The sequence below is a fragment of the Echiichthys vipera genome (genome assembly GCF_963691815.1).
Source record: "Echiichthys vipera genome assembly, chromosome: 17".
Lineage (NCBI taxonomy): Eukaryota > Metazoa > Chordata > Actinopteri > Perciformes > Trachinidae > Echiichthys > Echiichthys vipera.
This window is the reverse complement of record NC_139842.1, coordinates 10,092,446-10,236,624: the sequence shown is the minus strand read 5'-3', so window position 1 is coordinate 10,236,624 and position 144,179 is coordinate 10,092,446. Positions and strand designations below refer to the sequence as shown.

Below are 144,179 nucleotides of genomic sequence, written 5' to 3'. Positions count from 1 at the left end.
TAGATCTTTGATGGTCTGCCTGAACCCTTGTGGGTCAGACCCGATCATAGTTCTTACTCAGAGGTATAAATCACTCACAGCACAGTGCCCCACACACCCTATACGTATAAGCTACTGTACATCTTACCTCACCATTAATCTCTCATTGGCCTTACGGCGCTGTGCATGCATTTGTGTCGTCAATAAGTAGCTCTGTATATTGGCTTTGTGCATTATGCCTGTTGGAGAGGCACACAAATCGCACCAAGGGCCATAGTCCAAGCCCATCGGCCGGGGAGGCACGTACCTGCGAGTAACGTCGCCTTATGCCTCCATTTCTAAAATGCTCTTAGGGGTTCTTGACCATACAGGTCCAAAGCGTCTCTTGCCCATGACTGAGTCCTGGGAAGCTGGTGGAGCTGGTTCCAAAACAATGAAGGTGTTATGACTGTTCATACTAAGCTTATTATGAGTGTCTCACTTCAGAACAAAGGAGAGAGACACGTCCAGCCACAGCAGGGCCCTAAGCTGATTCCTCAGCCCCAGTCTAGACACACAACACAACATGCCGATGGACTGACATGCAGGCGTACATGCGGTGATTCACAGGCTCTCCGAAATGTATATATCCTGATCGCCATACATTCCTTTCCCCCTATATTTAGATTGCACGCGTTTAACATTCTCACCACTATTCTGCTCCGATTACGCAATATCTGGGCTCTCCAGACTGCAGTGTCTGAACATCTGCTCACCCCATGAACACTATTGTATTCATTTCATTGAAGAGGTTAAGGTTTTCGCTGAAACATAAGTGTCAGTACAGCCATAACTTAGGTGTTGTTTATGTTCTTTAAATCAGAAAGGGAACATAACAAAATGTCTGGTTAGTTTAGTTCAAAACGGAATGTACAACATTGGCTTGTTGTGCAAATGCAGGTCAAAAGTGAAAAACCACAGCTGGACGGCACAATACTGAACTTTAAAATATGGAACATTCTCAGAAATAATTATTATTAAATGTAATAATGGACCCATTTAGTGGCAATAAATTGACATATTAAAGGTCCCATATTGTAAAAAGCGTTTTTTTTATTTATTTGAATGTGAGTTGAAGTGTTTTATAGTCAAAGTAATGTGAAAGTATCAAAATGCTCAATCCACAGGAAAATCCATACAAACCAGCCATGTACATACAGTATATGGCTTTTGTGTGTGTGTGTGTGTGTGTCTTGTTTAACAGCACAGTATATGCATATATGTTAGAGAATAATACTACATACTATACTATACTACAGTGCAGTTATAGCCATTCTCCGGGTGCAATGTAGATGCAGAGATGCCAAGTACGCAGATGTGGAAGACTTTTGTGACATCAGTGCCAGCCCTGAAGAAAGGTTTTAAATTATTACTGGCCTGCCTGGGAATTATTCTTATTTAATTATTGTTAAAAGCTTAACACTGGAATGCAGAGGCCTAAACTGAGACTTTAACTTGACATTTGTTTACCAAACCAGAATATTGCAGGTGAATCTTCTCGAACACCACTGGCTTCTCCACAGGCATCCTGACAGTGGTGCATTTCAGTTTTCAGTTTAAAGATAAAATGGACCAGTATCCAGACAGCAGGTTTTAAAATCCTTTTTATAAATTCAATTAAATCCAAGCAAAAAAAAAAAAATCCTTTTTATATCATGGCTTTTATATTAAGTGGCACACCTAAGTGGCTCATCTAATGCCAATATTTGCTCTATTGCTCCCTCTAATGGCTCTTGGTTGAATCATACAATTCCATGAATTATTGGGGAGTTTACCTCAAACGCCAGCATACACATGCAGGTACAAATATTAGATTACCTGCAACAAAATGTGTAATTAGCCCATTTTAAAGTGAGCATTAATTTAGATACTTAAAGTTATTACATTAAATTTTCTTTGATTAGTCAGGTGGACATAATATGCTTTTGCGGAGGTCAGTTTGAGAGAAAAAGAGGGGAGATATTCACCATGCTTTATCAAAGAACAGATACAGGTCTCCAGAACAAAAGGAACACAACTTTAGCAGTGTCTAAGATTATTTCTACAAGTACACAGGACGTACTGTATATAAAAATATCAGACTCTGAATGCATAGGTTAAGTCGAACTGTATTCTGCTTTTTCTATAACAATAAGCAACCCCACAAATACAATGTTAATGTTCTCCTTTTCACAAAATAAAAGAAGATCCTATTAAAACCCATTTTTCAAACATGCTGATCTCACTCACCAAGTGTACCAAACAGCCAGGGGGGGGGACACTTTCTCAACCAAGCTCCTGCCTCAAACATGTGGCACAACTTCATTTAATAAAGCCTTTAACATCAGAACAGAAAATAAGCACTCTTGGTAGTCCTTTCTTCTCACAGCAACCTTCTGGAGACACATTGCACTTGCCTTCAACAACAGCACCTCAGCACTTTTTCAATGAACCCTTCCTTGAACGATAGAAGACTTTTTTGACACAAACACAACAGGCCCAACTGGTTAAAAAAAAATTATACAAATTAATAGAAAACATATCATAAAACATACAAATACAGTAAGAGCTTCAGGTATACATTTCAACAGTAAACAATTACAACTGGGTAAGAAACCGTTTGATTGTAGGACATGTGTAGGGCTGCCAACTGCACTTCTTAAATAAATGAGCCCCAGCATTAATAATTAAAAGGTTTATAAAGTGTTGATGAAAGCAGCATAAACGTTACCGTCGGACACAACATGGCTGTGCCTGTTGACCTGTTCATTCTTAATATACAGTACAAGAATTTATTTAGTGTAATCATCTTGTCAGTCTCCATTTAGGTCAGACAGCAATGCCTCTGATTAAGCTACCGAATAGAAAACCTTTACATCAAAATCTTCTTTCATTAAAAACTGTGACATTAGCATTAGACAGGCCTTGAAAACTAAAATGAAGCCATATATATATATTGATAATTTTAAAGAAAACTAGTCACCACATAGATAGCATCCGTTTAAACCGAGGTGACACACGGCAACAAAGAGAATCGTGTAGATTAGTGCTGAAGGAACAAGGAAGCACTCAATCGAAGTAATCTAAGGCTGCATTCTTTTCTGAAGCAGTGATAGTTTGTTCTGCAGTTAGTATCTTTGCTGGCTAGATTAGTTTTTGGTTTTGATTCTAATCAAAAAACAAACCAAAAAAAAGGACAGCAACTGAAATGAACTTATAATAAACGATAAATCAAGCGGGAGCCTCAGACACGACCTTAACTCATGCCTCGCTACTCTAAAGCGCATGATCTCGCTTCATATGAAGAAACAAAATATTAAAATACTTCACAGTTGACAGTTTAAGTCTTATGCTGACTAAACCTAATAGAATACCCTGCAAAGCATTGTACAAAATAAAATAAAATGAAAAATAGTTGCTGCACATTTATCTCTAAGATATACATTTTTGCTTGACATGAAAAGACACAAAGGGGAATAAAACTAATTGTCTTCTTTTTCCACCCACAGTGTATGACTGAATGATTTATATGTGTAGAGAAACCAGTGCTCCTACTTAAATGTGTCCATCCTTGTGTGGATATAGATTAAAGCATACTGTATGTGTGTGTTCATCTCACCTAGTGTGGAATTGCTTCCACCTTAAGAATGAGGCAGGTAATGGATGCCCTCTGCAGGAAAGACACTAAGGTTTATGCCTACAGCATATATGAAAGTGTTAACATCTAGAACATCTGATAGCACTCTATAGGTCAATGTCCTAGAAATTCAAGTTGCTGTGTGCAATAAGTTCAACTTATCCTGGTCTGTGGACTGATGATGAGCTTATCGGTAACAGTTATGTTAATTCTTCCCGTCGTCCTCTGCTCTTTGTCTTATCGGTCTTTCCTCCTGTGACCATAGTCTACAGCCTGTATAGGGATGTTTCCAAAAAAGGCTATAACAAAATCCAATTCAAGTCCAGTCAGTAAGGAAGACAAGCCAATGTCTCCCTCTGCTGTCCCACTGGAGCCTTGGCACAAAAGTGCAGTGGGAGTAGAGAAAGAGATAAAGAGAACAGAAAGGGGGCCAAATACTTTTGCACATAATTGAGGACACCATGCATCAGTAATCGCTTACAACTGGTTGGGTACACTAAAGCTGCAGGAGGGCCAGAGAAGGACAGGAGGAGGACAATAGCTACAGAACTTGAAAAATAACAAAGCCCAGTTAGGAAATTGGCGAAACACCAAAGCCGGACAAAGCTGTTACAAGGGACCTGGGCGGGCAACTGGTTATGGTTGCTTGCGGGTAGCTACGGAACCTCGTCCTAAGCAGGGAGACCTCGGGCTCTGTGGTAGCTCTAGTAGGTGAGGCGAGAGGCCTTCATGTTGTAGCAGGGTCTGTCTGTTAGACCCCCAGTCCCAGAGAAAAGGGACAAGCCCTCCGCTTTCTCCAACACAACCTCGAGCTCCTGAAAGTCCTGCAGCCGAGCTACGTCCTTGTCCTGGACAGGAATGGACAATAACATTTAAATCAATAACAGATTCACATTTTTACAGGGTAACACTCCGGAAATATGATTTGAAATTATTAATTGTACGGCAACTACTACACATGTTTTTTTTCTTTCCGATACCTTTCTCAACATGGTGTTCGGCAGCTTGCGGATCTTCTCCACGTGCTCAACGCTGATATCCAACTCACGGCAACAGACCCTCAGAAGAGAACGATAGGTGAGCTCCTGGCGGTCCAGCTCCACTTCAATGAAGTCATTCTCCCGGGCATTGGGGTTCTGGATACGCACTTTCAGCACCAGCTCTAGAGAAAAAGGACCAGCGTGACACCTCTCCATTAGCAAATATATTGTGCTTTTTATTTTTAATGCTAATTTTTGGAAATAGAGGAGAGAGAAGGGGTGACATGCAGCAAAGGGCCACAGGTTGAAGTTAAACCTAGGCCACTGCAGTACATGGGGTAGCCAATCTGCTAGGGGGCCTCGATATTGTGCTTTTCAAAAGAGGAAATATTATTCTCATTTTCAGGTTGATACTTGTATTTTGGGTCATTACTCAAACATGTTTACATGCTTTAAATGTTCAAGAAAACACATTTTTTTTCTCATTCTGTCGGTCTGAATATACCCTCTCTGAAAAGCTATGTTTTAGCGCCTGTCTCTTTAAGCAATTTCTTGGCGACATTGTTTTTACGTAAACACTGTGCGACAGTAAACAGTAAGTTGTATCCATGGAGACTTTTCAATCAGGGGCCATAAAAGTTGGGTTGCAAAAATACCTGTGTTCGTGTGGACTAGTACTGAATTTTTGCTCTCAGAATGTCTACACTTCAACTGCAGACGGGGAATGACTATACTTGTAGCAGAAGAAGATTGTATAAGATGGTTTGTGTTGAGATTCTGTGGCATTCAGTAATCATACCGAGAGAAAAGAGTACATCCACAAACAACCCTTTTAGGTTTGACGGCTGCCAACACACAGGCAAAGGAGAAAGTGGTCATGTCTGTGCTCCTACAAGAACTGACTCGTGGGTGGCTTTGTTGCCTCTTATAAGCACAAAGCTTGCAGGTGTGTTTAGGCGCTTGCAGAGATTTATTGAACTGCCCGCAGGTTGCCTGGCAACTACATGGCAATGAAAAAATTCCAGAAAGTCACAGCTCCCAGCCAAAATATTCTGGCTATATTCTGTTTGTGAACAGATCGATAAAACAACAAATAATGTGTTAATTTTAAATAAGTGCTGGTTGAATTTTTTTTTAATTTTTGGAAAGAATTGAAGTTGAGCTTATCATCATGCCTTGTTGTTAAAGTGTGGACAGAGGGGTTACACAATAATAATAATAATACAACACATGATTACTCTCACCTTGCACGTTGACAGGGAAAGTGCTGGTGAAGAAGAAAGGCTGGAATGCTGGCATGGGCCCACCAGCCTGGCTGTAGCTCAGCTGCTGTGGGATAGACTGCTGCCTGCTCATAGTTGGGTTTGCGCCGGCTACCGGTGCCTGGACCTGGCTCCCACTGCTGCTGGCCAAGCTGGGGCTGGGTGAGGCCAAGGGAGGCGAGCACATGGTGCCGTTGTGCGCCACCACATGTGGAAAGTCTGCATGGTTGACAAGGTGCGGCTCAACTGACAGATCCATGGGCACTGTGCAGTTAACAACAGCGTGGTTGTGGGATAATGCCGCACTGGGTGTTACACCATTTTGCTCAGTCACAGGAATGAATTCCCCAGTCTGGGCTTGGCCGTGGGTGATGGGGTTCGGGGTAAGAACAGGGCCGTCAGAGAACAGGCTTTGTGATTTCTGGGGCTCATGAGTTGGGGAAAGGGAGGGTGAATCCCTGTGCGTGTCCTCTTCATGATCTCCAGAACCATTCTGTGTAAGGTGCTGTGCCAGGATGATCTCTGACTTGTTGTCCATCTTGCAATACATGAAGGCCGGGCTAGACAGGTAGTTGGGGATGATTGGCAACTCAGGCTCCTTGACTTCAGGCACGTCCTCCACTTCAACTGCAGTAATAATGTGCATTAAAATAGGAGGATTAAACGGCTCATAATGAAAATCAAGGCAGAGATTTATGTCTGTTATACAATCACCACCTGAGGTTACAACCTACATTACATGCCAATGTATCTGATGGACTGTGCATGCAACTGATACATCACGTCAGTAACAACAAAAGACTGGGAATAAAGAGTAAGAAATGTGTAGTTTACCTCCTAAAAGTCGTTTGATCTCTGGTTTAGAAGTAAGTTGTGAAGCCAGCTCATCCTTAGCCGTGAGGATTTCTTTGTCTGCTCCATAACTCAGTAAGTAGGACACTATGTGCTTATGGTTCCTCTTGCATGCCCAGTGCAGGCATGTCCTGGTGGGATTATTGCAGAGAGAGACAGAACAAAGTTGAGTGAACCAAAACATCAAATATATGCTCATAATTAGAGATGCACTGATCTGATACCCAGATCGGATATCTGCTCCGATATTGACTAATTAGCTGGATGGATGAAGGGTATTACGGGAATGAATGGGGCTGAGCCAGCTTTCGGATCCAATAATTTATTTTTTATTAATATCCTACACAGCAACACAGTTAAAGTGTTCTAGTCACTTCAGTCTTATGTTTTCAACACCACTTAGGCTTTACATTTTTCAATATCTGTTTGTAGTGCACTTTACATGGAAGTGTTTTTTTTATTTATTTTTGCTGCTAATGTACACTTTGTTATTTGTTAATAAACAATGTTAAGTACATTTATAGTTGTGCTCATTTGTTACCTTTTTTTTAACAAGGCTAAAAGTTTATGTCAAGCCTGATGCCTTTACTCAAATGGCAAGGTCTACGCTTCATTCATTCAACAATAGTATCGGATTGGTTATCAGGTATTACTTTAAATTTATTAGATGGTCTATATTGGAGATCATTTAAGAATGATATATATGTATAATTCCACCTGTTGAACAACTAGGAAGTTATAATGGTACATCACCTGAAAGTGCTATAAAATTATTTAATATGAGACCTGACCTCCCACCTGACTACACCCCCTCCTACTGCAATACTTGAATTGAATGTTTATAATCCTATTTTGAAAATAACTCACTAAAATGTGCATTTTTCAAATAAAAAAAGTTTACATTTCGCATTGTTTTGTTGGTGTCATATTCTTTATAACAACAGTGATGAATGGTGGTTCGAGTGGGGCCCTGTGAAGTTTTGCCCAGGGCCGCAACAGACTCTAGAATCGCCTGTGAATAAGCAGGATAAAACGGTAACATGTCTGGATGACTTACACGCCTTGATCTGCCTAATAAGATACCACTGACCCGCTTTAATCCCTGAACCACTGAAAACTTCAATAAGCGTCGAAAACTGATTATTAACAAACACCCGTCGGCTTCCGTCCAGCGTTTTATTGAAGACCGCATTTATTGGCGCAAACACTTACCAGCCGTTTATTTCGTTCTGTGAATTAACGTTCACTCCACTCTCCACCAATGTCCGCACTTCATCGATGTCCCCGATGGCAGACGCCTCTCTCAGTCGCTCCTGTAGTTCTTTATCCAACGAAGTGGTGGACATTTTGGTTGAGAAAACTAGCGCTGCGCGATCATAGGATACACAAAATCCTCTCGGATTAAGTTGTCAATAGTAATCGCCTAGTGACTTCCCTACTGGTGCCACACAGGTTCACCGAAAATAGACTTGCCAGTTAGCATTAGCTACCCGGCTAACCTCAGCTACTGGCTTAGTGTCGTGCTAGCAGCCTGTGGCAGCAAAATCGCTTCGGCTAATGCAACTTCGTGTTGAGTCTTTGGCGTTTACACGACAGGTTCCGGCCTCGCCATTTATCTTTGTAGTCAATTCACGTCGTAGTCTCACTGCCGACAACACTCAGCAGTGCTCATTCAAAATATCAGTGCTGTCAGAGCCCCGTCAGCTCGTTGGTAGCTGCCAAAACCACCACCGCCTCATCGGGGGGCATCTTTAAATGTAACAACAGTGAGCACAAATGTTAGTTCCCCTCTCAAATATCTGACTCGTTTGGTTTCCACTTAACATCATCTCAGATTCTGTAAAATACAAAAAAAAACCGGTAAGATTTTGCTCCCTATTTAATGTTTTCCATTAATTTATGCTCAATTCTTTAATGATCCCTCGCATGTTGTATGTCATTTCAAATAAAATAAGAAATAAAACATTATAATGTGAAATATATCGGGTCCACAGTTCTTGTAAACGTAGAAGACAGATTTTAAACATGAAATCAATGTTATTAACACACACGTGTTGCGGGGCTATTAGTAACCAAGCAACCATTTGGTAATCACACTGTACATGAGTCACAAAAAAATGGAGAGATCCATCCAGACCAAATTAAATCATTTTTGCCGAATTATGTCTATATTTAATAAGAGCAATGAACGTAAAGGTCGGAGGAGATAATACAAATATCTATATTAATCCCATGGATGAACGTGGATTCGTGCCGTCGTCACGACTTGGGACCATTTGGATAAGGTGCACCATGCAATGGCAAAAAAAGCCTTCGTTGGGGTTTTTACTGCCATCCAGTGGTCAGGATGAGAAACTGTACCACAACAGATTGTTCAAATCAGCACCTGTACAGACATACTACCATTTTTGAAAAATACTATGAGTCATATCAGGTGATCATATTACAGTTTTTCCTCAATTGTTTACACATCAACATTGTTATCTGACACAACCTGTTACTCACGTTCCCACCCACTGAAGCCCCTGCTAAAATACAAACACATGTCCTGCTTTATAACACTCTACTCACTCTACTACAGTTCTAAACCACACTCCTTTCAAAACATTGCACACAATTCTTTACATTTGGCATGATCTTCTCTGTAAAAACATGGAGCACCCGGCCATTCAAAATGATAAACTCTAATTTCCTACTATCCACTCTCACAGAACACACTGCACAATTGTTCGATCAGCAATCAAAGCATGAGCAATACAAGTGCCACAGATGAGCTCCTCTGTTTGGGAGGAATGGAGTGAAAGTTAGTAAGAGGAGTAGGAGGAGAAAGGGAACGCAAGAACCTTCTCTGATGAGATTCAGGCTCCTTTGGTAGACCCTGTGCTCTACCATGGTCTAACAATTTGTTTGTTGCTTGAGGACAGGTTGCAAAAAACGGCACCGTGCCATCTTGGACTGTGTAGCTTGCACATATTTTTTGCAAGTATTTTGATATCAATAATAAATATATTAACTTTAACCTTGTGGACCTGGCTGTTGTGGTTCTGGGCTCTCTTGCTGTTCATCAGGGGCCCTGTTCTTTGCCTGGGCTACTTTCCATTTCTTCCTCTGTAACCTCTGCTCCCTCTCGTTGAGGTTGTGTATGCTTCTTTCCACCCTGATCCATGTCTCTCCTCCATCTCTTCTTCTCTGATTCCAGGTATTTCACCCTTCCTCTGGGATCTCCATTTCAGTGGACCCGATGGATAGAGCCTTTGCTTTTCAGCTGCGCTCAATGGCATTCTACACACATCTGTAAAAGTGTATTCAAATATAGATATACACGTCAACAAAAATAATGGCATTACTGCATTGATTTGTGTCAACCCAACCTACCTTTGAGAGCAACGGGCTGTGAGTACCAGGTTTGGCCATTTCAAACTATTTGCTCATTACTGGCTGTAAGATCATGCTAGTTCATTTAAAATGTTAACTATCTAATATTATTTGAAAATTAAACAATTGCTTAGGTTTGCATGTTAAATAGGGTAACTGTGTTGACATCGAAAACTGGCCTCAGTGGGCAAATTTTACAAAACAGAGGAATGATGCAACTTCCTGTATTTTCCATAGTCACTTTTTCAGTGAGTGTAACAGGATTGATGTGAGCATATAGGGGCACTCAAATTCAAAATATATTTATAACAAAAGCACAGTTTAACAACAAGATAGCACTTTAAACATGTGAAATCCTGAACATCTTGCCTACATTTCACAAGTTAAGAGTTCTACTCAAGTAAAAAGATCAATGAGAGGGACATGGTTTATAGGCCTACATCAGCCTATTTCTCATAAAAGTGATTTATTCATATAAATAGTATTTGCTTTTATATTAAGGGGAGAAGACAGCAATCATATTTTTCAAATCAGTATTTAATCATTATTAATTGTATTACTGGGGGACACAAAAGCGATTTCACTAAATAACGAAATTTATATTCTACTGTGTGTGGATTTTGCTATGTATTGTGGCTAATTCCTTCAAGAAATGTGCAGGTATACCCACTTTATAAGGACCGAGGAGTATTGGATGCATTCATATTTCTTATTATGCATTTATACTGATGATGCTGATACACCAATGCTCACAGACCAAATTGCCCAAGGAAATAAAACTTAATGCTAATGTCAAACGTGTACTTCCGGTTCAGAGGCTGAAAGCAGTTGGTTGGAGTTGTTAGCAGTGGAACCATAAACCAAGGGTAATGTAAGGAGGCTGGGACACCAAAACAAAAAAAGTCTGAACTTGATGTGGTACAACACATGCGCAGTAACATCATAGAACCATTAGAAATAAAAGTATTGTGTTTAAAGATGTACTCTGAAGATTTTCATCTATTTCATTGTCTTTTAAGTTACTATCAAAGAGTGAGTTAAACCAATGGTGATTGATTATACGACCCACGAATGAAAGCGCTTCTACTTGGCTTTTTGACAAGTATTACAATAGAGTGGGGAAGTCCCGCCCCTTCCGCCCCTTGCTCTAGACCCCTATGGGGCCGCTGAGATCATAAAGAATGAAGGGGTCTCAAATTTTCTGTTTCCTGATTTAAATGATAATTTTTTATGTCAAGAGTTTGACCGTTTATCTTGCAATTGTTCAGTTTAAGGCTGTGGAGAAAACACAATGAGAAAGACTACATGTTGCGTATGTGACATCAGGTCATCACCCTTTCTCACAGCGATTCACAACGCCGATCAGACCAAGCTACCGTTGTGTTTTTTTCCTGAATGTTCGATGCTATGATCCTCCCCTTGGAAAAAAGCGGTGAAGTGGAGCACAGCTATCGCCTCGTCTGAACCAGAGCGGAAAGTCATTGTCAAACCCCCCAAAAAAAATTCAAATATCAATTCAGACTAAATATATATTTTTTACTGAAAAGCAATACTTTGATTCTGTACCCCTCAAAACCCTCCAAGGGTGTATTCTTTAAAAAAAATGTGAATACTAGCTTTTAATAAAGATTATACATATACAACAATCATCAGCATCAATACAACCATGACACTGTATTTAACTTTATTTGTGTTATTAATAAAAATGTAAAAAATGGAAGGGAAAGAAAGAAACGGCCCAAGCGCACCTGAGCGAAAGCCATCACTTTATTTTTAGCGCCATCTGCTGGAACCTGGCTGGAACGGCTGGAACCCCCCCAACAGCGCGCCTCCAGTCCCATTGCGCACGCGTTACATCCCAAAGCGCGGACATTTTTTGTTGGTGTCTCAGCCTCCTTCCATTAGCCTTGGTTGAACCTTAAACGGGCGACGTTGTTACACCGTCTGCCATTTTGATTAGAAGTACCTTGCGCGCGATAGATGGTGTCAGCTTGCTCTTCGGGAGATATCGTAGTACTTTAAATCGAGGCCACAACTCTTTGTAGGCAAAAATGCTCTCAGCAGCCCAGTTACTCGATGAGTTAATGGGCCGAGACAGAAACTTGGCCCCTGACGAGAAGCGATCAAACGTGCGATGGGACGACGAGACCGTGAGTTAGCATCCTAGCTAACGTTAGCCTGGCTAACACACCGTAGCCTAGCTAATATAGCTTATATATGTAAAAGTATGTGGAATGTGGGAGTCAGATAAATTAAGCCTCATGTCATTAGTCCAGGTTTGAACGATAATGCACGACATTGGTGGCGTCGGTTGGCATTTTAGTGATGTGCACCTGGTATAATGCTAATTATATTCCATTGGCTCACAATGAAACGTTGTGGATTAACGTTAGCTACAGTTATGTAACCCGTAGTGTTTCCCCGTTGCTAGCTTTGAGCGAGAGATGTTGTTGAACTATTTACTATATCCTGGTTTGGTGGGTGTATCTAACTGGGGACTGCAAACATAGCCTAAATAAGAACACTCGTTAATTTGTTACCAGGTAGTAGAAGTTTGCTCTGGCCTGGCCTGGTCCGCTGTAGCTCTAGTTAGGATGGAGAGTTCAAGAAGAATTGTCTCAAAATAACGTTATTAAAACTCTCTTCTCTTTTCTAGAAGGTCTGCCGATACTATCTGTGCGGATTCTGCCCTGCAGAGCTATTCACAAACACCCGCTCTGACCTGGGTTAGTCCTGGATTTGTAAATGCATGTAATTATTTTTCAATACAGCAGTAACCGTCATAATCGCAGTTAATTAAACAGTACATTTCTTTTCCAGGCCCCTGTGAGAAAATCCATGATGAAAATCTTAGAATAACGTAAGTTCTTATTGATGTATTTAGCATAGTTTGTGAGTCTGTATTTCTTCTAATCTATTAATTATAATAATAATTATAATAATAAACTGCTTCTATCCCACTGTGTCCAGGTATGAGAAAAGCTCTCGGTTTATGAAGGAGGGCTATGAGCGGGACTTCCTGCGCTATTTGCAATCGCTCCTGGCAGAGGTGGAACGGCGGATTCGTAGAGGACATGCCCGGCTTGCACTTTCCCAGGCCCAGCAGAATGCAGGGGTTTGTATATCTGTCACATAGTTGTGTAACTCAGGCTTATTGCTTTAATGCGTTTAAGAGTTAACGAGGCCTCTTGTGTCCCATAAAGTGATAGCTTTTTCACAACTGTGTTGTTTGTTTGGACTAAATCAAAACCTGCAGCATTTACCCCTTAATGCGGTGTACTCTGGTGCAAACCCCAGGAACTCTGGTACGCTTCAGCACAGTTATTTTTTTGGTCCAGCCCAACAACCAGGTGTACTCCGCAAGTTTGAGATAAACAGCTCCTGTAGTCAGGTCTGCTTTACAGTCTGTGATGCAGAAGATGACTTTATACAACATCTATGGGCAGAGCATGCAAACTGCTTGTAGTAGTAGTAATAATATTACTTAAACTAGCCGGAGAATTGCACAGCAGTATTTCACTCAGAAATAATGTGGTAATGCTCGCCGTCATTTGCATCTCTGTTGCTTGATTTTTTGCTTGAAATTGCGCCCTAGACACATCTGGCTAATAAGCAGAGTGAATGTTCTTACATGGTTTGTAGTGATGCATTTATTGTTTACTTGGATTTTTCTGTGTGAAATAAAGCGGAACCGAGGACAAAGTGCTCCAAGTTTATAAACTCACCTGATTTGGATCAAAGCAAACAAACTAACTGTGAAAACACCCTTAGACACTGTTTATACACAGTGTCCTTTGTACATCTTTCTGTCAACAATGGAAATGATGGAAAATATATCATATGGTTCGTGTACATATTTCTACCTGTGATACATTATATCTATTTCTTCAGGGTCCTGGTCCATCAGGAAAGAATGAGGAGAAGTCCCAGGTTCTAACGGAGAAGATTGAAGACCTAGTTTTACAGGTTTGTAACAAATATGGTAAAATAAATAGAAATGTTTGTTTTAATCCAACAGTGCATATAAGCCTTCGTACTTTGGAAGGAGCTAGGATGCAGTTAAGTTTGAATATCTGTCACATAATCCTTTCTAGATTTAGAATCGCCATCATAGAATACATCATTTCTTATCTTAACAGAACTTTTTATGCAATGCTCTTGAAAGACATCAAACTGTGTTCTCATTGACAACTTGTAAATCTAGTTGTCAGTGTTGCGACACTGCATTGTGCCAAAATGGCTGATTTTGACTTGTCTCTGTTCTTCTTTGGCTCAGATTGAGGAGCTGGGGTCAGAGGGCAGAGTGGAGGAGGCCCAGGGAATGATGAAGCTGGTGGAGCAGCTGAAGGAGGAGAGGGAGCTACTCAGCTCCACCCCCTCGGTGAGTCAGCTAACTCCAGGCCAATTGGCCCACAGGCGCTGCTCAGTACAGCAGGCACTGCACTCATGTAATCTCTTTACAAATGTGTTTTTGTTCTTCTACAATGACAAAGTAAAACTAAGCATGGACTTAAAAAGATTGCACTCCCACTGACATAAATCATGGTTCGCTAAAAGTTATTCCTCACTTGAGTTAAAAAGCATCCCTTTTGCATCGTCGTCGTCGTCCTCAATGCCAAATCTGTGTAAATACGACGAGCAGTTGTGCTGCTCTGTGGCAGAAATGTGTAGCGTATTATATTTATTTATGATGTTATGTGTGTACTCTTTCTCCAGACCATCGAGAGCTTTGCAGCCCAAGAGAAACAAATGGAGGTGTGTGAGGTGTGCGGGGCCTTCCTCATTGTGGGTGATGCACAGTCCCGAGTGGATGACCACTTGATGGGCAAGCAGCACATGGGCTACGCCAAGATCAAATCCACTGTGGAGGAGCTCAAGGTAACAGAATTTCATGTCGAAGAAATGTATACATTAGATGCTGCGTGTGTGACATTGAGTTACACTAGAAAAAGAAACAGAGTCAGTTTAAAAATTTAGAGAATATATTACTACACTATACTCTGCTTTTTAAACAAAGTGAATGGTCTACAGTAGGTTTTTCCATCTTAACTATTTTTGACTTGTGCTCTGAGTTTGAAATTAATATGAGCGCTTTTGCTTATTTAACCTCAGGAGAAACTACGTCGCCGCTCAGAGGAACCCCAAGGTGAAAGCCCAGCGCTTAAGAAGGACAGAGAAGACCGTGAGCGTGAGAGGGAGGAAAGGGAGAAAAAGCGCAAAGAGGAGGAAGAGAAGGAGAAGGAGAGGGAGAAGGAGCGCGAAAAGGAGAAGGAACGAGAGAGGGAGCGGGAGCGTGAGAAGGAGAGAGACAGAGAACGGGACAGGGATAGAGACAGGGACAGGGAGAGGGACCGGAGGGCACGCCGAAGCAACTCTAACAGCCGCCACTCCAGTCGAGCATCAGACAGGAAAAGGAGCAGATCCCGAGATCGCCGGAGGTCCAGGAGCAGAGACAAGGACAGGGAGAGGGAACGCAAACGCAGCAGGTATGGCTGACTCCGTTTTATCATATTAACCACCATCATATTCTTGGTGGTCAAAATTACAGTAATGTGTGACCATAAGAGGATGGAGCACTGTTGAATAGAGGCACCAGTCCAGACTTGGGGGAACCATTTAAATCCATATTCACAACACAGAAGTAAACACTGTTTGACCCTTTGATTACAAACCAAATTATTACAGGCTGGTTGGTCAGTGATCCCTTATTTTTCATTTTTTGACAAAGGACAATTTTGGACACACCTGCTTTTGTTGACAGGGCTGTGTTGATTTTGGATTCCGGTTGTTCGCACCACAAACATATGCATGTTATCTAAGTTTCACTTGACTGCCCTACTAGGAACCTTTTTGCCATTTTAATTAGAAAATGCCAGATACAAGGATTCTTTTTTTTCCAGCTTTGAGAAGGGAGGAGTTCCTGTAAATGAAGTCATATGCCCAATAGCCACATGTACCAGCACACCTCAGATCACAGGAGAACATCCTGTGTATTAGTGAGACCACAAAAACATGTGCACCACTTTTGGTGCCATTGCATGATGAGACATGTTAAAAAAGCAGAATGTCTTTTTTTGTAAATACATCTTTCTCTTGTTACCTTAATGACTTATTCCCCTCCCTCTTTATATAGGAGCCGGGACAGGGACCGGGACAGGGAGAGAAGGCGCAGCCGTGAGCGCCCTGACAGAAAGCGTCGCTCCCGCAGTCGTGACAGGAGGAGGTCGCGTAGCTCAGAGCGCAAATCACACCGCCATCGCAGTCGCAGCAAGGACAGGGACAGAGAGGAGAAGAGAGACAGGGACAGGGACAGAGAACGGTCATCAAAAGACAAAGGTGAGGACTGAGAAACGTTTTTCTGTTTGCTTGCTCTCTTGGCCTCATCGTTACGTGCCATGTTTTTAAAAGTGTGTGCAGATTTCTAATAGACAACACGTGCTATTATAGCTAAAAATCTACGGTGATAAGGTTACTTGTTCACTGATGTGTGTATTAATACATAATGTTTTCACAGACCGTAAGGTGACGGAGGAGAGGAGCAGCTCCAAGAAAGAGAAGCACTCTGACGGTGATGCGGCTGCCATCAAGGCTTCATCAGAAGCGGAACCGATGGAGACAGAGGCGGCTGCCTCCGCCTCCCCTCTGCTTAACGGCCAGCAAGAGCTCCTCCATTCTGAAGGTGACACTCAGTCCAATTAAAACTGATCTGATAGGACCTCAGATCAGGCTCAGGTAAGTGCGTCCTCCTCCTCGCTCCCCCCTGGCTCTCAACCCAACCCCTCCTCCCTCCCACCTCTCCCGTCTCCCGTACCCGCCTCTCCCATCTCCCCTACCCACCCTCTCAACCACCCTGTTTACGTTCAGTACAATGCCTATGATTTTGTGATTTATGTACTATGTGCATATATCTTTATCTTGTTTTTGAATAGTGCATCATAAGTATGCACTGAAGATGAAGGACTAGGCCCGATGAAAGAGAAGAAGGTAGAAAACATTCACACAAAGCCCAGAGGGAAAGGCCAGTGTAGCCCTGAGCAAACATGCCCGGAGGTACCCCTCGTTTTGTTCGGTTTTTGATTTTTGTGGACAAAATGGAAGAAAAAAATATTAAGCAGTCCAGTCAAATTTTCCTGCTTGTATTTACCTGTTTTTGTTTTTTGTTTGTTTTAATAAACAAGTAAGTAGGAAAATGTAGTAATTTTGATTAGCTGAGATATTGCACTCTATATAGGAAGAAAATTCAGCCAGTGTGTGTCTCCATATCTCCATGTTTTTATATCATGGAGATATCTCCTGCTCATGTGTAAACACACAGGCATACTTTCAGCAAAGTCAAAGGTGTATGTGGAAAACAAGCCATTTACATATATATATTTTTACCGTAATCATAACTCAAATGCCATGGATTTGTTGTCCAGCTTACTGTGCCTTTATAATGCCATGCAGTTTGTGTTTGGGGGGTGTTATAGCACCGGGGGCCTTACGTAACTAACCAACTGGAGGGTAGGGTTTATCAAATGAATTGCAGCTGACTTCCATACCTCACACAGCGTTGGTGTTGTGAGCGAGACCACATGAGAAAAGGGCAAATTAAAAATCATGGATACTCTGACTGTCAAACTGTGCAGGTACTCACCCCAGGTACTCCTTTCTCTACCCACATCCATTTCTGAATGCTGTTGCCTGTCAGAAAAAAAACAATTTGTACTTCTCCAGAACATGAACTTGAAAGCTTGAATGTGTATTTTTATTTTTTGTTTATTTGCTAACTTTCAGATGTGTTTGGGGAAAAGGTAATATTATAGAAAAGTCAGAGACACATTTAAAAAAAAAAATGCTGAGATGCACAGACAGCCTGATTTGATATACCTATGCCAACTGCTAAAAGTGTCACTGATGTGTACATTTCCCTGTAGTGTTGTTCTGACTTGTTAGGATTATTTTTAATGCCACATTTGTGCAAGGGGTAGGATGCTGTGATTGTCTCCATCCTTATCATCAAAGCTGCAAAAAAGTTAAGTGCACTTTTGCATTGGCTTAAGGAATATCAAACAGGGTTGTCACATAAAAAAACCAGGGTCTAAGGTGGTGGATTTTTCTCCTTCAAAATGTACAGTGAAAGAAACTGACAAATATTTACAAAATATAATATTCTGGCAAAATTATACAAGTACATGGGTAGTATTTGTGCATTATTAGCAGTGTCTCGTTTATTTTCTACACTTTCCTCTGCGGCTAAATTGAGGGATATATTTGACCCTTAGTCTTTACGTAGATGGTAGCATTGCCACAGTAACAGCAGTTGTTGCTGCAAGTACTTGTTGTGGGACCTTCACTGACATTGCATTTTGTGAACATTTTTGCTCAACAGGGGAAGCTGGGATATCTGGTGGAGGAAGAAGTGGAGAAGAGCGCATCCATCCTTTTGCCTGACACTTCGCTGCTTAAAAACAAGGTGAACCACAACATGTGTAGTGGCTTATTTAAAAACATGAACATACATGTGTAAATGAGGGGAGAGGGAAACAAAACATTGGTTCTCATGTTCCATCACCTGTCTATATTTTGGCTGGATGAGGGTAGTTGTGGTTCATCTGATGTATTTCTTGGTCTAGATGTCAGTCAGGCATCACTTTGAATACCAAACTTAGAGAAGTTCATTGTGTTCTTATTTTGAAAATCTTTAGACATCCTCCTTGTTTCTTGACATTTAGTGAAAAATTAAATAAACAGTGCTTGTGGTTTGTTTTGGTTTGTCAGGTCCCACTTCACTCCCTGAATTTTTTTTAAAAAGTCAGTTGAAAGCGTATGTACAATGTTAGTTCCATGACAGGGCGTGTCTCTTTTCTCCTCCACTTAGAGCTCACATTGATTGCTCTTTTCCCCTTACTGTAAAAAAAAAATAAATACTGATTTAATTATAATCAAAAGATTTCAAAATACTGAAGATTTGTTTAATTTTGCTCTGCTTTTAATGTCCATGTTGTCTCCATGAATAAAAAGTAAAAACTTGTCAATGTTGTTTCATTTCCCACTGTTGGGACTGTTCACAGAAAATAAAAATGTCATTGTACATTTTAATCAAAGCACAAGCAGGTTAGCGCAATGAAGGGGGGCTGGGAAGCAAGTTGTGTAACAAACAGACTTCACTGTTTGCTGTTTAAAGGTTAATCCCGCATTTCTGTCTTCCAATAGAAGGGGAATGCATGCTTGTCACTTTTTTTTTTTTTTTTTTTTTTAAGAGGTAAAAGTTTTTGTATTTCACACGGATTGCCAGACCAACATAAGATGAATGTTGAATGTTAAAACTGACTCGAAGTATAGTATACTTTCAACAGAGATTTGTCAACACTCACTCGCTTTGCCTTTTTATAAATATAATCAGTGTTTGCATCAAAGGTAAGTTTTTCATCCAGGATGGTTCTCGGGTTTATACCTCATTACAATACATACAGTACAACTGTATTAAGATGACATTCACAGTTCATTTGACTAATTTTGCTTACTAGTGTTAAAGATTATCTTACTCAATATATTCTAGGAACATGGTGATATTCAGCGTAATACAGAGCCCTTTAAAGTCCTGAAAGGATGTATTTTTTTTTATCTTGTTAGCATAAGCTAAACAATGTTCTCTCAGGTGCTCCATAGCATACCATTATTTTGGTATAAAATCTTATACTATGCCCTCACTATATTAATAAAGACAGAGTCCTGTAATCTTTCAAACCGTGACATGTTGATAATCTTAAAAAAGCTGCCCCTGTATAATGTCTTAATCTTGCTGAAGTAGTTAGTCTGTGGATATCCATACAGTAAATGGTTATAATCAAGCTATCTTATCCCACTCTTGAAATTGAATGAGAACACTGCAAAAGTATCATGTTACTGCCAGTAAGCAAGACATGGATACAAATGGTAAAATGTATTCTGGCTGAAAGCCACCTGCCATGATTCAATTTTCATTATTCAGCAATTGCAAAACCTCTCTTATCAATGCTTGGCAACAGAGGCCAGAGTTCACACTGTAAAGTCAAAGGATACCATTATTTATCTTAAAAAACATTTTCTACTCAAGTATTTTTTAACTTGGTCATACCTAAATCGAAAATTCAAATTATCTCAGAAACTGTAGCATTATCTTCACTGTCATTTACATAAACTACATTATATGCAGCTATAAATCTCATAAAATAAGCGGATTTCCACAGTGCGTGCACCTAACACTGCCCACATACCAGGACTGATGTTTTTCCTTGGTACTGACCTTTCCAAACCAGGGACCTGTGGAGAAAGCAGCATGACGTTGTTAGAGTTCTTCATTTCAGTGTAATTAATAGCTACTGTACTCCATAAGCAGGTTTTTATAACCCACACCCTGCAGATTCACCACAGACTCTGAAATAAAGGGAGAAAACAGTAAAAAAAAAAAAATGTAACTTTTGAAATTGTCTTTCTTGCTGTTATGAAAGGTCAAGATGGTGTTACAGATAACCAATCAGCCTTCAGGGAAATATTGCTAATATAATATAAAAGCAGGTCCAGGTGCTATATAAATACTGTGAAAGTATCAAAACACTCATCCAAAGAAATTCACACCCGCTGTATTCTCGTCTTTAAACGAGCGGTCGGGGCTTGAGTAAAGCTGTGATGTCACAACTATTCTAGTAGTTTCCAGTGTGTGTCAACAACAACATGCCATGCCAGCAGACATAACTTTAAAATACATTTATACATTTTCATCCTTTGTTAGCTTTTTGCTTTGTTCAAGATTGACCAGGTAATTTTAATTGGCCCCGCAGCTGACGAAGGGTTTGTCTGTTCTGATACTGGGAGCATTTAGCCGTTACCGCATGGGTGCTGCATTACATATAGTGCCACTACAGTACCGTGGCGTTATTCCCGACCGCAATGATGGTGCTTAGATGCTGAGTGCACAGAGGCAGAAGCCTGGAAATGCTGACCAATCAGAGCAGAGAGGGGGTCTTAAAGAGACAGACGATAAAATGTAGCGTTTCAGACAGCGCGTGAATACAGGTATCTTCAGACAGACAGTATGAGAATTATAATTTTAAAATTTAGCGTTTCAGACAGTGCGTGAATACAGGTATATTCAGACAGACAGTATGAGAATTATAATTTTTGAACATTAAAGCATGTTAACGTGTTTTACTAGAAACCCAAAATACGAGTCTGAAAATGAGCATAATAAGGGGCCTTTAATGGAGTAAAACTATGCCTATCATTAAACGACCAGTGTACAGTGGGAGCACTTGTGTGAAAGACCACTTGAGGTTGATAAACTGAATCCCCATCTTCATTACCGACTCAGCTATGTCGCTTACCGGGTTCAGAGTTGAATTATGGAGTTCAACATTATATCTAGGCATGATTTGGATGCATCTTCCATTGCTGTAAAGTCTTGAAATTAAAACTGCTTCCCGTCCTTTGGCAACATTTTTGTTCTGCACCATTATTCCTATTGTCAGTAGGGAAATACCAGTTTTACATAGTCTAGAGTTCAATTAGTGTAAGTGAATAGCTTTGGGTGTTTGTGTACTCTGCAAGTAAATTATACATCAATTGCACATAACCATGCTTGATTGCGCAGGTAGTACTGGCCCAGCTGTGACCTCTCGGTCTCTCTCTTTGTTGTGACTGCTCAGTGTTGTTCTGAGTCGTCACCTGAAGAGGCGGTGCAGGCACCCTCCCCTCCCTTCCAGTCCCAGAACACCAAAGTAGCAGGTGCGCTTCAGATGGTCTGTTAACTTCTGGGACTGAAGCTGAAATATGGAATAATGGACCATGGAGGGGAGGTCCTAGTTTGAGAGCAGTGCTCATTTGGGGAGATTGGCACCAGGCAGCAGCAGATATGCTTGGTTAGAATGTGGATTCATGGGGCAGGTTGGATTTATGGACTAACGTTGGTGTTCTGCTCGATATTATATGAGTATCGTACTTTGTAATGTTGAATCTTGCTTTCGGTATTCACTGCAGAATAGTTCCTGTGCATTATTGAACAGCAGGTGGCAGTATGTATCTGTTTTTCAAGGAAAGTCCAAACCACAAAGTGTGAGGCAGTGGCTGCACAGCAGTGCAGTACAGTATCTTCTCTGGACATATTGTGCATATTATTGCATGCTAATTCGCACACAAAAACAGGGAGAAAGCCTGAGAACAGTAAGTCACTTTGAACAGCTTCACACAGGCAACATTACTATCCCATTCTCTCTGCAACACACAATCTGTACATGTCATTAGGAAAGCAGCATTTCCCCAGAGTAAGAGTTGCAGCTAGTGGAAAAAACAGAGGGAAGAAACAACAGGAAGATAGTGAGCTGAAATGGTAGGGGAAATGAAAAAGTGATAGAGCCGGAAACAAGCGGGGAGATGGAGGGGCTGAGCTTGATGTGATGCTAAATAACCAGGGTGAAAAAAAGGATAATGGAGACAGATCATCTTCTCCTTTCACTACTTTTACTCGTTTTTTTCACTTAGACGCACAGTCAATCTCAGGTGAAGGTCGAGAGGGAGAGCAGCACGTCGATTATGCTGTAGAGGAGGCAATTCATCAGTGCTGTCAGCATGCTCTCTGATTAATGACCTAAACTCCAACACACACTCACAGCTTATGTCAGATGTCAGTCATGTTCTGATGAGGGAATATCATTTACCCTTAAGGCGTCTGTCATTATTTGTGCTGGTCTAATACATTTGCATTACTTCTTGCACAGCTGTCGCACTAATATTCTATAGGTTTTTTTTCTTTCGATCATTACAGGTAATGTAGTGACACTAGTTGCAACGTTTTTGATCTTAATTCAATCTTTCAGGCGCAGCAAGCCTTGTACCAGTCAGGCTATTTTACTAGAGCCACGTAATGTATAGCCTACTTTAAAGGTCACGTATTGTAACAAGTGAGATGTCATGTCTTTTTTCAAAATTATAAAGCAGGTTAAGGTACTATACAAATTCTGTGAAAATATCAAAACGCTCAATCCACAGAGAAATGCACACAGCCCGTATTCAGAAACTGTGCCTTTAAACGAGCCGTCAGGACTTCTGTACAGTTGTGATGTCATAACTATACAATATATAGGTAGAGACGATAGACTGTAAAATAGAGATGGGCGTGACTTCTAGGTCTGAAAAGTGAAGCCAATGCAGAAGTGCCATAAACCTGAATTCTTTCTAATTCTAATTTCCTCTACTGGATAAATTTTGCAAACGATGGTCCCGTTAACAGTAAAATAGACGATAAAGCAGGGAATACTTTAGGGCGTGGCTAACTAACATACAGCGAGTGAATACAGCTATATTCAGACAGACAGTATGAGAAAAATAATGTGTTTTTTGAACATTAAATATGTTCTTGTAGAAACCCAAAATACAAGTATGAACCTGAAAATTAGCACAATAAGGGCCCTTTCATTACCCAGTCCTCCACCCACCATTATTCATGTTCTACCGCTAAATCCAATGGAGGCTAGTTCTTCACTGTCTAATGTAGCGAGACACCAATATGGCACACTGCAACCAGATAATTGTCACAGTGGATAGCTGTAAATCCACCACTTTGGACAATCCATTGAAGAAACATTAATATGTTAATGGCTTTAGAGTGTGTTAACATGTTGTTAATTCCTTCAGTTTTCCGGTTAACAACGCAATACTTTAACACGATCCAATCAATTTAAGTAACAACGCTACCTGCCTTTCCACTGGGCTAAGAATATAGGTCACTTAAATGCCATCAGTGCTCATGTGAGGATGGTGGATGTAAAATAGCATTTCACAGAAAAATGTAATGTCTATAAAGAATCAAATGTATAATCATAGCATTATCTGGACTAACACCATGCACATACACTACACACACATGCAGTTCTTATGCCTTCATGCGCATCCATTTTTGCTGCATGGGGGTTGTATCGCTTATTGTCATATTCAATGATTTCTATTATCCTATATGGAGCTGAGTCACTGGTTTCATTCAAATTCCTTCAAATGGTATTCATTATTCATTTCTGAAGAGGCATACTGACATCTGGCACACCTGCAGCATTTACGTATGATCTGTGTCCCCCCATGTGAGAACAAATTACATCTGTCAGTTTAATACTGTCCAGTTCAACAACACCACTAAGCTTCTAAAAGTGCTCTAGATCTGATCCATCTCCTCTCTAACACAGTCTCAATTAAAGTTGAACATGATCAGATTCACAAAGGCAGGAAGATTGCACCATTGTGTTGCATTGTATTGTATAGGAACAAAATTCTCAATAGAAATAAAGGAACCAGAGCAGATCATGCTTTAGTGTTTGTACTGTAAGTCTCTCTCCCTCCCTCAGCAGATGGCTCCACCACAGGAATGGGCTCCGAATCAACGAATAACAGCCCAGCAGCTTTCTTTCTGTCTTTCTCTCTGACTATCTCTTCCTTTATGTTCTCTCTTTTCTCTCTTTTTTTTCTTCCCTGCAGTGTTTTTGCAGTTCTGGCCCCAGATGAGCCCCCCGGAGCCCGGGACCGGTGAGACTCTTCAGTCCTCCCACCTGAGCATCAAAGCTCTTTTGTGGGCGTTGGAGTGAGGACAAGCCTGTCCCCTGTGCTGTCTCCTCTGAAAACACAAGAAGGAATAGTTGGACAGGGAGAATGACAAGAGGATAAAACAGGAGGGAGAATTTCTTTCTGCAGGATGACTTGCATTATTTTAGGAGGTGAATTGAAAGCGTAGACAGACTGAAGCTTTTTCGAAGAAAACCATGAGAGAAGCAGATTTATTTTGATGCACTGAACCACTTAAAACGTCAGAAAGAGAGACTTGTGAGGCAAACACAGGTTTGTTGCTTTTAGGTAAATAGCTGGATCTGTGTTTCACCTCATGTCCCTAAAACATACTCACTGACACAAAAAGCAATACTAAATCATCCCATGGTGTAACCTTGTCTCCACGGCAACGGCTCAAGCTGACCTTGCCTAATTTGTACCATAACAACCAATGGTCGCACTGCGCCTGGAAAAATGCATCAGGTGAAATGAAAATAATTCCACACACAGAGCTAACAGACCTGCTTTTGTGTCAGCCAGCAGGGGAGAGAAACCTGGAGGAGAGCTGGAGCAGAACAAATGACAATTACCAACAAAGTCTGGCTGACTAATGTAAAACAAGGACAAGAGCATCATTATAGAAAATCACTGTTTTTATTGACTATTCGAATGCCTCTCCCGTTTTTATGTAAAGCCCCAAAATAGCAAAGGTTGCTTAACAAATGTGTGCTTCATTTGAGCTGCATAATCAACAAGGGTGCCTTTTTAGCTGTGTGATGAGCTCCAGCATCATTAGAAGACCCCGTTACGTTCCCTATATTTAGTTCTTTATCTCAGACGGTGGCATCCAAAGGCTCTTATTACAAGCCGAATCCATAATGCTCCTGTTTAATCTTTGTCATTCATGAGTGATCATTGTTCTCCAGGTTCATCGGTGTTGACCCGCTCATTGTCTGTTCATTATTCCATCAGCGTGGAAGCAACATTGATCTCTTCTGTGTTACCGATCCAAATATTGTCATTATTATTGTTATAATTAGTGCTTTTATTTGCAGTCATAAGAGAAAAACATGTTGGTCATCTTTGATTCAGCGATCCCATATTGTAAAATGTGAGCTTTTTAAAAAATTATGAAGCAGGTCTAGGTTCTATATTAATACTGTTTTGGTATCAAAATGCTTAAAGAGATAGGTGCTAAAAGAAAGTGTTTGAGACAGAGGGTGAACACTGGTACATTCAGACGGACAGTATGACAGAAATAATATGTTTTTTGAACAGGAGCTGTATACTGGGAAAAAAAGGTGAGCTGCCTCGACACATCTCTCACAGACCAGTCCTTAATGCGTGAAATACCAATTTTTTTGTTTTTTCTTCACAAATCACATGCACTAACACGCACACACGGCCAGACCGGCTATCAAAACAAACAGAGAAATTCAGATTACAACACACACAGCTCAGAATGCCATTACTCCGCTATATATTAGTATGGAACCTTTAAAGCATGTAAACATTTCAAGTAGAAACCCAAAATACAAGTATGAACCTAAACTTTAGCACAAAATGTCCCATTTAAATTACACTTGAAGTCATTCTCTTAGAGTCTACTAGAGCATAGTGTTAAGGTCAACCACAGATCGACTTTGAAATCAGTTAGTTGCTCATGAGAGATGAGGTGAGGTTGTAAGAATACAGGATGTGTTGTGTTGTAATACAAAAAATGAAATCCAATCTTTTCACCAATTAATGATAAAAAAAATTAAAGATTGTATTTGCTAGAGAATATCCTTGGGACATTATTGTAATATTATAGGTTCTGTATTAATGGTCATTTCTATTTCTCTTGCAGTTTTTTGTATCAACTAAGTTTGGACTTTTTTTCAAGAAAAGGAGGAGTTGATGTTTTGTAAACTGGCTGTCTATGGTGATCTATCAGTCACAGAACCAATCAATGGCTTGAAAATAAGCAAAGCCTCAGACTTTGAAGTTGTGTGTTTTAGTTTCGATGGACCTGCAATGAAGCTCTGACGAGTCTGCACCATGCAGTGTTTGCACTTAAGAATAAGTCTTTTGTCAAATAGGTCAAACTACAGCTCTTGACAAATCTTTTTCATTCCACTATTCAAATTCATGCTTAGCAAATAATGGCATTTCTGTTGGAAAAGGACATACACAGCATGTTTGTCACACACAAACACACACTCCAGCGTTCACCCCCATCTACTCCACTCTAAGAAAATGCTGATGGTGCAGTCTTCTCTCTCACCCACCCCCTCTCTTTCACAGCACACTTTTCCGTCCAATGAATTATGTATCTGATTAATTAGGATAGTCATTACAGTATACGTATGGTCAACTGGAAACTCCCCTTTGTTCTAGTTCAAACATAAAACGGACCCTTCCTCCCCTCTCTCCTGCCTTCATTGTCGGCTGTGTGTTATGGATGAGAGGGAGGGCCCTGGGTATTTATTGTACCCCTTGGGATGTTGCATGGCATTGCGTGGGGGAATACAATGAAATAACAAGATAACAAGATAAAAGCCTCGCGTTGGACTTCAAAGCAGAACGGCTGCTTGAATAGAAGCGGAGCAATACACGGCCTGCACCGTGGTGATTTCAAAGAACTGCTTTCATGGAAGGCAGGGGGCTCCAACAGGATATGCAGACATGTGATGATACAAACACACAGATGTTCACCTGATGGTGTGAATTTACTGTATAAACACATTGCTGCACCTCAGAATCCACGCTCAAATCACCTTCAATCACACAGAATACTAGAACTGCAGCAATCTACCTCTTAGTGCTCCTGTCATTTGTATGTTAATACAGAAGCCTATAGCTTATCCTCACTGGAACGATCAAGTTAAGCCATATTAATCCAAGCCTAGTCTAACTGCACTGCCTATATCACCCTTTTCCTTTACAACGTCACAGGAATGATTAGCACTAAGTAACCTAAAGGTGTAAATCTCCCACAAACCTGTAATTCCTGGCAGGCCACAAGTCTCCCAGCTCAAGGTGACGCCTGTGCAATAAATTTGCTCAGCAGTTATTGATCCATGCTGTGCTCACACAGTAAAATGCACACATGAATGCTTATATGCTCCTATGACAGGATGGAGGGGATATTTAGTCATATTTGTCTGTAGAGGCCACAAGCACAGATCACTTTGTCTCTCTCTGTCACACGCATACACACACACATTTGTTCACTCACTCTCACATTTTACAAGCTTTAATGCATCACTCTCACACCATGAAGCAATAGGAGGGTGTTGGGAGGTGGCCTCTGCATTGTGAATCCATTGGCCTTTAATCGACCCAGGGCTTCAATAGCTCTGTATTGATCGGCCCTCTTTCCTTCTGCAGAGATCAGTCATGTACCTGTCCACTGATGCTCTGCGGCCAGCGTCAATGTCTTTTATGCTTGCCCAGCAGTGAGACTATGCAGATAAGTCAGTGATAGGCTAGGTTACATGCAAGGCTCTTATGCTAATGGCTCAAAGCGATAGCATCACAACCGTACAGAAGTCCTGACGGCTCGATTAAAGGCACAGGTTCTGAACACGGGCTGTGTGCATTTCTCTGTACACACAGTATTTCCTCCTCCTATATGTTACCCTCTTAAATCCATACACACATGTTCCTATTACACTTCTGTACTTACGTACAAGCCTGACTCAGAAGTTGGAAGTTCCCAATTTCCAATTACATTGAATTGCAGCATAACTGACATGGCAAGCTCCACCTGGCAGACCAACCGCTGTCAGCAGCGTCACTTCCATGGCGGCATATTAACATGACCATTGTTTTAACTCACTCTTTGATAGATAGTTATTTAACAGACAATTAACTAGATGAAAATCTTATGGATTATATATTTAAGCATCCTTAAATGCAAGCTTTGAGACAATGCATGTGTATGTGGGCATCCTTGCCAGTGCTCAGCTGCAAGCAGTGTCAGATTTCATTATTTACAGTTGGCTATATCTGAGCGCTTGTGTGTCTCAGTGAAGGTGTTTTTTACGCCTGCATTTGCGTGTGGGTAGCCTCACTCACTTTCCCGCAATCATCCTGTATGCGTTTGGGGGTGAGTAATGAAGCACTGGCTGTCTGGCGGATGCTGTGTAATCATGCAAATCAGCTCCCCACTCATCACCAGCAAGGATATTACAGGCGATGCTGGACACCAAGCAAGGGCGACCTCCTCCTGACTGATTTACTCAACCCTGTTCGCGCAATGACACCATGGCACTGATGACAGGGAAGGAGAGAGACATAAAGAAGGACAGGGAGGCGTGGAGGAGATTCTGAAGAAATTATACACAGAAAAATCTCAATAAGAAACAGTAAAGAAAATTAGCAATGGGAATCTGTTGTTTTCAGATTTACTCGCAAACACTCATCTGCATCAGTTAGCTGGAAAACATGTTTAGTCCACTCATCATGTAATGTATTGGCATGTGGCACGAACACAATGGCAGTCATAAGGGGGAAATAATAAAAAAGTGGCAAGCAAAAGTATTTTCACATAAATAGACAAACAGCAGAGTGAAATTTACAGAGTGCTATCAAGGTATTCATTATATGTGCACTGGAGTGTTTGTGTCCATGGGTGTGTGCATTCATGGGAGTTGCAAGTCTGCAGTGTCCAAGTGTGTGCTTGTGTTTTGGGGAATGAAGTCAATGAGTACTGACATTTGCACTGATGTGAACTGAAATGGAAAATTCAAGGAGTGTGGACTGACAACACGAAAGGCAGGTCCACTCTGCCGCTCTGCACACTAATAAACATACATACGCATATTTTACACATCCAGATAACATTTGCTTTGCATTGGGTTTAAGTCTATCAATGCTTTATAGCTCCCTGACCCCACTCTTGATTCCAACAGTGTTCGCAGTTAAGTTAAGAGGGACTTTTGGCATTTGTAGGTACGTTGGGCACTAAAAATCTTTAATGTCAATATCTGAAATATCACGCATACATCAACATAAACCCATTCTACGATGGGCCAAGAAGACTAATCACAGGACCTGGGTTTTATGAGTCATGTTAATATCTAGATACTCTGCTGATACATTTAATTCAGGTTCAATTGAATTTCACTGGATGCATCTCAGAAGTAAAGTCATAGCAAAAACTGAGCTTGCAAATATGCCCTCTGACTTTACAAGGCTTAAATCCAGTGCCGACAATTCAATACATTCTATTTTTAGTTTTGTTCATTGCTGAATTGTCTGATTTCTTTAAGATTGCATAGCTCAAAAGTATTGCACCTGCTTAACATTTCAACATAACAGAGATTAATGTTTGTTAAATTTACAATATGGCGAAAGATCCAAACGTTCACGAGGGTTTTTATTTTTTTACCAGGAACTGGATTATCCGCAGAGGCCTCCTCCTCTCTAAAACAAATAACCTGGTAATAAATCCCATTAAAAACCCTGAAAAAGTATTTAATAAAGTAATAAATACTAGTTTCACATTCAAAATCTGCCCTTATTTGGTAGACAAAAGACTTCCAGGAAGACTGTGAGCCAAGCTGCCACTAATGTTTGCTCAGCTTCGTTGTCTGATAATTAAGATCCAGATGTCCGATGACTAAAATCCTTCAATCAGTTAAAATATATAGTTAAAAAAACCAAGATCCAACAAAACATATCTTAAAACTGTGCCTTACAACTGAATAAGAAGCCAATTTAATACAGCTTATGGCAGACAGCCACGATGCTGATGCATGTGCAAAGGAGATATGATGGTAACATCCATTACCTTGATTAAGATGACATATTTCTCTGGGTATGAACGTGGTTGGAAGCATTTGGAATAATGCAAGTTCACAACTCAACACAATATATAACATAGTAAGTAATTTCTAGATATTTTAATGCAGAAATGTTACATATCATACCTTTGGACCAAGGGGGTACTGATTCATGTTTAATCTGCTGCTTGTTGCTGTTGAAAATAGTCAAATTCAGAACACAATTCAGGATCAAACAATTGCGATAAAGATAAAGATATTAACACATTAACACATTAACACATTAACACATTTCAAACTTATGCTGGTAGTAGGTCATCTTTAAAATATCTGCTGTAGTGTTAGATGCATGACTGAAAAAGAGGCATGCAACAAAAATAAAAGTGTGCATGTGCAAGCACACACTCCTATTGGATTACTTAATACTGCTACCATATGCTGCTGCAACTACTTATTAATTTGTGTGTTGCGTGACATTTAAATCTTCAACATATCGACGTAAAGTGTTGCTGGGCAATGGCACTTGCCTCAGCTTTATACACAAACCTGTGCACACCAAAAACCCCTGTCATTTCCAACAGCATCTCCTGCGCATACAGAGCGGCAAACAGTGAGTGGACATCTAATTTACTCTTTTTTAGCTGACTGCATACCATATGTGCTGGAAAGAGAACATCTGCCACAAAACAGGGAGAATGCATACACACAGAACAACAGATCTGCAACAAGATACATCCCTCCTGAGAGAGCAGAACAGGGTCACACATTTCCAGTACTTGTAAAACTAATAAACCAAGGAAATTAGCCTAGGTGCCACTTGAGACCATGCGGGTAATAAAATACCTATCTTTCGCCCATTGTGCCATGCCTTAATAAGAATAAGCCCATTTGGAAAGCCAAATTGGGTTTTATTTGGAATGTAATGAACTTAAATAGAAGTAAAGCAGGCTTTATTGCTTGGCAGTCGCAAATTATATGTGACTGTCTTATTTATTTTTTCTACGCGATGTCATATTTGCTTTATTATGTTAAATCCATCAACATCAGCAATAACCAAACAAATTGAGAGAAGTGATTACCTGCAGTCACAACCTTTTTCATATCATCTGAAAACCAAAACTAATCTTTATATTCTTATAACAAATATTTATTTGAATTGCCTCTTGTCATTGCGCCTAACAATGAGCTATTCCAACTGAAACTCACAGTTGCAGGTGTTTTTAATATTAGTTTGTCAAGCTCTTGCTGTTTACTTTGCAAACTCTTTTGACTCTTCTAATGTTGCACCAGGTACTAATATCGCTACACTTTTCTTGTATAGATAAGCTCAATTGTTTTTTACATTTTGTGATTTACCTTTTAGTAAAAAAAAGTCACATTCAGTGACTTAAAAAGACACCATTGACCAAAACGCCAGAGGCCATTAAATGTTTTTTAGAAGTTCAAGGCTATAATGTTGGGGCTGTATCCAGTAGTTTGTTAATTTTTAACAGGGTGATGGACCTGGTTTGTTACATTAACCCTCGACTACGGAGCCAACTCTTTTTGTTTCTGTATATTTTAATACCATCCCTTGGCTATGTAATTTGAAGAATATTATAGATCCAATATGAAACTGACAGAAAGGATGGAATTCAGAGAAAGGGTCACAAATACAAATCTGCCTGCTACTTCAGCACCATGGACAATGTCATGGATTTATCTATACACCTGCGGGCTGCTTTTATTTGGGAGCCGTGGTCAGGGCCATAAATTCTAACTTGCACAAATCTTAGTCAGATAAAGGATCAATGAGTCAGGCAGATGACACTAACATATTAAACTAAACAACCCCTCTGCCTCTGTAATCTCTCTGCTACTAGGAGATAGATAGGGTGATGATGGTTATCAAGGGGCATGGACATAATTTTGCTAACAAGCGGCATCCCACAGCTTACTGGCTGTATCTTAATGGCAGACTTCAGAATCTGCAGTAGTTATTCCTAAGAAACAACACAAAACTGTTGGGAACAGGAAATCAAGTGTTTAGGGTCTGACACGACCAACTTCATTTAAATGGATTTTCCATTATTAACTTTTTTCCATTATATCCTAAAGAGGCATCTTCAATAACATAATATATAAGTTTTAAGTTTGATGAAAAAATCTCAATACAAGGCTCACTAAAAGGAATATTTTTGCACATTTTAAACAAGATCTGTGTCAAGGCAGTTTGGGTAAAGTGTCCGCAAAAATCCAGACCTCAGATGCTCCGAGCTCTGAAGGCTGTGGTTATGGAGGGCAGCCAACATCATTCATCTACACACACTGCCATGATGCTGGTTTATAATGGGCAAAATAGCTTTTTAACAGCTTTTTAGAGGGCTTTCAACCAGATGTGGTTTGTCACATCTGGTGTAGACTCCAGCTGATTGCAGCAGAGCTGGCTGAAAGTGAACCCCAGACCACCTGCTAAATATACCATACTCATTGCCCAAATTATAAACAGATGAACATGTCACAATAACAATCTTGATTACGTACAGTAAGAATACGATAACCATAAATTTCAATTTCATCTCTCTTACACCCATAAATGACTGAGCAGGTAAACAATGTAGGTACAATGAAATAAAATCACTGCACAATTGTAAAAATGAAGTCATTTGAGTTTGGAGATGAACACTCACTCTTTATTTGTCTCTTGTTCTCTGTATTGTATGCCAGCTCCTTATCGTCCTATTCACATATACGTCCTGCAAACCAAATATAGCCTCCTGTCCTTTAACGTTCCTGTGGTCCACTGAGGTCTGTTTGGTGATCCGTGTGGAGCCAAGAACACAGATTTGAGAATGAGGTAAGATCTTTTTTATTTTTTTTATTTATCAACTTGTGTGGCCTTTCGTCATTTGGTTTCCTGTGTCTCTAATACACTGTTTTATTGCCTCTAACAAATTCTCATTAATTAGTCGAACTCATACCTCAAGCTGCCCATGTAAACATACTGTGACATACTAAAAATAATCGAACATGAAAGCTAACAATGTGACCATTAACGGGAAACACAAGAAAAATAGATCCTCTGGGCTCATGATAAAATCTCCATCATTGATCTTTCTACTTCTATACCAATCATTTAATAAACTCATCTCCCTGAAGCATCCCTGCATCAGCTTTTTTCCCTCCTCACCCTCTCTCTCTGCCTATTAGTGTCTGCCCTCACCTCGTCTCCCTTCCCTCCACATGATCATCAAAGCCACGTCAACATCAAAAGCGTTACACAGCCACTCATCTGAATGCAATCACCCTCATCGCTCATGCAAGTGGAAGATAAATAACACACCAGCATGCATGTATGAGCTTTTTTATTAAAGAACAGGTATTCCCAAAACATTTAGTCTTCCCACACTGAGTTCTCCTAAATAGCAAGAAAGGTTCCTAAGAGTGCTCTCTTAAAACCTCCTCACAAAGCTACTGAGACCAACCTTTACTAAAGAATTGGGAGAATTCTAAAGCTAAGAGACAGAATGGGATCGACCCCGTTGCTATGGTCATGTTTTACAAAATTGTGATTGGCTGTCAAGGGTCTAAGGTTATTTTGAGTATCTGTCAGTGGAGTTCTTAATATAAGTACTGCAGGAGGTATGTTGCCATATCCAAGATTATAAAATGAAATGTGGGAGTGTCACTGATTTAAAATTAAACAAAGAGTCATATAGGCTACTGACTGGTCAAGTATATGTGCAGCTAATTGTCATTGTACTTGTGTGGCAGCTCCCTAACAATAGCAGGTATCCATGTAAGAAGCCTTGTAATTACCAGACTAAAATAATCATGGCTGATAGTGAAAGGTGAAAACAAGAACAGCCTTTACTTCTTGCCCAACTTGTGCAGGATAAGGATAACATTACGTTCTAATTCAACTGAACAGCATTCACAATTACATTTCAAGGGTTGGGAAACAGTTGCAGTTATAAACGTGTATTCTGTATATTAACAGTGGGAGATGAAACAAAACTACTTGGTTAGGTTTAGGAAGGTTTAAAATTTTACATTTGTTACATCCCTACCAGTGCTGGCTGCTGGTCTTTCAAGGAGGGGAAGCCCATTTTTCCGGCCTACATCATAAATGTGTTTGTTTATTTATATGTAAATTCTACCCTTCGTTCCTTTTCAAGAAAATGATCTGTGACCTTGACGTACCAACTAGACGTCTTTTCCAGGGACTTGACCAGTGTCTCTCAATGGCCAACAGAGCTAGGCTGCTTAAACTTCCTTGGCCCACCTGGAGCTGCTACGCCAGGCTACTGTAAAGTGTGACCGCCTGTGAGTGATTTCAACGGGGAGGAGAAGCTCCGCAGCTGCCGCTGCTCGTTGGGGAAAGAAACCGCAGAGTGACAGAACAGAGGTGGGGATCGGTAAAGTCTCAGTTCAGAACAACAGAATGAAAAACATGGAAAATGCTCCGGTGGATGTTTATTCTTAAAGATCGCTGATTCGCTCATTTAGCTGTCAATCAAAAAAGGATTCCGTCTCAGACAGCTCCTCCAATCACCATGCAGAAGCCGAGCGTCCGGGCCAGCCCACTGTCCCATAGACCCCCAGAGATGCTGCGTCCGATGGGCGGAACAAAGACCAGCATTTATCCAATGACCGTCTAGTTTCCCTGCAGTGAAACAACCCGCTCTACGCTTCCCCATTGAAGTCAGTAGAAGCTGAACGTCCGACTCTGTAAAGCGTTGTGGTGCTGTGGGGATGAATGAGAAGGAAGTTGCGCCGGTTACCTGTGATAAGTAGCTGATTCCGAACAAAAGATGAAGGCTTTCTAGCGCGTATTTAGTCAATGAAATGTACGCACAGCAGTACATATTTCGCCACTTTTTTTTTTTTGGTGACATTTTAGGAGAAGCTGAGCTTCCCTTGCAGTCTTAGAGCAATCGCCACTGATTTTAGGTTAAAGGAGCAGTACTTGAAATACTGGAAAAAAGGTCTGGGATTGCCTCCAAATGGCTATCACTGATCCTTCCCAAATGTGTGAAATACTGTCGTTTTTTCGTAGCCACATGAGCTGTTCTGCATAAAAATTAATTAGAAACTTCAAAGGATGGTGGATTTCACTTGCATTAGAAGCACATTATAAAGGGATCGCTGCACAGCCAGTCTGGACAGAAGGAATATTTACTTCATTCATTTTTCATTGAGAATAAGACAATACATATTTTGTTAATTGCCATTTCAGGGACACAAAATTGATCCAAAAGTGATCTAAAGAGAGATGCCCAGGATGGAGACTGGATCGTGGTTGGCTGACTCTTTTACAATAAGTCTATTATGGGAGTTACTGTGTGTGCTGTCCATGCAATTAGGCATCCAAGATTTTGTGACCTGTGGACCTGCCCTCTCTTCTACTTATCTTTCATTTCTACTGTCCTCTTCCTAATAATCTCGGTCACCTCTCATCTCCGCATTTTCTTTACTCCCATCTCTCTCAACATTTCACCTCTTTGCTTTCTTGATCCCCTTGCTTTACAGTCTAAACCCTTAACACTCACCCTGTCCTTGTCAATGCAGACGGTGCAGAATGTAATTTCATTATGGACACATCCTCTGCATGAAGCGTTAGCCAACACTTCATGCAGAGGATGTGTCACTTCCTGGGTTCCCGTGGATGTACGGCATATGTTCAAAAGCTAAATATGGATTTTTTTCATTATTTGCCATTGCCATTTGTTGTATAACAATGCGACACACTTTTCAGTGCTTTTCTTCACTGATGCGTTCCTAAATGTTTTGGCACATTTCTCCTGTGCATTCTCCATTTTGTTTCAACCTCATTCATCTCTCCACCTGTTCTTTGCATTCTTCTGTCTGCAGCGTTGTTTCTCTGTCTCTGCTTCTCTTTTTCCCTGCCTTTCTTTTGCCCTCTAAGCTTGGTCTGTCTGACGGCGATATCGTCACTTTATACGAGTACAGACACAGCAAGGACAAAAGACTACATTTTCTACAAAGGAAGCCCCGGTGGCTTCTTGATCCAGGCTGCAACAAAAGGCAGGGGCACTTGACAACCAACGGGTGCTCAAAACTCCATTTGTAGCAAAGATGGCAGAGTTTCTTTCTCCCTTTTCTACACACATGCATTCACACACAGCATGCTCTTAGGTAGACAGGGCAGACAGACTCTCCAGTGGAGAAATGCTTGCCCAGTGTGGGCCTACACGCTCAGCAGAGCACCTAATTGCAGTGATAAATATGAGATGGTGGAGATGGGAGAGGGAGGCTCACATGAACCTTAGGAGGGAGGTGGCTGTTTAATGGACTTAACACACACACACACACACACACACACACACACACACAAACACTCACACAAACACACACACACACACACACACACACACACACACACACACACACACACACACACACACACACACACACACACACACACACACACACACACATACACACACCATTATGTTGCAAGGACCAGAGTTTTAACTCACAGTCGCTTTTTCTTACATGATCTGATGAAAACTAAGTCCAGGCTCTCTGTGTGCAAGTGTTTTAAATAAGTATGTTGTGTTTTTATTTGGCTTATTATTTGTTGTCTGATTTTGATACTGTAACTGTATTACTGCTGTCTTGGCCAGGTCTCCCTTGTAAAAGAGATCTGTGATCTCATTGGGACTAACCTGGTTAAATAAGGGCTAAAAAACGAAACAATACAAAACAAACAAACAAAGAATGCATCTTTGAATAGCCAGAGTTTAAGAGAGTAAGGGACCTTGATTCTGTCTTGAAACTAAGGCTGAATTTTGAATAGCCTAGATCAATATTATGGGTTATTATAATCCTATGCTGTTGCTGTAGACGCTTCCTCTCCCCAAAAATGCAAAGGCTTAATTTGAAACTAATAAGGTCACAGTGACATGAATTCATTAGTCAGCATAACATGCAGGATTAAGTTGTTCTTGTTTTTATGCATATTTTTTATCTCTGTATTCTCTCTGTTCTGTCCTGTCTCTCTACCTTCTTCTTTTTTTGTTTTTCCTTCTCACCCCCCTGTATTCTGTTTCAACATAAGCTGCATGTAAAGAAAGAAACGGTAATTAGCCACGTTTCCATCAACTAGTTTGGAGCAAATAAACTAAGCTACAGCAAGCACCATGGCATGGCTCCACCAGTAACCACAGCAGAAGAAGTAGAGGTTGCTAAACGGAAACAAAACAAGTTGCTTTGGCTGTCTAACCAATCTGCAAGAGAAAAATGATGAGCGGTCTTCAGGGCAAGTTTGAATTATTCTTTCAAGTCAGCTAGTATTGACCATGTTTCACACTTCATGCTGTCAGTAGATGGAAACAAATTAATATAATATTTGGGAAGACACAGAACGCGGAAACAGCTGATCAGTCCTGTGAGTTAAATGTTCGCCACGTCTGAACTTACTCAGCAAAGTTTTTTCCATATGCCTTTTAGTGCATCAACTCTTTGACAAGGGGAAATACCACCTCAAGCCAGTGTAGGAACCAATTCAAATTGTGCCGTTTCCATACACCTTTTCTAATGCGATGCTTCAAAACATGCATAAAAACATGTGAATAGAGAAATGGCTAGATTCTAACTGAAATCCAGACACAAAAGACTTAACAAGGGAAATCTACAAAGCTGTTATGTCCAACTGGTCGAGAGACATACTGGAAGGAAAAGCAGAATAACATAGTGAAGATAAACTCTAAAGAATGGAGCAGATAAAAACCATTAAAGCATAAGAAGATTAGTATATATATTCAGAATTATCTCCCCTTTCAGAGAGACAGGCTGAATGCAGCAGGTCAAGGTGAATAACAGTTATATCAAATTCCAATATTTGTTTCATGCATAAATATCTTCATGGACACCCTGTGAAGTCTTACAAGGACCCCTGGGCAAGAGTAGGTTCATGTTGAATTGAATCGCAGTTCTGATTTGGATTACATTTCAGGCACGTGAAGAAGACTTTATTCCCTTTAAGATATATTCAGGCAGGTTTAAGGTCTTTGAAATTCACAAGTGTCCTTATAGATTGCCCTTCCCTACAACCTTGTGTCATGCATAATGCACTTTTTAGTGTGCTTCAGAGTTCGAGCTGATGTTCTGCCTCTTATTCTCACTCTCATCAGGCTCATAGCACAGCCTGCATGAGAGACTACAGCCAAAAGCTCTAAACACTACCAACCAGCTCTAGGAGACAGAGCTTTTTAAGATGCAACAGGCACCAAACACAATCACTTTACAATTAAATCCACTCAGGACCTCCAACATGTTTCAAATACATCAGCTTGAATGCTGCTCTTCAACTTGTAACGCAGAATGGGGGAGATATTGGGCGAAAAATACTTATTTACAGCAGCATAACATGCTGAGATAAGTAGAAAGTTAAAGCTAAAACCAATAGCACCACATTTCATCACCTGACTTTGCATTAACTTTCATGTATAATTGCTTTGAAGTGCACGGAAATTTTACAAGGTTACCATAATTAAAGATCCAACTAAATATAAAAAATAAATAAATAAATTGCGTGAATAAAAACCTACTGCCTTTGTTGGTCTGGAGGCCCTCCCTGATTTAGAGGACAAAAGATAAACTTTGTTTTGTACTTTCACAGCAGAGTAAAGTTCATTACAAATTCAGCTATTCAGCAAGTTGCATAAGACAGTATGCGGGAGACTTATTTAACTTTTATTTAGAGGGCATGATTTATCTTTTTCTCTGAATACTTACAATTTTAGTTTGTAAACAATTTCAGTATTATTATATTCGGAGGAACTGTGTTCCTGCTTGCATACTGCGGCTGTGTAATTCAACCTGAGCTCTGTTCTAAAATCCCTAAGAAGAATTGAGGTCATGCCGGTATCCTTTCTGACTTTGTCTCACTCAGACATACAAATACACACAGCGGATGTCAGTCAAGTAAGGAATAGTGAATAAACCCCTACAAACCACCTAAAATAATGCCACACTCAACTGCCTTGGGAAGGAACATCTAAACCTGCATAAACTGATTTTTTTCCTTACGTTTTGAATAGGAGACAACTGCTCTGAATGTGACTGTTGTTTCGGTCGCAGTCCTGATCATTAACTCTGGATGACCATTTTTCAAATCTATACAAATGATTTTTAAAATCAATATTTTGTGTCAAATCACTTAAACATCTTTGCCATTCAATATCCCTTACATCCAGCATTAAAGGAGCATCATTATTAGTCAACTGGGGTTGTGTTTCTGGGGAATTTCTCTTTTTCTGTTAGCTCTGTTTTTGGTCTCTACTAGCTCCTGAGGGGTAAAGGCTGTTAAATGCTCCACTGTGTTCACCAGCTAGTCACTAACTGCATCTGTCTCCTGTGGTGCTGAGCAGGGAGTGGGTTTTTAGTGCTGAAAACAGCTGTCTGCTGCTGCTGAAAAAAAAAGAAGAAGAAAAGAAACACTATGAAGAAGTGAGAGTGAACCAAGACAGTAAAGTTGTGGGTCGGACGGATAAACAATGAGCTGAAACTACAGATCTCTGTAAAGGTGAGGGAAGCTGAAGCTTATCTGCAGGATTGTCACTTCTTGCGACCCCTTCACATTATTATTTGATACATTATTTTAAAAAAGTAAAGCCACTTTAAAGTTGTACTTCGTAATATTTTCATCTTTTTAATTGTCTTTTAAGTTACTATCTATCAGTTGTGTAATGCTTTACCCCTCCACATCAGAGAAGCCCAAACTCTGGAGGATTTAAAATCACTTTTAAAGACCCACCTCCTCTCAATGGCCGTCAACTCACCTTGACCTGTTATTTTCATCTTTAAGTATAGCTTTTATATGTTTGTTTCATCTTAGTAATTGTTCTTATTGCCCTGTCTTATTGTTAATGTTGATGATTTATGCTGTTTTTATCTATATTGCTAGCACTTGACTTTAAAAATGTGTTATATAAAATACATATTGAGTTGAGTGAGTTAAAACAATTGTGATTGATCATATGACCCACTAATGAAAGCACTCCCACTTGCCTTTTTGCTGAGTATTCCAATATCCGTGTCTGCGGCGACCCATGGTAGTACAAAGAGGCTAAATCATCAATCAAAGATGGCGGTGCTTTAGTGGTATGAAATAAGCATAGTCAAATCTGGTCTGCAATTGCCACGGTGCTCAATAGGTGGCGCACTATCAAAGAAAGACATCAGCGCTTCTCCAGTTCCGCATGCACATGTATCACACCCCCAAAACACTGCCATCTTTGATTGGTTTCCTTTCCTCTTCCCATAGCCATGGGCTAGATTTAAACGGGCAGCCATGTTAGTGAGGCTGCTGACAGGGGTTGGTCTGTTGGCCCAGATCGCTATGGTTATGGTAACGGTTATGCTGCGTTCACTTGTTACTGGAAATCGTGAACTTCCAACTCCTGAGTCAGGCTTGTAATAAGGGCAGAAGTGTAAAAGGAATGTGTGTGTTTGTGTATGGATTTAAGAGGGTAACATATAGGGGACGTACTGGAAGTAGAGAGGTGAATGTGTGTCAATAAAGTTTACAAAAGAGCAAAAAAAAAGTCAACACAGTGACAGTGAATGTGGCAAGATGGAGGCTTTGAAATAACAGGCTCACCTGCAATTACGTCTTACTTCCAAAGAGGCCGCTAGAAACAAGGTATCTCAAACCTTATGGAGTACAAGTTGACCTTGCAGGTGAAATCAAGGTCAACAACATTTGTTTGTTCCTGATATTCTCAATCATTCTTACAATACAGCCGTAAATATAATAAGAGGATTCCTTTGAAATACTAAAGGAGTTTTGCCAGCCTTCAAAATTGTTTTCGTGTTAAGAAAAATTGCTGAGTTTTAAGGCAGAGATGTGACAGCTTGAACTGGGATTTGAAATATGTGTTGAAAAAACACGGACAAAACTGCCGGAGCTCCCTTCGAATAAATCTTTCAAAGCAAAAACCAGTCACCCAACATTGTTACTCTTTTATTTTTTCACTATTATCTTACAAAACAGCGGGCCAGGTGCTGAGAAAATCAGTCAATCATTGCTCACGATGAAAGCGCAGCGAAGCTGAAACTCGCAGTGTCAGCACTGCTACCAATCTCACGGTTTCAGCTGTCACAGCTTCTCTTACTCCGCTAATGGTTTTATGTTGCAGAGGCAAATCAGAAAAAAACAGGGGGAAGAGAGTTGTGGGAAAAGGCAGTTTGTGAAGGGATAAGCTTCAGCCATTAGCACTGATCCTCAGACAAGCTCAGTCCCTTGCAGACTTGCATTGGGTGCAACACGAGAGTGGATCCCTCTCCCTTGTGTGTAAGTGGAGGAGAAGATGGAGGGAATAAGTGGGCCTGGATGTCTACATATGAGAAGTTATGTCTGTGTATTTATATAAAAACTGATGTGCAAATTATGTGAAAGTCAGCAAAGGCCAGACTTCTTCCCATGTGAATTTGAAAAGTGTGGATACTATACCTGCATAATTCATCCTCTGAAGTGAGTGAGAATGGATGATAATGGGAAAGAGAAGAGGCAGTGAGGGGACAAAAAGAACAAAGAGGCTCATAAGAGAAAAAAAATCCTTAGAATTAGTTTAGATTTCAGCATTTATATATCTTCTGGAGAGAGCCATTTGATCTCATACAGTCAGCTCATTTCAGTGGCACCTCATTCATCCTTTTGTTGTGCCACCTTCACAACCTACCTTTAACAGGCTCTCTTCCTGGAGCCTGTGATACGATCCACGGGCCTGGACAACTCCCCGGGCAGCTTTGACGGCTGACAGGAGCTGGTTGAACGTGTGTGTGTGTGTGTGTGTGTGTGTGTGTGTGTGTCAGGAGAGACTGGGGGTACAGGTTTTGCTGACCTATATGATTAAATAAACTGAACAAAGAGATAGAGTGAGGGAAAATGTTGACACATTCATTCTTTGGATAATAATCCCATGAATCATTTTTCAAGCCTTTAAAGTGAAGCAAAATCTCTTTTCGGCAACATTTCGATTTAATTTCCCATAATGCTCATTGACCCTTCAGTTTGTCCTCTCTAGGTGTGTTACATCCAAACGATACTTGTTAGCCCTGTTTCATGTTCTATGTTCCCTGCTTAAATCAGCACTCAGGTCACCTCAACACATCAAACACGCTCTGCCAGCTTAAGCGACTCATTAGGTGACAGAGCACTAAAAATAAAAAAACAGCTCCCAATTTACTCACTTTTTGTATAAAAAGCTTCAAAATTCCCCCAGGAAGAAGCAAAAAAAACAAGAAAACAAGTTAAATGTTTTCAGAATTTTGCAGGTCCTCCCTCTTGAGCCCAGAGACACATACCTTAATGAGAAACAATTGCTTAGACCTTGTTTATCAGACTTATGTTGCATGTGTAAAACTTGGGGGTTTCTTTTGGCAGCACAGTAGTTATGTGATTTTCCAACTAACTTTTGACCTAGTATCTTTAGCAGATGAAGAGATGCGGATTTGTATTATCCTTTTAAAAGAAGCCTGCCTAAACCCACTTTAATTCAATGCATCCTTGCTTATGAAAAATCCCCTTGATTTACCATTTACCATAAACAGCTGGGAATCTCCCCTTGCAACTGTACAACTACAGCCATTGTCATGCAGTAGAAAATCACTATACATACTCAAACATTTCAGATAACAGGCCACTTTCAAGCAAGCAATATGTCATCTTTCAGTAAAAAAAACTGAAGCAATGACATATTCACTCACACTTATCTTTTCTTTCTTAGCTTGCATCAACACACACACATCGCACACTTATGGTCTCAAAAATGCATGCACATTTACCACTCACCACACACCTCCAGTGTGTGACATTTGAAGGACAGGGGGCCTGCAGGGAAAGTTGCTTTTGAGAGGTAAGATGAGTTGGAAGGCTGGCTGGTTGGGGGTGTGAGGTAAACAACACCTCAGAGTTCAGCGTGCATGCCTAATCCGCTCTCTCACACTGGCAGCTCTGCTGGGCGAGGCTGCCGATGACAAGCTGTCTGGAGAAGTCTCCTGCTCCTACAGCATCTCACTACCTCAGTCTCCCACACTATCTGCTGCCGTTACACTGTCCAGCTGCCCACGTCAACGCTGTATACTTCCTGCTTTTGTTTCCCTGTCCTGTCACTGGCTTTCCTTTCCCTGCCTTAAGCCATATCTGGACGGGATTAGTTTAATGTGGGGACATGGGGTAAAATAGTCTTACCTCAGGACGTCTGTAATATAAATGGCCAAATCGCACGGGATTAAGAAATCCCTGTATTCTACCAGAGGTAGGAGGGGTTACTTGATTTACACACTGACGTCACCTCCCTGTCACCATGTGTCTGCCTACCTTCCTGATATCACAAAATTAAGTAGACATGAAACTAAAGGACAAAATTGATTCTCTAAAAAAAGGGTGCTGGATGAGTGCTGGATGAGTGCTTCTTGAAGCGCCTCCATGCTCAAAAAAAATGTGGAAACTACAAATTGATGTGATATGATGGTATATCAATGTAAGTTTTACAGAGGGTCGTATTTTGACGGGACTAGTTTTACCTGTGATATTTTTTCCATGGCGCATTTGTACAGGACTAAAACATCTGGTAAAAATGACCTTACCCCACGTCCCCACATTAAACTAATCCTGTCCGAATAGGGTTTTAGACTGTCCTCACTCAACCTTTTTTCCACGTCTCTCAAGTCAGATACTTATTAAAGGTCCCATATTGTAAAAAGCGAGATTTCCATTTCGGTCAAGCAGGCCGAGGTGCTTTACAGTAAAAAATACTGTGGTCACAGATCTGATCTGATTGGATCGATCTCCTTGTTCATTTGAAAATCAATGGAAGAAAATATGTCACCGTTTGTTTGTAAACGAACGCAGTGTGTCCTGTGTTGTTGGAAACATTAGCTCTGAGGAAAATGGCGGTCTGTATCCAGTTTTCTGGCACCAATAATAAAACTTGAAAATGCAAATAACACTTTAAACCCCATTCAAATGTATAATAACAGGTATAAATAAGAAGACTGAACACTAGCTGTTATTTCCCCCAAAATGTCTTTTTTTTAAAAATACTGTTCACCATCATGTGTTGGAAGAAATTGTTTGTGTGTGTGTGTGTGTGTGTGTGTGCGTGTGCGTGTGCGTGTGCGTGTGTGTGTGTGTGCGTGCGTGCGCCTAAGACTAACTAATTTGTTTGTGGTTTCATGGCAGTCAAAAAACACTGGGGTCATTCCCTTTAACTTTGTACAATTTTATGAAATGCATACTAATGATATAATCATGGTCATCTGGCAGCAATGCACACATGCAGATCAAAATACAAAGATATGTACAAATGTGAATTGTACACTCTTAAGGTGTGTTCAGACTGAAGGAAAAGCAGATTCAGGAGGCAGCGTGATTGCATACAAATCTAATGCAGAGTAGGACAAAGGTTTGTTCAAGGCAGCGTGAACTGAAGCAAAAATGCATCTGCACAGGTTGAAAATGTTGAAACCTAAGCAAAAAAAAGTGTGCTTATCCCAAGCTGCTGTACTCCACTTAATGAATGTACAGAGACAAAAAGGAACAAAAGAGAGTCTGAAGGAAAATAACAGAAAGCCCTCCAGATCCTGGTCAGTCTGATGAGAGCTGTAGCACACACATACTGTACAAAGGCACACTCTGCTTACACAAATTGTTAGGTAGTTACGGCTAACATCTGGACTGTGGGCGTATTGCCTGTTTTTAGCATATAAACGCTCCAGCAGTCAAAATTGTGTGAATAAAGCGAGGTGAAAATCTGCTTTGTGTTCAGTCTGAGCACACCTTTACAGCTATCTTTAAAATTTTACCAGTGGTTTTTACCCCCCGACCTGAGTTCAATAACCTCATTTGTTCATGTCGTCCAATTGCAGCCCATCTCTCTACTGTTTGGTCTCCGAGAGGGCAGAGTTGGTATCTGATTGGTTGTAAGTTCAGACAAGTAGAAGCGAAAAACAGACAGTAATGAATACTGTTGTATTCAGAGGAGATAAAAATCACATTGACATCATTTACTCAGGGCATACACATAGAACATTTATTGCTGCGTAGTCAGGCTTTAACCTTTGATGCCATATTCATTGACACAATTTGTCTCAGAAATATAGGAGGACATATCTTTGAAGCTAAAACAGCCCTTGGTTGCTTCATGTTTTCCTTCTTCAACCTTTAATCTTAGGTATCCTCATTGACAAACAGGACACTTCAGGAAAAGGCAATCACTTCACCTGAAGTCATAAACACACACGCACAAGCATACACACACACACACACACACACACACGCACACACATACAACTGTCTGTACTATCACTCATCAATACCCAACACCATGTGATAAAACATAGTCATCAAAGTGATTTTGCATGATAAAAAAGGTCAAACCCTTTGATTTTCTCACATCACCTCATTCTTTTTGAGAGATTTAAAAAAAAAGAAGGTAATGATCGAAACACTAGGGATACAACAGTCTACCTCTAGAAATCAGGCTTAAAGATGAGGATCTCCTTTTCTGCATGGAGCAATTAATCAAGTAGCAGAAGCTTGCATTAAAAGATGCAAAGTTTTGTTCATTGTTACAGTGTCAACTCTTGATATCAAACTATGGTGTGTGTGAAAGGGTTGCTACAACATACTGTATGTGTGAAGGGATGGGGAAGAGAAGCTGAGTGCATCAGGGTGTCATTTCAAGAAAAGAAAATACTGTATTGCAATCCCAGAACCATGCTAAAGGAACACTAATGTGTCCATAATCGATATGTTGTGGTGTATCTGTCAAATTAAAGCTTTCATAGAGATGGATAATGCCTTTTTCTTTTCTTTTTTCTTTAATTTTTTAAGCATAGGAGGCTAAAAACAAACAAAGTTCCCTGTGTGCAGCAAGTAATTTCTGTGAGCGAAAATGATCCCCATGTGCTGAGTGAATATGGCTGTTCCCATCTCTAGTTGTCCTCTGGGAATCCAAACGTTTGAAAAAAGAAAAATCCACAAGGAAACCGGTGTTCCCAAAGAGAAATGTGCTGGAGGGAACTATCACTTCAGCGCTCAAAGTTTGTTTGAAATTTTTTGCTTTGTTGTTTTATACACCGTCCGAACCTTAAAAAATGTTATAAAACTGGAAGCCACTGGCAGACAAAAAGTCCTAGACAACAATGTCAAAGAGATCATACGGGTTAACTGCAATAGGGACAAAGTAAATGCAACACTTGCACGTGCCTATTCTCTTTTCTACAAAAATAGTGGAATAGAAATCACATGGTTATCACCCAACATTGACATCTTGATACACTTCTGTATATAGATAAAAAAAATCTTGGTTAAATGCAATTCCATCATGCAGTCAATGTTCCTCGCAACTCACAGGTCTCACAAATCCTTAAGCATGGTGAGAGGAGGTGGTGTCAAAAGGAGTGTGCTTGAAGTCTCACTTTATTAAGTAGCTGTGAACCATTTTTTTCGTGCACACAAGGCTGCCCCATGCACACATTGTTTCTTCTGAAGGGGTTCGTAAAGCTCCATCCGTCTCAGCTCGCTTTCATTTCTTCATTTGTGCGAGTAAGGGATGCTGGAGATAGAAAGAAAAAAAATAACCAATTTCACGAATCACTCCATGCAAGGTTATACCTCTGCAATCCGTCAATTTCTTTCATTTTCCACTGCCACTCAAGACCAATTTGACAGAGGCACAGAGCTTTGATCAGTCAATACCCATCTTCTGTTTTTTTTCTAAAATACAGAGGTATGGTGACGGGATGAGAATGATTTAATTCATGCCTTGGATACCTGAGCCTGTGCTCTCTTACACACACTCCATGGGCACACACTCTTGAACTCTTCTCCACCTTGCATTTTACTCTGAACTCAGCAGAAGGTCCTGTGCCAGAGTGAGTAGGACCTGTTGTTTCCGTCTGCCAGAACAGATGGACATTAGATCCGCTTTCTGGTTTCCCAGCCAAACAAATGACCTGCCTTCTCCTTTCCCAGCCTTCCTTCCGCTTTAATATATTCCACCATTTCCGTGCCTCCTCCCACTTACTTGCTGCACTGCCTCTGAGACGCAAACCCATCGAAACAGTCTCTGTTGGCATGGGTAGCTGCTTCAGTTTGGGTGCTTCTATTTTTGCATCACCCACAGTGAACCCAGGCTGACACGGGGAAAAGGAAACCACAACGACAAGACTCTTTCTTCTGTCATTGAGTTTACGCTCTTTTGTCTCTGCTCTTAATGACTCCCTGATATGAATGGGCATCCTGGTCTTCCAATGTGAACAGAACCTTCCATGTCCTCTTCTACAGGTACAGCCCATAATAGGGTTTAAGGATCTATCTTCAGATCTTGGGTCTTAACTCTGTAGGGCACTTCTTCACCAGCAGGCTATAACCAAGACCACTCCTCTAGGTAGCACAAAATAGGACAACGGCTTGTCACATATGTATAGAAATGGGTTGAGGGGGCAAGATGAGGGTTTGGTTTCAGAATACAGGACATCATTTGTCATCAAACCTCTCTCTCACTGATGGAAGCAGAGAGAGTGAGAGGGATAGCTATGGGTTTCGATCCAAGGAATGGAGAGACAAAGAAAGAGTGAATAGTAGGTTTCATCTGTTTTTCCGACAAGGCCCTACTGTTGTTTGGCTTGAGCTCTTCCCTTTGAACCCTTGCTCGCCATCTCCTATTTCCCCCTTTCCTTCTCTTCTTGTATCAACTAATACCCCTGTCCAGGGGTTGGCCAAGAAGCCTTGGGGATCCATAAGCTCCAAGCCCAGAATCTCTCTGCGGCCCTCCCTGCCCCGGGATGAAAGCAGCATCCCCCCTTGGTCCAGGCTGCCTGTGCTGTTGCACTTCTTCACTGCCCCTCCAGGGTACACTAGGGAGCTGGGCGACAGCAGAGATGTCAGCGACAAGCTGCTCAGTGTCTCTGACAAGTGCTCACTGTTGCCCGCTTGGCTGGAGCCACAGCCACCAATTGACGATCCAATACCTATGCCCAGGTCCTCGTCCGAAGGGTCAATGGAGTCGTCACGGGTGTAGCCTGGGCTGGTGCTACCTCGACCACTGCTCTGGCTCCGCTGGTGGCCCCTGGTGGCCTGGAGGGTGAGGGCCGATGAGGGGGTTGGCCTTGGTCTCAGGGTCTGGACTGGGGAGGAAATGGCAGTGCTGTCTTCAGGCAGCAGGAGCGGGCACACAAGTGGTAAGGGAGCTGTCGGCAACTCCAAGTTTTGTGATGGAGAGATGCTGAAGCTCAGTCCCTCTTCCAGGGTGGTCTGGAGGCTGCCCTCAGAGCTGCCTGTAGCAAGGGATGAGTCGCTCCGGGAAGGGTACTGAAGACAGAAGGAAGGGAGAAAGGTATTAATAATTTAATATATCACCAGCTGATGTATAGTATGTGTATACTTTTTTTGCCTCGCCATTAACATCTATCGATTTGCTCAAGCCTCTACTCCAATAAAACCTTACTATCTCTGTCCACTTATCGTCAAACCTAAACCTTTGCCCCTTTCACACATACACTGTTAACTTGAAATGATCTACGTGTGAAAAGAGCAGCTAATTGTGCAGACAATTCACAGCGAGCGACTGGGCGTGTCGATGACGTTTCTATCTTGCAGCTCATACAAAACCGGGAGAAAATAATCAAAGGTGAAGAAGGTGATTTACAAAACTACGGCAAAGAAAATGTCTTACTTGAGAGACAATGAGATTCTGGACCTTCTGTTGGTAAGGGCCGACACTGAAATTGTCAGACAAATTGAAGGAATGGCAAGAGACTCAGTTGTTTATGACCAAATCATGAACCACGACATGACGTGGTGTACTCACATCATGCCAAAACCAGAGTATTTCCAGTAAGTGTGAACGCATCTGACATGGGAAATCACCTGTTGTGTGCGACATGTGTGAAAGGAAAACTGTCCTTTCTTATATGAAAACGGAGTTCATATAAGAAAATGTTTGTATTTGACTGTGTTTTAGCCCTCTCCTCCCCTCCTCCTACCTGTGTACAGAGCATCTTGCTATGAGCTCCTGGGGAGCGGAGTGAAGCCCAGGAGTCTGGGGATGTCAGCCTAAGGCCCCTCGACAACCGTAGGCTCCTACTGCGGGGAGGTGCCGGGATGACTGCTCCTGCAGGGTGGAAGAACTCTGCAGGCAGATGGAAGAGAGGAGAAATGCCACTGGCTCCTCCTCCTCCTTCTTTGTTACTTTCTTTGTTGCTGCTGCTGGAAACACCACCTTGAAGAGGGAATACACTCTTTCCATTTCTATTCTGATGTCAATCAATTCTGATGCAATGTGTATTGCCTAGTACATGTTTATGTATGTACATAGTATATATATATATAATATTTAGAATCAACAGCACTTAAATAGGCAAACTATTAAGTCAGGTGGGTGCCGTGAGTGAATCTCTATCTCAGTCTAGACATATGCTTCGAAATGCTTCCTTTGTTGTTGCTTTGCAGGGCGGTGGGTAAAAGCACCAAGTGTTACACTGACAGATTTTTAGATACATGTTGTTTTATTTGTAGTGTGGGTCAATTGAATAAAACAAAGTAATACATCGCTCCGATTGCGGATCTGCACAGATGCAGATGCAAATCATTTCCCTTGTGTCCCTTGCATGCTCTCTTCCTCATTGTTGAGATGATTTCTGGACCTAAATAATCTCTCCTTAAATCCTCTCTTTGTGAAGACAATTCACAATATGTGAAAATCACTCTGGTTTAACAAAACCATATCATTTCTTGTCCATATTGTGTTTTTCAGGTGTCAAATTGACCTAATACCTTACTGCATATAATGAAGGCCGCAAAAAAACAGCAAGAAATGAAAGTGGAATTTAACTAGTACATATTTGAGTCTATTAATCATTAATAACTTAGAAATCAGCCTGGTAGTGCAGTGACTATACCTCATCTGGCTTTACTCACCAGGGCTACACATATGTGGTTTGTGTGTCTCCTGTAGTGCAGTCTCCACCTCAATGCCAGTGCTGAGAGCCCAGCAGGGTTGGCCCAACCCCTGCACCTGACTCTGCACCACAGTCTGAGTCTGGTGGCCTCCTACATGACTCCCTCCTCCTCCTCCACCTCCAGCTTCCTCAGAGCTGCGGGAGTCACTGCTGCATCTTCCCTGGGAGAGAACAGATGATCTGACATTGTAGGGAAAGTCGTTGACAATAAATCTCCAGGATAGATTAATCAAGAAGTGTGTGTGCATTTTCCCCAGTTTAATTAAAAACAACAACAACAAGATACATTTCACAAGTAGGGATAGGTTAAAAAACAAAAACGAGAAAGAATTATGTGCTGGAAATTGCTCACATCAACCCTCTGGCTTTTAATTGCTAGTGAAGGGGTGAGGACTGATTATGAGCCAAAAGAGTCTGTAATTGTCATGTTAATGTTATATATTGTAACAATAAATGTTTGTTCAGTGTGTGTGGTGGCTGCAACAGCTGGGAGCGGGAAGCAGGAGGTAAATTAAGGCAGGGGTTCAGCTTTATAAACTTCTACCCCGTACATTTTAATTACCATCATGTAGGGCCTGCAGAATAATCTGTGCATGTTTATGCACGTATATGCTTTTGTGCTTCCACTACTGTATTGCATCTCTGAGTCATTCAGTCCTAGCCCCTGAACAGCCGCCCTTCCAACAACATTGGCACACACACAGACACACGCACACACACACACGCACACGCACACACACACACGCACACACACACGCACACACACTTATTTACCAAACAATGTTTGACAAATGAAATCCCTAACCTTAGATCTTTTCTCACCTTCTGCCTTTCCCTCTTTCTCTATCCCTTTCTTTCCCTCCCTCCTCTAATGAGCAGTGGCTCACAGACATGCTTGGTCACTGCAGGCTTATCTGGATAACCAGAACCAAGGAGCATTACCCTATTACAGTGGAGGATATCCAAGAAGGACGGATGATATGGGATGGAGATAGAGGGGATAGAGGGAGGTGCAGAAAAGGTGTGCAATTACCAGAGGGGTACCACTGAGAAAGGAGAAGCGGGAAAGATAAAGTCGACAGGGGGAAAATGGGTGCAAGAGGGAGGCATGAGAGCCACCCGGGATAGCAAATACGGAGAGTCAGTTTTATTCATGAGAAGAGTGTGGACTCCTCAAAGACAAGATAGTTACCACTGATACACAGAGAGAAAGATATAAATGGCCCTAGGGAACCTACGGTTTATATATGTATTTCACAAGAGAGCCTATAGCATAGCCATGAAAAAGATTTTATTATGGTCATTTGTTTTGTGCTTCCTGGAATGATTATAAAAAACAAATCTATGAGCCTCTTCTATTGTTTGTGCTTCTCCTCTTCAGGGGATTAGGACATGCCGGTATACTGTACATGTCAAGTACAAAGTAGAGAGGCATACTAGAAATTAACCACAGTGAATTTATGGTGCAATTGGTATTATATTGGTCACTGCAGCTTTTTATTTCTCTAAAGCTTTTTTTTTTTAGTACAGAAAAAAGTTATACTGGCATGAAGTTGGATCTTCTTTGGCCTCAAAGTTCTGTATAAAGATGACAAGCAGGTATACGGGCCAACAAATATAACCCAGGGACTGACATTAAAGTAGAAACATTCACTATTCACTATTCACTATATGCTAGTTTTTACTAGGATCGCATTTACTTTATTTGGATCTTTATATGAAGGTGTAAAGACCAAATACTGTTTGAAATACAATGACATCTTTGTACATTTTTTTATCTGGCACCCAGTACTTTTTGGATGTTTGTGCCTCTTCAACTATCTCGGTAAATTTACCCACTGATCAAAGCTTGGATCCAATTTTTCTTACAGGTAAAATCTGTGTAAAAAATATGAATTATAATTTCTACATACTGTATTTCATTTTGGCCTCAGAAATTATTCCCACATTAGTTAGAAATAAGGTTGTCATGTTTTTATTTTTATTTTATTTTTAAAAACACTAAATCTACACTTCCATCAAGAAAAGTTACCAAATCTGAAAAGCGATATTTATTCAAAATCACTTTATTCTACATGTCGTATTTCAAATTCTGTCAAAATGAGAGAAGATCAAAAGTCACGTGACAAGAATTCTGTGGACTCTGAGTGAACTGCCGACTGTTTACACAGAGCAGAGCGAAGAGACAGGTCCTAATTAGAGGTTGTAAAAATGTAAATACTTTGAGACGATTAGCATGTGGAGCCACCATTTTCATTTTCCAATATTGGTAACACTTTGGCACTAGGAAATTGTTGTAATCATCGATTTCTTTTATTTTTATTTTTGTAAAATACATTTTCAAAGAAATTCAACTTGCATTGCTCTCTTTTGATTATGTTTTATAGCATTACAATTATATTATACCGTTCAATATACTAGTACATCAGCCATGATTGTGCTGTTTCCATAGGGGTGCAAAATTAGCCCACAGTGAGTAAAAATGTGTCAGGAGCAAAAAAACACCCAGAAACTGTTGGAGTTTAAAGGATAGGTGCCTTTTTTTCAGAAGTGTAGATGCTAATCTCCCCTTCCCACCATACCCACCTTGCCCTCTCGTGCCAGCAGCTGGTAGGCAGTATGTTCGTCCAGGCTCAGGTCATCTGGCAGGGCCGGGGACGAGGACTTGTCCGATAGTTGCTCTGACTTCAGCGATGCCTGCTCAATCTCTGCCATCCTGATCTGTTTTGCAAAAATGTACCTCTGTTATTCACGTCTTAAAACAGGATGGGTTAGGGAATAGGAACAGCAAATGTTTCAGACTTTAATTAATTAACAGACTGTGGTCTCACCAGTGCTAAACATAATGTGTCATTTACTCTAGGGATCACAACAACCACAATATCAGTATCTTACATCCTTGTGTACATAGATATTACATTTATAAAAGGATCAGCAACAATGTTTAAAAGATGTCTCTCGTGATTCCTTTGTTTCTACAGTATCACTTAAGAGGCCGATATGGGCTACACAGACAAGATAGGTAAAACCTCCGCCAAGTTTCGATACGCTTCACCAGATGCTGACAATTCAAAGTGGCCAAAATGCCGTGGCGCCTGTCTGTAAAGAGAGCAGGGTGAGAGATTTTCAAGAAGTAACAATATTGCTTTGTCATCATTCATTATACAAATATTTCCCAGTGCCCCCGAAAAATTGTGAAGAGAGAAGCTGAATGAGAGGCGAGAGGCGAATATTCGAGCAGTGCGCACACAGCAGGTGGATCTTTTTGTGTGTGCACCTGCAGTCTCTGCATGTAAATGTAAGCCATGTAAGCGATGCAAAAAATGTTTTCCCCCTATTAGGAGGGAAGTTGTAGCTGCACCAGAACCTCAACAGGGTTGCCTATAGCTACTGGGTATGTTTTCAAACACAACTGTACACTTAAATGTTTTTGCTGTATGTACGTTTTTTTGTTCTCTCGCACATTTACAGCAATCCTGAAGACACATTACCAAACACAGAATAATTGAAAAGAATTACCCCTCTCTCTCTCATTTGTTCCAACATTAGCTCCAGCTAAGTAAGTTTCATCAGGTAACTCAGCCTATTTGGCTATTAAATTGGTTTTAAATGATCGCCGCATGAGCCTCCTGTGAGCTCTGCCCTGCCCCTTGCAGCCCTTTTTTGGTGCACAATTTCCAAACATACTGCAAACAGTGAGTTGGAGTTGGAATTCCAGGGTTCAGGGGGGTGCCATGATGCGCTCAAGCAAGGTTGTCTTTAAAGAGACAAAGCAATAAATAGCAAGAGAGAAGCATTAGGAAGGGTACTTAAAAAGGGCCCAGTGAAATCCAATGGCGTGAAGTCTTTTAGTGATATATTAACACGTGCCCTTAGGTGAGAAAGAAAGAGGCTCATAGAGAAGGATTCATGGCTGATATGCAGCAGTAAATTACCATTGCCCAAGGAGAGAACAAGAAAGAAAGAGAGAGAGAGAGAATGAGGGAGAGAGAGAGAGAGAGAGAGAGAGAGAGAGAGGTGGGATGAGGCAAGGAAGCACAGCAGAAGCACAGCAATGTGACTCATTAATTTAAAGGAGCACTTAGCACTCTTTCTGTTTCATCTCATATATCTGCCCTCCCTAACGCCACTTTGTGACAGTACCGTATCTGCTGATTTGCTCTGGCACAGAGTTGGGTTGTAAATTGCTTCAAAAAGGGTCCCCGAGGGTCATCGGTTGGTACATTTATTGGCAGGTCATGGAAACTCCAGCCTTTCTCTTTCTTTATTCTTGGCTGTGCCTCCAGGGACAATGAAAAGGCACATTGGGTACAGGAGGAGTTACACAGTAGCTTCCAAGGTAACAGCAGAGATATTGAAGGCTTCATGAGGGGACTCAGGGCAAAGAACCAATCGAAAGTGTCCACTGCAGCATCAGAGCGAAGGGCGAAGCATTGTTTTATTCAGCTCGGGCGGGAGGCAATGAGAGGAGAAGACTGTGTGACTGAGCGAGAAAATAAGCATGATTTATATCTCATGATTACATCGCATGGCTCATGCGAGGACATGGTAAGCGTATGCAATAATTTATGATAAACATAGCAAACAAATGCAAGCACAGTCTGATGATAATTAGCACACAGGTTCATAAACAGGCACAACTCCTCCTTGCTGTATATTTCATACTACCAGTAATCACCGTAATTTAAAAAAAATCCTACACATAGGTGGTTTGGTAAGTATTGTAATGTTTGTCATAGTTGCATCAATGTAATATTTTTTGTTACTTATCAATAGCACAACACACAACATACATACACATCTACCCAATAGAAAAACAAAAACAAAAAAAGAGTCCAGTCATTATGCAGTATCATCATGGGATATTGTTTGCCGGGAAAATGCCATTTATGATACTGTTTAGCACTCTGCCTGTTTAGTTAGCTTTTATATGTCCCATATTGTAAAAAGTGCGATTTCCATGCCTTTTTAATTAAAAAGCAGGTTGAAGTGCTACATAAATACTGTGAAAGTATCAAAACGCTCAATCCACAAAAAAATGCCCACAGCCCATATTCAGAAGCTATGTCTTTAAACGAGGACTTCTGTACAGTTGTTATGTCACAACTATACTAGTGTATGTATAGGTAGAAAGTGCCACTACAGTCATTCCCTGGATTCAATGATGGTGCAGAGACACTGGAAGCACATATGCGGAAATGCATAAACGCTGACCAATCAGAGCAGACTGGGATTATTTTATGAGGGGGGGCTTAAATATTCAGGCGCTAAAACTGATCGTTTCAGGCAGAAGGGTGAATACAAAATAGATATATTCATACAAACAGTAGGTTAAAATGTGTTTTTTGAACATTAAGGCATGTATATATGTTCTAGTAGCAACCCAAAATATAAGAACAAACCTGAAAATGTGCATAATATGTGACCTTTAAGAATTATACTTTCAGAATAGCTTCTGAAACCCTGATGCCACCTATCGAGATGAAGCCCTTCCAAAAACAGTGTTAGATAAAGGATGGTGTGTGGACCACTCATATACGCTGAAGAAGTGCCTGTTTATGCTAGCATCTGAATAAATGGCAAAAGCCTTCACTTCTCCATTGAACTGTTCAATGCAGACACAACTGCAGTCAGTACCTCTCAAGTCCTTATTAGGCAGTTACTTGATGAATATTACCACTGTCACACACACACACACAGAGCCTCCCAAGCCTGATGGTTAAAGAACCTTGGAAATTAAAGAACAGTACAGGATCAGATACTGTAAAGTGATAGAGGGACAGCCAGAGGAGTGGAGGGATAGATGGGAAGAGGAAGCATGTAAAAGAGGGAGGAAAGATTGATGGTTTGACAGCGTCTGCAGACAGGCAGAAAGCAGGACTGACAGGTGAGGAGGTGTTGAGCCCAGCTATTGCTTCTTCTGAGCTGACCCGCTGCACTTTGTCATTGTGATGGACAACATTGGCACACAACAGTATGTTTGTGAGTGCGTTTTTTGCAGGATCCGTGTACAAAATACCCCAAAATACAGGCATAAGTAAAGGAGAGTATTGGTGCTTGCGTGCGTGAATGCATGCATATCAGGAATGGTTGCATGTGAGTATGCATGCAATGGGCCTCATTAATTTACATTTCTGCACATATGGAAAGCTGACATCATCTAGTGTCGGTATTGCATTTAATCAAGGGCTGAAATTCCCTGTTGCACTGTAAAACAATAGCACATAAAAAAGTTGACATGCTTTATAAAGCATGAAGCATTCAAACAGCGTTGTGTGATGAATGAAGCCCCGTGCGTGCGCACGTCCATGTTAGTGCTCTGTGTGTCCCTGCTGCAAATCTGCATGCAAGTAATGTGCTCCCAAACAGCATTGTGTGTGTGTCATGTATATGTAAGTTTGTGTGTGTTTAGAGTTTCAGAATTACTGAGTTTTATTATTCACTTGTTCACATAGTTGATGCAGGCACCATTGTGTTTTTCCACACACTGGTTAATCCCCTAGTGTCTGTATGTGTGTGTATAATGTTGGCGTATACTGATATATACGTATAATGTTTACTGTATATATTTGCACATGTGTACATATGTAAGGAAGGTAGCTGTCTTTCAGTCACATGTTTCTACCTCCATGGCTATTTGGTGCTTGCATCCAGTGGGAATTTATTTCAAAATGTTCCTCAAGTTTATTTTCATCCAACACCTGGGACCATGTTTACCAAGCATCTCAGAGCAAGGAATCAGGCATAATGAAGCTATATTTCTCAGAATGGAGTCAAAACGTTTTATACATAAAAGGAATGATTCAGCTTTTTGAAGTGGGGTTGTATGAGGTACTTATGAGTGCATTACCTATGGAATATTGTAAATATAGCATACACTTAAATTGATATTGTTTTTCAGAAAGGCCTGTTTTAGATGGATAACATATGTTTTGGCTTAGCTTTCACATCTGCCAACCACCATCTATTGCAGGTAATACAATGACTATGGATAAGTACCACCATGTAAATGTGATGTTTTTTTGTAATTGTTCCATCAACAAAATCTATCAAATTTACATTTATTTGACAACAAGAAACTGCAGGTATAACAACTGATTTGGGGTCCTCAAATCTGTGACTTCATGAGTCCATTTGAGCTGGTCCTCTCCTAACCACTAAACACGATAACAAAACTAGACCGGATGAGCCTGGTTTTGCTAAATTATGAGCGTAGCCCTTGGGAAGATGCGTCGTCGAAACACATCAACTGAACCGCAGCATTTTCAAATACACTACGGTTACTACGACTGCAGTCAGTTTATAGTTCAAATCTGGCTGCTGTGTGGTCGACTGAAATTGCTGCTCTCTCCCACTCACTGAAGCAACTGTCAAGCCAAAGAACAGCAGTAACAGCAGAGAGCAAGGAGGACTGCAGATTCCACCTGCAACTCTCTTCAGGAGGAAGTATAACATTTGCCCAAAAGATCATCACTAGATTTGTTGCTGGGCTCATTATTTATAAAACGGTCATAAAAGTGTCCAAGTCTAGTGGCACAGTTGCTAAATTGGCCACACTGGGGTAGTTTCTTTATAAATCGGTTTCACATTCTGAGGTCGGAGTATTTTTAATACTAGTGAAACTTATAGGAACTGATTCTGACATGTTTGATGAATATGAGCCTCCAGGTTGGAGCAGTGAACCTCAGTGGGTAGACTAAAAATGATCATGTTAAAAATGTATGCATCTATTTATAGTACTGTGGATGGGCCATGTCAGCCAAATGTTTATCCCCCCCAAAAAATGGATGTCTGAGGATGGATTTAATATCTGGGACTACTGCCCTCATCAGGTATATGTGTATGTGTGTATTGCAGATATACTGTAGGTGTATATGTGTGTTCATGGTGGTACCTCTTGTGGGTGGCCCTTGCAATCTTTGCAGATAGGTGGAGGAGAGGAATAGTGGTGGAAGACAGAACCGGAGAGGTTGTCGATCATCAGCATCTCCCCCTCCAATGTGTCCTTGATCAGGAGGGATACGCTGTCCAGCCATTGGCTCTCCTGGAACACACATACACATACACGCACGGACACATACACACGGGACGCAGGCCAGCAGACCAGTATTGCACGCAGGTGCAAACATGTGCACATGCGGACATGCGCGGACAAAGAACACGCAGGGAAATGCATACACCATCGTAAGGGTTTTAAAAGTGTCTGTGTGCACACGCAGGTATGCTTTTATACTATGTATTTACACACAAATGCACACAATCACTCATGAGCATATTCACAAACAGATTTCCCATCACCTCAGCCTTCATTTATAAAATTCAAACATGTTCTCTGTGTCAGAAATCATGTACAAATGAAGCACAACAAATCCCACACTCATACTTTGTTGGTCTTCAGGGCTAAACACTTTTTGGGGAAAAAAGGCTCTTCAATAGTATGACTCCAAACCCTCATTAGCCAAGTAACACATAATTTTACTGAGACTGAAAGCGGCGCAATTACATTTGATATATCGCCTCAATTAGGCGGTTCAATACCTTGTTAAAACAATTTAAGATTTAAGCATTTGCTTTGTGCTCTGGGTATTATTAGGTTTAAAGCAATTTAGATGGAATCAGTCAAGGCTTTTCCTGTGACTTCAATGATCACTCTTTGCTTGAATCTCACCAGAGAAGGAAACGATACAGACAGAAAAAGGAAACTACTTTTAAAAAAGATTTCTGTGTTTCTTGGCAGGGGGCTGTATTTCACAATACATGAAATGCATTGTGCCTGTATCACATTCATAACAGCCAAATAACTGTATTACATCAGCAGATATATCCCAAAAGATGCTGTGAAACGAGGTCACTCCTCTTCAATCCCCACACAAATCTATTTTACCAACATATTTCTACAACACCGCTTACAGGACTATACATAGATATCTTATGCAAACACAAATTTCTGACTCAAACTGTTATATTGCAACCACTGTTTGCTTTTGAAAATAAGGGGGGGCTATAGGAATTCAAGAGATAGGTTACTGTACTAGCAGCATTATAAATACACATACATCACGCTGGCTTATGAAACAGTGTTGCAGAGCCATTTTTTGGCACAATGCCTGTCTTTGTAAGGCTGACTCTGCCGTATCCAGCTCTTTTAATACATGCATTTCTAAAAAACATTTTTTCTCCTTCACACAGGCAGTCCCAATATTCTGTGTGGGTGGAGAGCTTGATATAAAATAATGTTTGACTGACTGGGGTGGCATAGGTGCTGGCCTCCATTAATAACTGTATTAGTGGACAACAATAGGGCCATTCTACAGGGAATGGAAGTTGATAGAGAGAGAGAGGAGCGAGCTGAAATTAATTACTGCATCTATCTGACTGTTACCAGCTCAGCTATTATCTCTCCTCCCCTAACTCTCTCGCCCTCCGTGTTTGTCGACTTCCTACAGTGTCGCCTCTAGTCCCTGTGCAATACATTACCAGTGTTTCAGCGTAGTTGAAATGACTCTTTTAGTGTGTACAATGCCACATTTTAGAATACACTAATTGCAATCATTCCTGAGCTCTTGAAGTCTCTGTCATTAAGACTCATCTGATGTATCAGCACTCTTTGAGTCTGTAAACATCAATTTTATCGATGACTAAAGCAATTCGACTTCATAAAACCAATTAGAGCCAGGCCAGTTCATTATCTATGGGTATATGTTTTCCGATATGAAAACATTTTTGATGATTTAGAAATGGTATTTATTTTATATTTTATTTATTCTTTATTTAAATGGTGAGCTACTATTTAGCTATTTATTCATGAATTTATTTATTCTTTATTTTCTCAGTGGTCATTTATAGAATTGCTTGACAAGGTAATACATTGTATGTATAATGTATAAAAATATGAACGTATTCTTTTTTAAAGTTATTAAAGAAAGCATTCGTATGAGTACATTTTTATAGTCATATGAGTATAAAACAGTGCAAAATACACATAAAGAAAGTCTATTGTCATTCCAGATTATTTAAAAATAAAAAAACACTTTATTGCCATATCAGTAATCAGTGATTTTCCCTCACTAAAACTGGTATTGGTGTCAGTCTTGCTCTTGAAAAATCCCATATCAGTGGGGCTCTAAAACCAATATTTCTCTTTCTAAAGATAGTGTCCCAAAGTCCCATAGTATATTCGCTGGACAAGCTACTGGTAATTGTATGACAATATGTGGAGATTCACAACCTCTTAAGCACCACAGCAAAAAGATGTCACTGTTTGGGTCCTTACATGAGCCCCCCCCCCCCCCCCCCCCCCCCGTGCTGTGCTCTGAATACATTGCATCGGTCTGCCACATCCCTTATTGCATCACTTCAGAGAGAGAGAATGAGGGGGGGATAAAGAGAGGGGGTAGGAAGCTGCCAGTGTGTTCTCCCTCTTTTGTATTAAGTTCCTTTGACGCACTGTGCTAAAAATGACTTAATGTAGCCAACTTTAGCTCTACAAAGGTGAGACTCTTTCTGGCAGCCGATGACTCATCTTTATGTGTTTCTGTGCTGATATCTCAGACTATCATTAGTGATTTCAAAATGGAAGTGTGTGTCTCTGCTGCTGTCAGACTGCGAGTAGAGTCTACACTCACACAGAGATGTAGGCAGTGAAATGATCATTGTAAAAGTGGAACCTGTGTGTGTGCAAGCCTCCGTAGTCTCGTGTGAGCACTGAAAGCTTAATTGAGAAAGTGATTGAAGTTGCTTATCTCTCCTTGATGACAACATGGGTTGCTCTGACTACAGTAAAGGGAGACAAAACTTTCAAAAAGTGCAGCCTTGCCTTGCCTCTAATTTGCCTGATATCACTTAAGTGTTTTGGTTTCATTTTAGAAAATACCTTTAATTTTAGCCCAATGTTTTTATGTGAATAAACAACATAGTATCTCTTTCCTTTTATCTGCCTTTTTTTGTGCTCCAGTATAAATAAATTATACAAAGAGATAAAATGACTAATCACACAATGTAGCAGTCAGTCAATAAGAAACAGAGCAATGGTTCTCTACTCTCTGCCATGTCAGCACCTTTCAAACACTATACAGAAATGATTGCCATATTATTGGCCTCTTTTGTATTCCTCCAGTTTGTGAGTGGAATATGTAATTCTCTCTGCATGAACTAATGCACTGATACTGACAGGCAGCTAGAGAAACACGAAAAAATACTTAAAAGTAGGGTTTTCTCTGTTACCCATCTGCCCCAGATACTGATCCAAATGGGTAATTATCCAGTAACTGCTGATACCGTGTCTGATCTATTTATCTACCTAACACTGCTGCCAAGTGCACACTGGGCATCCATTAAGACTGCAATGGTTCCACTTTTTGAAAGGACCACAGCGAAGCATTACAGCTGAGGTACAGCTGGCTTACATCTGGGATAAAATTATAAAATATGATCAGAAATGGATCTAAATGAATTATGATCTGATATTTGAGCAGCAAAATGGATCCATAATTAAAAAAAAGCCTGATATGCCTGATTCCGGCTCGAGGCATCCTCACTTACAGACACAAATACACAGGCCCACCCCCACCCACACACTCACATGCAAAACAAACCTTTCACACTATTAGGAAACAAATATAAGCAAACTCGCACTCCCTCTCACACACACAGAAATACACACATATACTCACTTGTGCTGGTGAGTACAGTGTCCGGCTCGAGTCATGAGAGTTGTATGCTCCCAAGTGCGAACTGCCGGCCGAATGCCGCATCCTCCGCATTCCTTCTCCCCTCTCTCCTCTGTCCTTTCCCCCTGAAGTGCCTCCAGGTCCAGCAGTGACTAGTCCTTTCTCCACTCTCCCACCCCCGCAGCCGGGAGCGCCCATGCAACAGAGGGTGCCCTGGGCCAGTTCCAGCTCAATTTCTGCATCCATCTCCGCCTCCTCTTGGGCCTCCTTATTGGAGTCGTCCAGGTGCTTCATCAGCACGGCCACCACCACATTGATGAGCACGAACTGGGCGGTGAGCACGAAGGAGACAAAGTACATGGGCGATATAAACTGAAGGCTAGGATTGCAGGCATAGTCCACATCTGTGCCATGGTCCGGTGGACATTCCCGCAAAGTGTCCTGGTGTCATAAAGGCAGAAGATAAAGAAAAAAGTCAGGACAGGGTTGACTAGGAGCAGAGGAAGAATGGCAGTGTAGAAGCGGACGTCCAAGAGACGAAATTGTTAAGTCATCACTTTTTTTGGATATAGCTTTGTGAAGGTACAAGAAAGTGGACCTTTAAGCAATAGCTCACGATGGGCTGTGGTATGTTGGGATTATACCATGGCTAAGAGGCGTGGTTCGGCCTGATGAACGCCCCTTAGCCACGATATAATCCCAACATATCACAGCCTGAAGTGGGCTATTGCTTTTAAAAAATGGTTACAATGGCTAACAACCAATCAGATTGCTTGATTCCCATCTGTTATATAAAATTACATGATCACCTGAACATGCATTCAACATTGAAAAATGTCATGTTCATTTTCACCAATAATAGTGGCAAACATGCAGAGAAGAAAAGCCAAGATCTAAATCTGTGATCTGCAACACATACTCATACCTAAACACACTAGGTTGTTTGTCGGTGACTCCTAAAACAACAAATATGACTGGCATTTATCATGCTATTTAACGTTGTGAAACAGTTGCAGTTTTAAAAATATGTTTAATGTTGTGAAAAATAACTCTCCGGTTAAGTTTGGGCAACAGCGCTTGTTAGCGTTTGGATTAGAGGAGACAAAAATGATCATGGATTGGCTTAAAATGAGACACATACAAACTACATTACAGTGTGTTTTGACTGAAATTGCTTTTGGGATACATTACAGACTTAATGTGTAACTAAAGTTGATTAACCTTAAAAAAAGTCAACGTTGACATTAGGTTTCACACTGGACACGGACAGTTCTTTTGGGTAAAAGTGCTGCGTTTGTTTGACCAATCCAACATCCTGACCTTCTTCCTTAATTTGGGGCTATAATGTGACCTTACTTCCTCATTGGCCACTAGAGATCGCCTAACAACAAACATAAATATGGGTTGAATTAAGCTGCCTGACAATCAACCTATACAGATGTTTTTCTGTGAGGATCAGCCACACCACCATCGTATTGCAATTGGTTTTCATTCACATAAAAAATATGAAATGCAGCTCATGTTAACAAGGCTCTTTGTATTCATGACAACTTGTATAATCATCACACACTTAATTGTTTTGCTTGCAAAGCAACAGGAACCTTTTTTCCCCCTCTGTAGCATTATTCTAGTGGTTTTCCACTCTGGTTAACATGCACTCAGCACTCAACACTCAGCGGAGTTCAGTCAGAGCAGAACCAAAGTGACAAGTGTTTTCTGGAGGAAGTACACATATCTCACCCCGGCTGTGACCACACATAACAATTTTAGGCCTCTGAGCTGAAGCTGGGTTTTTTTTCTATCTAATTTGGCATGACATTTACACACTGTGTTCCTTCACACAACATCTCCCTTTTCTGACTTCACTCCTTTTCTATCTTATTTCTTTACATATTTTTGTTCTTTCTCCCTCCAAATCCCCCACTTACTCACGCACATGCTCCTCTACCCTGCCCTTATATCATTTTTGCTGTAATTCACCCTCCAGGGGAAAGAAAGCAGGATAACTGGTCACTTCTTTTAATGCCCTTCCCATCCGCTCGTCATCCCTCTTATTACAGATCGCTGATGCACACTTTTCTCCCCACTGCCTTCTCACCTATCCTCCTCTCCCTCATTATTTCCTCTTTTCCCTATCTTCATTGCACAGCTAATAACCACTCTGCCTCACCTGTCTCTCACTAAACCAAAGTAGGTCTACCTGTCTCACGGACCAGAGGGTAATTTGACAGCTAAAATGACAGAGATTTACTCTGAGATGTACATGTAGCATCTGTGGCCCGCTGCTTTGCTTCATGGGCCGTTACCATCCACACTACCTGTATCCAGTGTGTGTTTAATGGCCCACGCCCGACGACACGCTCCAGCATAATCTCTATTGCCTTTGCAGCCTAGGTGTGCGGAGGAGTAGTGATAGCTGCTGGTGGTAGTACTGCAGATGTGTGTTCAGGGTAAATTGGTGTGTGTGTGTGTGTGTGTGTGTGTGTGTGTGTGTGTGTGTGTGTGTGTGTGTGTGTGTGTGTGTGTGTGTGTGTGTGTGTTTGTGTGTGGGTGTGTGCAATGAGGCACAGTCACTCCCCCACACATCAGTAAGGAAATCTCTGTTTTTGTGCTGAGCCAGCACATTTACTTTATATCAGTGAGTATCACTAGAATGGAAGAGAGACATAAGCCGCTTTCACACATGCACTCCAACCCTCAACTTATCTAGATACTACACAGAGAAGCTGAATGATGAAAATGTCCGGATCAGTCGGATTGGGCATCAAACAGACTTTACCTTTAAATTCAAAGAACGGCCAGAGATCTGTGGTTTAAAGCCCAGTTCAGACCAAAGATTCGCAATGCAACAAAACTGTTGAAATAGAACGTTGCAGGAGAAAGTTGCAGCAGTGTGAACTGACCCTTCTCGTTGCGAATCTACCCAGCTGTCAAATCGCAGGCAGCTTGTTTTAGAAAGTAATACACATCACCTGTTTCAACAGCTAATCAATCAATCAGAGGCTCAACGAGCGTGTGAGAGAGGGGAAAAAGAGATGGAAAGAAAGAGGGTGAAGCGAGCAATACAATGAATAAGTAGAGGGAGTAATCCAGAACAAAGCAGTGAATCAGGGAAATAAAACAGTATTTTTGCCTTTTCATCACAACTACAAATGCAGTTGTAACAAGTATCTCACTATTTCTGTCCTCATTTATATTTCATAATGCTACAAATTATATCCAGCTACGAAAAAAAGAGAAAAAAGTCGGATGTTAGAACAGAAATACAGAAAAGCGTGCTATGGAGAAGATAACCCGTCTCCCCTCGTCCCACCTTGTCCCACCTCATCTCACCTTTCCTCACCTTGTCTCACCTTGTCTCCTTGGTCTGAACAGGCAGGTTCCAGAACGTTGCAGACCTGCACGTTGCAAGTGGTTGCAAGTTTCAACTCGACTCATTGCAAATCTTTGGTCTGAACTGGGCTTACTATAATATGCTTCATGTACTGCCTCCTGCATGCTCTACCCAGGCACAACCCCTTGGCTAAACCAAATGGAGTGCTTCCAGTAAGTGAGAACGGATCTGAAAAGAACAATCTCCTGTTGTGTGCTACATGTGTGAAAGATTAATTCCAAAGAATCGGATCCGGACATTGTCTGAAGTTAATAGGTAGAACAGTTACAGAGGAGAAGTTTGTCTCATATCTCGCTCAAACCATCTCTTCACTCTTTTATTTAGTTCCTTATTTCTGTTTTTCCTTCTTTTAAAAACACAAATACCAAGTAAGTAACTTTGTACCTTCATGATGCCATTCCAGTTGTCGCCCGTGGAGACTTGAAACAAGGTAAGGAAGGCCATGCCAAAGTTCTCAAAAGTAGCGTGACGACTCATACCCTCACATGGGTAGTCTTCATTGCAAACTGGGGGTGAGAGTTAGATGGGTGGATGGATCGAGGAAGAGAATACGTTATCGGGTCACAGATAAGGAAGAGGCGAGAAGATAAAGAGAAAGGGAAAGTGGAACAGGAAGGTGGTAGAGACAACACAAGAAGAAGAGACTTGTGAATTTCAACATTTCACATGCCATTGCGCCCAGATACTGCAAAGGCATGCACCATTTTTTGTCACTAAGCTGCCTGGATGAGGGTCCAAACAAGCCAGCTCAGTGTAGACACAGTCTGTTATCAAATCAGTAGCAATGTGACCAAACACTCTCTTTGTCTTTGAGCTTATTTCCGAAGATAATCTCTGGAATGGCCTCAAGAAAGCGACACTTGCATTTGCCACTAATCCTTTCTCCTGCCAAACTCCAACAAAAAGCAACATTGCCAAGGGCTGCAGCTGCAGCACACAAGGGAAATGTGACAGTTCAGAAGATGTATCTTCAGACTTCAATGTGGATATTTTAGGACAGTACTTATGTATCAAAAATACTGGAGAGTGGGTTGATTCCCTAATGGCTTTGTGACTGCAGGAGGGAGAGCTGATGAAAAGGAATAAAGGATGGAGATTTTCATAATGAAGTTAACACGAGTCCTCATTTTTTTATGCGCAAACCCAGAGTTTACTTTAACGAGTGCACCAAAACTGCCACAACATTATTCACCCACTGGGCCAGACATTGACGTATGTTTTTTTTTTTTAAATAGCCTTACACCTACAGTGATGCTGTGTGGACAATGTGTGGATAATCCCCTCATATCAACAATCCCACATATACTCTATGTGTGATGATTAATCCAACTAGTGGAATGAGTGGATGAGTTTATGTACATTACGACATTTGTAATGTTAAATGCCAGATTATACACATTTCTCCAAAGTTTAACCATTATATTGTAAAAGGAAACTCTACCAAAAACTCAAAACATTTTTATAATCTACCCCATTATATTGGTCCAAATATGAAAATAGTTTTTCACAATAAATGATCATCAGCGTATCAAATGTGATCTTGTCTTTAAATGTTGTTTGACAATCATATGACAGCATGGGTTCTCTTGAGTCTTTAGAAGGTTCTTATCTGTAAGTTACCAAAGATCATGGAATGAATACATGGATTTGTAGTTAAAAAAACACCAAATATTTTGTACTACTGTATAATTTGCCTAACATTGTTTATATTTAAAGTGCACATGTCGAGACATAATCTTTTGTTGCATCGCGACTGGTTGTCATGAGCACTTACCAAGTTCTCCAAATAGCTCTACTCCTAAGGCGGCGTAGATGAAAAACAGCAGCATGAAAAGCAGACCCAGGTTACCCACCTGCAACGCAACACACACACACACACACACACACACACACACACACACACACGCACACATGCACACACGCACACACGCACACACGCACACACACACACACACACACACACACACACACACACACACACACAAAGGAGAACATCTTACTGCGCACGTGTTAGAAACAATTTGGCAGCATTCTAACATCTGCAACAAAAAAGTACTACCTAAACAGCATTATGGCTAATCAGCTATTAAATAGTAATTCAACCACGTTTTCAACACTGCCTTTGGGGTAATTAGCAGGAAATCAAATACAAGGTGTAAAGAGAGTGAATGAAAAATGTTGCATAGGACTCCAACTTGGTTCTAGCATGCTGCTCCCATATCCTGCTCAATTTTGCAAACTTCCTCTGAGACTACGGTACAACTGAACCTCATGATATTGCTGTGAATGTTTGTGTTTGGGACTTGGCTCTGTTCCACCACAAAAGAGCCGTCTGTTACCACAACTTAATGGTGATGAGGATGTTGTGCAGCAAACACTGAGGGCAAAATCTAGTCCCATTACAGGGATACAAAAGCCAGTCCCCTATTCACTGTTGTTAGCACTCCTCTAACAACACTGCTCCACTGGGAATGAGGGAATGCACTGACAAATAGTTACTGTAATTACACTCTGTATTCTAAAGAGATGTTTACATCACTCCACCTGTTTTTTTCAGGAAAAATAAACTTTAAACCTGCTGTTTACTTTGTAGGGTTTGCTTTAGGAATGCATCAACATTATGACAATGACAAAGCTTATTCAAAAGAAACTGCAAGATGCACTGCAATAAAATAGATTATGTTGAGATACTTGTGGCAGAGTTTTTTTTTATTTCCATTCGATGCAGCTAGCTCTACAATGATGCCTATATATAGAAGAAAATGATGGGGAAAAGAAAAGTTTTAACAATAATCCATAGTTTAGAGAGAAAGCTCCCAGTAAAGTCTAAAGAGTGTGACTGAATTTAGGTTACTCTCAGTTGAGGAATGCCATTTCTAGCAAAAGAAAGGTTAGGGTTGGGTCTTTGTTTATGTCAATGCGAATATGCTTTTATTTTTATATTAGTAAATTTCTTGATATGATTCACCTGGGCCTGTCTGCCTGTCTCCTTTACACACAGAGCTCACACCAATGCACATGACCCCAGGAAATCTGCATCCGTCTGGCTGTAGATACAGATCCCTGGCCTGGAGACCGGCATTCTATTGTAGGAGCTTTGTTCCCTCTGCCATGGCGGCACTCAATGAAACACTAGATGCTACGGTTAGCCTATGGTGTTACAGATGTATGTATGTATGTATGTATGTATGTATGTATGTATGTGTCTATCTATCTATCTATCTATCTATCTATCTATCTATCTATCTATCTATCTATCTATCTATCTATCTATCCATCTATCCTCCTTACAGTTAGCAGGTCAATTCTACACCTAACGAAAGAGTTGCAGGAGGTGCTGAAAACAAAACAAAATTTCAGCATACATATAATAGTAGTAATAGAATATATAATAGAAGTATTTAGCAGCATCTACAGTCCAAAAATACTACTTTTGATGAAGACAAATACTCTCCCATTACATGCAGCACAGTCTGATGAGCCCCTTTGGACTGAAATAATGGGAGTAATTGCCATACAACCTTTCATTTGGAGTGCTGTAATAACTCTAAATGTGACTGTTCTGGGGTTTGCCTCAAGTATATCTCCAATTTAATGCTATGGTGCTTGGTGTACTTAACAATCTGTGCTTCACAATGACTCGAGTCTATGTGGGACCCAGGATAAGAATGAATGCACGTTTGAGAAGTTTCACTAGGATTTAAGGGTGCTTTCTATGCAGATATTTATCTGAGAGATAATGTAGAGCGAGCGAATGGAACCACAACAGGGTGACGCAGGACTTGAATCACCCTGAAGGGGTTTCATTTGCAACAATGACCTGCTCACTACACATTATCCAACTTATTGCACATCTACTTACTAAATAAATCAATACTTTTGCACAAAATATTGATTTCAATGGAAAGCTAGCATTTTTTGCCACAGCAGACGTTACATCTACCATCTTATTTAAAGCTAAATATTTATTTTTTCATATAGGGGCATCTCTGTTCACATCTGTCTAAAGATATTCTGGTGGTTTCTCAGCTATTACCGGAGACGAGATAAAACAACTGGCTTGACTTAAGCACCAACATGATGTAGGCTATTAGTGTTAGTGAACGGCGTGTTGCAGCCATTTTCGCATCAATTGGGGAGGAGAGGATAATGGAGGACGCTTGTGGCTTAAATGACTTTGTGTCACTGCATCTTTGTAAAGACAGGGCATGAAAATGCATCCCTCCTAACATGTCAATGAGCTATCAAGCTTACTCATCCATTTATTGTAAGTATATGGATCCCTCATTATTTAGCTCCATGTCCTGTCATGGCCTATTAAATATATAAACTATTTGTGGATCTTTCGAAGTATTCATATCATGTCTATAAGCTCATGAATTATTATGCTAGCATATATCTGTCCCTGTGTGCCACAATGGCATTATCCATATTCTTTGGCTTCTTATACCAATAGCGACGTATTTGCCTGTTCCTTTGTTCAGCTTTATCCCGAAGCCTTTGCTGAAATACCAATACTGTCTTCAATATCCTATGTGATGTAATGAAGAAATGTTGGAAGCTTGCCATTTCATTTTCAGAGTGAAATATAGTATGATGTCAGCTCAGGATAATCTCTTGCCAGGTGTAACTGTTTCACTCTCACCCTTTCATTAACTGGATATGCACACACACCCATACACACATGGAGAGACCTCCTGCAATTGTTTAATTAGCCCTAGTTTTAATTACCTCCTCCTGGTGCCCTTGGGATAGAGCAAAGGGCTCAGTGTTAATGAGAGGGGGATCAATAGCAAAGAAAGACAAGGAATCTGTTCTCCCTCACCTCTGTGTGTCCTCCTTTCCCCACACCACCTGTTTCCCTCTGTTTGCTTCATCTTACTTTTGATGGTCAATGGGTCAGCCTGTGTGCCTGCACGTCCAAGAATGAGGCTGCAAACCACCTAACTTGTTTGTCTGGACAACTGTTTTTCTTTAAAGGAATAGTTTGACATTTTGGGAAATATTTAGCATTCCTACTGAGAATAAGATGAGAAGATCGATGCTACTCTAACGTCTGTAGGTCAAATGTGTAGCTGGAGCCAGCAGACGATTAGGTCAGCTTAGTTTTTATGGGTTTTGTACAAATCAAACCAACTAGGTTTAACCTGTTGTAGCAGAGACTTTGAGAGGTGCCGGTAGGCAGATTTTGTGATCTTTTAGCCACCTGAAAAGCGGTGGGAAGGCATAGAGAAGGCTGTCCGGCCATTCATGGACCAGAACATCCTGACCCAGAGGGCTGGTCGTCTCCATTAAGGAGAAACAGAGTGGGCAGTGGGCTGACTCCTTCGAGGCAAAGAGGTACACCTCTGCTCTGCCGAAGAGACCCCAAATGTTGTGCACCACCTCTGGATAAAGCCGCCACTCTCCTGGTGGAGGCCTGCGATGGGAGAGGAAGTCCGCGACCTGATTCTGATCTTCCAGTAAATACGCTGCTCGTAGGCTGGTCAGGCGTGGGGCTGCCAATGTTAGAAGAGCCTGGGACACCTACAGTAACCATGCGGACCTGGTGCTCCCTTGATGGTTTATATGAAAAACCGCTGCAGTGTTGTCCGACCGGACAAGCACATGCTTGCCCTTCAGATATGGCAGGAAGTGCTTGAGTGCTAGGTGCAAAGCCAGTAGCTCAAGCACATTGGCATGCTCCGTGCAGTCCTGAGCAGACCATTGCCCCTGTACTGTCCTGCTCTGCCACACTGCGCCCCATCCGGAGAGGCAGGCATCAGTCGTGACGAGTTTGTGCCGAAATGGAAGAGAGCCCATGGGCACACCTCTCGTCAAGTATGACTCGTCTCTCCATGGCAATAGGGCCTAGTGCGATTGGCCTGGACAGTTCTCTCAAGCACCTGTAGAGCAATCTGAACGAGAATGGACATCAAACGCCCAGGTTCCCTCAACATTAAGCCTGCAGTGAGGCATCGCCGAGGCTGATGGTGGATGCGTCCACTTCGGGCCGCTGCAGGGAAGTGGATAGGGCGAGCATAAGATGCGAACGTGAATTGCCAATACGACCCATCCGTGCTGTCGTGCCATAGGCCTTATAAAGAAGGTCATTTGTGACCTGACATTGCGGGTGAGGGCACCTGGTATCCTGCCTCAGGGCCTCGTCGGGGGACACTATAAGGGGGAATGATTGTCGAATCAAACGCCGGCATGTGGTCAAGGCCAAATTTTGCCGCATCCTGCATCACAGCCAGAGTACGGCCATCAGCTGTAAGGTTGAAGAGAGCCTTAGAGTCCCTCCAGCATGCATGCAACTCCCTCAGATATTCCTCTATAGACATTACTAGAGAGAAGAGGTATTCTGGGAATTTTCTAAAGAGTTGAACTCTCAGTGCACTGGAATGCTTTTGACACTCCGATGACCTAAAAACTGCCTGGCTCTGTGGACATTTTAACACCAAATGAACTACAGACTGGTTTAAGAAGTGCTCAGTGTGTCTATCACACTTGGTCTCAGTGGGAGTCTGGGTACTCTCCATGGTGCTGAAAGTGAAAACAAGACAAAGCATGTGTGTGTGTGTGTGTGTGCACGCGCCATTCTACCAGTCAGTGGCATGAATGACTCATCTATTAGAGTTGCCTGCAGGCCAACAGAGAAAGAGAAGTATGGCCCATACTATTGACTGAGACTGGCCAACTTTCTCTCTCTTGGAATGTGTGTTTGTGTGCGTGTGTTTGTGTGTGTGTGTGTGTGTGTGTGTGTGTGTGTGTGTGTGTGTGTGTGTGTGTGTGTGTGTGTGTGTGTGTGTGTGTGTGTGTGTGTTTGTGTGTGTGTGTGTGCGTGCGTGTGTGTGTGTGTGAACGCACGCACTGTACCTGAGGCAGGGCTTGGACCACTGTATCCAACAGAGCTCTCATTCCTGTTGCCATCTTCAGCAGCTTTAGCACTGTGTGTGTGTGAGAGAGAGAGAAATAGAGAGAGAGAGAGAGAGAGAGAGAGAGAGAGAGAGAGAGAGAGAGAGAGAGAGAGAGAGAGAGAGAGAGAGAGAGAGAGAGAGAGAGAGAGAGAGAGAGAGAGAGACTTTTAATGTTGGCATTTTTTGAGAAGGGGAAATCCCTGAGGTCCAATTACAGGCTAAATTGGAAACATTTAACTGCAGAAAGGTCAGTTCTTGTTTAAAACCCTGTGTAACACAAACACACAACACATGCACACAAAAACAGCCCTTTAGACATTGACTGCTACGCTACAGTTAACTGACCTGTAATATCAAGGTTTTATTTCACAAAAAAGAGATTTATAGGAAGTGCGGCTGGGATCTGTGTGTGTGTATCACGTGTAGTATGTACATACCTCTTGCTATCCTCAGTACTCTCATTATCCTGATGATGGTGGGGTTGATGGGCAGGGCAGAACTGATCTCGATCTCTTCCAGGGTGATGCCCATCACTGACAGAAGCACAATGGCGAGGTCCAACTGGTTCCACCTATTACAAGCACACACACATATATACATACACACTCATGTGATGGCAGGTTTTTAGGTAAACATGTTAAGAAAAAGATTTGACGGTTTCAAAGTACAGCTGTTCACTTAAGGGGTAGTTCATTAACAGTAAGTTATTTTTGCAACACATTACTCTCCTTTAACATCTACACTTTTCTATCAGTGATGCTACAGTGCCACATCCCCAAAAGCCCTTACTAGATTCAGCAAAAGATTTGTCAGGGCTTAACGACAGATGGGAAACAGATACTGCCCAATTACATGAATACGGAATATAGTCGTGGTGACATGTCAATCAAGGGCAATAATTTTGACCTGATATCACTACACCACTTTTGCAAGCTCCCCCAGATGTTTATCCTTTATTGCCTCATGTAATTGCTTCAGAGGGTACTGTAGTCATCATTTATCTGTAGACGTTTTTTTGGAAGTAAATACACATTTTTTTGAGAAATCATCAAGGTGCCAAGACAAGGCACACATAGTGCTAAAACACTTGGCACTTCAATATCGTTCGTCAGAATGCTTGCCAAACTCTCTCGTTTAAAAACGGTGTATCAACCGCCCATGACTCATTATCATATTGCACATTATCATGTTTCCCTCTGTTGTCAGAGCCTGCCTGACTGTGGGTCAACTTCTTTTTTTCACACTGTTTTTGTCATGGACTTTCCCACCTTTTCACAGTGGCAAAAAAAGTGCATCATCCTCTACGGTTGCAGCCATACAGCACTATGGTTGTAAGTGCCTTTATGTACAAAATAAAGTTCCTTTATCACTTAATCAAACTCACAGAGACATTGGTATTGCAGGTTTTTGAACCACTGCAACTTTCCTACTCAGATACTGACGCTTTGTCAGGTCCCGGCCGTGTCTAGATGGTAAAGCTGGATTTGCAAAAGGCTCACGAGATGGTTTGGGTTAGGCATTGACCTCTAAATGTTAAGGTTAGATGGCAAAGGTTAGGTGTTGATATTAAATGGTTACTGTTAGGATACAGTAGGTCATTGGGAAGCAAGTCTCATGGAAGTTTTTGCTAGTTTTCAAAAAATCTAGGGTTAGCATCTAAACACGACTTCAAGAACCCCTTGGCTTCACTTTTTGACACACTGGGTAGTGACGCCCATTTGTCGGATATGGTTCATTCGTACTAATAACACAATGCCTTAGAGCCAGCTCACATATTTCAACATATTTCATAATCCTCCGTATCGTTAAAGCTGGTATTCCCTATTTCATTTATAATGATCAAAGCAAGAGGCTGATTTGTACAGCCATTACAGTATACTTTGAACTAAATAATTGTTTATTTTGGCACTATTTATATTATATGTCTCAAGACCATGACATGTTCCTGGAGCCCTAATAGTCGCTTTAATATTTAATTTACACATCAAATATGTGATATATAAGTGACTTAGCTGAATACACAAAAACATAGGGATGTATTGTGATTTTTGCTGAGATTGAAAATCGAACTGTTTTGAACTATCCAGCTCATTTTGGAGGAGAGTAAAGGCCACAGGAAAAGCTGATTGAAGCATCATCATCATGATTGTCTTGACAGCAGCTCAACAAATCTTACAGAAGATGGATAGGTTTTGCAATGACATCACGCTGTCTTGTTAGAGTTATACATGTGTGTAAAGCGCTACAGAGAAGCACATGGATACATTTACATGCAGACAGAAAGGGGAACATTCTCACACACTGTACCTCTCTTTGAAGAAGCGTCGGAAGCCAAAGGCGATGAGTTTGAGTACTGATTCCAGCACGAATGTGGAGGTGAAGAAATAGTTGCAGTACTTCAGGGCGAGATCCAGAGACTGGAAAGAGAGAGTAAAAAAGGTGTGTGTGTGTGTGTGTGTGTGTGTGTGCGTGCGTGCATGTGCAATGAGGTAGGATGGGGTATAAGCAGTGAGGGGGATAACTGTAGAACTGAAAAATCCAGCATGCCAGAGGCAAATACGAGGCATCTTCCATTCATAGCACCACAAACACTCACCCATTACATCCCCTAACAAATAAGTATTCAAATATTCCAAAGGCAAGAATGTTTTAATCGTCTTCCAAACAACCAATCCAGCTTCCTTTTACTGCAGGGACTGGGACTTTTTTTTTGCTTGGCTGTTTACTCCTTTCATAAATAGAGCTTTAGCTTCTAACAAGTGGGAGGCTGCAAAATGTCAAAATGACACACAGCTGCCAAATACAGCCAAGACCTGTGATATTCATCTGATGCTCAGTCGGTTTGAGAAACGCACTCCTATTTAAAGGTCAAAGGCATGGCATGCATTGCGTGGTAAGGCATCTTATCTCAAGGATAATCACTTTTCCTCTCCGACATACACACACACAAAAGAAAAAAAACAACCCAAAAGCTATCAGGCTTTTGAACCACCATCCATCACACATGGATGGATAGATACATGTACTGTACAGCTAACATCAATCAGCCTGCATCAAATCAGCAGAGCAATCACAGCTCCTTTGTATGGACTGCAGCTACTCGCAACACACACTCTGAGGCTGGATATGGTTTCATGGTGGTTGGCCAGTCAGTGGTATCACTGTGTCTTTTTTTATGATTCTGCTGTTTGTGGAGAAGGTAAGTCTTAAGGCAAGAGCTTCTATAGGGAGCAGGAAAACAGCCACAAAGATTTTACAGACATTATTATTCTGCATAAGTTCTTCCTACTGAGATGGAGCTTGTGGGAGTCAGTTTTTGAACACATTTTGTGGAACAGGCACTTTAGGGAAAGTCAGAGTTTCAGAAATCTGTAATTGCTTATATAAATGCAATGAATGCTTCCCCCACCATTTATCACCTAATATGCATCCAGAGCCAGACGGCTTGATCTGTGCTCGCTACACTACCTAAACATATCCAACACATTCTTACTCCCAACTCTTAAAATACAGCAGCTCCGTCAGGACACTTTTCAGCGTGCAGGGTAGTCCCAGTTTTAACTTGCACATGCAGCAGATTTCTTGTTTCATCACAAGATCACACAAGAATCATTGCTTCACATGCCACACAGAAATCCATCTGGTCAGGCTCCAAGTAATGCGTTTGTGTTGCCAAGCGGCGTCCTGTGAGAGGTTAGTGCAGATTCTACAATCGCAAAGAACAGCACTGAAGGCTTCTCTCGATGGAAAACTTGTTTTCACTATTCTCCTGATTGATTTTGCAAGAGTCTGAAAGACACATTGTTCATTCAATCACCTGTCTGGTATGTTTTTAAAGTGTATGCCCAGCTTCCAATAACCGCTCGTCAGCATCTCATACAGACTGAAAGGGTGGGCTACTGACCAAGCGTATTTCACAAGTTGGGAGTGAGAACGGGTTGAAATGACACCAGTTTGTTCCTATAAAAACCACCAGAAACAAATATTTTGCAGCTTTGCTTACATGAGGTTGATTGTAGTGCTCTAAGGACATGGTGATGACGTTGATGGCGATGATGAAGGTGATGATGAGGTCCAGGTAGTGGTTTGTGCACAGTGTGTGGATCATCAGGCGTATGTTGCCATAGTTGGCAAAGTAGGGAAGCTTCTGGGCTTCTGTTGGTAGAAAAATATATCAATGGTGCTTTTAAACATATTAAACTTGTATTTGTATGTAGTGAGGGGTATTTTCTGATGTCAGGGTTATTTAAAAAAAAAAGAGAGATTAAAGAAAATGTCTAATTTTCTCTGCAGTGATATAAAATATTTCTCACAATATAAAGTGATCACTCAAACCTCCAGGCTATTACAAACAGAAATTATTTTTTAAGCCAAATTCAAACAACAAACTGCTCCTGTTCCTACTTGAAATATACAACAGATAATCTCCTGTGTAGCAGAGGAAGACCTACTCCACACTGTGTGCCTGAGAAGTGCAACATTTTTAAAGCTTTGATCAAGCTGGAATCACTACCAACAGAAATAATAACTCTCAAATTACAGAGGACATTGGCAATTATGACACTAGATGTTTGTGTGTTCTGTCTCTATTTCCATCTGTCTTTTTTTCGACAGCACACATTTTCATCAGTGTTGATCACAGCTTTACATGCTGATAGAAAGTGATTCTTGTGATGTGTCATAGTAACAGGAGATTGTGCGATTCAAGCCCTTGTTTCTGGCAGTGTATTGTTTGCATCATTATATCTGGTAGTTTGTATGTAACGGTTTAATCTGATCAAATCCTATTGTTTCTCTATAAATATGTTCCTGCCTCTTCTGTCTTATTGTACCCCTCCTTTGTATCCTGGTATCACTCTATTCCTGCCCTCTAATCCAGCTGTTCATGTGTCTCTTCCAGCTTTTGGCCTCTTCCTTATTCCCTCTATGCCTCCTTTGCAATCCCTTTCCTGTCATCCCTCTCTCTTACTTCTCCTCTTCTTTTCCATGCGCCGTTGACGCTTCTCCTCGCGCCTTTTGGCCTCCTCCACTTCCTGGTGCTGGCGGCACTTATGGAAGTTCTCCACCACCACGCCGACAAACATGTTGAGGACGAAGAAGCTGACGATGAGGAGGAACGAGATGAAATATAACAGCATCCACGGGTTGTTGTTGGTCACCGGCTGGGGTTGAAGTGGAGTGTTTGGCCATGGTGTGATTTTTATTAGAAATAATAAGAAATAAGGAAGTAAGAAAAAAATAGAGAGAGATGGAAGGAGAACAATTAAGCTGGATTTACATTTTGGATGGTGAAGATGGTGCCTGAAGTCCTTTTCTTATGAAAAGTGTTGTTGTGCAGCTTATATGCAGGTACCTGTTGGTCCACAGCCACAGCATCCAGGCCGTGATACATGATATTGACCCAGCCGTCCTTGGAAGCGAGTACAAATAGGGACATCAGAGCCTGGACAACAGTAGGCAGAGAACAGGAAGGAGCTGTTATTTCACGGACAAAGGGAATTAAAAAAAACAACTTAAACATTTCCATAACAAACTTATTACACAGCTTTGGTGAATATCCAATTTTGATCAGTCAAACACTACTTTCTACAGTCTGTTATTTCTGGATAACAGACTATTGCAATGCAAATCATTATTTTGTGTAAAATATTTGATTTCTTTAGTAAGTGGCCATGTAATAAGTGAGATAATTAGTAGAGCTAATGGGTAATTATTGCAAATTAAATTTGCGTTGGGGTCCTACATCACCCTGTAGGGGTTTAATGTGCAATAATGACCCACTGGCTTTACATTATCCATACATTATAAACACCAGAGGTGCAGCTAACAGACATGACACTAACCTGCCCCAGGTTGTCAAAGTTGTACTTATGGTGGACCCACTTGTAGTTGGCTTGCAGACAGTCAGACTTGTTGGTGATGTTTTTGACGTCAGGGCCGAAGCAGTAGAAGAACTTGCCTTTAAACAGCTGTCAGTAGAAGAACAATGCTGTTTTTTTTATGTTGTCTGACTACTTATATAAAAGAGAGAAATAAGCCTTCGTAAGCGACTCTGGTGAGATGAAAGGGTGCTCTTGAGTGAAATAATGAGCCGGTCAAAGATCCCACCAGATGAAAATGTTGTGCAGTGATGAAAGAAGTAGAAGGACAGTGAGATTTACTTTAGACAGAAATGCATGTGTGCTTCAAAGCAATTAAGAGGGAAAGGGAGGGAGAGAATAACATTAAAAAAAATCATAATAATGGGTTGGCAACCATAGCACACAAAAAAAATAGACTGAGATATTTACAACTATTTCCATAAATATGATATACTGGATTAAGTCTGTATCATTAGAACAGTTTTTCCCTTTTTCCTACCTGTACCCCAAGAATGCCAAAGATGATGAAGAATGCACAGCAGATGAGCACAATGTTGCCGATGGGTTTGAGGGAGGTAATGAGGGTCTCAACCACTAGCTTCAGACCTGGAGCTCTGCTGATCACCCTGACGAGGGGAGAAAGGTAAGAAGGAAAAAAAAATCAAATGTGTGATAGATATGTGTGAAGATAACAGAATTGATTAATTATGGTTACATGTTCTGTCTGCTGCTGAAATAACTCCACAAATCTGTTTTTTTAATCTGGGCACAGAGCATTGCTATTCAGTCATTTTGTTGAAGAACAACATTTTGAACTTAAGATAACACTTTACAAACAAGGCGCAGAGCTGCCATACACAACATGATAATTAGCACATGCAAATTGCTAATTATTGCTTTGTCTGTACCTGAGGGGACGCAATGTTCTAAGCAGCCTCAGTACTCGAAGCACACCCAGGATCTTGGCCCCACCCGCCATGGACACGACAATGTCAATCAAAGACACAAAGACCAGGAAGCCATCCAGAATGTTCCAGCTGCTCCGTAGATAAGCCTGCTCACCCACGTACAGACCCATGGAAACCACCTGAAGAGAGACGATCAGGTGAAGAAGCATATTAGAATATATATGGTCTGTTTCTGGACTAGCTCTGCAAAATAAAATGTATAACGTGAACACATACACACACACACACACACACACACACACACACACACACACACACACACACACACACACACACACACACACACACACACACACACACACACACACACACACACACACACACACACACACAGAGTATCCAAGCAGACACATGCACAATGCAGTAATACACTGTATACAGTATATGTCTCAATGCCTAGTGTATTATGAAACCATTTGACATATGATGGTAATTTTCTCCTCTATGACTTCTAGAGCGAGGGATGGACGTTGCTCAGGCATTGTGATAAATATGTACACAGCGTAATTTGATGTTTTGCTAAGCAGCAGTGGGAGCATTAGAAATCTGCAACTGACATTTGAAGCTGTTTGCCAAGTGTCTGGTGAAGCTTCAGAGGGATGATGGGGGTTAGTGTGCAAACATATGAAGATGGTTGAAAGATCAGCGCCTGGCAAACATTTTAGGTCTGAATGTCGAAATGTAAACTAAGTATTGTTCGTATTGAGTTCACAGTTCTGATCATATATGTCAGGGATAATGCCCGACGAGGTGTCCATTATCAGGGATAAATAGAGTGCTGCAGGGATGACGTATTTTTGTAGTCTGATGCGAAGGTTAGCATTGCCCGGTTCAATTGGTACACGCCAATTGTATTTTTCCATTGGATTATGAATTACTGCAGAAAGTGAGCTCTGTTGCGAACAAAAGTTTAGAATGTTTTGTTCAGCAAGATAATATTCAAAGCAATGAACACCACTTTTATAGCTTTTCAAATGTAAATGCAATCACCAGTAAAAAGCTAATGTTAGGCAGTAATCAAACTACACCACCCACTAGCTTCCAACTGATTTTGGTTGTACGGCGTGACATTTGTTGTCTCATTTAGCCACTTGTTAGCAACCGCCTTTTTAAAGTGTACTATAATGTGTAATGTACAAGCTGCAATATTCACAAGTGGGGTACTTCAGTATATACTGATGTAGTTTATTTTGTAGAACACAATGTTCAAATCTCCTAACCCTGTGTATATTTTTAGGACTCATTCCTGCAGCGCTCAATGGACGTCGGGGAGGACATGCATCAATTCCTGATAATGGACACCTTGTCGGGTATTATCACTTACTAAATGGACACCCTGCAACCAATCAGTATCAAGTATACACCCAGACCATAGTATAATTACATTTAATCTAAAACTTTATGTTGAGAAATAGTACAGGAAATAGCAGTGATTATTCACACAACTACAATAATAAGAAGTACTTTTCGAGTGCTGCATTGTGTCAGAAGCTGCCTCATAAAATAACACTTAAAAGTTCTACAAAATGCTGACCAATTCCACAACCCCGCTGTGCTTTTTATGTGGCTGAGTCTTGTACACAGTACTAAACTCAGTGGTGGAGTCCGACCGAGAGATTAATACTACACTAACAATCACACACCAACACACATCATGGAGATACACAAGGCTCAGACAGACAAGAGACACAGAGGGAGGGATGTATGGCTCGGCCAGGGGGCTGACAAGCCTGTGGCTCCTTGACGGGCTTTGATTGGTTAATAATTGATTGTGGGAGTGCATAATTGATGACCCCACTTGTGCCAAAGTCTTTCGCAGAGAATACAGACCCAGTAGCAAAGGGAGGGAGGGAGGGAGAGACAAGAAAAGACAAGGAAGAACAGGGAGAGATTGGGAGTCTGAAAAAAAAGACTGATGAGAACAGAGGGACCCTAAGGGAGTGAAAACACAAACTTAAAAAAAGAGGCAGTCAACATCAGTGAGGATAGGAGAGAGTGTGGGAGAGTGCTGGAAATGGACTGCATCCATACGAGAAGACTAGCCGCTAATTAATGACATTGCTATATTGCTGTGTTCTCCAAAGGAACATGGGAATTGCAGAGAATGAAGGGTAGGGAAGGGGTTGGGCTGTGGGGAGCACTGAAACAAAGTCAATTTAGTGAAAGAGACTCAAACAGGGGGACATGGGAGGAGACAGATGCGTCTCTGTCTTGACTGCACACGCTTCACTCAGGAGGACTCATTGGTAGTAACAGAGAGAAAGATAAACGTAAACGATGTAGTACGTTACCTTGAGTGTCATCTCGCTCACAAAGATGGCAGTAAATATGTAGTTGGAGATGGTGAGAAAGACTCTTTCCTGGATAGACAAACATGAGGAGGAAGAGAGAGAGGTTGGCAGTCAGAAAGAAAAGATGGGGCAATTAGGGGTAGTAAAATCTTACTCACTGCACCTTTTAGATAATACAAATTAAATCAATCTTCGGAGAATACAAGAAGCTATAGCAAAAAGGCAGACAGCAGTCAAACAGGAGATTCTAGGCACACATGCACAGACACACATCTCATATGGATTTACCAAGCTCCCCTGTAGTATCTTGGGCCTCTCCAGAGCTACTGTAATGCAGTTAGAGAAGATGAAGGCCAACACCACATAGTCAAACAGCTTATGGGCTATGATGGACTGGCATATCTGTCTGAACCTGGCAAGGAGAGGAGAGGAGAGGAGGAATGAGTTGAAGATTAAGAAAGGATGGTAGAAAGCAATATGAGAAGTTTTAAACAGGCTTTGCAATTGTTATTAAGCAAAAAAGAGGCTAACACAATTAGGGGAACAGTACATATACACATTGCGGTTATAGGTCATACTCTGCCCAAACACAATTTCTAAACCTCTTCCATCCCATCAGAAGGGGAGCCAAGTCCCCTGAGAGTGCATGAGGGTTCACTTACATCTCGGCAGGTAAATAACCTCAATCAGCCCCTGTTTACATTGCTCCTAATTCAAATTCAAAGTAAATTACATTAACAACACTCTCAGACTCCTGGGTGTAGTGCTCTGTTGGGAGAGCGAGGGAGAGAGAGAGAGAGAGAGAGAGAGAGAGAGAGAGAGAGAGAGAGAGAGAGAGAGAGAGAGAGAGAGAGAGAGAGAGAGAGAGAGAGAGAGAAGGAAGACAGAAAGAGATGGGACATATAAATACTGAATATGCATTTCAAACCTTAGCATGTGACACTGTGTACTGCCAAGAAGCAATTAATATCTTTGCTGCAGTGTTTATTGGAATGGATGAAAAGAAACAGTATGAATCGAATAGGAGAGGGATTGTATTTTAGAACAAGCATGGGTACATTGAAATGGCTTTTATTAAAACTTAACTGTGTCTATTCAAAATGCAGATTGTAACACATCACTAAAAGTTAATGCAAAACTTAATGAATTGGCTATGGTATTACAATTAGCCCCTGAGGCCTGCTTCTTGCTCTCTCACAGGAGGGATGAGGGTAGAAAACATCGCTTTGTTATTTGCAAGGTGGCGATCGATACTCTAATGTAGTCCTTCTCTGTGGAAGCTTGGCAACCTGTCCTTCCTATTGATGAGGTGGGGAAGGGAATCTGGCCACCCATCCTTGATATTGTTTTGATTAGACGCGTCCTGCGGCCAACAGATCATGTTTGTATGGGAGGCTGTTGAGACTTGGGTTTCTAGTAGAACACCCTTACATGCTTTAATTTTCAAAAAACACATTATTTTTCTCATACTGTCTGAATATAACACTCAGTTTTTACACCTGACTCTTTAAGCCCTGTGGCTTCTCTGATTGGTCAGCATTTCTGGGCCCCCCATATTTGTCCCCTCTGTGTCTTTTCCATCAATGCAGCCAGGGAATGACTGTAACGGCACTCAGAGGCAGTATCTACCTGTATACAATGTAGTTGTGACATCACAACCGTACAGAAGTCCTGGCTTCCAGAAGTCCTGGCAGCTTGTTTAAAGGCACAATTTCTGAATACGGGCTTTGTGCATTTCTTTGTGGATTTAGCATTTTGATACTTTCACTGTCTTTATGTGCACCATGGGACTGCTTCATAATAAAAAAAAAAAATACATGGAAATCTCACAGTTCTCACAGCCAGGGGTAAAGGTGACTCACCTGTTCCGTGGGGAGAACAGGAAGACAGACCAGTCCTCTCTGGACTCACACCAGTCTGGTTTGTATGCCTCTAACATCTTCTGGATGCGGAAGCACAAGCTCTGCAACACAAAAATCAGCATATTACACAGCATGCACACACACAAAAGCTGAGCCTATGCACAATATATCTGAGCAGTAAAAAAAAAAAAACACACACAAAATTGCAAAGGGAAACTGCCTGTTCAGACTCCCTATTTAAATTATTTACGGAAGTGAAACACTACTATAGCAACAGCCCGAGCATCTTCCAACATTACCATCTGTATAGCTCTCCCCCCTGCTGTCTAAATAGTCCTTTCTAATTAACCTTGTTTCTCTCATACACAGACTTGTTTACAATGAAAACAATGGGACTCCCACGAGGCCCAGGTGATAGGGAGTGCAGGCTTTATACAAAGTACTTGAAAATCCTACACAAGAGAGCGGGAGATTACGGCATGTGTAAAATCTTGTACTTTAACACAAAAGCTAATGGTTTCGGTTATTGAGAATCACAAGCCTAGATTGTGGTTCTTTGTTCTTTTTCAATGCTTTTACAGTAGATGGAGTCTTAGGGATGCTTATCTGTATCTGTGGAATTGCTGTATTGTAGGAAAATCGAATGAGTGCATAAGCTTACTTCCCTTACTCACCAGGCTTTTCCTTATGCTATTAACCCCCCCCCCCCCCCCCCAGCACGAACGCACACGCACATGCACACGCACATGCACACGCACACACAGACGCACACACACACACACACACACACACACACACACACACACACACACACACACACACACACACACACACACACACACACACACACACACACACACACACACACACACACACACTGACACAACTTACATATTCAATGTCATCATCCGGGTCCTCCCGGTCTTTGCTGCGTGTGTTAACTTGGGGGAAGACATCCGCCATCAGCTGGCTCTCGGGGTTCGTCCCACCAACCTGCTCAGTGTGGTGTCTAGGAGGGAGCTGGAGAAGCTGAGACAGAGGAGTCTTCCCATTACAGTCCTGGTGTACCCCTCCTAAGCCCCCCAAACTGTCGAGCCCACCACCACCACCACTTATTATCATCCCTCCAGAGAAGCTCTTCTTCCTGTGCCGAGCATGGAGCGTCATAGGGGGCAGCAGTTGGTGTGGTGGCAGTGGAGGGTGAGGGGGTCCCGGGACCTGCAGTGGATGGGGCAGCTCTAATGATAGTGCTCTGCGATCTCTCCTGGGTACAAAGTGGCTGGGGAGCATTGGATGGGGAAGGTGAAGGGAGCGTGGAGCAACAGCTGGAGGAGAGAGGAGAGACTCCTCCTCATCCGGGTGGAGGTGATGATGCAGGTGGCGGTGCGGGGATGAAGAAGCACGGGGACCCCGGATACGAAGGCTTCCTCCGACCACTCCGCCAAGACCCCCTAGGTCGTAGCCATAGAAGGGCCTCGCAGAGGTGGTGGTGAAGGCGGGACTAGTGGAGGGAGACGAGGAGGAGCAGGGGCGGCATCCCCCCAGGCTGTTCCAGCTGGAACGACGGTCCCAAAAGGCCTGAGGCTGGGTAGGCAGCGGGCGGCCCCAGTTGTGGTAACCTTGACCAGGAAACTGAGAATAAGAGAGAAAGAGGTTTCTTCCAGGTTGTGTAATTATTAATAAAAATAAATACAACCGATATAATGACCTCACACAAAATAAACAAGAATATAGCAATGTTATCATATGCTACTCCATACATGTAACTTATAATATTTAATAACTGGGAGCATAATTGAACTTTTATGGGATTTTTACACTGCATTCTAAGAGTTGACTCTGGGCTAACCCCTTTTCACTCACACACACACTGTTTACAAAGGGTTAACTTAAGTCGAACGCTATATGATTAATACTGCACTGCTACTAGCCCTAAGCATGTAACCATGGAAGCTGGTAGTTCGTACCAAGCATGCATTTGATTGTAATAAACCCTCTTTGTTATCAATAATCAACCAACCAAACCTTTAATGATTCATTCATTCATCTTCAACCTAATATTCAGGAGAGCCAACGTTCGCCAGCTCTATCAATAATAGGTGGGACCTGCCCAGTTTGGTCATGTATGATTATGTAGGAGCTATCTTGGACCAAACAAGGGCTTGAGCTGAGCTTTATGCAGCTGCTAAAGCAGAGCCACCATCTCTTTGGAGACAAAAAAAAGGAAACCAAAAGTGTACATTTAGATTAAAAAAAATATTCTGTGGAAGTATCTTTCATTCAAAGGTCTAACAGCACAGATATGGTGGGGCTTCAATAAAACTGGCACCAAGGCTACATTCTAATGAGGTCCCTTGCCCAGGAGCAGGGCCAGCAAGCTCAAGGCTAAAGTCAGGGTAGTCCCACTTGGAAGGTGCCAGGATTGTACCAGTGTGAATGCTTTCGTAGCCCGAGGATAACAGCCCCCTTAGCCTGGGGCTAAGTGCAGTGTGAAAAGCCTTTTAGTCAACTAAGAACCGTAGCATTGAATTAGTAAATCAAATAGATGGAAAATTTGAACAAGTAACACTGTTGCAGCAAGTGATTGTCTTGTCTACCTAGCATATTACTTTCACATGGTTTCAGTCAAATCAAAACATAACTGATCAGTCAACCAAGAACTAATTTATTTTCTGCATTTTTTCCAATAGTCCTTTCCACTTACTATAGCCCTGTGCTCCAGGTTGGCCCTGCCAAGAGAAATAACACTATTCTTCCTGGAGCCAAGAGCAAAGGTCAACCGCTCTCCTGGAAACAGACCATGGGGCAGTGGTGACAAGTCCAGATGCCCATTAGGGGTTAGTGTGCAGATCTTTGGGTCTGTAGGAAAGGGGGAGTGGAGAGAAGAAGGAGAATGGAGAAACAATGGAAAACATGGTGATAAAAGGAGGAAGAGAGATACGATGGATGAGCAGAAAACACAAAGAAAGAAAGACATCATTAAACAAGGACTTCAGTTCCTTCTTCTCCTTTGCTGCCATGCAAACGGAACTCTCCATCACTTTACAACATAAATGCCCTAAAACAATATTATGGCCAGCTCTGAGAGGCAGAGGAAGGTTTAATTTACACTAAATCGTCTCAGAGGAGCCATATATAAGCTTGTTATAATGGAAGAGAGGAATATCTACCAGTGGTTTGTCCATTCTTAAACATATCTTTTGGTGGAATAGGTCTCCAGGAAGCATTGTCATCCAAATGTGTTATTTTCAGGTAAGATGACATTTAAAAAAGGCACATTTGGGCTCTGAAGAGTTGTGATCAGATACAAGCAGACCTCCCTAATGTGCTGCCAAATGCTACTCTGCTACAACATCGCATGCTGCTTTGACTGATTATTGGTGTGTTCACTTTTGTTCCACCCACAGGAGGAAGATGGGGAGCATCAGGCTTGCATTATTTAAAGTTTGTGCAGCTTAAGGCTCAGAAAGGAAAAAGATGGTTTACAATATTTGCTGTGGAAACTGGATGGCAGGCAACGGTTTTAACGCCCAAGGCACAATGAAACAGCTGATCATTCTCTGAAGTGCTGAATGGCTGGAGGATTGGTTACACTACAGAGCACACACATGACATATGGTGGTACCCCTTTTATCAGTCAGACCCAAAAAGGTGAGATATTTAGTTTTGCATGTTTGCAATTTTGTTAGAGTTGAGAAAAAAAGCCATACTCTTTGTTTGTAAATAAAATAAGTGAGGTGAAATGTAACACAAGTGTACAGAGGGATGGTTAGTTTAAAGATGACATGAAATTGTAAATGATGGCAACAGGTCATGTAATTTCAGAGATGAGAAGAAAATCCATCTTTATCAAATAATAAATGCAGCTCCTAGAGGCATTTCATACCTGAGAGATGCAGAGAGTCTTTCTGCTTATCATTCTCCTCGAAATTACAGGAAGACCTGTCATCGTCCGAGTATGAGCGGTTTGCATCGCCCTGTATCGGGGACAGCAGGAGAAAATAAATGGGTGAAAGAGAGAGAGAGAGAGAGAGAGAGACAGGGAGGGATGTGATGAGGGATGAGAGAAGATGAAGGAGAGTAAGAAGCAGAAAGTGGGATAAAGTGTAGAAATGATGATCAATCATGAGCTAATTTAAATAGGAACAGCACCATCATTCGTCCTTTCCTTATTACCAAACTATCAAAGGGACAGTTTTCTCACAAGCCCAATTACTTTCACTCATCAAATCTAGTTCTAAAGCACTAATGTCTGCAATCGAGTTTGTTCAATATTCAACCCCTCTTACTCCTTATGAGTTGCTGGACAAATCCTTATACATAGAGTTTATATGGCAATTATATAACAAATTGTTTGAATGTTGTTAAATGTTTTCTCATTAACATCCATCTAACTTAACTGGAAGTCTCTGTATGTCTGTCCTTGGAATTTCAACAACCGCTCATCTGATCGACTTTATACTTGGTGGATGTATTACTGAGGACCCAAGGAGGTGAAGTGAGTGTGTGCAAGCGCTTGAGCTCAACGGGACATATTCATGAGTAGTTATACAAATCAGACATCTGACATTTATCAGCCATGTAACTTTCAGAATGAACGCTTTTGTTTCCGGGAATAGCCTGGTCCCAGAGATGCTAGCTGATGCGTACACTCTATGTCATGGCAGGTTTGTTGCTCTGGACCCGAGGAAGTGCAGTGTTGAGTGTGAAGTTGTTTGGATGAACTGATCTCGAGAAAGCTGGGAGCAGCAATACCAGAGACACATATTTGAACGGGAACTGCACTAGTACTTTAAAATGTGCAACAAGATTAAAACATGTTTTAACCAACAACAGATGACTGATTGTGTCACATTGTGCATTCTCAGCTTATGGCAAAGAAAACAAACAAAAAAACCCAAAAGCCCTCAACCAAGATGTCTTACCTCAGCCTGGAAACCCTCGACCAAGATGGCAACCAGTAAATTGAAAAGCACATAGTTTCCAAATGTCATAAGAGCTACGAAGTAGAGAGCGGCAAAGGGCGAGGTGGATGCCATGCCATTGTACAGCACCATGTTCCAGTCCTCCTGAGTCAGAATCTACAGCACATACACACACAGTGCAGCAGGAACACACACACACACACACACACACACACACACACACACACACACACACACACACACACACACACACACACAGATGTGCATACAGATTGAGAAAATAAGCAAATGTTCAGCAGCTTTAAGTTGTGAAACCAAAGTTTTTGTATGTATTTGTCTCTTTGTACCTGAAAGACAGTGACGATGGCCCAGAGCAGGGAGTCAAAGTTCTTCCTGTCAGGCACCGTGTCTCCTGCCTCCGTCTTCAGACTGAACTTACAACCAAAGATATGCATCCCCAGGATACTACAACACAGGACATGGTGACACATACTGTCATAGAATAATGCAACTATGTTCAAGTGTGTCATGTGAGTATTAGGGTTTGGTACATGTACTCACTCTCTTCTCATACACATACACATGCATTTAAATTCCAATACACAGAAACATACACATACTGTACATAAACACATTACAATTATCTCTTTCTGGTTCATTTGAAGCTCTTTTTCTCTTTGTTTTAAACTCTCTCATTTTTTCCCCCTCTACCTGCACCCATCCTTTTGCGGTCATTACATGATTGTGAAATGCTGTTTATATTTTCATTCATTGTTGCATTCTAGATTTATGAGAGGTTCTAAAAGTTTAAACCGAGTGATTCATTAACTGCTCACTAAAAGCTACAGTGTCTAGATGTGTAGGCCAAATGTCACATGCTCAGGCTAGCATCAGCTGGCTATAAGCTCTGATGCCATCTGTCTTGGCACACTGATTCTGGGGGTGGGGGGTAGGGGTAAGGAAGCTGGTTGGCATACACATATGGAGTCACAAACACACATATAAAGATACAAGCAGGATTGGGGTAATAGCATTACATGAAATAAGTGCACTTGCATTGCATCAATTATGACACATTATTCTAATGACAATAATTCTGTTATGTTTTCGGTTATCACCCATGGAAGAGTGGAAAAACAGAATAGGGTGTGTGTGTGTGTTTGTGTGTGTGCTGGGGGGGGGGGGGGGGGGTTATAATTAGGTTTTTGTAAATTGCAGTTTTCAGCATCTGCATCATAATATTAATTTAGGTACAATGTCAATGCTGTTCAGCATCTTTAATTGTTACCTTTAACACATAGAATAGATATCTAGAATAGATATCGCAGTTGATCTACTGGAGTGACTTGAATCTTTACTGAATTTATTTAGAAGTGAGGGATATCTGATTGCAGTCAAAACTAAAGATATTCCTGTAAGTTTTAAATTAATATGCAGTTGGGATCCGAGCTTAGTCTCTATCAGTCAGTATAAAGGTTACAGTTTCCCCTTTATCATTGCTCTTTGGCCTGAGGCCTATCTGTCTAGTTTAGGTGAAATTCAAAAGTTTAATGGAGTCAAGTATACAGTTGACAGATGGACAAGTTCAGGTACTCATAACTTTCATGGTAGAAGTAATCCTGGAGAAGGAGTCAGGTCAAAGAGAAAAGCCTTGACAGAGCTGAGATACGGTTTGGGCAAAAATTAAGTGGAACTACAATAATTGGAAGTTAATCCTATTATTTTGCACAAACCGTGTTCGGGCCTTTGGCTATGACTGCCTGCACCCCACTCAACTATATTTTTTATTAATCTGCTGATATTCTTTTACTGCTTTTTTTTTTTATTCAAAGGTTTGGAGTGGCAAGAAAACAACCTGTCTCAGACTGTTAAACTATCAGACATACAGACCTGTACACACCACCATTTCTCTTCTCCTACTACACTATTCTTGTTTATAGAAGTTTGACCTCTCTGTGTCTTTATTTTTTTTTCTCTGAACCACATAAATGCATGCCCCTGTGCCCCTGTTACCTAAAGATGAAGATGAAGAGCATCAGCAGCATACAGAAAGTGGCCACGTTGTCCATAGTCTTCATCAGCACCACCAGCTGCCGCCTCAGTGCAGGCATGAACCTCACCAGCTTAATGACCCTCAGCAGCCTGAAGGTCCTCAGCACTGACAGACCGCCGTCTGCCTGGCCGATGATCTCACACACACTGGGGAATGTGTTGCAATGGGTGGAAGTGTGCATGTGTGTTTAACAGAGAGAGAGAGAGAGAGAGAGAGAGAGAGAGAGAGAGAGAGAGAGAGAGAGAGAGAGAGACAGAGACAGAGACAGAGACAGAGACAGAGTGAGAGAAGGACAACAGAAAGAGAGGTGGGAGATGAGGAGAAATTAAAAGTCGAAATGGGTAGAGAAAAACACAAATATTGTTACAATCGGGGAATGTGTGAAAAGGAAGATTAAAAAAGATTTAAAAACTCAAAAGAGATGGAAAAGACCAGATAAGAGGATAAGTCAGTCCTCTATACTAAATAAAAACACCCTACTGCACATATTTCAAGATACAGAAATTTGTATAATCCATACTGGTGCGATAAGGAATACTGCTGATTGTTACATCCATATTTTATCCCCATGCTGCTAGAAAGTTCCTATATTAAACATTTGTCACATGAAATGAGTGTGCAGTTTAATCAAAACAGATGGAAAATCTGATTGGAACAGTATGTGTGTGTATTTTCAGGAGATGAAAGTATGTCTTGAAATTCAAGTTAATTTCCTGTGGAGGGATTTTGAAGCTGTGAATCTCAGGCTCTAGATTCTCTGGTGTTGGGATAGTTTGTAAATATTATTTATTTCAATTGCAGCACACTCAAACATGCTGACTAACCAATAAACTAACTTAAAGGTCCCATGGTATGTTTATTTTCAGGCTCATACTTTTATTTTGGGTTTCAGCTAGAATGTGCAACGTTTTAGCGTCTGTCTCTTTAAGACCCCCTCCTTCAAAAAGCCCAGTCTGCCAGGTCTTCTGCATGTGCACTTTTAGTGTCTCTGTACCCTCATTGCAGCCGGGAAATTACTGTAATAGTACTGTAGCTGTAGTCTGGCTTACCAGATATACAGAACAGGGATAGCGCTATTTCTGTAATCTGTTTTGAAATGTCACCGTTGCGGCATCCATCAGGAATTCTGACTTTTAACAATTTGGGACATTTAACAAATGAGGAAATAATTTTGTAGATTGCAGACCTGATGATGACAATGATGCCATCAAAGATGTTATAGGGGTTCCTCAGGTACTCAAAGAAGCCAAAAGCAGTCAGCTTTAGGACCATCTCCAGGGTGAACATGCTGGTGAAGACAATGTTGCAGATCTCCAGGACATTAGTCAGCTCCTCAGGCTGGGTAGAGGCAGGTTGAGAGTTAGAGGGGGACACAGAAACATATTTTTTTTAATAGCAAGCAAGATGTGAAAGCAGGTATAGGCAGTGTGGGGCAGAGGGGTAGGCACAAAATAAGAGCAGTTTGAGTTGCAAGGACTCCAAGTTAAAAACAGCGCAGTTGTATCCACAGAGAGGCAAGTACAGACAAAGAGATAAAAACACAGATATTAAACCACTGCTTTGAAATCACTGCTGCTGCAACAAAAGATGCTGAAGCCACTGTGAAAACAATTGTGTACGCATCACATTTCCCCGCCTGTGTTGAAAATGCCTGTCACTCAAACTGTCAGTCACTTGAAAAGTGAATTCTCTCCTACCTGGCAAATAAATTTAACACATGCATCTAATCTTAGATAGGCAACAGACAGAGAGGAAGAGAAGGGACTGAAAAACAGGGAAAGTGTTTTTAGCATTGCTGTTTATGTAAAAAGTGTCAAGGAAAACTCAGGAAACGTCACATCAGAAACAAAAACGATAAGAACAGTGAAAAGGGAATGGGGAGTGTATATAGTCGCAGCACATGGTTTCAAACATTGGCTGAATAGGAGAGCATGTTATCTGGAATTGGGCAAAGGAGCACATATGACACACACACACACACACACACACACACACACACACACACACACACACACACACACACACACACACACACACACACACACACACACACACACACACACACACACACACACACACACACACACACACACACACACACACACACACACACACACACACACACACTCCAGCCAATCCTAGGTTTAATTCCATTTGTTTGCGTGTGTATGCACAAGCAGACTTGCTTTATGAAAGTATACTTTGTGTGCGTGTGTGTGTGTGTGTGTGTGTGTGTGTGTGTGTGTGTGTGTGTGTGTGTGTGTGTGTGTGTGTGTGTGTGTGTGTGTGTGTTATGCACGATATGGATCAGATGCTTTCTCTGATACCCCCTGTGAATTTCAGTTTCAAAGCCAGTGGAGAAAAAGCCAGCCCTGCCAAAGTTAGCAAACCATTTCAGAGAAAAACACACTCTCAACCCTCCCCTTCCTCTAATCCTCTTTTTCTCCCAATCTATCTCCATCCCCCACTTCTCTCCATCACGTTTCCTTTCTCTTTCTGAGAGTCATTATCAGGCAGACCCATCTCTTCCCAATCAATATCCTCCTGTCGATCAGAGGAGGTAGAACTGTAGAGGAAGGACCCAGCTGAACGAGAGGGAAACGAAGATGGAAAAGAAGGATTGTTTAGGAATAGGTGTTGAGAGAGGAGAGGAGAGGAGAGGACTCTATTAGAGGTGAAAAGAGTAAGATTGATGTAAAGGATGAAAGCACCACAAAACCAGCGTAAATCTCATGAGCTCAGTTACCATGTTTTAGTTTGGAAAACATCTACCGAGACTCATTTGAGGTTGGTACTGTGGCTGGCAGCTGGATTACAGAGTAGTTTAGACAATGTAATTACTCACCACCTCTCAAATGTCATGAAACACATGTGAAAATATATACTAACACTACTAGGTGTGTTGTAGCGGAAAAAAAGGGATTTTCATCTCTCAGCAGTTAGCTTTAACCTTGACCTATGTCCAGAACACATTCACTGGTCATAAGCATGAACACAGGATATGAGATTCATTGCTATTGACAGACCCATCACAATCATTGACACCACAGTTTAAATCAGACAAAATACCATCATTCCTCTCTCCTCGCTTCCTTTCCACTGTTTCCCCTGTTTTCTATCCCCTGACTAATATTTCATATTTTATGCCCCTGTACAGATATTCTCTTCCTGTTCCTCTCTTGAAATGTGCCCTCAGTCAACGTATGAATGCCTGAATTCCATTGTGCCAATCCTCTACCACACAGAGATGTCCAGACACACACCACATGGATGCAAATAGGCAGCCTATCTTTAAAGGTCTCATATTATTGTAATTTTAAGGTTCATACTTGTATTTTGGGTTTCTACTGGAACATGTTTACATGCTTTAATGTTCAAAAAACACATTGTTGTTCTAATACCTTTAATATTACTAATGTGCAATACAATATAAATAATTTTTGAGTAATGAACCACATAAATATGTAAAACAAACATTTTGATAGTCAAAGATCACAATCCATAATCGCAAATTTATACATACAGAACATCATTTTTTTCGTTTGAAAACACATTTGACACGATCAACAAGCGATGCGAGTAAGTTGTGCGAGTAAGTGTTGCTAGTAAGGCAGCCCTGTGGTTAGATGTTTTTCGGGGAGAAGCACAGCAGAGTTCCTGTTTTTGACTTTCTACTGCAGAGCAGAAACACACACTCGTTTCACTGCTTGTGTGTCAGCCTGTGGAAATTGTGGAGGGAGAAAGACTCAAGAGACAGACAGACAAAGCGTCTGTGAGTGTGTGCATGCAAATGTGTACATGTGTTGCCTACTTTTGAAACATACACAGAATCAGACAAGGAATTGAGCTGAAAACTGCTGTGTAACTGCCGTCTGCCTCACTCTTCCTATCTCACTCGTCTCCTCCCCCCAAACAACCCTCATTTATTTTTAGAGTCTTCAGAGATGAGAGAAAGCAACTACTCTGTACGCTGTCAAAGAGTGAGTGGGCGGATGAGAAAGAGAAAGAGAGAGAGAGAGAGAGAGAGAAAGAGAGAGAGAGAAAGAGAGAGAGAGAGCGAGAGAGAGAGAGAGAGAGAAAGAGAGAGAGAGAGAGAGAGAGAGAGAGAGAGAGAGAGAGAGAGAGAGAGAGAGAGAGTGGGGAGACGAAGGGTGAAACTGAGGTAGGTAAAAGAGAGTCAGACAGTAGATAAGACACTTGGGGTAATGCGGGAAGGAAGGAGAGACAGTGAGGAACAAAGGAGTGAGTGGGGGAAGGAAGGTGCACAGAGGGATTTATTGAGAAATTAAAGGGAGAGAAGTGGAAGTAAAATTAGCAAGGGAGGGAGTAGAATGGCATGAGTTGAGAGAGAGAGAAATGAAGGAAAAAGAAAAGGCTTTTTTATGTAACACCTTGTGCTCGTACTTGTATGTGTTTGTGTTGGTGCATGCGCACAAATTAAAAAATATATATTTATATGCATGCACACATTGGACACAAATCACTATTATTTATGACGTGTGCACACTTTTTATGTGTTTTGTATGCATGCGTGCACATGTGTCTAGTCTTGGCAGGCTTTTCCCACTTTGCACGCAGACACCTGCCTTGTCTGTCTCTGAGGAGCCTGGGCAATGTTAAAAGCCAGCTCGGTTTTGTCTATCACCAGGCTAAATGTTTACACCTCTGTCAGGAAACTGCATGGCAGTGATACTCCACTCCTACGCACTCATCCTACTGAATGTCATCTGCTATTATGATATTTCTAGCAGCAGTGCTTCATCAGCAGGGATAGTGGTTCATCTGCTGAGGCTGCGGTGATTTGTGGGAGTGAGACTGGAGCAAGAAATGATTACACCAACTGTAACACAAGCATAACTAACACAAGCATCAACAACTGTGTCTGTTGATGCTTGTGTATGTCAGTCTGAAGGGTTAAAGCTGATGCAAATGTCCATTTTATGTACCGATATCAAAAATATTAACTATCTTTGTCGGCAAAATACAAGAAATCGGTTCACAAATAGACCCCCCCCCCCCCCGTCCTCCCCGATCCTGTCTGAAAAGTAGAGATCATCTTTCATTGGGATCACACCAGCTGCAATGCCAAATTGGGTCAGTTGCAGTGGGGTGGGGGGTGGGTGGGTAATGGTAAATGGTAAATGGACTTGTACTTATTCAGCGCCTTTCTAGTCTTCTGACTACTCAAGGCGCTTTCACACTACTTGTCACATTCACCCATTCACACAGACATTCACACTGATGGCAGTGGACATCTACATACCATCTAATCTAATCACTCACACCACTTTTACACACCCATGCTCAGCACGTCTTTGTCTTGCCCAAGGACACTTCGACATGTGGACTGGGGAAGCTGGGGATCGCTGATCTCTCGATTGGAGGACGACCCACTTTACCACTGAGTGTGTGGGTGTGGGGATGGGGTGGGGGGTAATGGCCCCTTCCCTACTTCCTACCTAGGATTGGGTACCAAACTTAGTTCTTTTAAGGGTACCCACCAAAATTATGCCGGAACTAAATCCGTCCCTGCCATATTTGGTATCTCTGTGTGTTTGACAGAGAGTGGGGCTCATCTCTGACACACACACACACACTTGAGGAGAGATACACACACAGAGACACTACGCCGCCCCTACAGCTTGTTCCAGTCACAATGAGTCGGGGCGATGACGAGTCAAAAGCAGCCACTTTTGTGGTAACACGTACAAAACTCCATGCAGACAATGCTCACTGCAATATATATTATAATAATATGATAAAATATAATATAGACCTAATGACGAGTTGAAAGTGGTCAGGGTGTGGTTACACTTACTCACACAACAGGGTTCTCTATGCCCTGGTGACAAACTTACAAGCTGGAAGTTTTAGGAACGGGTTTGGGAGGAAAGAGAAAGGAGTTTATTTTCTCTAGTGTAAAATAGTCCAAATAAATAACATAGTCTTCTAAGTAAATAGGATAGGGAAAAAATAGTAGGAAGTGAAAACAATACCAGCGTCACTATTGCGGCTGGTAATAAAGGCCTATCTTTGTATAGGTTTGTTATAATGGCATATTGTCGCTGCATAAACAGTGTCATTGACCATATCATCTTACCTGGTTATGGTGCTCGATGCCCATACTGATGGTGTTGATGAGAATAGCGATCATAATGCCCCTGCTGAAGTACTTGCTCTCCACAATGCCCCAAAGTTTCCTCCTCATATCATCCCAAATGTCCTTACAACGTCCAAAGCATGTCCTCTTCCTCTTCCTCTCTCCGTCTCCCTTCTCATCTACATGGTTGTCTTCCTTGCCCGTCTCTTTCACCGCATCTTCCTCATCTTCCTCCCCGTTGGAAGAGTCTCCTGCAGCCCTTGTGCCCTCCTTCAGTGATAATGCACATATAGGGCAGTCCTCAGGGTTCTGAGGAATGGCCAGACTTATGGAGTTGGCTAGTGCCTGAGAGTCGTGGTCTTGCTTGCTCTGGTGCGGACAGTGAGATGCTACAGAGATGGGAATAGAAATAATATGTCACTGTATTTCACTGAAGTTTCCACCCAGCATTGTTTGAGCTTTTTTATCCATATCGAACACATAATCAAGTTAGGTCATCATGTTGTGCTTTTTCAAGTTACTACAACATTTACACATGTTGTCTTATGTTACATAAGACATTTTCACACGGCATATGCTGAAGCCCTCTTACTCACTTTTGGGGTGCCTGGAATGATGCCGCTCTCCCTTCACATTCCCTCCACCACGCCTGTTACCCCTGGCTCCAACGGCTGGTGGCGGTTTGCCTCTCAGCGTGTAGTAGAGAGCTGCTGATCTCCTCTTAGCCTTGCGAATGACGTGGCAGACCAGCTGGAAGATCTCCTCGTAGCAATCCCCAGGTTCAGCCATACTGGCCAGGGTGGAGGAGGACAGGCACTGCGCCCTTTGCTCCTGCATCAGCTGGTGTTCCCGCTGTTTGGTTTCCGAGAACTGGGTAGCAATAACCACCAGGCACAGGTTGATCATGAAGAAGGAACCAATCTGGATGGATGTGGAACAAGGAATATAAAGTTTATGGAGGTAGAATTTGTTGGTTGAGTCATGATGTACAGTACATGAAGTGAGATAGAACAAGTGGAACAATGGAAATTGACTGCAGGGAACACAAGGTACTATCTCAGCTTGAAGAATGAATTGTTCTGTAGAAAAAGTTAGTGCAGATTTAATAAACTTAACAGCAACCCTACTTAAAAACAATGAGAACCAGTGCAGTGTCTAAATAATCAGCCTATGGCTAAATCAGATGTTGCTCATGTAAAGTGTCCTGGGATAACTTTTGTCATGATTTGGCACTATAAATAAAAATGAATTGAATTGAATTGAATTGAATAAAACAAACATGAAAAATGTAAATGATTGTAAATGCAGACTTGTTCTTACAAATCAAGCTCACAGACTTATTATAATAATGTGCCCCCTTTAGAAATGTTAGCACACATGCTAAAGGTCTTTGAGGGCTAGCGTCCCACCAAACTGAGTCCGATTGGAGCAGACAGACAGAGCCAACACATGCCCAAAGCACAGTTCAGCATCTGGCTTCTATACTCAAGTTGACTTAACTTTCCCTTCCACCCCTTCTCCCAACTCAATATCTATATTTAGACTCCTCCTGCATATGCTGCACAATGCCTTACATGAGGATTTCTCTTAACCATTAATACCTCTCTATCATACTCTTTAAACCTTTTTTTTCCACACAAAGACCTTCTGTTTTCTTCTCATGAGTCAAAGTGTAGGTTGGAGGAATAGTTGCAGAAAGGAGATGGGGTGCATTGCAGATGGTACGTGTTGGCTCAACACAGTCTCACTCTTTCAGTAGCAGTAAAAGGAATCACTACGGGACTGCTGAAATGGCTTTTATAGGACTACTCAGAGCTTATTATGGAACTATGATCAGATCAATATTGGCTGAACAACTCAGCTTGTAGCAGAGTCTCGGTTTTATTCATTACAAATCTGAACATGTTCCACTGTTTCTCCTTGGACAGCGCTCACACACAAACACACACACAGACACCCATATACACCTATAAGGCAAAAATCATTTGGAGAAGGAAGACTCAATAAAACATGCACAGATATAAAAATCCAGACTTAATGACCCTCCACCTATTGACTTTCATCCACAGTGATCAAAGATGCAGAGCAAGGTGAAGGAGAGACTGGAGAAGCTGGGAGAGGCGACTCCAGAGAGAGGAAATATAGCAGGGATGTAGAGAGGGAGGAGAGATGCCCATCTGTGTCCTGTGGGTCAAAGAGGGTCTGCAGGTGTGTGGGACTTTGATTTGCCTCCAGGCTTGCATCTGTGTGTGTCTATTCTGTGATTCTGATCAGTAGACAGCTTTGCGCATAATCAGAGAGGGCAGTCCAATATCACGCATTCAGATGATCACTGCATTATGCATGAACACACACACACACACACACACACACACACACGCGCGCGCGCACACATAGACAGACATAAGAAGACAGGCTTACTTTACTGATGTGTCTATGTGCTTCCATGCAGCAGCTGTCACTTACATTTACGTGTATTGATATTCTCTCCTTCTCTGAAACACGCGCGCACACACACACACACGCACACATCCCTAATAATTGCCCTCTTGATAGCACTAAGTCACTGTAATCCATTTACTCTCTTCAATGTGACACGAATAAAGACACTTAGGTTGTGCACTTGACTATATATCAAGTTTCAAATAGAGACAAGACTCTGTTTGACACTGTAGAGGTCAAACTGAGGTTGGTGTCCGGGAACACACGCTTACAGGATCAACTAACGAGATTGACGCACAGAAGTGCATCTTCATAAAGACGCAACACAGAGAAAGGGAAAAAATAAAATGAATAATTACAAAATAAATGAAGGAGAGATTCAAGGTGACCCTCACTGTGTGAACAATACCTTTGGGGCACATGGAAGTGCCTGACTGAAAACTTCTTAAAGTGTCAGCAACACTTCCAAGGCATCCCTTAGGATATTCAACTACAAGTTGCTGAACAGACTGGAGCCTAAATGAAGCTCAAAAGGGGCGGGCACATTTCTGTCAATCAATCATGAACCACAAAGGGAGCAGTGTTTGCCTGGTTCTTAGCTGTTGTGGATTGAGCTCTGTATATTGAACTTGTTTGGTTAGCCCTCAGAGCGCAAATGTAACAAACACAAAGTTTGACTTCAGGTCAGGATGTAATCTGCTGTACAGTTGGATTTTATGTGCCTTGCGCTGCATATTACTATAACTGTACTACGGGGCTACACAATTCAGAGGTCTTGAGATCAATGTAGCAGCATAAACCGGGCAAAAGGGATTACACTGTGACACCATGTCGACTATCTTTGGGTGCCAAAATGTGTTTACACTGGCAATCACAACTGCAGGTCAGATCTGCCAAAGAGGATATGAAATGTACAGCTGCAGTCACGAAGCCAATAATCCCCTCAGCCTTATAAGGCCAATGCTGTGAGGAAGAAGTGTATGGGGACTGTATGGGATAACTGTTTTAAAGAGCAGGTCCTTTTTTGGTTCCTTTTCATTACAGTGTAGTGTGGAAATTGTACAGTGTGCTTGCAGTCCAGACCATACCCCAGAGTATGGTCCGGAGTATGAGCTGGAGTCTGGTCTGAAGTAAGGTCTGGAGTACGGTCTGGAGTAGGATCTGAGTATGAGCTGGAGTACGATCTGAAGTACAGTCTTGAGTACGGTCTGGAGTACGAACTGGATTATGGTCTGGAGTATGGTCTGAAGTACGGTCTGGTATATGTTCTGGAGTATGGTCTGGAGTACGGTCTGGAATATGGTCTTGTGTCCGGTCTGGAGTATGGTCTGAAGTACGGTCTGGAATATGGTCATGAGTAAACAAAAAAACGCTCTGGTTTGTTTGTATTTTTTTAAACCAATCACAATCGGTTGGGAAAAGCTACACGCAAAATTGCCTGTACATCTGGCAAACCAGACTAGTCTGCTTGTGACTGATTGGTGCGTTTACAAACACTCCACTCATTTACTCTCACATTCTTTCTTCAATATGATTCTGCACTTCTTCTCTCTTACCTTATTTCTTCTTCTCTGGTATTTTCTTAATTTCATTTTCAAGCTTTACAATAGAATGTATGTCTACTGCTTATTGTGTTCACCTGCTGGTGGGAAACCTCTTGGACTTATTGTACATCTGCTGCGACACAGCTACACAGTGACTGAATGCTAGTTTTAACAGACAACCAATGGCATATGAATGCAGAATTAAACAATCTCCATAGTGCCACCATATGAACAGAGAGAGCTGATCCAGTAATTTACTCTCTTGGACTTCAGTTTTCTCATCTTCCTCATCTGTCTTTCTTCCTCTTTGCTCTTTTTTTCCTCAATCATCATCAAAGATACATTTACATAACATCCACCTCCCTCCCTCCTTCCTTCCCTCAGACATTGATTTTAGTCCTTTATGCTCACATTGATTTTCACAAGTCTATTAACACTCATTCAGTATCCTCATTCAATGTATTGATGGCAGGAGTCCACATATATTGGAGAGTCATTTTTCTTTATCTCCAGACTGTCTAACTACAGTTACACTGCATTGTTTATTTATCCATTTTTTTTAATCATCAGAACACACTGTGCACTATGTGTCAGCTGGAAGGGATGTAAAGGGAGAAAAACGAATAAATGTAGAAATGTATTTTACTTACGATAATGAGCAAAATGAAGTAGATGAAGTTGTAGAAGGAATGGGCATCCATTACATAATACATGATCTCCACCCAGCCCTCCAGAGTGATCACCTAGGAAAACAATTCTACTGAGTGATAAGAAATAAACATTTTCAAGTTACAGGCACAGTCCAGATTTCTTTAAGTGGGGTTGTATTGAGGTACTTTTCAATAGTCAGTGTATAGACAGTACACTACAGTAGATGGTGGTTGCAGTTTGAAGAAGTAAGCAGGAGTGCTAAAATGTAAGCTAAATAATCTACTGCTGTGGAGAGGGCCAGCAAGGAAAGCAGCAAAACATATTTAGCAGCAAAACATATTTAGCCACCAGTCAAAATGAATGAAAACTAACCCTTTAAAACACCAAAGTCATGCAAAACAAACTAAGAGATCGAGGCAGCTGCTGACCAGCAACTCCTGTGTTCTGTAAGGTAAAACTATTGTTTTTGTCGTAGTTTTGTTTGTAGTCCAGCAATTTTGAAGACAGCATAGATTGATACACCAGCTTCAGTTCCTCATTGGAAAAGGTTGTTTAATGACAAGGAATAGTGTTGAATATACTCAATATAAATATAATATAGCGTATAATATAAATAGAGCGTACATCCACAGCAAAACATTACTAAGCTTCCCTGTCTGTCCTCCTCTCTGCTTCTCTTGGGGGCATGCCGACTGCCAATAAACTGTAGGTAATACACTGACTATGGATAAGTACCTCATGCAACGCCACTTCAAAAGATTTGAACTATCACTTTAACAACATTAACAAATTTTGTGGGAGTTCGTTCATGTCAAATCTGCTGACCTCGTGAATGAACATAGTTGAAGTAAAACATACTGAATTGGTGCTTAACTGAATCAAATTAAATTAATTATTTTCAATGATTGGATTTGAATAGTTTAAACAGCCAAAGAAACATCATGTCAAAATAAAATAATCGACCAAAACAGTATCAGTATATAAATAGACCTTTTCAACGGAATTACATTGGTAGGCAACATTACCTCGCTAGTCTTCAAGCTCACATGGAACATACCTGAAAAATTACAATCCAGGCGTAGACAATGTTGTCAAAGTTGATGGCTCCTTTGTGGGGGTTACTGCTTCCTGTGTGACATCGAGTGTAATACTGGTTCCAGTTGATGCACAGACCCATTGCTTCACCGGCACCGCTACCGTTAGCTAGCGGCTCAGGACTCAAGCCAAGAGCCTGTCTATGGAGCGCGTCCTCCCTGTCCAGGCAGCATGTGCGTCCTCCTTCGCGCCTCGCCGGCACATCAGTACATGACATGATGCCATTATCAGATGCCAGAGAGCAGATGAAGGGGCGTTCATCATCCTCCTCTGGCTGGTAGTACGGAGCAGGCAGGGTCATACCTGAAGAGCTAAGGTCGGGACAAGGTAAGAAATTCAGTTAGTTGGTCATGGGATCAAATCTGTCTTTAGAATATAGATAGATAGACTCCTTCATTTGGGGGACTTGAGGATGTCACCAAAAGGAGAGTCAAGAGGGTAGAAAGAAGTACTCAACCAAGCCGATTGACTAAATGCATCGTTGAAGGGTGAATGATGTTGAATAATGAAATGAAAATGATCATGCATGGACAGTTTCCACTCTCTCTCTTCCTATTTCACTTTCACATATTCTTTTATATGCCCCCCCTTCTTTTAACATTTTTTTTTCTCCACAGCCCAGTCTAAAAACACATATGCACACACACGCACGCACGCACGCACGCACGCACGCACGCACGCACGCACGCACGCACGCACGCACGCACGCACGCACGCACGCACGCACGCACGCACACACACACACACACACACACACACACACACACACACACACACACACACACACACACACACACACACACACACACACACACAGTAGACAGAAGGAGATTCAGAAGCTGCCAACATCACTAGACTAATATATAAATCAGTATGGAACTGTAAAGATATATACAGCGTGTGTGTTTTTGAGAGAAAAAACCTGACCCAGCAGTGAACCAAATACCACCTGAAGCTAGAGCAGCAAACCAAAGGCGTGCTGACAGGTGTGGTAAATGGGTGGAGTCATGCGGTGGTCAGGTCATGACCAAATGAGTCGCTTGAGGAGAAAGACATCACCTTCAATTACTGTTTATTAGTTTAGGAAAAGAAGGCATCAAAATGGGCACTCTAAATAGACCACCTAAAGTTTTACAGCCAATGTTGCTCTATGCTATAAAACTTTCTTTACTCAGTGAACCAGGGAATTTGAGTCCATTTTGTGATTGTTTTTTTGCAGTGTGCTTTGCGATGTCAAGAGGTACTCTGAATCCTACAGCAGGTTCACTCCATACCATATTTTTTTCTTTTGTTTTTTCCTGGTTGAAGGGTTGGAACGAATACATCTATTTTGAAGACTCAGAGGAGCCCTGGTGACAGACTACCAAACAAAATCAATGGATGATAATATTTATTTTGCATTATTGAACACATATCTAAACCTTTGCCTTCAATTTCCTCTCAGAACTGCTCAAACAAGACGTAAACAACTGCATTCGTTTGTAACCATTCTAGCAAAACGGGATGTTCAATGCTCCACCGACACTGTTAAATAAATAAAAACGTTTACTTGCAAGTTTTCTTTTTGCTCTGGTCTTGACAGAGCAGAAATAACAAGCAAGTTCTGCTATTTGATACAGCTCTGTGCTTATTACCACATGGACCTCATTTGACTGGGATTGTGATAGGTGGAGAAAATCATACATCACCTTCTGAGATGCAAATTGTTCAGAAGATAAGGATTTTAATGGTCATGAGGTCACTTGAGGGGAGCTCTGAAATGAACAAATCCATACAGTATCTTCCAATGGAAACAATACGATTTGTAATCCCATCCTTGTGTTCTTATTCTAAGAGGTTGTTCTCTCTCAATGTATCTGGTTCATAGGACTCTCACCTAGGTGATACCTGGGACCCAACCCAAGTTTTTTTTCCAATCTAACCAAGTCCTTTTAATGCCTAACCCTAACCATCTTTTGGTGCTCCACACCCGTTCCACAGTGCTAAGTATAACATATTTCACAAGATATACAAATTATTGTGCATAACTTTTCATACAATATAAGAACCTCTTGATTAGAATGCGTTGCCCGATACAAAGCTGTATTATCTTTAGTCAAAGATACCCAATTGAAAATGGTATTTACTAAGCTAACAACCAATTGACATGATGAGTACGTTTGGCACCAAACAACATATTGCTTTTATCATGTGGAAACTGAATGGGAGATTCTGCATGTATATGTGCCCTAGCGTGAAATCTGCAGCAAAAATAGATTGAGCTCTCTTGCTATTACACACGCCATCACCGAACTCTCCATAAGTGCCCGTCGTGAGTCAGTGAGTGGTTGATTCCTGCCAGACTTAATGACACACATCTCTGAATTCTGAATCTAACTGATTGCCAACATCTGAAGCACCTCATCATTTCCCGAGATGTCTCCGATACTTCTCAGTTTTAATGGAAGCATGCCTTTCACTTCATGTCCACCTGGCTACTCAGACATATCTTCCACTAGGGATTTATTTAAAAAGGGAAATTGGCTGCCATTGCTACAGTTATACGCTGATATAATAAGGGCTATTATGGATACACACAAGTTTCATTACAAATACCAATAAATAAAAGAAGAAACGTAAAAGGAAAGAGAAGCTTTCAAGGTGCTTTTACCTCTGTGAAAACAATATGAAGATGTGAATTCAAAGCAATAGATTGGAAGTGCAAAGGAAATAATGCAAATGCAAAGCAATTGAAAACTGCTGCTGAAATGAATTTAGGAGAAATGAATACAAATGGCATGAAACAAATGCAAAACTTGGAAAACAAACACTGCTGAGCCATTCGGCGTGGCCTGTATGGTGTGTGTATGTGATCTTCCATGACTATGGAGTAAATGAGGGCAGGGTGTGGATACTCATACCAAGGTCTGGGCCTGGGGAGGACAAAAACAGACTCTCTCGATCAGTGGGCCCATTACTGAACACACATACATTCAGGGTCACTCAACCTACAGTATTTAATCATTGTCTCCTTTTGCTGTCTCTCTTTTGGTTTTTCTCACATTTTATTCCTGTTTCTTTCTACCCATCAGTTTTTTTCTTCTGCACAAGGTGAGACTTATCAGTAACAGGCTGGCTAATGCAAGTGCTACGTATTGCACAAACCTGCCGGTCCATGTTGCTTCCTGCTGCTTTCCCTCATTTATCTATATCTCAAGCTTTTGCATGCAAGGTCATTAACAGAGTTTAACCTTGCCTTATAGTTCATTAAATCAACAGCATGTCATTTTTCAACCTTCATAATATACCTTGTGATGGTACATCAACTTGCAATATGTTTAAGGACACATCTGTCGTATCCTGACGGCTTCTGTATCGCTTCCACTGGCACAATGAAACTTTGGATTTCAGGTCCTCACCTCTGCACAAAAAACCCTACAAAACGGCATATGTCTGCATCAAGGAAACCAGACTGTTGATATTATATAATGGATATAACTATGACCTGTGGATGGCAGCATTGTGCCTTTAGGCATCCAATCTGTCGGAAATCCAGAAGAATGCTATGACTGCGTTTCCGGTCTGATCTACGAAGACAGCCACCCTGTACGGTTTCGGAGGTTAAACCACTGATGGCCTGATCTCACTACAACAAAACAGCTCTTTTAAGAGCCCCCCACTTCATGCATTCAGATCCCTGGTTAGCACAACAGCAGCTGCAGGCTGAGCTAGCTAGCCGCCTCGGCTGCTCCTGCGTTGCGTATATCCTTGGCTTGTCCAAAAATGCACGTGTATCCCCTGATCATGTAACCACGACAACTTTAAGGCCAGTAGTCAAAGAAAATACTGTTTCCCAACTATAGGAGGAGCCCGAGTGCAAATATTGTTGCTTTAAACCCCTGAACTATTTGACTCCAGCTCTATAATTCCATATCTATCTATGTCCCGTTTATCTCTTTCTTGGCGTCCTTTTCACTTTCATCCTTTCCTTTTCAGTCTTTTCTCACTGTACCCCTCCTCTATTTCTATTCTTTCTTCTCTCTTTCAGATGGTCAGTACTCCCCCACTACTCTCTGGTTTCCACTCATCTCTCTCATTCCCCGTCTCTCCAAATTTCATGATCCTCCCCTGTCTCCCTCCTGTCAATAATGGTTAAGATACTGCTAGGAGGAGAGTTTCTCCTTTTACCTCAACCGCAAACCACACAGATGCGCACATGCATGCACACTTATTCCAGGATCGATAGTAACAGTTGCCATATCTGCCTATACCACTTCCCAATCAGAGTGGCTTAGAAACCATGCATTGATCGACAAAAGTTTGCAGGTATGCACTGAGAAACACTGAGCGTACACTGATTTACAGGACAGTAAAGTTTATGCAATCAAATGGAGGACTAAAGGGACTGACAATTGAAATGAACATAAATGGAAGAATGTCAAGAAACATTGGCTTAGGCATTGAAATTGGTGATTTCATGGGGTGCTAAAATGGAGGAAATACATAGAGACACAAAGAGAGACAGAATGACAGAAAGAAAGACAAAGAAAGAAAGAAAGAAAGAGAAAAAGTGAAAGAGGGACCCTATCAGAGTTGTGGAGCAAGAATGAAGGCTGTTGCCCCCCTGCCGGTGACTTGGCACAGCATGGCAAAGCAAAACCTGGCATCACACTGAGAACGCACCTGCCAGTGGAGAGCAAGATGGGGGGAAGGATCAAGGCCATATACAGTAGTAAGAGGGAAAATAAGCTGTTTCCACGAATTGTTTTGTGTAAGGGAGACTGTTGGACAGTTAAGAAGGGAAGATTGCATGGCAGAAAGGAAGAAGTTCAATATAAAGAATATACAGAAAGGGACACTAAGGTGGAGACACAGAGACCAACATGCATGATATTGCTTTGGATCTGCAAGGGACAAACTCCGCTGTATGATAAAAGGGAGTTCAGAAGTGTTACTGGCTTGCTCTCAGTGGCCACTAGTGTAAGATATGTTTTGAAATGCTGGATAGTGGATGGTGTATAGCGAAACACACTGAGAAGGTACACTGGCAGGCTGGCTGGATACTTGTAAAAAAAGAAAAGAAAAAGGCAGAATAAGGAATGAAAAGAAAACAGTAGAGATGAAGAGGGTGAGAGTGTAAAGAGGAAAAGTGAATACTGCACTTGACCACGACATGTAGCCCACTCTATTATAACCCCTCATAGTGCTAAATCACTACAACCTTTCTAATTAAGCACTCAAGTACCCTGACAAACATGCATAATATGACAATGCTTTAAAATAATACAATTAGATAATAAGCATCTATTTGCTGACCAGCCTTCAGGAAGGAAAATATTTACTAAAGCGGTCATAAAGCACTGAAGTTGTCTACTGATCCTCCTGATCAAAATGTTATATTTTTGCTTTACTTAACGTAGGAAAGTCAAGTGCAGTCTTCAGCTGGTCCTGGTAATATCACCCTTTAGACCAGTGAAGCTAAATGCAGAAAATATTCACTTCACTTCACAAGGTGAAGTGATTACTGTAGAGGTTGTTACGGTTAACACCGCCTCTCAAGTTTAGGGTGAGGACAAAGCGGGCAGAACTGTGCCAGCTGGCGGACACATGTCCCCTTTCATCTGGCTATAGGATCTGTCATAAGTATACGCTGTGTCAGCATAACCAGAGACAGTGCACAGAGTAGAATACATGGCCAGTATAAATATTAGAACACGCCCACACAAGGGGCATGAGCCTTTCTACTCAGCTGATGCCAGCGTAAAAAAGAAAACAGAGGATGCCTTGAAATCAAACACTCTTGGATACTTGTGAATGTCACCCACACAGACCCTGTGGGTGACGCCGTCACACAGAGACATGACTATGCAGGCATGCAGCTGAAATCTAATCTCGTGCTTAGTTGCAAACTTGGAAAAACTGTACTGTTGCTGTGAACCTTGAGAGAGAGATAGAAAGAGGAATAGGTAGAAACTCTGTTAGACAGCCATGCTAATGTATGACAAAATTGTATGCTCATACACAAGCTGCACACATTTTACATTTTATGATTTATTCAGCTTATTACTGCAACTTCCAAACTGAACTCCTCTAACAAGGTCTAAGCTGGCTTTCCCCTGAAGCTCTGCATTTCATATCAATATAAGTTGAGACCCCATAGAGCCCAGTGTTAAGCTGCCAAACTTTACAGCAGAAATAAAGACTCTTATAGCCTGGTACAACAAAATGGATGCTAGCATAGACTGCATTTGTCACTTCCCAGCTCCATCCACGCTCCACCACTTTGGCAATTTCTGGATTAGGCCAGATCTGATCTATGGTTGACACTTACTTGTTGTGGCTTTTACATTTTTGTTTTCTGTTAATGTTTTACGAATCTGCAAAGCTTTTGGGATATGCTTGTTCAAACTTCCAGGTCACTACACAAACATCATTGGCACAATGCACACACGCACACATGCGCACACACGCGCACACGCGCATACGCGCACACACGCACACACGCACACACGCACACACGCACACATACACACACACACACACACACACGCACACACACACACACACAGTGTTTAACTCACAGGGTGAAGTTCTCCTCCAGGTAGCAGCGGTTCCTTAGTAGCCCGGCCCACAGCTGCACGCCGATGATGCCAAAGATGAAGAAGACGAAGAAGCAGAGCAGCAGCACATTGCCTAGCATGGGTAGAGTGTCTAGCAGTAGGTTCACCAGGATACGCATACCTGTGTATGACAGTAGGTCAATCAGTCAATGATGGATCACAGGCTTACACCATAGATGAGGAAATGTAACATTTGCATATACATTTGTTGCACAACTTCTCTTCGGTATGTGGATCCCACTGCAAAAGAACTTGAATTCAGCATGTGGTCAGGTTTAGGTAAGTAAAACACTTCCACAAATCCTCTTTTTGGTTAAATATTGAAAAAGGTAAGCTTCAAATTAGCCTTGACTGTTTAATTTAACCAAGAACAGCATTGTTCCCTAACCCTATGTCTTTGTATAGTCTAAGCATGACCACAGAAGATATAACTCATGCTTTAGTTGGATATTTTGCAGCTTTACAGATACATTTATTAAAAAAAAAATGTATGCCACATAGCTGCAACCTTGCAAGATCAATTGTTTCCTTATTGCATTTTCACCGTCAACTGTCCAAAAATAAAGTATTCCCTTCATTTTTGAGTATTTAATTGAGACATCCACAATGGCTGTCAAACATTGTGCTAATGACAGCAAACAGACAGTACAGTACATACAGTCCACCCCATGAACAAACAAGGGTTCAGTAATCAGGCTACACATGGTCTCATTCATGATTAGATGAACCCTAATTGCAGGAATACAGGTGTGTTCCCTGGAGCACAATGATGACCTCATCCCCCATGGATGGGCCCGTCCTGCAGTGATGATTTGATTATTGGAACATAATGACAGCTGACTAAGAAGAGAGGTGAAAGCCACTGATGAGATTGCAGCAACCCCGTGCTCACACCTGAGAGAGGTGTCTGCTTTGGTGTTACTAATATGTATGCGTCTACTTATCTGATCAGTGTGTGTTTTTCGGTGCCATAGTGGGATTTGTGAATAACAACTCAACAGCAGGTTAATGTGTCATAAACACAACAGTGCCTCTAAACTGCCAACACACTGAATGACAGGACAGAAGCTGAGATAGAAAGAGAGACTGAAGGAGAGTGAGAGGGAGAGAACATGTAAACACAAACACTGGCAGTAAAAAAAATGTTCTCCCCATTCCCAAAGTGCTAATCAATGCTATCACTCCCATTTTATATTTACTACATCGAGATAAGCGATTGTGTGCCCATTTAAAATGTGTTTACTCATGTTTAGAGCCTAGTAGTCCACAGAGTGTGTGTATCTACATGTGTAGAGTTAGAAGCTTTTGAAAACAAGTTGTTTATAAAATATTTTCAGCCAATATGCATCTTTTGCAAAATAATGTATTAAGGTGGAGATCAATCCAAAGATCTCTGTAAAGAAATAATAATGAAAATAATGCGTCAATTTTGGAGCAGAAAATGATAAAGCAATGAAATTGGAATTCATGAAAATTTGATCTCAAGAGAGGAATGATTTATTTTTCTTGTGGTGAGTATGCACCCTTCTCCCTCCTGCGGCTAATTTGTCTCATCAACTGGTATTAAATGGGGAGCAGTGGTGTCACTGGTGTGTATGTGTCTCTGGTGGTGGCTGGAGGCGAGTCTAAATGTGTTTGTTCCCCAGGGTCCTTATCATTAGACCACTGTTCCATTAAGCCTAATTGGGTGAAGAGAGGGAGAGACGAGTGGAAGGGGGAGAGGGGGAGAACAAAACTGAGACACAGCCCGAAGGGTGTGCCGAAAAATAGCCAGTGCCTAAATAAGAAAGCAGGAAACAACAAAAAGACAGAGAAAAAGGTGCATGCAAACAAAACACCAACATTAAATGGAACAGTAACCAGAGAGAAAGGACACAAATCAATAGCTTTCTCAGCTTTTGATGCTTTGCCTCCTTCACTACCTGCCTCCGTCTCTCTCCCCTCCTGGTGTTGTACCAGTTTGCCAGCTCCTGCTGTTCCCGGATAAAGATTAATGCCTCCCCTTGTGCCACAATGGAAACACATTTACAGTTATCTGCCTGTGCTATTTACTAAACCAGGTGAGTTCTCTTCTCCTCTCCCTAACACCAGTTTCTAAAGTGTTTGTTGTCTAGCCCTCCTTCTATCTCACACCATTTTCACCAAAAGAAAAGTCGAACAAAGCAGCACACAGCACAGGACCATTATCTGCCATTTTGTTGGAGGGTTACAAATTGTGGTGTGTGAGGGGTCAGGATGTGCTCATGCTCCCTGTGTATCTGAAGGGAAAGTAACAATCCAACAAAACAAGGGACAAATAGCTTTATCCACATGCTTCCTAGTCTCTAATGGGGTCACTGACAGGGGACGAAATCAGGCTACAATATACTCAAGGTAAAGAGCCCTGTACAGCGCTGCTAGAACCAACCTAAAGAAAGGCATCAAGGATGCCAAAGCGGCCAACAAGAGGACGATAGAGGACCACTTTAACAACAACGATCCATGGCGGGTGTGGCAGGACATCCAGCACATCCCCAGCTACAAGCCACAAACCACAATAGTCGAGAAGGCCCAGCAGCGACTCTACTTTCTGAGGAGCCTCAGGAAAAACAACCTGGAGGAGAGGCTGCTGGTATCCTTTTGTTGTAATTCAAAGCAAGGGCCTCTACACTTCCTATTCATTTTTTAATCTTAAGAAAACATTGTTTAAATCTTCTCTTCTGACACAATGTTTTTTTCTTATTTTAATTTTAACGAAGTGCCTTGTTTTTTTTAATAAAACATGCTAGTACAGCAGGGGTATAGCCATAGCTGATATTCTATCCAGGACTGACAAATAAAAAAATAACAATATTTCAGAATAAATCAAGTATTAAGTTTCTGTTCTTTAATTTTGATCTCCAGTGTATATATTCATGCATATGCAGCATCACCTCTGCATATGCTAATAAATCTATGTATCTGGAGATTTGTGTTATGATGCATAATCATCTCCAGAAAAGCAGATTTGGTTACAATCTGTACACTTCTCTTACAAGTCTCTGAAACACTATTCCCTCTCTCCTGCACACAATATCTTCTAATCAAAGCACTTGAAGCATAATGTAGTTAGAGTCCATATTGGCTGAGTGCCGCTGCTGTGGCTGTCTAAAATATTGAGCTATCAAGCGTCACCTGAAAGGTAACTTGTCCTTCGGAAAGTGTTTAAAATTGAAATCGATGCTGGCCCTAATGCTGGCTGCTTTTTTAGGTAATTACACTAAATAAGAAAAATCTCCCATTAATGGGCACTTACATGGTGAGTGTAAATCAGTACAAATTTGCTCTTGGTAGAGGAAAAGCTTTAATTTTGTATTTGCGTGTGTCTCAAAGGTCTGTATTTAAAAAAAAAGAGAGAGAACGGGAGAAATATTTTCAGAGGTTTTGAAAGCAGCAGAGAAGCATCACTACAGGATATATAAGCTGAAAAGGTAAACTAATTGGTAGGAAAAAAAACACTTGTTGTTGGCTTGTACAAATAACATTAAGGAAACTGTGGACAAAAGTAACAGTCCATACCTACAGTCTGAAGGTCTTCCTCACAGGCAGACTCAAACACATCCACTCTATCTGAGCATCTTTCTCCCTCCAACTCATTCTAAATCCCAACTTGTCAAATATGACAGCTTAGTCAGTAGCTCTCAGTGTCCGATACCAACACACAATTCATCCAATCCACCCTTTAGCGCCTGTATGAAATGCATCGGGCCTCAACCCAGTACTGTGAGATGACAAAGTAAAGATCGATTCAAGTCAGTGGGGATAAAAACGAACACAGTATATTCACCCAGGAGACTGCTGTTTGTGTCCTGTGAGAATCCAAAAGTCAACTGGCTTATTTATTATAAGGGGCCCGAATGTGACTATCAGCTATCTGCTTGATGACAGTTTCAGTTTCTGGGGGCAACAGCTAATATTTCAGGCTTTTTGGTGAAGTCAGCAGGAATCTGGGCCAAGACTTCCTCTTCAGAGTGGCAGTCACCATTTACAGTCCGACACAAACCCCAAAACATGAGAATGGAGTTGCCGTTGAGACAACATCTCAAAAAAGGTATCCGCATATGAATGCAGATAAATAATAACAAAAAGCAAATTGAAAGCTAAATCGTTGTCTGACAGTAGCCTATGGATTCCAAGATTGCATTTCGGTCCATGCTTTCCTCCTCTTTTGCTCCACATGGACTGTTCCAACTAAAAATGGAAACGAGACCACTTCCACTACCCAAATCTTGTCCTGCTGCCTACTTATTCTACGTACATTCCTATGCAGAATCTGTTTATAACCAATTTTCAACAGCATCTATCCCCAATGCCCAAATTGAATTTGGCAACAGGGCTTTTATGCAATCAACTCCATCTGCTGCAGACTAATTTCATGATTTATTGGACAAGACGGTCTCTCTCAGTGACCTAAGATATTGATGTTGATGTTGTTGTATGTTTCTATGCATTGTTTAGCTTAGTAGTCTTTACCTGAACTGGACTGAACCAAAGTGTTTTGTTCAAGACTGAGAAAGACAAAGTGTGTGTGTCACAATGTTCATTTACATCAAAGACATGGTATAAAATCACATAAACGTGCCTTTCTTATATCAACCGAAAACTGTGACTATCTCAAACTATATTACCCACAATTAGCAGCAGCTGCTAATGATTGTCTCACTGCTAAAATGTTGGAACTAAGTTATCAGACCAGACTGAAGCTAGTTTGGGCAGACTAATTTATGCTAACAATGATTAAGAGTTGCCTGTTAGGGCAGCAGGACAAAGAAATCAATAGGAGTTAAAAAAGTTTGGCCCAGAACTGAGTTTTAGATGAGAGGAACAGGGTTATGGTCACGGACTGATCAGTGGAGCAGCATTAATGGATGGTTTGTAAATCTGATAAAGCTGTGACTCAGGGCCTGAGCGGGCTGTGTGATTAAGCATAAGATGAATGTTTAATGATCCCCGTGGGGAACAGGTGGAATGTGGGTTCACAAAAAAGCCACGGATGTAATACATATACATGCATTTTCATGCAGATGCATTTGTGCTCGATGTGAACTGACATATACACAGAAACACAAGCATCACATGAAAGCACACGTAGCCTACATTTTTTCACGAGCAAATACAAACACACAAAACGTCCTCACTTGGCACTCTGTTGATGGCTTTGAGGGGCCGAAGGACACGCACTGTACGGATGGCCGACAGGTTGATGTTCTGCAGATCCAGTGAGTACTCTACCATCCTGGATAAACACACAGAAAGAGAAGGAAAGGCAGAGAAAAAAGAGGGGAAGAGAATATAATTTAACCAATTCTGTAGTTGCCTGTGTGAGCTACTGGTTCATAATATGACCAAAAAGGATTACCATGGCACAGAGACAGAGACATCTGCTCGTGATTCAACATCAATGGTCAGTCTTTTGATCTCCCCTCCCAAGGCTGTGTGAGCTTCAACTGTATGGGAAATGTAGGCCTACCGCAAAGACTGTTGTTCACTCAAGAGAAATTGGCGGGGGGATGAAGTGACAAAGCATCAAAAGGGGAGAATAACATGAATGGGAGGTGGGGAAGAGAAAGAGAGCAGGAAAAGAGGGATTCATTCTATTCTAAGTGTTGCCTGCAGGATGTTGTGGCTCAGTCAGAGGCTGGCATCTGTTGGCAAGTCATTTCCACAGCATGGCTAAGCTTTTTGTGCCCTCAAACCCAAACCACTTTCACAGCAGAACGGCCACGGTTTGCCATGTGTGCATGTGCGTGCGAAAGCAGTGTGTGTATGTTTGAATTTAGCACACATATATTACATGGCTGTTATCATCAACACAGAGATAGTTTATGTGAGTAATGTTTGTTTAAGGTATGTATCTTAAATAAGAGCGAACCTGCTGTAATGCGAATGGTTTACATTTTATAATAGTTTTTAAGCATGTCTGTGCATCAGAATTGATGTGCTCAGGGCTACAACAGTGTTAAGAAAGCATGATACCAATAGCAGCAGAATCACCACAAGCTAATAACACCCAAAGGGCATCCACTGGCTTTAACAAAACAAGCCAAGCTCACTGTCTCTCACATAGATAGACGTATGAACTATGATATCTATAATAATGTAATACTTTATTAATCCGACGAGGAAGTTATTTCCATTTGCCGTTCACCATACCGCAGTCCTCAATAGAGTAACACGCCTGCTCACACTCGAGTAGGATTACTTGTTGTCAGGGGTTCGAATTAACGCACAACTGACAGTTGTTCTAGCAACTAACAATTTATTCGTAGCTGTGCTGTAATAATATATTGTACAATGGCTATGATGTCTAATTACTTTGCACAATTCAGTATCACTTCGCATTTGAGAAAAAAAATGTCAGACTAACGAACTGATAGCCAAACAAAGTAAGACTATCTCCTCATAAGTCAATATCAGTTTAGTTTCTAGGCAACCATAAAATTGGTCATGTGACTACACGTTTTTGAGGTCACCCATTTTATTCACCCTGTGATGGAATGAGGCCCATAGAATAAGTGGTGAGCAAATTTAAGTAAAAAAAAATGTTTTGCTATTCAAAGTCATGGTTTTTGTGTCTGAACAATTACAGCCAAGTTAGTGCTTTTGCAAGTTACAACATGAGGCTTTACTGTTAGCATGGCGTTAGCTCTAAACCGCTAGATGATAGAATAGGATGAAGTTTGGCTGGGGTAATTTGAGCCAAAAGGCCTAGGGAAGGTTGAGCCACTCTGTAAACTAGCATCCACTCATGAATATAATCAAAGTATTATTTTACTGTAATTCTACACTATATTCTTAGATTTTATCACCAAAATTAATTTTTATTTTTAATTTTAGACCAAAAACTAGTTCAGTGAGCATTTAAAAAAATGGCAATATTAATAATTGTTTTTTCACCCTAACCTTGCGGCTATCATAAAGATAAGTGCCAAACAAATTACTAGGCCAACAACATTAACTGACTAAATCTGCACTCTCAAACTACTGTAAGCTTGCCTGACACAATTTACCATTTGGCTCAACTTCTCCTGTCCTTAGGTTCAAGCTACCTCTCATTGGGGGCAAAGTGAGCCAACAGGTTGTGATTCTATCACAGCTAAGGGGATCTCCACTTCAGACAGGGCCGAACAATGGCCCTTATCTGTTATATAATAACAATCAGAGGCAATTGCTCTAAGACTGCAAGGGAAGCTCAGCTTCCTCTAAGATGTCAAAAAAAAAAAAAAAAAAAAAAGGTGAAATATGTACATTTCATTAAATACGACCTAGAAACCGTTCAACTTTTGTTCAGAGTCAGCTATCAAAGGTAAGCAGCGCAACTTCCTTCTCATTGATCCCCACAGCGCCACAACGCTTTACAGAGTCTGACGCTCAGCTTCTACTGACTTCAGTGGGGAAACGTAGAGCGGGTTGTTCTGCTGCAGCGAAACTAGACGGTCACTGGATTAATGTTGGCTTTGTCCCGTCCATTGGATGCTCAGCATCTCTGGGGGTCTATGGGACAGTGGGCTGGCCCGGACGCTCGGCTTCTGCATGATGATTGGATGAGCTATCGGAGGCGCAATCCTTTTTTGATTGACAGCTAAATGAGCGAATCAGCGATCATAAAGAATAAACATCCATCGGAGCACTTTCAAGTTTTTCATTCCGTTCGTAACTGATCCGGAGACTTTACTGATCCCCAGCAACTTTGTCTTTGTTAAAAACAACTAGTGTTGTGTTTGGTGACTCTGTTCTGTCACTATGCGGTTACTTTCCCCAACGAGCAGCGGCAGCTGCGGAGCTTCTCCTCCCCCGTCACGATCACTCACAGGCGGTCACACTTCACAGTAGCCTGGCGCAGCAGCTCCAGCTGGGCCAAGGCAGTTTAAGCAGCCTAGCTCTGGTGGCCATTGAGAGGACACCGAGTCCCTGGAAAAGACGCCTAGTTGGTACGACAAGGTCACAGATAATTTTCTTGAAAAGGAACGAAGGGTAGACTTTACATATAAATAAACAAACACATTTATGATGTAGGCCAGAAAAATGGGCTTCCCCTCCTTGAAAGGCCAGCATTGATAACAACATACTGCCTATCATGAGCTATTGCTTTAACATATAAGTTAAATACTTAAAATAAATCTGCAGAGGCATGCAAGGGAGCTGGATCACACTTTTGGGTGAAATGTTACTCCTTTTTGGAACTGTGGCAACAGCCGAACTATTTTGTTTTTACTGTAAAATTCATAAACCCCACACTTGAAAGAATCCATCTTCATGAGGAAGTAAAAGCATCCACAGACCTTTTTTTTTTTTTCACCCAGTGTATTCAAAAGTACAGAAATGCCACACAGCAGCTTGATGAAAATGTCAGTATAGAGAACAGCATAATGGTTGTTTTGGGGCCAGGCCTTTCCGACTGGGCATAGCGGTGTTTTACAATCTGCCTCAGACATTATAGTATCTGTTGCCTAATGATTTGAAGCGGGCGGCTGAGAGACTGAACAGGAGGCTAAAATGTCAAAAAGGGAGTTTTGAAACAATTCAAACATAAATGTCCTCCCTTTAGTGAGCCAAAGGGTAAAAAATGGATTTTGTAAATGTAGCTGGATTGGGTTAAAGAGTGAGAAATACAATATTAGATCGGTGGCACCCACAAAAGCATAAGCAAAATTGCATCGAAGTAACATATATAACAGATGTCTTATTTTTCTTATTTTAACGTGAAACAGAGAATGGAAGATCACGGATGCACGCATCTGTGATCTTCTGTGAAACGTGCCGAAACTGCTGTTTCACGTGCACCGCGCGCGTGTGTGTGTGTGTGTGTGTGTATGCTCTATAGAAGCGTCTCTTCCTGTATACATCAATCAGGCCGCTATGTTTGGGAGGGTAATTAGTGGACTGCCGGAAGCATCTTTTTATGATTGTTCTCTATTTTTCACATTCCTTTTTTGCTTATGACGCCTTCATCTCATTCATGCTTTTATGTGGGGTGTGTGTGTGTGTGTGTGTGTGTGTGTGCGTGTGTTTGTGTGTGAGCGCATGTTTATATCGATATGAAATGCAGCGCTTCTGGGGGAAAGACAGCTTAGACCTTTTTAGAGGAGTTCAGTTTGGCACATTTAACATGAGAGACAAGATAAAATAAAAAATATACTCTATTATTTAGACATGTGAAACCTGCAGTGACATAACTGCCAAATTAACAACATGCATCAAACAACATCCTTCATCAAAGTTACCATCGGAGTTGAAGTTCTGTGTCAAGAAAGTACTGCAAATCGTAGCTGCAGTGCCGACTTGTTTGGTCCTGTTTAACTATGTATTACATTTAAGCTGCTGAAGACTAGAAGGGCAGGTCCACAAAATGTATTCAGGTCATTGTTTCTTTGCATATATATGTGAAGAGATGCACCAGGTGGGCTCATAGGGTTCAGTCAAGCTCCTTAATATGCTTGAAAAATACTAACTACAGTCAGTCCTGCTCAGTGTGAGAAGATCTTTTCTTTGACCTAATATTGCTTTCCTTCATATTTGAGGCATACATTATATATTGAGGACAAGGCTGACTTTTTTTTTTTTTAGAAAAAGGTCATGCTTCATCCCTGGATCAAGAATCGCAGTGGACACATGAACAGATATATTTCCGTTATATCTGCAGATATAAGACATATGGGCTAGGAAAAATAAGTCCCAGTGCAGTGGATTAGGCTGAAATAAAATAAACGATATAGAAAATAAATCAGACTTTGTGTGCCGTGGTTATGGAGCAAAAGCATGCAACCCTCTTTACATCCTGTCTGGATGAAAGCCTGGTCTATATGGAGTCTGAAGGGAAGATGACAAGGGAAGATGTTCATCCAAGCATGTGAAAAAAGAGAGAGGGAGGAGGAGGTTGAGAGAGCGAGGTGGTTCCCGTTGGTAACAGACATGGAGCTCATAGCAGACAGTAGGCTGTGATTTGGCCTGGCAAGTTTGGCAGTGCCCTTTGCAATTAGCCTAGACGCTAACTTAATAGACGCTGCCAAGAGGAAGACGAAGATGGAGGCGTTCGCACATATGCATATACAAACATAGACATAGATTATGTAAACTCAAACGACATACGCTGACTGTAATCTTTTACCGTGCCTCACTCTGTGGCACAAACACACACGCACAAACTATGAGCATCCACTGGGGATAAAGTGTTTCAGCACAAATGAAGATGAATGTCCCTCCACCCACCCTAGTAAGTGTGTGGCTCTACCTTTCTTTGTGTGCTATAATACCAGCCACTCTCTCTATCCATCTCTCTCTCTCTCACACACACACACACACACACACACACAAACGACTTGCTTTATCACCCAGGTCTGAGTCCTTTATTTCACTTCGTTCAGAGCAGGTGTTTGAGCAGGTGTGGTTGCTTTCGTTTTGTGCGCACGCATCTTTCTCGCATTTGTGGGAGAGTAACAGTAACCCACAGTAACAGCCTGTTTGAATGGTGTACAGTAAGAGGAAGTAAAGCTTATGCAATAACTTACACAATATACAACAATAAATTTGTATGTTCTTGTGGGCAGGTGTTCTGGATCTTTCAGCAGTGGGGTGTCTCTCAAAAACTCGGTTTTGAATTCCAAGTTTCTGTCTTTCATTCAATAATTTCTTTCCTTCTCGCCTTTCTTCCTGTCTTCCTATAAACCATTTCTACTTCCAATGTAAATATATGTGCAACTCCAAAAAAAAACATTTGTGTCATCTGCTCCCTGGAGTATTAAGCAATATTATGGTGTTAATATACGTGTAAGGATGCTAAAAATTAGAGCATGTTTTCATCTTTACCCTGGTGAATACCATGTACTGTATCATACTGCAGCAATCATAGTTTTCTGTTTTATTCTCGTGTCTGTGGCAACGATCGGAGGTTGTTTCATTCAGGAAACATCCCCAGACATCCCCCGTCTACTGTCACAATGTTGCATGTACAATGAGTCTTCAGGTAAAATGTCTCTAAGGCTTGAATAATATGTTTCATGATATTGCTTCTCTACTGGTAACATATTGTCATTGTCATGAAGGCCACATGGGTTTATCACCTGGTTTTGAAACTAGTTCCAATTTTGCAAAATACAGTTGGATGTGAGTACATGATTTATTGTGCAAACTAAGATTAGGTTGAATATTAAATTATTTTAACATGGTTTCATGTAGGATTATATTTAATTAATTCTGCACTTGTATCGTCTGAAGGACATGAAAATCAACAGACGAAGAAAAAATATTGACAATGCTCTGTTCACATGTGTTGTTTGTTTTCCTCTGCCTTTCCTTTCTGGTTTGTTTAATGTCGAGACTGACGGGAAGAAACCAGGAGTTGTAAACATGGAGTCAAATGGATTAATGGGATACTGATTCATGAGACACTTTTGGTGACCTGTCATCCTACATCATCAGCGCTACACAGACTCGCAAAAAAACTAAATGTGAAAATGTCTCATGTGGCTAAGAATCATGCAACCCTTAACAGCATTTGACAGCTTTATTAATCTTCTCATTGATTTTAATAAAGAGCTTAGAAAACCCCTGGATAAATAGAAGTAGTAGTCTAGACTGGACTGGAGTTATAGTGACAGTCTGCTACAATCCGAGCAGGGAAACAAGTCCTGGAGCCCTGAAGTCCTCCAAATTAAACGAGAAATATGTTGTTTGTCATTGTCCTCGAGAACGACACAGAAGTGTTTTCTGATGTGACCCCATAATCCACAGGACAACATTGTTTGTCAGTGCCTACAAAAACCATTCATCATTGTTTCAAAATAAAAGCATTTTGGTAAGGATTACCCTGATTTCTGTGGCTCTATAAAAGTAGTTGTGTTTCCTTTTAATTGTCAAGCAAACTTTTGAAATGTAGGACAAAAGAAAAGGCATTTCCATCAACTGGTTTGGAGCGAATAACCTTTTGTCAATTGTATATTGTTCTGTCAGTTAGTATTGGACATGTGGAATGCTGTTAGGAGACGAAGATAAATAAATACATTATCCAGGAAGATGCCGACAGCGGAAACTAATTTTGTCCTGTGAGTTAAATGCTCACTAGGGTGTTTCCATATCTCGTTTAGTGTATCAACTTTTTTTTCGAGAAAGGCAAAAACCATCTCAGGTGAGCATCAAAACATTTTGAGGCATTTGGGAATTTTTTATATAGTTTTTCTGTTTCCATAAAGCTTTTCTTAAGTGATAGTTTAAAATACACAAACACTTCATCTTTCTTTGATCTCCATGAACAACTGTCCGTAAGGCTGCTAGAGCACTTTGTCAACTGAACCTTCATGTATGCCATTTTTATGTAATTTGCTGAAACTAACTGATACTCTTGTTCTTCATCACAACAGGACAGGGCAGACTGTTTCGGTCCAAATCTTTATGCAACTTTCTCACCACTCAGATGTATCCACACAAAATAGGAAGTGCACTGCATTTAATCTAAAAAGCTGAAAAGCTGAGGGTAGCCAGTCATAACTGACACGTTTTGTACTTGCTAAACCCTCACTATGAATGTTATATTATTAAACTCAGATTTAAGTACTAGTGAACCAATTCAGTCACGAAATTTGATGACTTTTCATATCTTTGATGTTTATGATAGCATACAGTGAGATGTTTGGATATTTTCTCTATATTAAGCCTTGATTTTAAGAGCAAAAGCTGCTAGAAAAACCTAATCTTTCTTAAACATGACATTTAAACTTCACCAGTAGTAGAAATAATGCATTACCCAGCCATGACGATGAAGAAGTCCAGCCTGTTCCAGGTGTCTCCCAGGTAACAGCGACGGCCAAAAATCCCAAGAGCCACCATCTTTACCACCATCTCCAATGCAAAAAAGATGTAAATGAATGCATCGAAGGCCTGCGAGAAGACAGAGGTAGAAATAGATGGAGGAAAGTGAGAAAAGGATGCATTTGTTACAGCTCGCTTGAAACACATTAGTTGACTCAAGTTGTCAAAGCTCCCTCTCTGTCTTTTTCCCCCCAGCAATTCATTTTCTAAGTGACTTGTCATCTCTGGTGAGGAAAAACGATCAGGATATTTTTTAAAACACTACATAGTTGTTACGAGTATACCTGCCAAAAAGAAGAAATATTTGGTTTGATGGAACCACACAAAATGAGCAACTGAGAAACCAAATGGCACACACGCACACTTCTGACCGCTATCTAGTCAATTACCTCAAAAAAATCCCAAGGGTAATTTTGACACTTTTAACGACACACACACAAACACACACAGGACTTGTCAGATGAGTTATTTTCTATCCAATCGTTCTTTTGAACACCACAAATCATGATCTAAAAGCACACCTCCAGAATATCTAACATTGCAGATGGACTATAAAAACACTGGTGCACATTAACCGAGCCAAATTTACTGGTAACATTGTGATTTGGAATGGCTTAAAAGAGCTAAATGTGTGTCTGTTTGCAGTGAGAACATACAGTATGTCGGCCGCACAAAACATATGGCGCCCAATGTGAACCAACCCACGCTGCAATACTCAAATCACAAGGGAAGTATGAAGTGAAGAGGAAAAAAAGACAGGGGAAGATCCAGTTCAAACCTCAGAGAAAGACAAAGATGAAGAGAAAACAAGTGGGATTTAAATGGAGAGAGGGAGAAAGAGAGAGAGAGACAGATGACCTCATATCTCTGCCATGTCCTGCTTGCAATATTATGTTCAGATCTCTAGCTAAATCTTCTATTGTATTTTCGGAACAAAACTCTTCCCCATGTGCTTTGCCCTAGGCTGTGTGACGGGATTTGCTGCAGAGTTACAAATTCCTACTCCATATAACTCAAGCTGCTTATGACACAGACACTTTCACAATTCAAAAACGCAAAGAAGCTTCATGGCTGCTTGTTCAGAAGTCATTGGTCATAATTTGGATTTTAGATGATGACAAGCCTATTTGTTCGTTCCAAACCTGTCATCCATCCCTTAAACTGCATGCAAAATAACAAACTCTTACACAAATGGGATCCTATTTTAACCTCCCTGCTTGCTTTGATGAATTAGAGTTTGACCCAAATTGAAAGGCACGTCCAAAGGTGTTCCAGGCACGTCCAGCTGGGAGGAGGCCTCGGGGAAGACCCAGGACTAGATGGAGAGATTAAATCTCCACGCTGGCCTGGGAACGCCTCGGGATTGCCCAGTCAGAGTTGGTTAATGTGGGCCGGGAAAGGGAAGTTTGGGGTCCAAGCTGGAACTGCTGTTTCCGGCCAAGGATAAGTGGTTGAAGATGAGGTGAGGATGAGGTCCAAATTCAAAGAATGCTCACCCACTTAAATACAAATTCTAAGATAAAAACATACTCATGTATAATCTTTAGCTGACAAGTTTATTTTTATTCCCTTAAAAGGGATAACTAAGCAAAGTACTGCCGTGAATGGAGGCTACAACAACTTAAACTGTAACAGCACTGAACAATACTGGAGTTGCTGGTCAACTGCTGCCTCAAATGGTTAGTACCAAACAAAACGAATAAACAAACTAACCGATCGAGGCAGTGGTAAACCATCAACTCCTGTGTTCTGCGAGATAAAATGACTGTTTTTGTAGATAGAGTCTGGTGGCTTTGATGAATGCATAGGTAACAGCTTTGATTCACCCCACATAAACTTAAGAAGGGCTTTCTGAAATATTCTAAATATAGCGTACACTTAAACTGATAAAGATTTTCTGAGGTGTGCCTTCTAAGGTGGCTAAAATACATTAAGCTGCTGCACTCGTCCACGGCATACATTTCTTAGCTTGGGGCATGCTCACCACTATCTACTGTATGTGACACACTGATTATGGATAAGTACCTCATACCCCACTCTAAAAAATCCCAACTGCTGAAAACATACAGATGTCTTAAAGATCCCCAAAACTTTTGAACTAAATGTTTCTCTAGGCTGCTAACGTACAGTTAGTATATGCCCCGGGAAAAGAGCTCTGCACAACAAATCAGCTGGCACAAACCAGTACACATGCTGTAATGGAAAAAACAATTTTCCACAAGTACTTTAAGGTTATTACTTTTTCCGGGTTTCAGGCAGAAGTTAAATGACAAACTAGAGACTCAACAATAACTCACAGCAGGCTAGAAAGCACTGACATGTGGTACATTTAGGCAAGCAGGAGTAATATGCTCCAATTGAAGAAGAGAGATTTTTTTTTTTTGATGAACAATTGCAAGATGGTGTTTGTAGCTATAGACCATATTGAACAAGATAAATGGTGTGTGAAATTTGGAGGGTTTATTCATGTTGCAGCACTGGCTTTTGTCCGAATGAGAAATAGCAGGGTGCAGAAACAGATACATATTCCCTTTTTTTTTGTGTGGGCTTTGTCCGTCACATTCGTTATTTATAGGGATCAAGATATCTAAAGGCTGAGAAGGAAATGAGTTGCAGCAAAAGTGTGTCCATGTGGCTGTTTGTGTGCACAAGACTGTAAATGGATAAATCTTTTATGGCATGGCTGTGTGTGTTTAAATATTGGCATACCTTGTAATGCATTTGAAGCCAACATTGTTGTTGTCACACACACACACACACACACACACACACACACACGGCAGCACGGAATGGGAAAGACGAGAAGATCGGTCTCACATGCTGTTTAAATTATGTTTTGATAAATAATGCAGCCTGTAATCCGACGTTGGCTATACCAGTCTGATACCTGTCGCGTTCTGCACTAAATGAAAGAGGAATGAATTCATCATAGTTATTTGTCACTACCGCCAGCTTCCTCCTCAGTCAGCCTATCAGGTTTTATCACCAACATGATTTGTAAAGAGGCTGAGGCTGTCTTGTGATGGGCTCTGATTTGAAATAGGAGCAGGTGGGGAAGCTACTTCACATGCTGTCATTGGGCTGCTTAGGATGTGAGAAGTAGATCACCAGGATTGTGATGGTGGACCATTTAAAATAAAATAATGTAAATGTGCCTTACTCTACTTGTAGAATGAGTTAATGACAAGTAATCAGTATCAATCCAAAAGGCAAAACGCAGCCAAATGTTCATTTCACACTCACTTAAAAACAGGACAGGGAAAGTAATAACTCTGTGTTTTCTGAACATTTAAGGTATAATGAGTCCTGTCCTATTCCAATCAATTTTAGGCACAAACAAAAAAAATAAAATAGAAAAATATACATTTGTGAGATGGCTTTGTAAATGCAGACTTGATATAAACTGGGCCAGAGATGGCTGGAAGGCCTTCTACTTTCTTACAGAACAGTAGGTACAACTTCACCCTCAACTGCAGCTCCCAGCTTCTTGGCCATGCAGATAGTTTTTGTGTCAGCGTATTGAGATATATGTCTCTAAAACGTCTTAGTGTTCTCCAAAGCAGTGAGAGAATTAGTGGCAATTACTTTTTCAAGAAACAATATCCAAGTTACTCGAGGTTGTAGATATCAACAACCCTGGGGGACAATTTCTTCCTGATTTTTGACGACGTACTTTTCAGTGTAGTTATTAAAAAATGGAATGAATGAATGAAATCAACAGAATATGATTTAAAACTAACATTTTCTGATTATTGGTGAAGTCTGAGGAATAGCCTCGGGCTCAAAACATGACTACTTAAAGCATTACATTAATTCAATGGGAGCTATTTGATGTTCAGATCTATGTGTTTTTCTGAATATTAAGCAACTGTCAGCAGCCACTTAGCTTAGTACAAACATTGCTTTTTGTATGGATTTAACACGCAATATGCATTATTACATGTTCCTTAGTGATCTTTAGAGGTGCTGGATGGGTGCCTATCCGGCTGTTAAGTCTGACGTAACACCCTTTCAAAATAAGATTTCTGGGTCCAAATGCTCCGTTGAAACAAAACAGACACAAAGGTCAAACATGTGAACCATTACATCACCTCTTTCGTCTGTTAAACACCTTTTTAAATGATGAGAAAGAGGTAAAATGACAATTACGTTGTTTTTTAAAAACTCAGATCTGTTCAAACAACGGGGAACACGGCACTGCGGCGTTGTAGAAATAAAGGCTTGGACCCGGGAATCATATTATGAAAGGGCGTTACGTCACGACTTAACAGCCGGATTTTCTTTGTCCTTGTTTGTGACCGTGGTTGCTAGGAAACCAGTGGAGACTCTTTATTTTTCGACCTTGTTTTCTAAAATGTACACTCCTATACAGCTAAACTGCACTCTCAATGGTGTTTCAAGGAAATCTTTTCGTTTGTTTCAACACATCCTTGTACCAGCGTCAGGCACACATTGTAAAAAGGTTGCAGTCTTTTTATATATATTTATATATATTTACTTAAGTGGTATAATTTCCATTTTTAATTAGAGCAGCTGAAAAGTGAGAGAGGGGGGAGAGACGCGCTCCATTCGGTGAGCCAGAGGCAGCCCATAAAGGTCACACTTTTAAACATGCGGTTACATTGTGAAAAGGTATTGATCATTCATCTAACTCTCTAGAAGGAACTGAAAAGGTGTATTTCCCTAAATGTCAAACAATTCTTTAAGGTTTGATCGCATTTTTAGATATCGACCAAGGGGTACCACATAGCACCCAAATTGCCCGTTCACTGAGACTATGAACCCTTGAGGTGAAGGGCTCTACTTTGTTAGGAATCCCATTTCAACCCCTGTATACACATACCTGAGCACAGGCAACGTATGTATTGTTTGTGGCTGCTATTTTGTCTCATTCCCCCAAGATGTCAGGTAGGGATACTGTATTTCGAATAGGGCCAGAGAAGCATGTGAGGGCCACTCTAACAATCTAAGCTCTGTCAGCAGAATCCCTTCAGTTACAATTAGCAACCACCAGAATGGGACCCCTAACACTACCTGGGGAGACAATATGCTTGTTAGAGAGACAAAGGATGGAGGAAGAGAAAGATAGTGAGTGTGTAGGACAGGGGAATGGGAACATATGGAGGAGTAAATATGGTATTGGAAGAAAACGTAGGAGGAGAAGGAGTGATAGTGAAGCAGGAAAATGTGTTGCAAAGTTTTAAAACCATGGCGATTGTTCACTTTAAATCTCTGCACAATGAAGAGAAAATCTGATTAGATAAATAACCCTATTCCAGTTTGGTCTCGGGGGCTTTATTTGATATTATAATCCACTGTAATATACTGTAGGCAAGTGAGATAAGTCAGTGCAATTAGTCAACATCAGCACATGGGACAAAACAGCAGACACTCACATGCACCTGCATCTACTGTAGATGGATTTTCAATGTCAATGGGCATTAAAAACCCCAACACAAGGCATGTGAGGCACAATAAGCTTGTGTGTCACATCTGAAATAAGGCCTGCCAAATTTACTTCAATGAACAGCAATTATGACCCCAAAGGAACACAGAGTCCTTAATAACCCACATCAGCACTACATGGCTTACAAACAAAGGAAAATATTTGCAATTTGGCAGAAAAAAACAATGAATTAATCCGTGCTCTAATGGTCAGTAGCAGTATTTCCATTCAATTGTCAGGCAGATTTTCCAGTAAAGCAAAAAAAAGAAAGAAATGCAAATGAGCGTTTTTTGTCATTTAGTTTGGAGAAAATCTTGATCTACACTCATCTCATGGGTCTAAAAGTCTATAGGGACAGCTGTGAAATGGCAACCCAGCCCAATCAAGACATACAGTCATTTCAACAACAGCCTCTGGGCAGAACTTTCTCGGCTGTGGTATTTGTGGCCATCCACAACCACAATTTCAACTGCTGGTCGTTGTCTCCCCAAGTGTATTCTCATCACAAAGTGACGAAATCACATGCAGCTCCACAAGACTATATTAAAACAAACTGAGTCCCAATTCCCTGTTTTGAGAGTAGTAGAAAATATAAAGCTTCCAGGAGGGAAATATATTTGCTGCAGTATTGATCTGCATCACAGCAATGTTTATGTCAAATAATTGATCAATTTTGTTTTATCTATCCATAAATGCACTGACATACTGTTCCTACACACAAGCTCACACACTAACGCACACAGGTCCAGCTTACCTGCAGTATCTGGCAGCGGTCCGAGGTGCAGTCGATGTTCTCACAGGGCTGGTACATGCCCAGTGTCACACAGTTGAGCACGATCACCATGATGCTAATCCTCTCGAACCACGTATTAACAGGAGTGGGGTCAAGGAGCAAAGCAGCTGAGGAGAAACGTACAGCTATACACACACTGTTTCACACTTGGCTATGTGGATGGATAGATGAACCTGTCCGTCTCAAATCAAACACAATCTGTTGGGAATATGACACATTGAAACAGAGTAATATGGATTAAATGCGCTTGGACAGCATTTAGTGTAGTCATAAGATTGTAAGTGAAACTGTCAATTTTACTGTAATATATATATACATATATACACTAACCGGCCACTTTATTAGGCATACCTGGTGCTTAATAAAGTGTCAGCGTGGTCTTCTGCTGCTGTTACCTATCTGCTAGAAAGTAAGTGGTGTTGTGTGTTCACAGATGCTCTCCTGCATTCCTCTGTTGTAACCAGTGGATATTTGAGTTACTGTTGCCTTTCTATCAGCTCGAGTCAGTCTGGCCATTCTCCACTTCATTTGCACCCACAGAACTGCCGCTCACTGGATATTTTTTCTTTTTTCTGACCATTCTTTGTAAACCCTAAAGATGGTTGTGCGTGAAAATCCCAGTAGATCAGCAGTTTCTGAAATACTCAGACCAGCCCGTCTGGCACCACCAACCTTTCTTCCTCATTCTGATGCTCAGTTTGAACTGCAGCAGGTTGTCTTGACCATGTCTACATGCCTAAATGCATGGAGTTGCTGCCATGTGATGGCTGATTAGATATTTAGTTGAAAGTTGAAAGGTGGGTTAGTGTCTCCAATAGCTCCATGGTCTTAAACAAAGTTGCAGAAAAATAATACATTTTTAGAAGAATGTTCCTGCTCTGAGCCCTGTAATTCATTTAAAAGACATGTTTTCGTAATAAATCAATTATTTAAAAAAAAAACAATTGTACAATTGTTTTTCTTCCATAAACTTATTATTTTTTATTAACCCTGTGCCACAAAAGCGGCACAGTGTGTAGTAGTTACCACTGTCGCCTCACAGCAAGAGGGCTCCTGGTTTCAAATCCGGGCAGTGGAGTTTGCATGTGACTCTCCAGCTTCCTCCAACAGTCCAAAGACATGTTAGGTTAAATGGGGACTCTAAATTGCCCATAAGTGTGAATTTGAGGGTGAATGTTTGTCTCTCTCTATGTGCCCTGCGATAGACTGGCATCCTTTCCAGGGTGTACCCTGGATTTAATTATCTTCAATAACTTTGGATAAATATTGCTGCGTATTGCAACAAATCAAATAAAAAAATCTGCTGAGTATCTGAGTAAGACAGATCCACATCACAGATATCAGTACATGCATAACTGACTCATCCACAGCACTGACGCAACACACCAAGCAAGGTCACCAAGAGGTTACGCAGCCGCCACGCTGCAAGTGAGCAATTCATCAATGAAAATGAAGATGAAAAGTTCTCTTCCAGCCAACCTATTTTTTGCTACATGGCTGTATGAGTCAGAAAATCAGACATGACAAGACATGAATACTACTGCCTGCAATATTAACTTAAAATCATGAAAGACACTGCAGTATTGGCTCAGATTCCTGTAAATGTCATTAACGATTTCAAAACAGTGCCAATACAAATCAAACTATTAGTTTAGTTAAGCTGCTGTTTTACAATGTTTGACTTGCAAACTGGCAACTTGCTACTCGCCCTCACCCACCCCCTCTGTTTTTCGTCTCTTTTCATCTACTAATCAACCCTGTCACCCTGTGCAGTGCTCCACCCTGGCTTACAACTGCACCATTACAGCGCAGGCCTTCTTTAAGAGTTAATACAAGGTAATTATTGTGTCAGTTTAATGCTATGCAAAGATTAATTAGACTGAAAAGGCGACTTCAAATGCTAAATTTATACAGTATTATGCAGATGATAGTGGGGGGTATACGTGTGTGTGTCGTAATCACCGTCGAGCAGTTTTAAAGTCTTTTACAGCTTTTCCCTTCTTTCATATCTTAAGCTGTCAGCTTATGGTCTTTTAGTCCTATGCTCTATCCTCTTAACTGGTATTTTTTGTCTTTCTTTCTGTATTCACACAATGAGCTTCAAGTTTTTTGTTCTTATGAACTTTGCACTTACAGAACTCATGCTCCCTATTAGTGTGACATGGGAAAAATGTGTCTGTGTGTTGATGTGACCAACTCGTTTTTTTCTTTTTCTTTTTTTTACATGAATGATTGCTACACATGTTTGATTAAGAACTTTACTACTACTACTAGTAACTTTAGGTGACTTTTTTATATCCATAAATCTGACTAATTGCAGACTTAATTGTACCTCCCTCCTGGCACTATGTCCTCATGATATGGTTTTATTTATTTCCTTTATGTCTGTTCTACATTATGTCTGTTTTGTTTTTAGCCTTTTTACTGTGATTTCACCTGTTTACCTGTACAGCACCTTGGTCAACGTGAGTTGTTTATAAGTGTGGTTTATAGATAAAATTTGATTGATTGATTGACCTAAAGCTGTATTTATTATAGATTTATATCAAAGTAAGATAGACAAGACCCAACATGTGCAAGGGTAATTTGTAGTTTTGGAGACATCTGCTTGAACATCTGTGGCACAAAAATTGGTGTCAAATGAGCAGGCACATGAGCAGGCGTATAAAAAAAGAGTTCATGATCAAACTTGTACCAAACTGTACTCTGCATCTCTGATCCACATAATCATGTCTGTATAATCTATACTTTAATATAAAACAATAACACAAAATGCTGCTGAATTTCAAACCGAAGGCCAAAATGTAGTATGGAGTATGCAAACAAAAGCATGATCTGCAGTATTCGAACAATACCTGGATGCTGTACTGATTTGGGGGAAAAAAATCATTATTATGCATAAGTCCAGTCTACCTCACCTACTAAATCCCACAATGCAAAGCGCTGGAGCAGCTGCTCAACAGGTCACAACAACCTCAGCCAAAAATGACAGCTTCCATTTTCCAATAATATTGCAATAATGGTATGAATATTCCTAGACAAATAACCAAGTCCAGTTGCTTTTGACTGAAATGGCTTTGGGGATAACGATGACCTGGACAAATGAGAACATTCATAGGCTCAATGGTATGAATGTGTTAATTTCTTTCCAGTACTTTAGGATATTTAAGCCTTCCCTGGCATACTGCAAAATAAATCAGTTTAACAGTTTCATACTATATACTACAGACGAACACAGTATGCAGTATACTGTATTTTGAATAAAGTCTGTGCCTTAAAATGAACCCTCAGGACACGGTTGTCATGTCACGACTATACTGTACTGTATATAGTTAAAAAAAATTGCCGCCACAGTACGGTTACAGCAGGGCTATTCAATTACGTATATTGTTCAGGGAGCCACATTTTCAAGATAGGGGCCCGGGGCCAGACATCTTCCCTGAGCAATTATTCTCATTACACTTGACACAACGCACCACCACATTTTCAATCATCATTAGGGAAGGGCATCTTTAGGGTTTTAAAGATAATAGAAACACAAAATAAAAGTATGAACCTGTAAATTAGCACAATAAAGGATCTTTTGGAAACCTTTTAGGACCTGCACAATTATCTGAAATAATAACGCTGAAGAGAGATTTAGCTATAATTTGTTATCTTTTTCAGTGGGAACCGCTCAGTGATTCTGCCTTGAGTAGGGACACATAAATAAAATAAAAATAAAGTGATTTGAAGCTCAAGTTTTTTCTAAAGAAATCTTACTCTTACTTTTCAGAAAATCTTAACAGTAGATGTTCAATGCAACACAGACACACATATATTTTCTTTAATGCAGGGGCTATGTGAATGCAAACTTCTTTGCACAACTTTTTTTTTTTGGTATGTCTCATGCTATACTCCATCTATCTCCATTAATCTGTAAGCCTCTGCTATCTGTTTAGAACTGTTTTCTGGGGGTAATGCCGTTAAAAGAGGAGAAATAATATCAAAGTGATGTGTGAAGAAAAATATTTCTGAGGAGTATTTTGCCTTCTCTTCCTAGTCTCCTTATCTAACCACCAACCCCTTCTATGAAATAAGGGTCTAACCCCCTTTTGGGTGTCTGTAACTCTTCTTCCTCAATATGAATTTTATTTTCCCCCACCATCGCCTCCCCCAAGCTTTTCCCTTGGCCTCTCCTTTTTCTCAGCTTTTCATTCATTCCAAAGAGTGATCGAGCCAACAATGGACAATTTTGCCCTCCCAGCAAAAACAAACGCAAAAACTTTGGGACACATTATACAGTATACCTCAACAGGCAATGAAAAAAATCAATCAGGCCTGTGTTTGTGTGTGTGTGTGTGTGTGTGTGTGTGTTTGTGTGTGTGTGTGTGTGTGCGCGTGCGTGTGTGTCTGTGTGTGTCTGTGTGTGTGTGTGTGTGTGCGCGTGCGTGTGTGTCTGTGTGTGTCTGTGTGTGTGTGTGTGTGTGTGTGTGTGTGTAGCACTCCCATAGCACAGCTAAAGAACTTGCCCTGAGGTTCTGTGATAGCAAAGCAGGAGCCAAGAACAGAGACATGGTGTGAAAGGAAGGAGGGAGACCGTCTGAGAGAATGGGGAGAAGACAGAAAGTAAATAAACACATTATACAAAAAGCATGGGAAAAATAATTGTTTGAGGCTTATCTATAAACAAAGATGGTAGACAAAGGACAGAAGCTATGCCGCTACACAGTGCCTATACTAAACTTTCCCACCAATCTTTTCCAGAGCTTAGAGTTTACTGCACAAACATTTGCAGAGCAGCTCAGGTCAGAACTCCCTCCACACTCCTTCATTACATGCAAAACACCACACCTTCTCACCCCCGTGGACTACTCACCTACAACCCATCAAAGCTAACTAGCAGTATCGAGCAGCATCTGCACCGACATGTGAGGTGACTCAGCGCTGGTTTGAGTTCAGTTTTTTTGTCATACTGACCCTGGACCCTTCCCCTCCCCAGGGAAATGAAGCAGCAGGCGGCTGACTCACAGCCAGCTGATTCCAGAGCGTTACAGCTCATGTCACTCCCTAATCATGTCTGGAGGGCGCTAACTGAGTCTGACACCAAAGGTGCTTTGAGGAGAAAGCAAAGTGATATGTGTTGAGCTTCAGCATTTAATTTGAATGTTCTTTTCAGCTTGTTACTTGTGGGATATTTACCCTTAAAACATTCAACGATCCACCCAGAGACCATCCATGTTTGCCGGAGGAAGTTGAGCTTGCATTTTTGTGTCTCTGTCTTTCTCTCTCTGTGTAGCATCACGTCGTCTCTCCCTTTCTCCTCACTGACTGTATGTCTAATCTTCTTGGGATGCAGACAGGGCCTCCTCCCTGTCTTCAATCTCCTCGCATTCTCATCTCTTCCCTCTTTTTCCTATTCTCTATGACTCTACCTATTTTTATGCCTGTCCCTCCCTGCCAATATAGATTTCGTCAAAAACTTGCTCCACTCTTTGATCCCTTTTTTCTATCAAGGGTTTTCCAATTGTATCAAGCTCTCTGTCTCTCTCTTCAGAAAACATTTCAGGATCCACACTTTGCGTTGCTGAGTCTCGATTTGCCTTTCTGTATGTCTCTCTGATGCATTCATGTAACAAAAAGGCAGCATTACCTCTTTTTTTGCTCCACACCTTCAGTAGAAAAACATCTTTAGAAAAAAACAAATTATTTTAATCATCAAAATGTAGAAATGGAAGGCTCTAGTGCATGTGTAAAACCAATTTATTACCTGAGTGCATTTCTTATTTATTTTGTCTCTTTGAAAATTCTCTATTCCCCACTGGCTGCGGCATCTAAACTTTTTACAATAGCAGCTTTAAAGCTGAGATTAACCATAATGTGCTGAATATTTAAGCTTCTGCCTTCATCTTACCTGTTTTTTTTCCACATTTTACTTCAAGGCAGATGTGTTAGGGATGCCAAATATTTCTTTTTTAGGACCAGATATTAATCAATCCCATTCTATAAACAAAACTTTTGTTTTGCACTTGCATTTTAAATATTTGTGCCATAACTATCATAATCATTATATGAATGGATACAGGGAACGTCCATGCTCACGTTATATTAGCAACATGTCCTCCATCCCATATGACCACAAAGACTAAATTAGTTACCCTACCGTTGGCAACAGATCAACACGTCCTCATACCTAAACGTAACAGTCACAGTTTTAAACGTGGTTAATGTTGTGAAAAGGCTGCAGTTTGGTTAGGTTTAGGCAATAAAACTACTTGGTCAGATTTTGAAAAAGGGTTCAAATAAGCCTCTTATGTTACTTAACTTAGTACATGACATTTACACAACTTCAAATAACTTGTGACTTGTAAGTTAAGAACATAAGTTAACTTAAAAGTTAAAGTAAAATTAAAATAAGTCAGTGTTGACCTTTGGTTTCACATGGGACACATACAGCCTCTCCGGTGAAAGTCCTAAAAGACTTTTTCTTAAAGCTAAAGTTGGTAACTTTCTATGAAAAATATGTTGTTGTTGTTTTTTTCCTGAAACTGTCATGTATCTGTACCTCCATCTTCTGCGCACTGTCTTCTTCCAGAGCCCTCTCTCTTTGGTCCTAAAGGCCTCTGCTAGTTTGCACTGCTCCTGGAGTAAAACAACGGCTCAGTGCAGTAGAGTCTGACGCAGTGTCAATGACCGATTGAACTGTGAAACTAGGTAGCACTGATCAAATGTGAATCAATAGTCTGACACTGTATGCTATATTTCTCAGATAAATTGTTTTCAGAAACATATTTCAGTGAACCGTTTAGCTGTTAAATGAGGAAGGTTGTCTAGTCCGCATGAGAAGTCATTAACACTGGCTCTGATCGGTGGTTGGTCAAGCACAGTGGATATAGCAGATGACTTTAGGAGCAGACGGAGAGACTTGGAGATTCATTACTTTCTCACACATGCGCTGTCGGAATATAGTGACAATTTTAGCGTATATATACATATAAAAAAATTGTTTTGCAGAAACTATTAATTACCAACTATAGCTTTAAGGAATGACTCAAATGTTAACCTTGTAAGTATAATGTATAAAAAAAATGACTGAAAAAATGTATAAATCAGCACAGCTTCATGCACGTAGACAATGTTGCAATTTAAGGGACAAAAAAGCAACTGACTGTGTAACAATTGTAACATCTGTCAGTTAACTGTTGGTTAGTTATCATTTTGCTGTTCTTTCAGTCTAAGCTTTAAAGTATGTACTAAAGCCTCCTCCACTCAGACTTTGAAGTTGGCTGCATGATTAAAATTTCTCGTCCCATTTGTGTAAATAATTTAAGAACCAAATTCTATTTCTGTATGATTCTTTTCACTGCTTAATAGTAAAAGCAGTGTGTGTGTGTGTGTGTGTGTGTGTATGTGTGTGTGTGTGTGTGTGTGTGTGTGTGTGTGTGTGTGTGTGTATGTGTGTGTGTGTGCGCGTGTGCGTGCACACACACCAATGTGGGCATTTATATAATCACTATAAAACATGGGAAATACTGTTAAATGGATGCACCGAACAGGTGTGTGTGTGTGTGTGCGCTCGCGTGCGTGCGTGCCTATGCTTGTTAAGAACAGGATGACTCATGATGACTGAATGAGATCTCTGTAATTTACAATGAGGCTTTTCAACAGTATTCCCTTCTTAGTGCCTACACATGTTTGCATGTGCTGTGTGTGTGTGTGTGTGTGTTCCTTTGATAACCCTCAGGATCTGTCTCATTCAGAGTGAATCAAAATTACATTCCGCTCCTCACTGTCGCACTGAAGTCCATGCCTGTCTCCAATAGGGCACGCACGCACGCACGCACACAAAAACACGCACATGCACACGCACACGCACACACGCACACACACACACACACACACACACACACACACACACACACACACACACACACACACACACACACACACACACACACACACACACACACACACACACACCATTACTTGTAACATCCATGCCCTTCATACACAAAAACATACACACAATTCCTCCTCCACTACTATTTTGACAACAACCACTGTCTCGTCTGGAGTGTTTTCAGATTCATTGTCTTGAAAACAATCCAAAGTTGCGGCGTGTGTAACAAATGTCAGTTACTGTGTGTGACACAGCAAGGAAGGTCCCAGCTGCTTGAGGAAGAATCTGTCACTGCGGCTGAGTGATGTCAACCAGTGTACAAGCTGATACAGAGTGTCTGCGCACTGTCCTTGGCATCAGACAGTCACATTTTTGTTTTGACTGCTGTGCCCTTTCTTCCCTCTCTCTGTGTCCCGCTCTATGATGATGTAGTGAGGCAGACTGCCAAGATCTCCCAAACTTCCTTTCACTGCTCTCATCCTTTCTTCGTATCCATCTTTATTTCCTAGTACCTTTTAGGAAAATTGATTAGTACAGTCTGGTTTTCTCTGTTTGACCTTCTGGCTGCCTGACCCTATTTCTACCTTCTTATTGGTGCACAGGCTTCTCTGTCCATCCTTCTATAGTGTCCGCCATTGGTGTCAATATTAAGTCCAGTTCAGTTGAAAGATTTGCAATTTATAAAATTGCAACTACTTGAAATGTGCAGGTCTGCAACGTTCTGAAACCTGCCAGTTCACACCAGTGAGGTCAGAGTGTATCATCTCCAGCGGCACCTCTCTGTACTTCTGTTTTAATCTCTGACTTTTCAGGCTGGATATAATTTGTAGCATTATAAAATATAAATGAGGACAGAGGTAGTGAGATACTTGCTGCAGCTCTCCTCCATTCATTGTGTTGCTCACTCAACTGTATCTCGCTCTCCCACACGCTCGTTGAACCTCTGTCCATAACTGCCATTTCAACCAGCTGACAGTTTGTAAGTGACTTATCCAGCCGACTTTGCTGAGACTTAATTGGCTGTTAAAACAGGTGACGTGTCTTATGTTCCAAAACCCGCTGCTGCTGATTTGACAAGCTGAGTCGCAGACGACAGCATCAGTCCACACGAGACAGATCAGTTCACAGCGCTGCAACTTTTACCTGCAATGTTCTAAAACTGTTTAGTCTCATCGCAAATCTTTGGTCTGAACTCAGCTTTATACACTCGGAGCAACTACTCAACCACGTAAGATGACTTAGACTAAAGAATGACCGGAAGAGGAATGTAGAGCAAAGACTTTTATCTGGGAGAACTGTATGAAACCCGAAGAACATATGTTGTGGGTTGTAATGCATATGTTTCTTACATAATGTTCCTTGCATAGCATTCTTAATTAATGATACAAATGTATGTTACGTAACAAATCGTTATAGCACCCCAAACCGCAATCTTTTCCTAGAATAAACAGAGTTGTTTTGTTGCCTAAAACTAACCAAGTAACGTTAGTTTTGCATACACAGGCTTTCATCTTTTCAAGTATGAGTAGCATTGCCCAACTCATTGTCTAACTAGGAATCGCATACCTTAGTATATATGCCAGGGGTAGGCAATTCCGGTCCTGGAGAGCCACTGTCCTGCATGTTTTGAGTTTCTCTCTGCTCTAACACACCTGATTCCAATGATTTGCTCATTATCAAGCAGCTGATGCTTGTCACAGTTTGATTATTGTTAGACTCAGGTGTGTCCAGGACTGGAGTTGCCCACCCCTGATCTATGCAAACAGCTTTGTAAGGTGACAGAAGGCTAAACCTGAGAGTTCATAACGTTCTTAAGAAAAAGCCCTTCCCTCTGTTAACCAAGGTCTGCAGCCAAAGGAGCGCGCACACACACACACACACACACACACACACACACACACACACACACACACACACACACACACACACACACACACACACACACACACACACACACACACACACACACACACACACACACACACACACACACAGCAGAGCACCTACAACAACAAATTAACCACCATCTTAAAAGCCTCAAGCAAACTGCAGTATATGTTCTGTAAGTATTGCTATGCTTGTCTCAGCAAATGTTACTTGCACTTTGCCAGCCAAAGAAAAAAAGTTTGCTTATGAGGATATCCTCAAACTCTTGTACACACAGGTTGTGCCCCTCCCATTCAAAACACCATTTGAGGAATTATATTTTTGCATATTTCCCCAGCACTTAAAATCCGTCTTTGCTCAATAACAATACAACACTTTTCAAAGGCTTTTTGAAAAGTGTGTGTCATGCAATGAATAGAATTGGGTCTCAAATGTCCAAGTACCACAGATTTGCCTTCCGGCACCATGGAAAAAACTAGCAGGGTATAAAGACACTTGCTTTATAACATGACTATCTTGTTGTGCAGTTAAAAAGGGCTCAGCGCAGACTGCATAGTGTCAAATAGTCATCATCTCACTGTTCTTTTTAACTGAAAAACACATTATACACTGCTACACTATAAAGTGCAAAACGTAAAGTCAAGGTGATGATCTAATGATTAGAGACGTTAGGTGTGTTTTTACAGTATATGCAGGGTGTTATTTCCTCAGTATTGATTAAAGATTAGAAGGGATGAAGAGAGGTTTACTGTGTACTGTAATAATGTACTGTGTACATGATCGGTTACATGAAGAAAGAATAGAAGAATGACTACTTTGAGTTTACTATGTAGACTTGTCACTGTAGGTTACACAAGAAAAGGTGTAACCGTACATTCACACCGAGCGATGGAGGCGTTTAAATCGCCCGGAATGTGAGTATCGAGTCGCTCGCTCACATTTTTCACAGTTTTGATCATCGCTTCAATCGCAGGTAGCAGCCGAGGCAGCTAGCTAACTGCAGATAGCCCCCGGCTTAGCCTACTCTGCTTGTTTTGCTAAATAGGAAATTATGCTAGTGCTATTCAGGGACGGAAATGCTAAGGACAGAGATGACCTATAAGATGAAATGTGTGGCTCTTAAAAGAGCAGTTGTGTTGTAGTGAGAGCAGGCCGTCAGTTATTTAACCTTCGAACCTGTGCTGCACGGTCTCCAGTAGATCAGAGACACGCTTCTCTCTGCAATTGTGGCTTTCTTCTTCTGGATTTCTGACATACTAGATGCCTAAAGGTACGTTGCTGTCATCCACAGTTCATAATCATATCCATTACATTATATCCATAGGAATAGTCTGGTTTCCCCCAAGGTCTGCAACAATGGCAACTTTGGCGATCCCCTGGATGTGTCACGGAAAATTTCAATGACGCTTACCGCAAACTCAACGCTGATGGCTTCACGCGAAATTTTTCAACCTCAAGCGACACAGGAGATGATCGCAATGAGTGTTTCATCACATTGCTCTTATCACCTGAATCGTGTCGCAGGAAGCAACATCGCATGTCATCGCATCATTTACTGTATATTGATTTGAATGGAAGCTTGGCGCCGGGGAACATTGTTATAATGCGTGTGCATACACGCCTAGCACATGTACATGCACATGCATCTTATTTACGCTCCATTGGTAAAAAAAATAATAATAAAAAATAGCACTACAACACTGGCAACAGCATCAAGTTATATCAAAACTGGAGAGGTCTTGATTTCCCCAAAAGAATAGCAAAGAATGGCACTGAAGGCTTTTCTTGATTGAAAATATGTTTTCACTCTTCTCCCTCCTCCCTTCGGCAATAGTTTGATAGACAGATGGTTCATCCATGACTGCTTGTCAGATGGTTCTGTGTAACAAACCATCTGACGCATCAGGCTATTCGCACATAGGTTCTGGTCAAAGTGTATTTCATACAATAAAATTGTTTGTGCCATGTTACAGCCAAAGCTGAAAGAAGGGCTTGCCAGTAAGTGACCATGCTATCCTCCATTAGTCAGTTTATAACAGGAGTGCTTGTGTACATAGGTGGAAAAAAAGCCCATTGATGAGTGTGGATTGTGATTGTGCCTTGCCTATAAAAATATCAAAGTTTAATGAAATCAAAGTTTTAATTCAATTTTAACTTTATCATCTGACGTTTTCTTTTCATGAAATCAGCCATGCTTCTCAAACAAGATAAAAGTTAAGTGAATCAATTCAATTTCGTTTCATCAACTTTTGTTCCTGTAATTACATTTTTTATAGTTTTAATACACAAGGACATGGAAGATTATATTATTATAGTTACTGGAAGTGTGTCTGTCTCTCTCTTAGTGTCTGTCTTTGTCTCTCTCTGTCCATCTGTCTGATTTTTCTCTCTTTCTCTCTCCTTTTCTTCATCCCCAACCTGTCAAGACAGATGTCCGTCCTCCACAGAGCTGGGTCTGTCTGACGTTCCTGCCTGTAATAGGGAAGGTTTTCGTTGCCACCGTACTCTACGGGGGAATTGTTGGGTCTATGTTTATCATAAATAAATCATAGAGTGTGGTCTTTACCTAGTTTGTAAAGTGTCCTGAGATAACTTTTGTTATGATTTGGCACTATAAATAAAATTGAATTGAAAATTGAATTGAAGATTAGCATTCAGTACTGTATATATTCCTGAAAGATATCTTGCTGCCCTTTAATCACTCTGTAAACATGCAGATGAGGGTTAAATTGATAAACACTTCTGCCAGTGAGATGATTTCAATATCCTCTTGAAAAGTGTTGTGACAAGAATAAAAGCAATTATGAAATGGTGACAAAGGGAGTGGATTCATTACAGAATCCAAAAAACTGCATCCTAATATGATAATTGCACTCATGATTTGTTTATGGCTTGTGAAATTGCCACATAATGTGTCACGCTCTGCTGCACAAGGAGTAGACATAGGAAGCAGTCCCCCTGATACAGAAGCACACAGATGCATATGCAAACACACATGGCAAAAACAGAAATAAGCATAGACAGACGGACACACAGTGTTGAGCACATCGCCTGACATGGCAAGCAGAGACCTGGAACACCTCTCAAGACCAGCCTATGGCCTGTAACCAAGGCAACGGGTGCAGACGGGTTACCTTCAGCCACCAAGAAAACACAAACTGTGTGCATGCAATATTTACGTGTGATTTTTTTGTGTAGTGTTTGTACAACATGCACACATTTCCCTGCGGGCTAATGTAAGACACTGTAAATGTGTACAAGTTCATAATTGTGCTCAGTGTCTGCATTGACAGACTGAGGATGACTGCATTTTTCATCCATATTTGAGCATTTAAAAGCTCATGGTGTGTGTGTATCTGCAAGTGTGTGACTGTGTATCTGTCTTTGTCCTCATATCAGCTCAGCACAGCAGGTGCCTTGCTCCAGTACATTGCTGCCGCAAGTGAAGCTGAATGTATTGCAGACACCATGGGAAATATAAGCCAATACTTTGTGAGGGAGGGAGAAAGGAAGGGGGACAGAGAGAGAGAGAGAGAGAGAGAGAGAGAGAGAGAGAGAGAGAGAAAGAGAGAGAGAGGAAAGATGAGCTAATGCGATGGAGAGGCGAAAAGTGAAAAAGACTGAGGAAGACCAATATAAACTGAGAATATAGAGGCAAGTCAGGGGTGAAAGAGGTGGTTTGTTAAAGAAGCGAGCAAAGGAATTAGAAAAAGGCCTGCATAGGGAAAATAGAGAAAGGTAGGAAGAGAAGGGAAAAATCAATAAAGACATGAGTGTGGTGGGTCAGTGGATAGTGGTGCATGGAGTGTACTCTAAAGCCATTATATTGAATTCAACATAGGGTCAGAGTCTTTGGAAAGACAGAGGTGAAGAAAAGGCAAAAAAAATGTGATGACAGAACTAAGAATCTGACAACCGCAGAGACTCGTCAGACTCTGTTGTGACAAGAGACCATCCTCACCAGTCATCAACCTCTCTACAGCCATCTGTCTCTCTCTCTTTCTCTCTCTCTGTAATGTGTTAGATCTCTTGTCCCAAGCAAAAACCTTGCACTTGCAAAAAAAAAAGTAGTCTCAAACAGAGTTCTGATCAAGAAACCCTATTTGACAATCACGCATGCATCCAAATTCAAGAGCTATTTGAACCCTTTTAGTCTTTAAAAGCAACTTGACTGGTTAAATGTGGTGCTGCCACCTGCTCTGTAATTTCTCCAACGTCTTACCTCCTTACAGTTGCTACGACAGTGAAGGAATGTCAGGTATCTAGAGATCAGAAGCACCTGATTGCTTAGGCGCTATTAGCCCTTAGAGAAAAGACGGACGTGAGGAGCCATTGATCAGTGGGTCTGTTCTTGACATTTAAGGTCTCAGTGTGTGGACCGGTTTCTTCTTAGTCTGCATTTCCAAATACATCACAGAGTAGCAGGTTTGCATCCCTTCTTTTCACCAAATTTGGCAAATACAACTAGTGTGTCCCATTATACGTGTGAAGTCAGGGAATATTACATGGCTGTGTGTTTACCACATATTCCAGTTAAGGTGATCACTGGTAAATATATCATTATAGACCAGACCAATGACAAAGCTGAATAGGAGCAATCTCATAGTAATGGCCAATATTTCTGGGGTTCTGTTATAGCCCAGTCATTGATACAGTCCAGGTAGCAACATGAGTTGAGTTGAGAGGCGACATCTAAGACTGGATCGCTTCACAAGTGAGTACGGGCGAATATCTGCATATGACTGCAGAAAAGTTAAGGCAAAAGTTATTTGGATATATTTACTAACCTAGCCCACTTTTGGCTTTGTTAAAATTAATCTCATACTGCAAACTATCATGCAATCTCACCCAGTTTTATATTTTGTTGGTGGTTTAAGAGAGACCTCTTGACGGTAAACTTGGAAAAAATACAATTCTGCGTAAAGTCTCAGTTATTCAGCTCATGTGTTATCCAGATGGGCTAAATCAAGGGTGACTGTACTGGGACTTGCTTTGGATCTAACACTAGTTCAGTGAGCGTTTCTGGATATTAGAAATTACATATTTGTTTTTGAGGATAGGGAAGACGGAAAACAGACTGATGGAAGCAGACAGTCCAATCGACCAGTTGATCTATGGGCTGCAGGTGCTCACTTTAGGAGCAGATTGCAAACATTAATCACACCTTTTAAAGCTGACAAGCCTTCCATGTTGAATATAACATAAGATACGTTATATATTTTTTAATATGTTAAACATGGAATATTTCTTTAAAATCTCCATTTCAATTTGTACTTCAGCCCCTTTCATTGCTTACTTTCATTTCACAGCAACAGAGACCAAAAGAGAAAGAGAGCAGCACAATAATGGCAGTAACGCTGGGTAAATCTGATTGGATTGAGTCTTTCTGGGAAGTTAGCTTACAGAGCTCCTCAGGGGCCACATACTGTAATGTGACACAAGTGTGGAAATCTGTCCAGTGTGGAAATCTGTCCATATGGTTTTATAATCTGTGCTCTCAGTTTTGAAAACTGTGATTTATCTAATGGTGACTGTTCTCTCAGTAAATGCCTACAGCATATGCACATTTTTACTTGAATTGGCTTAACCAGAATACTGTAATTAAAATAATCAATTCTGCGTTTGGCTATTATGTATAGCTGATGAAAAAAAAACGACATTTTATTTGGTGGAAGAGAGACAATTAAAAACATAGTGCTGACATGCAGAGTCAGCACGTTCTAAAATTAATTTGATAATTCCTTGGGAGAATGTGCGTGAGACGTAACCTATATTACATTTCTGGCTTTTCTCTGAGTAGTACACAAACAACACCTTCATCAGTCCATTCGAACTGACAGAAGGGAGTTAGCATCACAGAGATCAGAAGGAGGAGATGGAGATAAAGAAGATCTGGATGAGAAGGGAAGTGTAAGCCCTCATCACTCTCATCCATATTTCAACAGGGGTCTAATGGACTGACATGATCCCTTGTTACAAACACAGGGAGAAAAAAGACTGAGGGCTTAGCAAGAAAGTAGAGAGAAAAGAGGGTGGAAAAACAAGAAAGGGGGAATTTGATGGTGGCAGCAATTAAAAGGAGAAATCCACTGTGATCTGTGGTAGACGGCGGTGGACTGTGAAACCACTCAATACATCCCAGATTGTGGACAGAGAATTCCAGTCATTGGTTTTACAGATAAGAGAAGTTGATGACAAATGTCCCTTTTAGCATTTCAGGTTGTCTGTCGGGACTTATCATGACTTGCTCGTTCCTACTATTCATGGCACTTTTTGTGTACAATGCCCGACACTGCCCCCACAATTTCTGGTGGTAGTGCAACATTTGGTCTGCATCGGTACGCATCCGCAAGCTTGCAGGATACGAGCAGAAATACGGACGAAATGTACGCAGAGTATGGAAAGAAGGCTCCGTCTGTATCAATTTGCGAATCCAACCGTAGAGCATAAATTAGCCTGTTATCACTACAGTGCAGTGGCGGCTGCTGGTCTTTCAAGGAGGGGAAGCTAATTTTTCCGGCCTACATCATAAATGTGTTTGTGTATTTATATGTCAATTCTATCCTTCCTTCCTTTTCAAGAAAATTATCCGTGACCTCGT

At 41.2% G+C, this 144,179-nt stretch overlaps 3 protein-coding genes across 4 annotated transcripts; 1 reads left to right on the top strand and 2 right to left on the bottom strand.

Moving 5' to 3' along the window:
- Positions 1-1,805: 1,805 nt before the first annotated feature.
- ankrd40 (ankyrin repeat domain 40) lies at positions 1,806-8,323 on the bottom strand. The gene is made up of 5 exons (XM_083931888.1): positions 7,941-8,323; positions 6,711-6,859; positions 5,859-6,503; positions 4,615-4,796; positions 1,806-4,482 (listed from the first exon to the last, which is right to left on the bottom strand). The coding sequence occupies exons 1-5, from the start codon at positions 8,072-8,074 to the stop codon at positions 4,339-4,341; spliced, it is 1,254 nt and encodes a 417-aa protein (XP_083788014.1). The 5' UTR covers positions 8,075-8,323; the 3' UTR covers positions 1,806-4,338.
- Positions 8,324-12,068: 3,745 nt separating this feature from the next.
- Positions 12,069-19,033, top strand: luc7l3 (LUC7-like 3 pre-mRNA splicing factor). Of its 2 annotated transcripts, XM_083930838.1 has the most exons (11): positions 12,069-12,253; positions 12,760-12,829; positions 12,924-12,963; positions 13,074-13,218; positions 13,995-14,069; positions 14,380-14,484; positions 14,820-14,981; positions 15,216-15,589; positions 16,237-16,439; positions 16,618-16,835; positions 18,475-19,033. In XM_083930838.1, exons 1-10 carry the CDS (start codon positions 12,155-12,157, stop codon positions 16,800-16,802), a joined length of 1,458 nt encoding a protein of 485 aa, XP_083786964.1. In that variant the 5' UTR covers positions 12,069-12,154; the 3' UTR covers positions 16,803-16,835; positions 18,475-19,033. The 2 variants fall into 2 exon arrangements, with proteins under 2 accessions (XP_083786964.1, XP_083786963.1); XM_083930837.1 differs by having other exon boundaries at positions 16,618-19,033.
- Positions 19,034-47,756: 28,723 nt separating this feature from the next.
- Positions 47,757-127,878, bottom strand: LOC310959777 (voltage-dependent T-type calcium channel subunit alpha-1I-like; the record flags this gene model as incomplete). The annotated part of the gene is made up of 36 exons (XM_083931235.1): positions 127,774-127,878; positions 121,509-121,642; positions 113,908-114,005; positions 108,713-108,872; positions 102,115-102,463; positions 101,057-101,149; positions 97,017-97,341; positions 96,421-96,809; positions 91,507-91,658; positions 90,281-90,466; positions 88,615-88,732; positions 88,268-88,423; positions 87,229-87,319; positions 86,047-86,201; positions 84,234-84,974; positions 83,343-83,443; positions 81,769-81,892; positions 81,481-81,549; positions 79,130-79,308; positions 78,721-78,847; positions 78,204-78,329; positions 77,714-77,803; positions 77,330-77,522; positions 76,364-76,515; positions 74,668-74,777; positions 72,798-72,931; positions 72,320-72,390; positions 67,236-67,314; positions 65,846-65,967; positions 62,071-62,508; positions 58,293-58,442; positions 52,985-53,119; positions 50,358-50,559; positions 49,424-49,659; positions 48,141-48,749; positions 47,757-47,822 (listed from the first exon to the last, which is right to left on the bottom strand). Exons 1-36 carry the CDS (start codon positions 127,861-127,863, stop codon positions 47,757-47,759), a joined length of 6,750 nt encoding a protein of 2,249 aa, XP_083787361.1. The 5' UTR covers positions 127,864-127,878.
- Positions 127,879-144,179: the final 16,301 nt, after the last annotated feature.

Coding starts and splice junctions, on each gene's coding strand:
- luc7l3 (XM_083930838.1), top strand. CDS start 12,155: ATGCTCTCAGCAGCCCAGTTACTCGATGAGTTAATGGGCCGAGACAGA. Junction 14,982..15,215: donor CCACTGTGGAGGAGCTCAAG/GTAACAGAATTT, acceptor ATTTAACCTCAG/GAGAAACTACGTCGCCGCTC. Junction 15,590..16,236: donor AGGGAACGCAAACGCAGCAG/GTATGGCTGACT, acceptor CTCTTTATATAG/GAGCCGGGACAGGGACCGGG.
- ankrd40 (XM_083931888.1), bottom strand. CDS start 8,074: ATGTCCACCACTTCGTTGGATAAAGAACTACAGGAGCGACTGAGAGAG. Junction 6,860..7,940: donor CAGAACGAAATAAACGGCTG/GTAAGTGTTTGC, acceptor TAATCCCACCAG/GACATGCCTGCACTGGGCAT. Junction 4,797..5,858: donor TTTCCCTGTCAACGTGCAAG/GTGAGAGTAATC, acceptor CTTTTTCTCTAG/AGCTGGTGCTGAAAGTGCGT.